Source organism: Ranitomeya imitator, chromosome 1, assembly GCF_032444005.1.
Source record: "Ranitomeya imitator isolate aRanImi1 chromosome 1, aRanImi1.pri, whole genome shotgun sequence".
Lineage (NCBI taxonomy): Eukaryota > Metazoa > Chordata > Amphibia > Anura > Dendrobatidae > Ranitomeya > Ranitomeya imitator.
In genome coordinates, this window is record NC_091282.1 from 1,179,761,271 (window position 1) to 1,179,873,784 (window position 112,514).

General features: G+C 43.5%; 1 protein-coding gene across 1 annotated transcript; it reads left to right on the forward strand.

Moving 5' to 3' along the window:
• The first annotated feature begins 3,524 nt into the window (after nt 1-3,524).
• HGFAC (HGF activator) lies at nt 3,525-112,059 on the forward strand. The gene is made up of 14 exons (XM_069745803.1): nt 3,525-3,742; nt 11,194-11,278; nt 30,957-31,056; nt 33,130-33,203; nt 56,283-56,405; nt 56,962-57,096; nt 58,454-58,564; nt 77,217-77,394; nt 93,525-93,610; nt 94,429-94,672; nt 103,237-103,376; nt 104,319-104,459; nt 110,038-110,186; nt 111,814-112,059. Exons 1-14 carry the CDS (start codon nt 3,671-3,673, stop codon nt 111,991-111,993), a joined length of 1,818 nt encoding a protein of 605 aa, XP_069601904.1. The 5' UTR covers nt 3,525-3,670; the 3' UTR covers nt 111,994-112,059.
• Nucleotides 112,060-112,514: the final 455 nt, after the last annotated feature.

A 112,514-nucleotide genomic window follows, 5' to 3' on the forward strand; every position in this document is an offset into this window, starting at 1 on the left:
GGCCTCATCCCCAACCAAAACAAATGGCATCGGTGGGCCTTCAGTGTTGAGGAGAGGTCGTGGCCGTGGAAAATTAAAATTTTTGCCATACACACGTCAGCCCATATCCGAGTTCTTGAAAGTCTGGAAATCGTTGCCACGGCCAAAAGCTCCAATGTCCACGTCGATGAAGCGACAGTCCGCATCTGCTATTGCCATGAGCACAACAGAAAAATATTTTTTGTAGTTAAAGTACTCCGATCCAGTTCTGGCGGGCTTGATAATGCGTATGTGCTTTCCATCCACTGCACCCAAACAGTTGGGGAAATCACACACACTCCAGAACTTCTCTGCAATTCCCATCCACATGTCCTCGGTAGGTAGGGGTATAAACTCATCCCGGAGAACATTCCACAAAGCCTGGCAGGTGTCTGCAACTATTCCAGACAGGGAGGAAATTCCAAGCCGGAACTGAAAGTGGAGGGATGATAAGCTCTCTCCAGTTGCCAGAAATCTGTAATAAAATAAATAAAAAATAAATGACAATCATTTCTATTTATGGTGTTGTTCAGCTAAAAACATAAAGGAAAATACAAAGAATACATGTCAGACCAACAATAATTATGACTGGCATTTGTTTAGAATTATTATGTACCTTAATGTAACCAGCAAACGTTCCTCTGCAGGAATCGCTCTACGTAGCTGGGTGTCCTGTCTCCGGATGGCTCCTTGGACATGACCAAGCAAATCCCGAAAAGAGTCTTGAGACATCCTGGTATATTCCGGGAATTTGTCCGGGTTGGCATTAAGCTCACCATATAGCGTATGATAGGCTCCACGGCTTTCCCGGAGTTCGATAATGGGGTGGCAACAAAAAAGCCGACGCCGTGTCCTTCTCTGTCTTTCTCGATTTGTTTGTTGCTCCCAAGCAAACGCACAGGCAAGAAACAGCTTGATGCTTAAATCCAGGTTGAAATAAAAGCTCTCCATGTGAAGATCCATCATGACACAGGATACAGTAGCAAACTGTGAAGATTTCAGCAGTCCAAGGGTTTATATAAAGATATCTCATAATACACGCCCTCTGTAGTCCCATTGGCGGTGTCTGGTTATTTATATTTTTCTCCTGTAAAATTTTCCACCATGCACACAAAAAACTCAAAGGCATGCAAAACGCATGCAAAAGCATAAAAACGCCGCGTTTTTTAAACCGCATGCATTACCGTATGCATCTAAAAAACACTGCGTTTGTACACGTTTCCATGCGGTTTTTCCTTCATTTGCGGTTGCGGATTAAGAGCTGCGGATTCTAACGCAAATGTGAAACTAGCCTAACACCTGGATTTTGCTGTGGATTTCTTTGCAGATTTTACCCCCTCTTCAGAAGTAAAATCCATGGTGAAAAATCAGAGCTGATTTAATTCAATTACTGCGCAAAAATCTGTACAGAAAATCTGCAGCATTCCTAATATGTGTAAATGTAAAATTGTAATGCGATGTGAAAGAGTGACTAAACAATCACATTTTTTCTTGCTAAGTCTGTTCCACATTGAAAATTATTTAAAGGGGATATCCGGGACTTTAATAAAAAAAAGACTAATAGTAGTTGCTAATAGAGGAAACTACCTGTCTGTTGTACCGTCTTTGACTGCTCCTGCCAGAGATTCAGCTGTTCCCTGTCAACAGAGAAGCAGTTTCTTTGCGTGTTGACAGGGCGGGACTACTGGCATCATGCTGATTGACAGCCGGCTTCCCCCAATTAGGCAGCGGAGAGTCAGATGTCAATCAGCATGACACTAGTAGTCCCGCCCTGTCAACAGGAAGAGAAACTGCTGCTCTGTTTACAGGGAACAGCTGAATCTCTGGCAGGAGCGGTCAGAGAATGGTGCTGGGTACATACAACAGGCAGGTAGTAACCTCTGTTTGCAACTACATGTCTTTTTTTCTTTTTAAAAGTCCCAAATATCTCCTTTAACGTTTTAATTGTCATTTAATAAATCAATAGTGCACATAAAAATAATCAACTTTCTAACATATCTGATCAAAGAAGTTGGTTTCTTTCTCCTCCTGGACTGATCTTCCACTGTGAATTAATGGGAAAAATCTATATGCAGTGATTATAGATTTTCCCGTTATTCAGATAGATGACAGTTGGTGCCTTTAAAATTCTACGGAGAAGCCAGTACAAACATACAAGTTTTCCTGTAACGACAGTTACATTTCTCCATAGAACTTTATGAGCACCCACTGTCATCTCCTATCTCAGTGATGGGAAAATCTGTGACCAAACCGCTGCACGGCCAGCTCTACCCTCACCTACTGTATCCTCACCCATCCCTTGTAGATTGTGAACCCTCGCGGGCAGGGTCCTCTCTCCTCCTGTACCAGTTGTGACTTGTATTGTTCAAGATTATTGTACTTGTTTATTATGTATACCCCTCCTCACATGTAAAGTGCCATGGAATAAATGGCGCTATAATAATAAATAATAATAATAATAGTATTCACTGAAGACAAAATTTTACTTGCGAATTAAGAATTTTGAGTATAAAAATTTTGTCTGAGAGGAGATAGAAACAGATTTATCTGACACAATATATTACAAATGTTCTTATTTTCCTGCTTTCTATATATACATATATATATATATATATATATATATCCCCTCTTCTCCATTATATAGTTTGATATTGCAAAGATTTCATTGTGCTATTCATTGAGTTTAAAGGTACTGTCACACTAGACGATATCGCTAGCGATCCGTGACGTTGCAGCGTCCTCGCTAGCGATATCGTCCAGTGTGACAGGCAGCAGCGATCAGGCCCCTGCTGGGAGATCGCTGGTCGGGGAAGAAAGTCCAGAACTTTATTTCGTCGCTGGACTCCCCGCAGACATCGCTGAATCGGCGTGTGTGACACCGATTCAGCGATGTCTTCACTGGTAACCAGGGTAAACATCGGGTAACTAAGCGCAGGGCCGCGCTTAGTAACCCGCTGTTTACCCTGGTTACCAGCGTAAAAAAACAAACAGTACATACTTACATTCAGCTGTCTGTCCCTTGCCGTCTGGTTCCTGCCTTGACTGCTGGCCATAAAGTGAAAGCAGAGCACAGCCACAGCGGTGAGTCACCGCTGTGTGACTCACCGCTGTGCTGTGCTTTCACTTTCACTTTGCGGCCAGCAGTCAGTGCAGGAACCAGACGGCAAGGGACAGACAGCTGAATGTAAGTATGTACTGTTTGTTTTTTTACGCTGGTAACCAGGGTAAACATCGGGTTACTAAGCGCGGCCCTGCGCTTAGTTACCCGATGTTTACCCTGGTTACCGGGGACCTCGGGATCGTTGGTTGCTGGAGAGCTGTCTGTGTGACAGCTCTCCAGCGACCAAACAGCGACGCTGCAGCGATCCGGATCGTTGTCGGTATCGCTGCAGCGTCGCTAAGTGTGACGGTACCTTTAGACTTTTTTTTGCAAAATTTACCCCACTTACATTTCGCCCACCAGATCAGTAGTTAATAATTAAATGCTAATTCTTCCCTTTGCCTGCAATGTGCTTAGAGAGACAGAAGGGAACAGCAGGAAATCACAGCTGCTTGCAAAACACCAAGATGACCATTTGACCATCCCTGGAATATTTACTTTAGCTCAAGCCCACAGAAAACTTTTATCACTTGCGGGAGGCAAGGACACAGCATGGAGGCCGCCTGCCGCTTCACATGGCTCAGTTTCTTGGTGATTGGCATAGGCCAGGTCTGCGGTTCAGTGGTAAGTAAATGAACGTGTGTCTTTTCTCTATATACAGTGTCCTGCACAGGGTATTATAGTCCACAGGTAACCACAAATAAATCCTTAAGCCTTTCGATGACCAGGAAAAAAATGTAAAGTTTTTGACTTTTGTAGCTGTCAATATTTTTGGGGGGTTTTTAAATCTGTGCAACAATAATTTTACATTTGAATTTCTAGAAAATATCTGTCCAAACTAGGAAGTACATTTTTTAATAGAATATGTACCCAAAAATGTATCATCTGGTCCAGTTGCCTCAAATTTGTCGCTTTCCTACTGTTAAAAAACTATAACTCCCAGCGTGATCTGACCATTACAGACAGAGTTGTAATTTTGCAAAACTTGGTGAGCTGAGATTGTATAGTGATGCCAACTATGTGCATATTGTCAGGGGCATAACTATTGTGGGTGCAAGGGTTGCAGTGACCCCCAGGCAATGGGGTCTATTTGGCCCATATGAGAGGACCAATACAATTAAAGATTCATGATATTCAGGGGTCGTCTTGGAAATTTTGCATTGTAAAGTGTTGCAGGATATGTTGGCGCTATAGAAATAAAACAAATATATATTATTATTAGGTTGAATTTGTCGCACTGCATATGGTATAACATCTGATGTCCCTATTACATGCCAGAACAAAGGTCTTATTTAGTTTTAGTTTAACTTCCTCTCTTGGTTTGAATGTGGCCTTGGCAAATGCAGATTTTTGTGTCGGTGGATAACAGAGCACGTAGCGGTAGTTTGGTCAGATTGGGGTACAAAGATTGATTCCACCATGTTTTGGAATGACGACATACATTTATTTATTATGTATTTATAAAGCTTTGATTATACAGCGCCATCATATCCTGCAGCGTTGTACAGACATCATCATCACTGTCCCCATTGGGGCTCACAATCTAAATTCTTTATCAGTATAAATATGGGGTGTGAGAGGAAACCGGAGAACCCAGAGGAAACCCAAGCAAAGACAAGGAGAATGTACAAACTCCTTGCAGATGTCCTCCTTGGTGGGATTTGAGCCCAGGACACCAGTGCTTCAATTTTAACAAATTGGTTCTGGTGACATATTCATGTACAGATGGGATGGTGATTCTTTTGACAAATTCATGTAGTGATGGTTGACAGACGTGAATTCAATTGAGTACAGGGAGTGACCAACGGGTGGGACACAGGCAGAGAGAAGGGTGCGCGGTGTCAGTGACTTAAGGTACCGTCACACATAACGATATCGTTAACGATATCGTTGCTTTTTGTGACGTAGCAACGATATCGTTAACAAAATCGTTATGTGTGACAGCGACCAACGATCAGGCCCCTGCTGGGAGATCGTTGGTCGCTGGGGAAAGTCCAGCACTTTATTTTGTCGCTGGATCTCCTGCTGACATCGCTGAATCGCCGTGTGTGACGCCGATTCAGCGATGTCTTCACTGGTAACCAGGGTAAATATCGGGTTACTAAGCACAGGGCCGCGCTTAGTAACCCGATGTTTACCCTGGTTACCGTTGTAAATGTAAAAAAAAAAACACTACATACTTACATTCCCGGTTTCTGGTCATGTCCCTCGCCTTCAGCTTCCCGCACTGACTGGTGAGCGCCGGCCAGCCGTAAAGTACAGCGGTGATGTCACCGCTGTACTTTACGGCCGGCGCTCAGTCAGTGCGGGAAGCTGAAGGCGAGGGACATGACCAGACACCGGGAATGTAAGTATGTAGTGTTTTTTTTTTACATTTACAACGGTAACCAGGGTAAACATCGGGTTACTAAGCGGGGCCCTGCGCTTAGTAACCCGATATTTACCCTGGTTACCCGGGGACTTCGGGATCGTTGGTCGCTGGAGAGCTGTCTGTGTGACAGCTCTCCAGCGACCACACAGCGACGCTGCAGCGATCGACATCGTTGTCGGTATCGCTGCAGCGTCGCTTAGTGTGACGGTACCTTAACACTACTCACCCCGCATCCCAGCTGTCACTGTGCTGAATGCCTGTGGCCGGAACATTTGAAGTGACTTTGTGAGGACAATAAGGCAGAAGATACACAAATGTGACAACATTTAAAAAATTGACCCCTCAAAGTGCTCAAAACCACATTGAAGAAGTTTAGTAACTCTTCAGGATTTAAAGCAATGTGGAGGAAAAAAAAATGAAAATTTTACTTTTCCCCACAAAAATATTACTTTAGCCCTAAATTTTAACAAGGGTAACAGGAGAAAATGGATCATACAATTTGTTGTGCAATTTCTCCTGAGTATGCCGTTACCCCATATGTGGTGGAAAACTATTGTTTGGACACATGGTAGGGCTGGGAAGGGAAGGAGTGCCAAGTGAGTTTTGGAGCGTAAAATGGACTGAAAATTAAAGTGGGCGCTATGTCACATTTTTAGAGCCCCTGATGTTCCTAAACGGTGGAAACCCCCCCAAAAGTGACCCCATTCTGGACTCTACACTCCTCAAGGAAGTTATCTAGAGGTGTGGTGAGCACCTTAAACCTACAGGGGATTCACAGAATTTTATAACGTTCATACATGAAAATGAAAAAGTACACTTTTCCCGTAAAAATGTTGCTTCAGCCCCAAATTTTTCATTTTCAGAAGGATAACAAGGGTTTTCAATTTTCAAAAGGAATAATAGAGAAATTGAATGGTACAGTTTGTTGCACAATTTCTGCCGAGTACACAAATCTCCTATATGTGGTCAAAAACTACTTTTGAGGCATAATGCAAAGCTCAGAAGGGAAGAAGTGCCATATTGGAGTTCAGATGTTGCTGGATGGTTGGAAGGTGGTCATATCACATTGGCAGAGCCCCTGATGTGCCAGAACATTAACCCCCCCCCATAAATGACCCCAATTTGCAAACTTGTCATAACTCTGGATGGGCTGGTTCAATTAGTCTGCCTCTCTTTGGTTCTGGGGAGGCTTTTTAATGCTGGTAGTTCCAGGGTCTGAGTCGGATATACTTCCGTCTACTCGGTTTGAGATAGCTGACCCAGGTTATTCATCTGCAATCGTTGTGCCTCTGTGAGTGGGTGCCTTGCTGTGTATGACCCGATTTGCCCCCTGACTACTGCCCCTGTTTTCTGCTTGGTACTTCTCTGTCTGTCCAGGCTTTCTGACCCCTTGGCTTGTCTCTGACTAATCTGCTGTTTTGCCCCTTGGTACCTCGCTTGCACCTGGCTCCCGACCCTAGGCTTGTCCTTTGACTACGTCTTTGTCTTAGTACACTGTATCCTGTGTCTTTTGGTAGACCTTCCATTCTCGTGCAGTAACTCGGCCCCATCGTCCCTGCAATGATCACGTGACCTGCCTAGTTCAGGTCCTGTGTGCACTGCATCCCTCATTCCTCCCTCTCCCTGTGCTCCTGCTAGCGTCCCCTTAGGCTGCCTCTCTGTGACACCAGGCAGCGTCATTACAAAACTACACCCTCCAATGAATTAATCTAGGTGTGTAGTGATTATATTGACACCACAGGTGGGTCACAGAATTTTATACCATTACTTCTGGAGACATGCACCCATAAATTAAGCGGGCTCTCATCACTACAGAAATGCGAAACATGTGGACGCTAAATGTGGTTTAGGCACACTGGGGCTCAGAAGGGAGAGGGGCATTTGGATTTGGAACAACAAAATTCACTCAATTTCTTTTTGGATGAACCATTTCATGTTTCCAGAACCTTTGTGTTACCAGTCACATGGAAGCCCCCTATATTTCCATTAACAGGTGACGGACGTCAGTGAAGACCTGCTTTTTTGTGGATTGAGTTGAAGCTTTTATTAGGAACATTTTACATAACGTTTGGGATCACATTTATCTGGCGCTCTAAGTTGAGCAGTTATGTCGGGGATTCCATCTAAATCTCCGAATGACATGATACAGATGAAACTTTGGACAGATCCAATCAATATAATGATGCAGCAGAATTACCCTGGACTCCTTCTGGTCTCAGTTTAGGGATGTCTTTTTTGAGGGATGAGGGAGACTCCATTTTAGATTTATTAATTCGGGCCCAGAGATCTCCTTCTGCTCTTGAAACTGTGGCCCCCACCCATCGGATAAGTACAAAAATTCCCAAAAGAACAGGAACATGCCATATGGCTAGAGAATTAGAGGCCACATGTTAATTAAGGCAAGGAGGAACAGAGCTGGGACCCTTTGCTATCTTTTGTGCAAGGCTGCCAACATCAATCAGCTATCAATGGAAGGCTTAGACAGTTGGGCACCGACACCTAGAAATGAATTATGAGGGTACCAAGCATCTCATGGTTAAGTCCAATATGCCACCAGAATCCTGGGAGCCTTCCGCACACACCTCTGTGTCTCATCATCTCTAGCTGTACCAGATACCGAGCTATCGAGACTGGCCCTCCAGAACCACTTAGCCGACCCAAGTTTGGACTCTCCATATTGATCCAGCCCCAACGAACCTGTTGAGACATCAGTTGTCCCATTTGGACTTCCCACTAGGAAGTTAAGACCCATCCTAGATATTGAGAATTTTCCAGCTAGGAGGTCAAGGGAGAAGATTTCAGTCCGACCAAGAGGGGCGGTGGCAAATATGGGAGGGGGCGAGCTAAGGGTTAAGAGCAAGCTACACACCTTTAACCATTGTCATTGTTCTGCCATGGAAGCCTCGTCACGTCACGCGTGGAGACGGACCAGAAACTAAGAAAGTACCTCTGGACTCGAGTGCTTCCCTGGGCCCACATGTTATAGGAATGGTAACGTGACACATACAGCTAACTGCAATCCCAAACCTGTACCCTACCTTTATCTGTACTTTTGGTTGTAATATCTGTATATTACCCTATATATTTGTATTATCTAGTGTGCCTTTTGGCAATTAAAATATCAATTAATTTTGGGCTGCTCTTTTACCTCGAATCCCAATTTCCCACGTCCGTGAGTCCGGCTAGTGCTTATATGTTACCTGGGGTTGGTTTCTGACCCGACATAAGCGTGTTAATGGACTGGGCTTATATGTAACCAGGAACTGGTGGCAACATACCATTCTGGTGTTATTGGGGAATCCTGGCAGTGACGGACCAGTGGTTTATATATATATATTACTGGCCTGGGACTAGTGATATATACTGTATACCGCCCTCACTGCAGAGTGCCTCGATAACCAGTACGTAACAGGGCAGCCTCTCCGGCTACCACTTATCCTCGGTGCAGTTCCCAGACTGACCTGAGGGAAGGGGGGTGCCAGAAAGTTGTGACTGTGTAAGCTTCGTCACAGATTGGTGACGGCGGGGGGATATCTGTATCCTCCGCTCTAGTTTTGTCACATCTTTCTTCTCAGAAGTGCACAAAATTGTGACCTCACCATGGTTTTATGCATGCTTAAAAAGACAGACACCGCTGGATGATAGGCCAGACAGCATCGACAGTGTCTCCATCTGCCTCAAAGTAGTGAATCTTCTGTTGGGGTTCCATCTGTATCATGTATTTCATAGATTTACACTGAAACCGCAGTGTAAGCGTTCAGTGTAGAGTGAAGGATAAAAGTGAGAGAAGCCTTACTGTGCTTTTTGTGTGGCAGACTGAACAAATCAACAGCAGGTAAAGAATTTGTTCCATCTATTTTTTCTGCCATTTCTCATGCAGAATAAGTTCTCAGCATGATCTAACAGGCTTGTTGTATCTGGAAGACCTGGAGGTCGTCATGACAGGTTGTCATGACAATGATCAGGTCTTCGTTATGACATTGCGGGGGCACCGATCGGATGGGAGAGAAACGATGACAGGATCTGTGCATTGATGAGAAGGTCCATGCAATTAGTTTGATGGGAGCCGAAGAGTGAATATCCCTATGTTGCGAGACCGAGAAGTGGAATGATGGCAGAGTATTCGTTGGCAGTTTGGAGGAGTTTACGGCCCTGTGTCTAGAGTGAGAGCAGGACTTGGATGTCAAGCAAGAGAATGAAGCACCTGGGCTAGGCAGAGTAACCTCAGTGAACAGAAAAGTAACAGCTGGCACACACCTTTGTCCTTCATGCAGAGCTGGCATTAGGGCAGGGCATACTGGGCATTTGCCCAGGACCCCCATCCCGCTAGGGGCCCTTAGCCAGTAACATGCCACTAATTGTGGCAGATCACGCTATACTATGGGGCCCATGAGTCGGAGGGTGGTGCCAGTGCAGGCTACAGGCACCACCCTGTCTGGCATCACACATTCAACTGTATCAGCATCCTGCATGTCGATACAGTTGAAAGCAATAATGGCGGAGGGAGCATCAAGTGACGCTTCCTCTCACATCATTCATTTCCCTTCTGCATCTGACGTCTCAGCCAGTGGGCGCATTGATGTCACTTCATTGCTCCACACTGTGCTGTGAGCACATTGTGGTGGCCATAATACTGGAGGACTATGGGGTGTGCATGATTCTATATGTAATATATGGGGACTGTATTATACTTTATCAAACACTATGAGGTTCATTATGCTGTATGGAGGACTATAGGGAGTGCATTATACAGTATGGAGGACTATGGGAGTGTATTTTAATAAATGGAGGACCTGGGGGGGGGGTGCATCATACAGTATGTAAGACTGGGGTGCATTATACTGTATGGAGGACTATGAGGAGTGCATTATAAAATATTGAGGACTATAAGGTCTGAAATAGGTCTGAATAAGTGACCTAAGAGAATCAGAAATTGGAGAGGCTGCAAGTTGTGCCTGTTGCAACCCCATGTACTCAGAGTAGTTTGAGGCTCCAGGGTAGCATTTCTAGCGAACCCTTGGTCCAAGATACCGGGACTCTGAACAGTTTGGAGAGAATGAACTACCATATTTATTTGAAAGTTGAGGTAGGCCGAACTGTTTTTGGTTTCCCCTTTGTCCTGTTGTGCCTTTTTGCTGAATTAAAAGGCACTAAAATGGCTGGAGGGTCCTACACCCTCAGTTATGGAGTGAGCTATATCCAGGACTATGGGCTGTCAATAAGACTGTGTTACTGTTCCGGGGTCCTTACCAAGAAGGACCGGATCGACTCTGCCTCACAAGAAGATGTTCCAGAGTTGTTTAATTAAAATGCATTACATGTTATGTGGTGGTGTTACTGCCTTTTGTGCTTTATAGGTTATGGATGACTGAGGACGGCCATTGTTAAAGAAGGGGGAAATGTAGGGAAGTGGAGATGCTGTGCACACCCTTTGGGGAGCTTGTCGACACTATTACGTTCTTATCTCTCCACATGCAGATAAAGCTTGAAAAAGGCCTTTCTGCCAATGAGAAATAAATAAACATGTTCAGAATAATAATTTTTTCTTCATTTGTGTGCCCAAGTGTATTTTTTTCATGATTGAAGTTTTTTCTTCTGGGAACCTACTCTTGTCGAGCAGTGAGCAAGCATATGTAGTGTCTCACTTTTTCATATTTAGATAAGTTATGGAGCATACTTACATATACATATTATTATATTTTAGCACAAACCTGGATATGACAGCCGTGTGATACATGGGGCCTTCTCTGCTGTGAGACAAATGCTTAATATTACAAGCAAGGCAAAAGGTAAGACAAAAGTATCTTTCATTTGTGCTTTCCAACCTACTACTAGTTTTATTGCCAGCATGGGTCCTGTATTTGTACCCTGTAAATAAAGCAAGCACCTTGGAGCAGTGAAACATAGGCCAGATTTTTCTTTCTATGTCCTAACTTGCAGGTGTGGTGACCTGTGAACTACTCTTTCATTTCCAAACCTATTGATATTTAGGCATTTCAAAATGTAATCTCCAGGATGTGCAGTGAGTTGTAGTTTTGCAACAGCATTAGATGCACAAACTGGGGAACACCGCTCAATGCAATCACAAGCACATTTTCTATCTAAATCACACCTCACCACTCGTGCACTTTACCCTTTCCCATCCCACCTCCTCCCCAACCCAACCACTGTGCTTATGCCAATCCTATCCCATCAGTTCAATTTATTAACATTTAGCATCTTTCCTTCCTCTTTCATGCAACCATAACACCTATCCTGAAGGAGACAACCTCTACGTCAAGCTTTGCTCCAGATCATTGCTCACTTTTGCCTCCAAACTCCTTGAGCAGCATTGAACTTTCCTGACATCTCTCATCCAACTGACTCTTCGACAATCTACAGTCTGGCTTCTGTCCCAGCCACTGAAAACTGCCCTTACCAAAACTACAAGGACTTACTATCCACCGAAGCCAACAGACAATATTTTATACTCCACCTGCTAGACCTGTCCTATGCCATCAAGACAGTTGAGCACTTTTAGTGCAGATCCTCTTCTCCCTTGGCATCAGAGATCTTACCCTCTCCTGGATCTCTACATACCTCACTAACGGCACATTTAGCATCTCAATTCCACACTACCTACTCATCCTGCCCTCTCTCTATTGATGACCTTCGCTGTATTGTCTGTGTACCGTTACTCTTCTCCAACTATACCTTTGGCTTGGGACAACTTATAATGGCTGTCATGGCTTCCAGTACGATCTATATGCTAATGATGCCAAGGTAATGCTCTGCTGGCATTCACGAAACCCATCTGATGTCAGAGAGAGAACTGTGAGGCATCACTCCATAGCACATGTTTCCATTGCTCTCGAGTCCAATGAAGTTGGTTTACAACATCAATCTGGCGTTTGGCATTGTGCTTGGTGATGTAAGGCTTGTATGCAGTTGCTCGGACATAAGAATCCTTGCCATGAAGTTCCAAGCGCATTAGGTGACTCCGTTCTGTATCTTTATGTTGTCTTCACTTTGTGGCTGAGTTGTAATTTTTTCAGGAATACCATTCACAATTGATGGTGGAATATTTAAGGCAGAATAACCGGATGAGCACCTATTATCTCTTTCCATAACTATTGTGCCATTTCTCCATCCATTAGTTTGCTAAGAGTACAGGTCCTCTGTATCAGTGCCTGCTCTTCCTTTCTCTGCTTCTGTCGCCGGGCAGCACCCCAATCTCGTGGTGGAAGATGCAGGTCAACAGTTCTAGTTCTGTGTCTCCTGGCACTTGTAGCTACATCCAGGCTGGGTGATATATCGTTAACTTCTGTCAGTGTGTACCTCATGCCATGTGGACTGGGTGTTGCAAACTATTTAAGCTCCTGAAATACTTCTCTCCACTTCCAGTTATAATCTGACTAGATTCTGTGAACTTGTGTGCCTTGCAAAATTCCCACTGGACATTCCTGATTCTGACCTTGGCTCATTTTCTGACTATTCTTTATGATTTTCTCCCTATATTGACCTTCTGGCTTCCAGACCATTCGCTTGCTTCTGGTTTGCTCCTCTGGAAAGCAGCTTTTCCGTGGAAGCTATCCCGTGGAGCTCATTTTAAAACCAGATCCCTGTACAGGGATTAAAGGGTAAAGACCGGTGTGCCTCTGGAATCTGGCAGACGGAGAGGCTCGCACCAAGTATGTTGAAGGTTCCCTTTTTGAGGCTGTGGCCTCTGACATATGTAACATACATGTTCTCTCTGCCCAGTATCAAAAAAGATCAGATTTTGGCAAGATTATAAGGAACAAATGAGGGGCACAAGCCTTAGCCCTCACCACCCTGAGACATATCTGTATATCACATATTTACTGTATGCATTTATCAATTAAACTCAATGGCATTTTTATCATATGGGGACCAACAATGATGACCAAATTATTGTAGCAATATTTCAAAGGGCCTAAAATGTAAAAGTGGACACTCTTATAATGTTCCCTATAGTATTGCATCATTTATTCATTACAGTTACTATTTATTTGAATAGGGTATAGACACGTGTCATCTTTACCATGACCATCTCTCGTGAAAACAAGGATCTGTTAATAGCTGTTCAGCAATCCTGTTCACCGAGATTAAGGCTACGGTCACACTATCAGTATTTGGTCAGTGTTTCACATCAGTATTTGTAAGCCAAAATCAGGAGTGGGTCAAAAATTAAGAATTGATGCACGTGTTATATTATACTTTTTCTCAGATTGTCCCACTCCTGATTATGACTTACAAATACTGATGTAAAATACTGACCAAAAACTGAACGTGTGAACGTACCCTAAGATATAAACCCATGTATGTAGCCATATCTTTTGATGATTTAGGTAAGGACGGGCTTGGGTCTCTCCCTTTAACTAAAAATTTAACTAATGGACAGTGCCATGATCATGTTACATTTGGCTCTATAAAAAGTCGAGATGAGGTCTACATTGGAGTCTAGATGAGGTCTACATTGGGGTCTAGATGAGGTCTACATTGGGGTCTAGATGAGGTCTACATTGGGGTCTAGATGAGGTCTATTTTGGGGACTAGATGAGGTCTACATTGGAATCTAGATGAGGTCTACATTGGAATCTAGATGAGGTCTACATTGGAGTCTAGATGAGGTCTACATTGGGGTCTAGATGAGATCTACATTGGGGTCTAGATCAGATCTACATTGGAGTCTAGATGAGATCTACATTGGAGTCTAGATGAGATCTACATTGGGGTCTAGATGAGGTCTACATTGGGGTCTAGATGAGGTCTACATTGGAATCTAGATGAGATCTACATTGGGGTCTAGATGAGGTCTGCATTGGGGTCTAGATGAGGTCTACATTGGGGTTTAGATGAGGTCTAGATGAGGTCTACATTGGAGTCTAGATGAGATCTACATTGGGGTCTAGATGAGGTCTACATTGGAGTCTAGATGAGGTCTACATTGGAGTCTAGATGAGGTCTACATTGGAATCTAGATGAGATCTACATTTGGGTCTAGATGAGGTCTACATTGGGGTCTAGATGAGGTCTACATTGGAGACTAGATGAGGTCTACATTGGAGTCTAGATGAGGTCTACATTGGGGTCTAGATGAGGTCTACATTGGAGTCTAGATGAGATCTTCATTGGGGTTTCGATGAGGTCTATTTTGGAGACAAGAGAAGTCTACATTGGGATCTAGATGAAGTCTACATTGGGGTCTAGATGAGATCTTCACTAAATTGTCTACTGTTCTCCATCAACCTTAATCCGGCCCTCTTTGAGACTCCAAGAAGCATAAACTTCCTCTATGGTATGTACTGACTTGACAGGGGTTTATACAGTGGGGCTTAAAGGGAATCGGTCAGCAAGTTTTTGCTATTAATCTGATGGAACCTTGTAAGGGCAGAGACCCTGATTCCAACAATGTGCCAATTAATGGACTGCATGTTGTAGTTTCAATAAAATCAATGTTTTATCAACAGTAGATTATCACTAGAGGCAGGGCCGCCATCAGGGCATGACGGCCGTGACTGGCGTATGGGGCCCGGTGAGCAGAGGGGGCCCGCATCGGGCCCCATCTTATCTGCTCACCGGGCCCCTACCGGCAGCCGCAAGCTGAACCGGGCCCTTAGCGGTTTCTGCAGCTGTTTCACGCTATTGATGTGCGGGCCCGCGCCCGCACGTCAATAGTTAACAGCCGCCAGCCAATCTGAGGCTGGCAGCTAACGTCAGCCGCAGCGTGCAGGTCGCCGACGTCTGACGTCATTGTCAGTCGCCGGCGAGTGCATGCTGCAGCTGCGTGGAGAGAGCAGGAGCGCGGCAGGTAAGCAGAACTTGTTTTTATTTTGTTTTTTTTTTATTGAGAGCGGCGATCCGGGGGGGCCCAGGGCAGTAAAGCTGGACACAGGGAGGGCAGAAAGCTGGACACGGGGGGGGGGGGGGGTAGAGGTCAGAAAGCTGGACACAGGGGCAGAAAGCTGGACACAGGGGCAGAACGCTGGACACAGGGGCAGAACGCTGGACACAGGGGCAGAACGCTGGACACAGAGGCAGAAAGCTGGACACAGGGGCAGAAAGCTGGACACAGGGGCAGAAAGCTGGACACGGGCAGAAAGCTGGACACAGGGGGGGCAGAAAGCTGGACACGGGCAGAAAGCTGGACACGGGCAGAACGCTGGACACGGGCAGAACGCTGGACACAGGCAAAACGCTGGTCAAAGGGGCAGAAAGCTGGACACAGGGGCAGAGAGCTGGACACAGGGGCAGAAAGCTGGACACAGGGGCAGAAAGCTGGGCACAGGGGCAGATTGCTGGACATGGGCAGAATGGAGAAACGGGGCATGATTGGAGATACAGGGGGCAGGATGACAGACATGGCGGCATGACTGGAGACACTGGGGCATAACTGGAGACAGATGGGGCAGAATTGAGACACAGGGGGCATGATTGGAGACGGGGCAGAATGGTGATACGGGCATGATTGGAGACACTAGAGGCAGGATTGGTGACAGATGGGACAGGATCATGGGGCAGGATGGATACGATGGAGACAGATGGGGCAGGATGGGGAGATCATATGGGGCAGGATGGATACTCATCGGGGCAGGATGGGAGAACATATGGCTGACGCCAGAAATGAGACACACGGGGGCTAGGATGGCAAATATTATTACCATAGGGGCTAATTAAGGGATATTATTACTGCAGTGATGTATTTATTTTATTTTGAGTATACTGTTTTAAATGGGGGGGCGGTCCTATTACTGTGTAGAGTGATACTATGTCGCCTTCTTCATGTGGTGTAATGTACAAGTTGGAAACATTAAGTAATGTGTTCTGCAAGTGGAACTCGAGATAACGGTGTTATTTCCTGCAGAGACGAGTCCTGGCTGGATGAAGTGATGGCGGTCTGTGCTGGATGAAAGATGAAGGACTTCACCTAGAGACGTCACTGGTGAGTCAGTGTGTTACCTATACACTGACACTATACACTGTATACTATATACAGAGGTCCTGTGTATAATGTCACCAGTGATCACTGGATTACCTATACACTATATACAGAGCTCCTGTGTAGAATGTCACTGGTGATCACTGTATTACCTGTACACAGACACTGCATACTAAGTACAGATCTCCTGTGTATAATGGCACTGATGGTGATAGTATTGTGTTTTTTTTTATTATTGATCAGTATTGTAGTATTCAGTCACTATGTGGTGGTAATATGTGGTCTGGTCATGATGTTGTGGTATTTGTTCCTTGTATTTGATATTATTCGATCACTGTGGTGGTAATATGTCATCTGGTCATTGTGTGGCGGTATTTGTGCCTTGTAGATAGTATTATAGGTCACTGTGGTGATATGGTGTCTGGTCATGGTGCTGTGGTATTTGTTCCTTGTATGTGGTATTATAGGTCATTTTAAAAATTGAAAAATAAATAAAAATATACCTAAATTGTATTGCATATTTTAACAAATATTTAATAGGTTACAGCAGAGTAGGGCCTGGCCAAAAGTGTCTACCTTGTCATTTTGGTGGCTTAATAAATCTTTTGGCCAAAACATAAGCTGCCAGCTATGTTTGTGATCTGGTGATGGGAACTGTCAATGTGTGATAGGTGAGAAGTGGAGTTTTTCCAAGAGAGAGCGGTGGGACTGTGGACAGTTCGAGGGGTGGAGCGTGGAGGCGGGGCTGGGGTGGAGCCAGGGCGGAGTCTCAAGGGGGCCCCGGAAATTTTGCCAGTATGGGGCCCCGAAATTTCTAGTGGCAGCCCTGACTAGAGGACTAGTTGTCCTATGCCATGTAGTTCTCTCGCTCTGCGTAAGCTCGCCCCATCACTGATTGCCAACTTTCTGCCTATGCGCAGTGTACAGAGAAAGCTGCCAATCAGTGGCGTGGGTGTGGTTATACGGAGCTCAGCATTCAGAGAATTGGTAGATCTGCAGCAAATAAAGCAGGGATTTTATCAAAACTTCACCAAGTGATACATTGCTGGACTCATGGTCTTTTATGATGCGCTCAGATTACGCAGCAAAAACCTGGTGACTGATTCCCTTTAAGCTAATTGTTAAAAGGGCTTAGTGGATACCATTATCTGCCACCTTCAAGCCTGTGTTTGATCCACATCCCATTCCCTAATCCCATGATCAAACATTTAAAAGGGAGAGGGTATGTACACACGTTCAGGTTTTTTCGCGTGTTTTTATAGATAAAAACGCGATAAAACCGCATTAGAAACTGCAGACATATGCATCCTATCATTTAGAATGCATTCTGCAATTTTTGTGCACATGATGCATTTTTTACCGCGAAAAAAACACATCGCGGTAAAAAAAGCAGCATGTTCATTAATTTAGCATTTTTTTCCAGATGTCCTGGCAGATAACTTATGCCCCATGTTTTCAGAATCTGGAATAAAGTCTCCGTAGTAGTGACACAACCGCCTGCCTTCATGATCACAATGCTAATAGTAATGCAATGCTTCTTTTGTTTGTTTTCCTCATAACCAACATAAAATTGCATTGCCTCCAGAAGTGTGACTGATGGCGGATGATGAAAGCAATGGCTGGATGTAAAACTACTGAAGCATCTGGGAGAATTAGGCTGCAGTTCAGACAGATCCCTCGCAGAATACACTGTGCTGTAATGGGAAGAGACAGCTCGGTAATGGGACAAAAGTACAAAGTAATAGGTCCCTCTGTGTTCCTGCTAGAAGGTGTCAGCCGGCTTTGATTTCCTATAACTCCTGCCTCATCTAGGTCCTCATACATAGTTACCTAGTTACATAGTTAGTAAGGCCGAAAAAAGACATTTGTCCATCCAGTTCAGCCTATATTCCATCATAATAAATCCCCAGATCTACGTCCTTCTACAGAACCTAATAATTGTATGATACAATATTGTTCTGCTCCAGGAAGACATCCAGGCCTCTCTTGAACCCCTCGACTGAGTTCGCCATCACCACCTCTTCAGGCAAGCAATTCCAGATTCTCACTGCCCTAACAGTAAAGAATCCTCTTCTATGTTGGTGGAAAAACCTTTTCTCCTCCAGACGCAAAGAATGCCCCCTTGTGCCCGTCACCTTCCTTGGTATAAACAAATCCTCAGCGAGATATTTGTATTGTCCCCTTATATACTTATACATGGTTATTAGATCGCCCCTCAGTCGTCTTTTTTCTAGACTACATAATCCTAATTTCGCTAATCTATCTAGGTATTGTAGTTCTCCCATCCCCTTTATTAATTTTGTTGCCCTCCTTTGTACTCTCTCTAGTTCCATTATATCCTTCCTGAGCACCGGTGCCCAAAACTGGACACAGTACTCCATGTGCGGTCTAACTAGGGATTTGTACAGAGGCAGTATAATGCTCTCATCATGTGTATCCAGACCTCTTTTAATGCACCCCATGATCCTGTTTGCCTTGGCAGCTGCTGCCTGGCACTGGCTGCTCCAGGTAAGTTTATCATTAACTAGGATCCCCAAGTCCTTCTCCCTGTCAGATTTACCCAGTGGTTTCCCGTTCAGTGTGTAATGGTGATATTGATTCCTTCTTCCCATGTGTATAACCTTACATTTATCATTGTTAAACCTCATCTGCCACCTTTCAGCCCAAGTTTCCAACCTATCCAGATCCATCTGTAGCAGAATACTATCTTCTCTTGTATTAACTGCTTTACATAGTTTTGTATCATCTGCAAATATCGATATTTTACTGTGTAAACCTTCTACCAGATCATTACTGAATATGTTGAAGAGAACAGGTCCCAATACTGACCCCTGCGGTACCCCACTGGTCACAGCGACCCAGTTAGAGACTATAACATTTATAACCACCCTCTGCTTTCTATCACTAAGCCAGTTACTAACCCATTTACACACATTTTCCCCCAGACCAAGCATTCTCATTTTGTGTACCAACCTCTTGTGCGGCACGGTATCAAACGCTTTGGAAAAATCGAGATATACCACGTCCAATGACTCACCGTTGTCCAGCCTATAGCTTACCTCTTCATAAAAACTGATTAGATTGGTTTGACAGGAGCGATTTCTCATAAACCCATGCTGATATGGAGTTAAACAGTTATTCTCATTGAGATAATCCAGAATAACATCCCTCAGAAACCCTTCAAATATTTTACCAACAATAGAGGTTAGACTTACTGGCCTATAATTTCCAGGTTCACTTTTAGAGCCCTTTTTGAATATTGGCACCACATTTGCTATGCGCCAGTCCTGCGGAACAGATCCTGTCGCTATAGAGTCCCTAAAAATAAGAAATAATGGTTTATCTATTACATTACTTAGTTCTCTTAGTACTCGTGGGTGTATGCCATCCGGACCCGGAGATTTATCTATTTTGATCTTATTTAGCCGGTTTCGCACCTCTTCTTGGGTTAGATTGGTGACCCTTAATATAGGGTTTTCATTGTTTCTTGGGATTTCACCTAGCATTTCATTTTCCACTGTGAATACCGTGGAGAAGAAGGTGTTTAATATGTTAGCTTTTTCCTCGTCATCTACAACCATTCTTTCCTCACTATTTTTTAAGGGGCCTACATTTTCAGTTTTTATTCTTTTACTATTGATATAGTTGAAGAACAGTTTGGGATTAGTTTTACTCTCCTTAGCAATGTGCTTCTCTGTTTCCTTTTTGGCAGCTTTAATTAGTTTTTTAGATAAAGTATTTTTCTCCCTATAGTTTTTTAGAGCTTCAATGGTGCCATCCTGCTTTAGTAGTGCAAATGCTTTCTTTTTACTGTTAATTGCCTGTCTTACTTCTTTGTTTAGCCACATTGGGTTTTTCCTATTTCTAGTCCTTTTATTCCCACAAGGTATAAACCGCTTACACTGCCTATTTAGGATGTTCTTAAACATTTTCCATTTAATATCTGTATTCTTATTTCTGAGGATATTGTCCCAGTCTACCAGATTAAGGGCATCTCTAAGCTGGTCAAACTTTGCCTTCCTAAAGTTCAGTGTTTTTGTGACTCCCTGACAAGTCCTCCTAGTGAAAGACAGGTGAAACTGTACAATATTGTGGTCGCTATTTCCTAGATGCCCGACCACCTGCAGATTTGTTATTCTGTCAGGTCTATTAGATAGTATTAGGTCTAAAAGTGCTGCTCCTCTGGTTGGATTCTGCACCAATTGTGAAAGATAATTTTTCTTGGTTATTAGCAGAAACCTGTTGCCTTTATGGGTTTCACAGGTTTCTGTTTCCCAGTTAATATCCGGGTAGTTAAAGTCCCCCATAACCAGGACCTCATTATGGGTTGCAGCTTCATCTATCTGCTTTAGAAGTAGACTTTCCATGATTTCTGTTATATTTGGGGGTTTGTAACAGACCCCAATGAGAATTTTGTTACCATTTTTCCCTCCATGAATTTCGACCCATATGGACTCGACATCCTCATTCCCTTCGCTAATATCCTCCCTTAAAGTGGACTTTAGACAAGACTTTACATAGAGACAAACCCCTCCTCCTCTCCGATTTTTACGATCCTTTCTAAACAGACTGTAACCCTGTAAGTTAGCTGCCCAGTCATAGCTTTCATCTAACCATGTCTCGGTTATTCCCACTATGTCAAAGTTACCTGTAGATATTTCTGCTTCTAGTTCTTCCATCTTGTTTGTCAGGCTTCTGGCGTTTGCGAGCATGCAGTTTAGAGGATTTTGTTTTGTTCCAATCTCCTCACTGTGGATTGTTTTAGAAATGTTCTTACCTCCCTTCTGAGTATGTTTTCGTGGGTCTTCTTTGTTCGAGTCTAATGTTTTTCTTCCCGTCCCCTCTTCTTCTAGTTTAACGCCCTCCTGATGAGTGTAGCAAGTCTTCTGGCGAATGTGTGTTTCCCAGGTTTGTTGAGGTGTAGTCCGTCTCTGGCGAGGAGTCCAGCGTACAAGTAATTCACACCGTGGTCCAGGAATCCGAATCCTTGTTGTCTGCACCATCGTCTTAGCCAGTTGTTCGCATCAAGGATCCTGTTCCATCTCCTGGTGCCATGCCCGTCTACTGGAAGGATAGAAGAAAAAACTACCTGTGCATCCAGTTCCTTTACTTTCTTCCCCAACTCTTCAAAGTCCTTGCAGATTGTCGGTAGGTCCTTCCTTGCCGTGTCATTGGTGCCAACATGTATGAGAAGAAATGGGTGGACGTCCTTGGAGCTGAAGAGCTTTGGTATCCTATCGGTCACATCCTTGATCATCGCACCTGGAAGGCAGCATACTTCTCTTGCGGTTATGTCCGGTCTGCAGATGGCTGCTTCTGTGCCTCTCAGTAGTGAGTCTCCCACCACCACCACTCTTTGTTGCTTCTTGGCTGTACTTTTTGCTGTCACTTGTTGCTGTGTGCCCTTTACTTTTTTGCTTGCTGGTATTGCTTCATCCTTAGGTGTGCCATCTTCATCCTCTACAAAGATTTGATATCGGTTCTTCAGTTGTGTGGTTGGTGATTTCTCCATGGTCTTCTTGCTTCTTTTGGTCACATGCTTCCACTCATCTGCTTCTGGAGGTTCTCTGACACTTTTTTCACCTTCTGTGACCAGTAGAGATGCTTCTGTTCTGTCTAGGAAGTCTTCATTCTCTTTGATGAGTTTCAAAGTTGCTATTCTTTCTTCCAGACCCCGCACCTTTTCTTCTAAAAGGGCCACTAGTCTACACTTCTGACAGGTGAAATTGGATTCTTCTTCTGGTCGATCTGTGAACATGTAGCACATGTTGCAGCTCACCATGTAGGTTGTCACATCTGCCATGTTGCCTCTAGATCCTGCTGACTTGCTGTGTGTTTTCCTTCTTGTGTAATCTACCCACCCAAGCTTTCTTGCAAAAATGTCCTACAGGCAAAAATTATCCTCCTCAAGCTTGAATCCCTGAATAGACCTACGTATAGAAAGAAAAGGAAATAGCTTGACACAGTAGCTCAAAGGGACGCTACTAGCAATTTATATTACTGAATATATACAAAAAATGTCATAAACTAAAGGAAAGCATTAATTTCACCTAAAGACATAGTGTAAAATAAATCATATGTCTATGTCATCATTGCTAACTTAAAAGGTGTATTCCATAAAAATCTTACCTTATGTCGGTTGTTGTGAATTCTGTGGCAGAGCTCCCTCCTGTGGTCACAAGTGGTACTTCGGCTGATTCTCTCTGTGAGCTTCTGTTGGTGGAGGAAAGTGGTATTGCGGCTTCTGAGTTTCCTACCTCAGGTGATGTGGTGAGGTCGTTAGGTACTGCTCTACTTAACTCCACCTAATGCTTTGATCCTGGCTTCCTGTCAATGTTCCAGTGTTGGACTTGTTATTTTCCCTGGATCATTCCTGTGGCCTGCTGCTCTGCATAGCTAAGTTCTTCTTTGCTATTTGTTTGCTATTTTTTCTGTCCAGCTTGTCTAATTGTTTTGCTTGAAGCTCTGGGATGCAAAGGGTGTACCTCCATGCCGTTAGTTCGGTACGGAGGGTCTTTTTGCCCCCTTTGCGTGGTATTCTTTAGGGTTTTGTGTAGACCACAAAGTTATCTTTCCTATCCTCGCTCTGTTAAGAAAGTCGGGCCTCACTTTGCTGAATCTATTTCATCCCTACGTTTGTCTTTTCATCTTACTCACAGTCATTATATGTGGGGGGCTGCCTTTTCCTTTGGGGTATTTCTCTGAGGCAAGGTAGGCTCATTTTCTATCTTCAGGCTAGTTAGTTTCTCAGGCTGTGCCGAGTTGCATAGGCAGAGTTAGGCGCAATCCACGGCTGCCTCTAGTGTTGTTTGGAGAGGATTAGGGATTGCGGTCTGCAGAGTTCCCACGTCTCAGAGCTCGTTCTATGATTTTGGGTTATTGTCAGATCACTGTATGTGCTCTGACCGCTATGTCCATTGTGGTACTGAATTGCCTTTCATAACAGTACAGGAAGCCAAAAGTACTAATGATTCTCAATAGAGGGAAAAAAGAAGTTCTGAGACCATTTTTTTTTCTTTGCACTGTGTTTTGCCTTTTTTTTCCCCTAGACATTTGGGTGGTTCAGGACACAGGTGTGGACATGGACATTCAGGGTCTGTGCTCTTCAATGGATAATCTCGTTATAAATGTACAAAAGATTCAAGATTTGGTGGTTCAGAAGCCTATGTTTGAACCAAGAATTCCTATTCCTGATTTGTTTTATGGTGATAGAGTCAAGTTTGTGAATTTCAAAAATAATTGCAAACTGTTTCTGGCCTTGAAACCTCACTCCTCTGGTGACCCAGCACAACAAGTGAGAATTATTACCGTATTTCTTTTTTGCGTGGCGACTCTCAAGACTGGGCATTTTCCCTTGCGCCAGGAGATCCTGCATTGAGTAATATCGATGCGTTTTTCCTGGCGCTCGGATTGCTGTACGATGAGCCTAATTCAGTGGATCAGGCAGAGAAAAATTTGCTGGCTTTGTGTCAGGGTCAGGATGAGATAGAGGTATATTGTCAGAAATTTAGAAAGTGGTCCGTACTCACTCAATGGAATGAAGCTGCGCTCGCAGCGATTTTCAGAAAGGGTCTCTCTGAAGCCCTTAAGGATGTCATGGTGGGATTTCCTATGCCTGCTGGTCTGAATGAATCTATGTCTTTGGCCATTCAGATCGGTCGACGCTTGCGTGAGCGTAAATCTGTGCACCATTTGGCGGTATTACCTGAGGTTAAACCTAAGCCTATGCAGTGCGATAGGACTTTGACCAGAGTTGAACGGCAAGAACACAGACGTCTGAATGGTCTGTGTTTCTACTGTGGTGATTCCACTCATGCCATCTCTGATTGTCCTAAGCGCTCTAAGCGGTTTGCTAGGTCTGCCACCATTGGTACGGTACAGTCAAAATTTCTTCTGTCCGTTACCTTGATCTGCTCTTTGTCATCGTATTCTGTCATGGCATTTGTGGATTCAGGCGCTGCCCTGAATTTGATGGACTTGGAGTTTGCTAAGCGTTGTGGTTTTTTTTTGGAGCCCTTGCAGTGTCCTATTCCATTGAGAGGAATTGATGCTACACCTTTGGCCAAGAGTAAGCCTCAGTACTGGACCTAGCTGACCATGTGCATGGCTCCTGCACATCAGGAGGATATTCGCTTTCTGGTGTTGCATAATCTGCATGATGTGGTCGTGTTGGGGTTGCCATGGCTACAAGTCCATAATCCAGTATTAGATTGGAAATCCATGTCGGTGTCCAGCTGGGTTTGTCAGGGGGTACATGGTGATGTTCCATTTCTGTCAATTTCGTCATCCACCCCTTCTGAGGTCCCGGAGTTCTTGTCTGATTACCGGGATGTATTTGATGAGCCCAAGTCCGATACCCTACCTCCGCATAGGGATTGTGATTGTGCTATCAATTTGATTCCTGGTAGTAAATTCCCAAAAGGTCGACTGTTTAATTTATCCGTGCCTGAGCACACCACTATGCGCAGTTATGTGAAGGAATCCCTGGAGAAGGGGCATATTCGCCCGTCATCGTCGCCATTGGGAGCAGGGTTCTTTTTTGTGGCCAAGAAGGATGGTTCGCTGAGACCTTGTATAGATTACCGCCTTCTTAATAAGATCACGGTTAAATTTCAGTACCCCTTGCCATTGTTATCTGATCTGTTTGCTCGGATTAAGGGGGCTAGTTGGTTCACCAAGATAGATCTTCGTGGTGCGTATAATCTGGTGCGAATTAAGCAAGGCGATGAATGGAAAACTGCATTTAATACGCCCGAGGGTCATTTTGAGTATCTAGTGATGCCATTCGGACTTGCCAATGCCCCATCAGTGTTTCAGTCCTTTATGCATGACATCTTCCGAGAGTACCTGGATAAATTCCTGATTGTGTACTTGGATGACATTTTGATCTTCTCGGATGATTGGGAGTCTCATGTGAAGCAGGTCAGAATGGTTTTTCAGGTCCTGCGTGCTAATTCTTTGTTTGTGAAGGGATCAAAGTGTCTCTTTGGTGTGCAGAAGGTTTCATTTTTGGGGTTCATCTTTTCCCCTTCTACTATCGAGATGGATCCTGTTAAGGTCCAAGCCATCCATGATTGGACTCAGCCGACGTCTCTGAAAAGTCTGCAAAAGTTCCTGGGCTTTGCTAATTTTTATCGTCGCTTCATCTGCAATTTTTCTAGTATTGCTAAACCATTGACCGATTTGACCAAGAAGGGTGCTGATGTGGTCAATTGGTCTTCTGCTGCTGTGGAAGCCTTTCAAGAGTTGAAGCGTCGTTTTTCTTCTGCCCCTGTGTTGTGTCAACCAGATGTTTCTCTTCCGTTCCAGGTCGAGGTTGATGCTTCTGAGATTGGAGCAGGGGCTGTTTTGTCGCAGAGAGGTTCTGATTGCTCAGTGATGAAACCATGCGCTTTTTTTTCCAGGAAGTTTTCGCCTGCTGAGCGAAATTATGATGTGGGCAACCGAGAGTTGCTGGCCATGAAGTGGGCATTCGAGGAGTGGCGTCATTGGCTTGAAGGAGCTAAGCATCGTGTGGTGGTATTGACTGATCATAAGAACTTGACTTATCTCGAGTCTGCCAAGCGGTTGAATCCTAGACAGGCTCGTTGGTCGCTGTTTTTTGCCCGTTTTGACTTTGTGATTTCGTACCTTCCGGGCTCTAAAAATGTGAAGGCGGATGCTCTGTCTAGGAGTTTTGTGCCCGACTCTCCGGGTTTGTCTGAGCCGGCGGGTATCCTCAAGGAGGGAGTAATTGTGTCTGCCATCTCCCCTGATTTGCGGCGGGTGCTACAAAAATTTCAGGCTAATAAACCTGATCGTTGTCCAGCGGAGAAACTGTTTGTCCCTGATAGGTGGACGAATAAAGTTATCTCTGAGGTTCATTGTTTGGTGTTGGCTGGTCATCCTGGAATCTTTGGTACCAGAGAGTTAGTGGCTAGATCCTTTTGGTGGCCATCTCTGTCGCGGGATGTGCGTACTTTTGTGCAGTCCTGTGGGATTTGTGCTCGGGCTAAGCCCTGCTGTTCTCGTGCCAGTGGGTTGCTTTTGCCCTTGCCGGTCCCGAAGAGACCTTGGACACATATCTCTATGGATTTTATTTCAGATCTTCCCGTTTCTCAAAAGATGTCAGTCATTTGGGTGGTCTGTGATCGCTTTTCTAAGATGGTCCATCTGGTACCCTTGTCTAAATTGCCTTCCTCCTCTGATTTGGTTCCATTGTTCTTCCAGCATGTGGTTCGTTTACATGGTATTCCAGAGAATATCGTTTCTGACAGAGGTTCCCAGTTTGTTTCGAGGTTTTGGCGAGCCTTTTGTGGTAGGATGGGCATTGACTTGTCTTTTTCCTCGGCTTTCCATCCTCAGACTAATGGCCAGACCGAACGAACCAATCAGACCTTGGAAACATATCTGAGATGTTTTGTTTCTGCTGATCAGGATGACTGGGTGTCCTTTTTGCCTTTGGCTGAGTTCGCCCTTAATAACTGGGCCAGCTCGGCTACCTTGGTTTCGCCATTTTTCTGCAACTCTGGGTTCCATCCTCGTTTCTCTTCAGGACAGGTTGAGTCTTCGGACTGTCCTGGTGTGGATACTGTGGTGGACAGGTTGCAGCAGATTTGGACTCAGGTAGTGGACAATTTGACCTTGTCCCAGGAGAGGGCTCAACGTTTTGCTAATCGCAGACGCTGTGTGGGTCCCCGACTTCATGTTGGGGATCTGGTTTGGTTATCTTCTCGTCATATTCCTATGAAGGTTTCCTCTCCTAAGTTTAAACCTTGTTTCATTGGTCCGTATAGGATTTCTGAGGTTCTTAATCCTGTGTCTTTTCGTCTGACCCTTCCAGATTCTTTTTCCATACATAACGTATTCCATAGGTCATTGTTGCGGAGATACGTGGCACCTATGGTTCCATCTGTTGACCCTCCTGCCCCGGTTTTGGTGGAGGGGGAGTTGGAGTATATTGTGGAGAAGATTTTGGATTCTCATGTTTCAAGACGGAAACTCCAGTATCTGGTTAAGTGGAAGGGTTATGCTCAGGAAGATAATTCCTGGGTCTTTGCCTCTGATGTCCATGCTCCCGATCTTGTTCGTGCCTTTCATGTGGCTCATCCTGGTCGGCCTGGGGGCTCTGGTGAGGGTTCGGTGACCCCTCCTCAAGGGGGGGGGGGGTACTGTTGCGAATTCTGTGGCAGAGCTCCCTCCTGTGGTCACAAGTGGTACTTCGGCTGATTCTCTCTGTGAGCTTCTGTTGGTGGAGGAAAGTGGTATTGCGGCTTCTGAGTTTCCTACCTCAGGTGATGTGGTGAGGTCGTTAGGTACTGCTCTACTTAACTCCACCTAATGCTTTGATCCTGGCTTCCTGTCAATGTTCCAGTGTTGGACTTGTTTTTTCCCCTGGATCATTCCTGTGGCCTGCTGCTCTGCATAGCTAAGTTCTTCTTTGCTATTTGTTTGCTATTTTTTCTGTCCAGCTTGTCTAATTGTTTTGCTGGAAGCTCTGGGACGCAAAGGGTGTACCTCCGTGCCGTTAGTTCGGTACGGAGGGTCTTTTTGCCCCCTTTGCGTGGTATTCTTTAGGGTTTTGTGTAGACCGCAAAGTTATCTTTCCTATCCTCGCTCTGTTAAGAAAGTCGGGCCTCACTTTGCTGAATCTATTTCATCCCTACGTTTGTCTTTTCATCTTACTCACAGTCATTATATGTGGGGGGCTGCCTTTTCCTTTGGGGTATTTCTCTGAGGCAAGGTAGGCTCATTTTCTATCTTCAGGCTAGTTAGTTTCTCAGGCTGTGCCGAGTTGCATAGGCAGAGTTAGGCGCAATCCACGGCTGCCTCTAGTGTTGTTTGGAGAGGATTAGGGATTGCGGTCTGCAGAGTTCCCACGTCTCAGAGCTCGTTCTATGATTTTGGGTTATTGTCAGATCACTGTATGTGCTCTGACCGCTATGTCCATTGTGGTACTGAATTGCCTTTCATAACAGTCGGTGTTACTCACCTGTCATGGCTCCAGCGCCGGGCTTTGTGTCCTTGAGTGGCTCCCTCTACTGTTCCGAGTTTACTCTGGCAACTTAATGCACACATGATATAATTCTGTCAGGCCATATGGACCAACTTGGGTGGCGACACAGCACGACACCACCGTCTGAGAAACCCAGATCTGCAATATTGCAGGGTAACTCAGCCATACCGCTGTGCCAGCTCTGCAACTGGACTCTCAGCTGTCATAACTCCAGGGCTGGTGGTTGGTTTCCCTCTCTGTTGGATCACAGCCTGTACTGTCTCTGTCCAACTACTGATAATGGTCTTGTCTTTACTTTGCTTTCTTTGCTGATATCTGATAGAAAATGTAGGAATTGCACACATTTCTTTACAAACACTCCACATTTTAGGAGGTCAAAAGTAATTGGACAAATAAACATAACCCAAACAAAATATTTTTATTTTCAAAATTTTATTGCAAATCCTTTGGAGGCAATCACTGCCTTAAGTCTGGAACCCATGGACATCACCAAACGCTGGGTTTCCTCCTTCTTAATGCTTTGCCAGGCCTTTACAGCCGCAGCCTTCAGGTCTTGCTTGTTTGTGGGTCTTTCCGTCTTAAGTCTGGATTTCAGCAAGTGAAATGCATGCTCAATTGGGTTTAGATCTGGAGATTGACTTGGCCATTGCAGAATGTTCCACTTTTTGGCACTCATGAACTCCTGGGTAGCTTTGGCTGTATGCTTGGGGTCATTGTCCATCTGTACTATGAAGCGCCGTCCAATCAACTTTGCAGCATTTGGCTGAATCTGGGCTGAAAGTATATCCCGGTACACTTCAGAATTCATCCGGCTACTCTTGTCTGCTCTTATGTCATCAATAAACACAAGTGACCCAGTGCCATTGAAAGCCATGCATGCCCATGCCATCACGTTGCCTCCACCATGTTTTACAGAGGATGTGGTGTGCCTTGGATCATGTGCCGTTCCCTTTCTTCTCCAAACTTTTTTCTTCCCATCATTCTGGTACAGGTTGATCTTTGTCTCATCTGTCCATAGAATACTTTTCCAGAACTGAGCTGGCTTCTTGAGGTGTTTTTCTGCAAATTTAACTCTGGCCTGTCTATTTTTGGTATTGATGAATGGTTTGCATCTAGATGTGAACCCTTTGTATTTACTGTCATGGAGTCTTCTCTTTACTGTTGACTTAGAGACAGATACACCTACTTCACTGAGAGTGTTCTGGACTTCAGTTGATGTTGTGAACGGGTTCTTCTTCACCAAATTAAGTATGCGGCGATCATCCACCACTGTTGTCATCCGTGGACGCCCAGGCCTTTTTGAGTTCCCAAGCTCACCAGTCAATTCCTTTTTTCTCAGAATGTACCCAACTGTTGATTTTGCTACTCCAAGCATGTCTGCTATCTCTCTGATGGATTTTTTCTTTTTTTTCAGCCTCAGGATGTTCTGCTTCACCTCAATTGAGAGTTCCTTTGACCGCATGTTGTCTGCTCACAGCAACAGCTTCCAAATGCAAAACCACACACCTGGAATCCACCCCTGACCTTTTAACTACTTCATCGATTACAGGTTAACGAGGGAGACGCCTTCAGAGTTAATTGCAGCCCTTAGAGTCCATTGTCCAATTACTTTTGGTCCCTTGAAAAAGAGGACGCTATGCATTACAGAGCTATGATTCCTAAACCCTTTCTCCGATTTGGATGTGGAAACTATCATATTGCAGCTGGGAGTGTGCACTTTCAGCCCATATTATATATATAATTGTATTTCTGAACATGTTTTTGTAAACAGCTAAAATAACAAAACTTGTGTCACTGTCCAAATATTTCTGGCCCTAACTGTATATATATATACATATATATATATATATATATATATATATATATATATATGTACACTGTATATTGCCTAAAATACAATCTACAATGTCATCTTTAACATTAGCCCTTTTAGAGATCATTTCATCTTCAACTTGCTTAACTGTTCACAATAACAGTAAATTTGACCAGGGGTGTACAAACTTTTACATGCCATTGTATATTTATTTTTGCATTCATTTCTAGGAAAAAAATGGAAGAAAGCTATAGCACTTAAAGATGACTCACAATTGTTGTTTAATGGGGCATGCAATAATTTGTGAAAACTGACAAGATCTGTCCCCAAACGGCTAATAATGACCGGGCCTAGTAATGCAGTAATCTAGCAACGTTGGATTTCTGACAACTATAGGGTCCCGGACCCTTGTGGGCTGCTCTAGGGTGACGGCGCCATCATTACTCGTTCCATTGACATCAACCTCTGTAGTGTTTACTATTGTACATTGTGGGACAGATTTATCAAAATTAGGTTTTGCCTCTGTTGCCCAAAAGCAACCAGTCACAGTGCAGCTTTCATTTTACCAGTGCAGTGGAGGACATGAAAGCTGCGTTGTGATTGGTTAGTTTAGACAATTTTGATATATATATATTTCTGACATACTTCTTGTGCTGACAGTGGAACATCCGTCATTGTTTTATAACAATTTACAGAGTTATTTCAATTTTCTATTTTCAGTTTTCACAGAAGAGGGTAAACATTGCAAGTTTCCATATCTGCTGGGTGGACGTTTACGATTCTACTGCCTTCCTCACCGGTTAATGAAAACCAAAAAGTGGTATGTAAGTTCTGTCGACACAATAGGACTCATTTATCTAAACGACCCCCAAAATTCCCATTATCTTAGTTGCCCATAGCAGCCAATCACAACACAGCTTTTATTTGTTAAACATCTCTGCTAAAATAAAAGCTGAGTTGTGATTTATCCTAAGAGAAGTTCTACTTAACTGCGCAATCAGCTCTCAAAACTTCCTGGTGGGCTTGTGGTAAAGTATAGTAGCCTATCCGAACAGGCAGAGCTGCAGTGTAAATCATGGTGTAGGAAAATCAGACACAACTGTCTCATCTAGCTAGCTACAGTTAAAGGGAGCCTGTCACCCCAAAATGAAAATTTAGCTACTTACACATTTAGAGCAGGTGAAATAAGTATTGAACATGTCAAAATTTTTCTAAACTGATATATTTCTGAAGGTGCTATTGACACGAAATTCTCACCTGATGTCGGTAACAACCCATGCATTCCACACAGACAAAGAAATCAAACCATAGGTGTCCATTAATTAAGTTGTGTGTAATAATGATAAATTACACAAGGAAAAGTTTTGAATACATGTAGAAATAGGGGCAAAAAGCCATGGATAGTCATTACATCAGCTGAAATCTATCAGTAATTGGAAAGCAATCCTGCCACTCAGTAAAATATAATTATCAGTTGGTTAAACTGATGGCCTTTAAAAAGGTGTCTCATTACCAAGGTGCCATACAAGAAACATTTCATGCTGGGTAAAACCAGTGAACTGTCTCAAGGCCATTGCAACCTGATTGTTGCAAAACATACTGATGGTTATAGAAGCATTTCTTAACTACTGAAGTTTCCAGTGAACACTGTTGGGGCCATAATCTGTAAGTGGAAAGAACATAATTTCACCATAAACTGGTCATGACCAAGTGCTACCCTCAGGCAGAGGAGTAAAAAGGATTTATCAGAAGAGTCGTGGTCCAAGAGCCAAGGACCACCTGTGGAGAGTTACAGAAAGTCCTGCAATCAGCAGGTACAATTGCTCCAAAGAAAACTATAAGTAATGCACTCAAAACTCTTTTGCTGAACAAAGTTCACGCACATTTAAAGTTTGATCAACTGAAAGAATATAGTCTGGTCAGATGAGACCAAAATTTAACTCTTTGGATACCATAGTACACACCATTTTTGGAGGTCAAAAGGCACGAGCGGGAAAGGCAGTGCTGTAAGTCAAGATTAAGTAGAATGCTGGATATGCAAATCGGAGGTAAATGAGGCATCAAGCTATTGACTGCGCCGAAACACCCTCATTTGCATATGGATTGAAATTGAATTTAGCTGCAACTACAGTGTATATTATCTGTATGTTTTTAATACGGGCTAAGTCCATTATTTAATTGTATTAAGTGTAATTGCCATTTTATTTATTTTTTCCATAAATCAATAGAACATGAAAAATACAAAACTGTAAAATATCTTATCAGAGAAATCTGATTCTTTTTCCTTCTCGACTGTTGGTTCATTCTCAAAATTCTCAATTCATGGGTATAATGTGACTTCCGTGAGGACAGATTTTTCCATTACTGAGATAGGAGATGACAGTTGGTGCTCATAAAGTTCTATGGGGAACTGTAACTGCCATTACAGGAGATCTTGCAGCAGAATGTCAGTGTTCCGCTAGCTCCTCCTCCTCCTCCATAGAATTCTAAAAGCACCAACTGTCATCTCCTATCTTCGTAATGGGAAAATCTGTCTAAACTAAATCAGGATTTACCCATGATTTGAGAATGAATGATCAGTGCAGGAGCAGAAAGAAGCAGATTTCTCTGATCAGATATAATACAAAGCTGCTTATTTTCACGAGTACTATTGATTTCTGAAATAAAGATTAAAACGATGGATACTCTGCAAGTGGCTGAATTTGCATTTTGGGGGCTGACAGATTAGATTCCCTTTTAAAAAGGAATTAGCTTCTTCTTTGCCCTATTTAAATAATAACCTTGACGACATTCCCAGAAATCAACCCAATAGTGTAACAGAACCCTCTAGTTGTGTATATACATCGCATTGTATGAACCATCTGACTTCATATGTTCTCTGTCATCGTATCAGGTGCGCGACAACACATAACTTTGACCGAGATAGAGAATGGGGAATCTGCATCCAAGATGTCAGGAGAGAGATTGGTAAAATCTTTATATTTTATAACACTAATTTCCTTCCATTTATAAAGTACAATCAGATGTTGTCCCCTCTCGTCTTCTGAGACTTGGTAGAAATAAACGATCCTGTCCCATAAATCACAACAAATAATAAACCTCAACTTTACGTTTCTATTGATAATAAACCTACATTTTAACAGCAAACACATACAAGCGCACAGAAATATATGTCAACCCCAACACATCACTCACATGTGCAGGCTGGGAATCTTATTAGATATCAAAATGATATGGTAATAAGCATGTGCCCCCTCCACATCACATTTACAGGGGCCTTTATGAACTGTGAGAGACAGAATCTAAAAAAAATCCAGAAAATCACATTGTAAGATTTTTACATAATTAATTTGCATTTTATTGCATTAAATTGACCAGGTCCTCTTGTATAGTTTTGGGATGATTCCTGACCTTTCTCAGAATCATTCTTATCCCATGCGGCGAGATCTTGCATGTAGCCACAGACTGAGGAAGATTGACTGTCATCTTGTGTTGCTTCAATTTTCTAATAATTGTGCCAACAGTTGTTACCTTCTTACCAAGCTACTTGCCTATTGTTCTGTAGCCCATCCTAGCTTTTCGCAGGTCTGCAATGTTGTCCCTGGTGTCCTTAGACAGCTCTTTGGTCTTGGCCATGGTGGAGAGGGTGAAGTGTGATTGAGTGTCTGCCCAGGTGTCTTTTATACAGGTAACGAGTTCAAATAGGTGCAAATAATACAGGTAATGAGTGCAGAGTACGAGGCTTCTTAGAGAAAAACTAAAAAGTGTGTGAGAGACAGAATTCTTGCTGGTTCGGAGGTGATCAAACACTTATTTCAAGCAATAAAATGCTATTTAATTATTTAAAAATCATGCAATGTGATTTTCTGCTTTTTTAATTTTAGATTTTGTCTCTCACAGATGAAGTGTACCTACGATAAAAATTACATATCTCTCCATTCTTTGTAAGTGGGAAAACTTGCAAAATTGGCAGTGAATCATATATTTATTTTCCCCATTGTAGATGATCAAAGGGAGGTGGTGAGTTCTCCTTCAATGGAAGTATTTAAACAGAGGCTGGACAGACATCTGTCTGAGATGTTTTAGTGAATCCTGCATTGAGGAAGGGGGTTGGACACGATGACCCAGGAGATCCCTTCCAAATCTGACATTCTAGGATTCTATAAAGTTAGGATGGTCTCAGGGAGGACACTGCACATTCTCACTATAATGCAAAAATGTTTGGATCCCTTCAACTTGTAACCTTGTCACGGCCATACGGAATACCGATGTGCTGTAGAGAATATCATTACTCCAGTATTGAAGAAGTTCTGGTTTTCTGACTTTGCCCATATGCAACACAATGCCCCAAAATGTCATCATTTCTGCTGAATTTACGGGGGTCCATCTGGCGTATGATGACATGGGATTTTGGGTGAAAAATTGATGGACATACAAATTTTTCTGGGCCACAATAAGATTTATTATTTCCTCGCTGAACACGCAAGGCCTGAAACGTCAAATTAGATTCCTGAGCTGCCGATGAAATGCGGAATAACAGGCTGATAATTTTCTGGGGGTGGGGTCCATATGGGATTGATGAAGGAGTTGCCTGGGTTTGAGGGCACCTTGCTGGGGGTCCCTCCTCACGAGATGAGGAGGAGGAAGAGAAGTAGAGGAATGTGGGATCATCTTCATTAGCTGAATTCGTGTCGGAGGCAAGGAACGCGTATGCCTCCTCTGGTGAATAGTGTCTTCTTGACGATTGGGCCATTTTAATTTTATTCTTCAAATTACTGGGGATGTGTGTGTAAGTGGTGGCTTTGCAAAAAAAAAAATGGAAGTCACTAACACTGCAACTTACGCTCCCGTAACGGACATCAATAACGTTGCGACGTACGCTCCCCTAATGCACTAGCTAAGAAAGTTTTGCAAAAGAAAAACTCCACATCCCTACCTATAAAGCTACTCTGTACTAACTACTACAATTTTTCTTTTCTAAAAATAAAAAAAATCGGATGTCACTTACACTGCGACGCCTGCTACTCTAGCTAGCAAAAAAAAAGAAAAAGTCCCTTGCTGCAGACTCTACCGCTCTTTGCGGAAACACAGCTTCCGCAGCGCCATCAGTTGCATGTCGTGAAGGGGTTAAGATCAAAATGAGCTCGGTCTCGAAAAGGTTAAGGAAATTGCTGGCAATAGATTGAATGCAGGTTTTCTGTGATGTTTAGTTGCCTCTGGCAAACATTGAAGAGGGTATACCATATGTAAAGTATGCTGGCAGGTAGAACCGCCGCGAAAACGATGCTAAAACCTCCGACGTACTAACTGATTCAGGAATAAAGTCGTCAAATTAAAGATTTTGTGCGCAAATAGCCTTAGGAAGTTTTGGAGGAGTTTTCATTTCCTGAAGCACTTTTGAAAAGTTTTTTCAAGCGCTCAAAACATGTCAGCCGTGGACTCTGTTTTCTTCTTTTGCACAATTATTTTTTTATTGAAGTGGAAATATTGAAATAGTCAGTTCCCGATTCTTTACCCTGGTCTTTATACTTTGCGATGAAGTTGAAGAAATACCCTTGTGTCGGAGTTGTTGTAGCACATTTTTTTCTACTATTTGCTGCAAAACTTCTATCTCTCTTGACTATGGGCTATATGGGCTCGATAGTTTAGACGTCTAGATTTTCCAAGTTTGGTGTGACTTTTGCACCTCTGGAGTGACTTCTATAAACCAGGACTTCTCTACAGAAAGAATGCGCTGCCATTATTGGCTATCGGTTTATTTTGGAACTTGTCCACTGCTGGCAGGGATGAAGCTCAGACTGGAATTTCCTGGTTGGCTAACAAGTGTTAGTATAGAAGGTGGCTGTAAATACAGTATATGATGCGGGGCTTTCCTGAGAAAGGGATGTGGTATTCCGCACCAAATGAGTAATATCTCTCCCTCTATGTATCATAAGCCACCACAGAAAACCCACATAATACTACACTTCATTCACTGCCTATGATAATGGGATTAGTCGCCCCTATATTAAATTCACTAGGATACGTTGTGATTAATTCTTGTTTCTACTAAAACAGAGCTGAAGTTGTAAATTTGTGTAATTATGACTCATTTTTAAAATATAACCTCCTTCTGACCCACAGTAATAATGCCCTCCTTGTGAGCCTCAGTAATAATGACCTTGTGATTATTATTATTATTATTTATTGTTATAGCGCCATTTATTCCATTGCGCTTTACATGTGAGGAGGGGTATACATAATAAAACAAGTACAATAATCTTGAACAATACAAGTCACAACTGGTACAGGAGGAGAGAGGACCCTGCCCGCGAGGATTCACAATCTGCAAGGGATGGGTGAGGATACTGTAGGTGAGGGTAGAGCTGGTCGTGCAGCGATTTGGTCAATCGGTGGTTACTGCAGGTTGTAGGCTTGTCGGAAGAGGTAGGTCTTCTGGTTCTTTTTGAAGGTTTCGATGGTAGTGATCAACAATAATAGTGCCCTCATTGTGATCCACAGTAATAATGCCCTCCTTGTGACTACCAGTAATAATGCCCTCCTCGTGACTAACAGTAATAATGCTCTCCTTGTGATCCACAGTAATAATGCCCCCCTTGTGATCCGCAGTAATAATGCCATCCATATGATTAACAGTAATAATGCCCTCCTTCTAATCTACAGTAATAATGCCCCCTTGCGATCCGAAGTAATATTGCCCTCCTTGTGATCCGCAGTAATAATGCCCTCCTTTTGACTAACAGTAATAATGCCCTCCTTTTGACTAACAGTAATAATGCCCTCCTTGTGACTAACAGTAATAATGCCCTCCTTGTTACCCACAGTATTATGGCCCTCCTTGTGACCCACAGTAATAATACCCTCCTTGTGACCCACAGTGATAATGCCCTCCTTGTTACTCACAGTAAGAATGCCCTCCTTGTTATCCACAGTAATAATGCCTTCCCTGTGACCCACAGTAATAATGTACACCTTGTGACTAACAGTAATAATGTACTCTTTCTCACCCACAGTAATAATGCCCTCTTTCTCACCCACAGTAATAAAGCCCTCCTTGTGAGCCACAGTAATAATGCCGTCCTTGTGAGCCACAGTAATAATGCCCTTTTACTCACCCACAGTAATAATGCCCTCTCTCTCACGCACAGTAATAATGCTCTCTTTGTCACCCACAGTAATAATGCCCTCCCTGTGACCCACAGTAATAATGCCCTCCCTGTGACCCACAGTAATAATGCCCTCTCTCTCACCCACAGTAATAATGTCCTCTTTCTCACCCACAGTAATAATGCTGTTTGTCACCCACAGTAATAATGCCCTCTCTCTCACCCACAGTAATAATGCCCTACTTGTGAATGCTCTCTGAGAGCCATCTTGCAGGTGTACTAATTATACTAAAAGCCTCTCAGCTACATGCTGAGGGCATTTCACTTTATGCGCGTGCTGCCCCTTTAAGAGCAGGGGAGAGCGTGCGCACACTACAGCAAAGGACAGGGAGCACGCTGGGAACCACACTGCTGGGCCGGGGCAATGAGTATACTGCTGTGCCTGCATGGTGGGGGAAGGGGAGTCATGCAGGGACACTGACAGCTGTTTTACAGCTGCCTTAGAGAAATATGCTGCTTTCTTCCAGAAACAGCGCTACTCTTGTCCATAGGCTGTGCCTAGTATTACATTCAATCGAATATGGCTAAACTATAGTTTCCAGCTTTAACTAAACTGATAAACTATGTACAGTGGACTGGGCAGATATCTAATTGGCAATAGAAGACTCCAATTTACTTGTCTTGGAAAGAAACATATTCCCCCGTCAGACGCAATACCTGTAACACCATTGCCCAAAACCGCCAGCAAGGCCAAATAACTCAACTGCATCCGATAGTACAGTGTTACTTCCACCGAAAATGAAATCCACATTTTCTCCTTGTCTATATTGGGGACCATTAATAACGACCGCTTGCACTCTGGACATAGGGACCATGGGAATCGGCCCGTTATTCATTTCACAGAGTTTTCGGAGCTTGTGTAAACTGTTTCACTAAGATTTTATTTATATATGTCCATGTATCACTGCGCAGACACAGAGCCCAGAGCTGCCAAGTGCTCATGACTTCTAGGAACAGGCCAAGGACGGACTCTGTTTTGCTCATGAAAGTTTTGTTTCTTCTTACTACTGTTCAAAAGCAAAATCTAACTAACTGCAATGGCAGGAAAGTAGAAGTTAAAGGGTTATTCTAATCTTCATATACAGTATGACGAGTGTCGGATAGGGCTTGTAAAAACGAGCACTTTTGCAATTTAATGCTCATTAAAATTTGCATCCATTCTTGAAGAATTAACACTTTGTTTCATTTGTTTACAACTTGTTGCCTGGGACCTATTTGTATGGACGTCTGTATATACTCTAAAGTTGTTGAGTGATGCCAACCCATTGAAAAGAAGTGAAAAAGCTGGCTCCGTTAGTCCTTGGTGGAGAGGACCATATACCCTCAACCTACTGTCTCCTTCCCCATAATCCTGTAGAATGTAAGCCCGCAAGGGCCGGGTCCTCGCCCCTCTGTACCAGTCCGTCATTTAGTTTGTTTACTGTAAGTGATATCTGTAATTTGTATGTAACCCCTTCTCATGTACAGCACCATGGTATCAATGGTGCTATATAAATAAATCATAATAATAATAATAATAATATACAAACACCTTTCTTATACTCTATGTTCAGTATATGGTTGTGATAAAGAGCCAGGTGGGTCTCAAAGGGGCTTCAACCCCCAAAAAATAAGCCATGTGTGAACTGAGCCTAAAACTTCTGTCTACTTTATGTTGAAAAGGTTGCTAGTCTTTAGTCACCTATAGGCACTAAAACTGCTCAATTAAAAAGAACACAGTGACCCTATTAAAATCACAATTTTAACTCATATAAGAGTCCAATAGTTTGGAATATACCTAATAGAAATAGGGTGTACTGTGCAAGCTTCAGTGAATAAACCACTGAAATAAAGGGATCAGAACACCTAACCACCACAAGATAGGAAAACACCAGAAAGTTATACAGCGTTAGGATCAATAATATGCCTTTATTAAATGAAGTGGCAATTTATACATATAGTAAAATGGATATATTTTGTTAAAAATTATATAAAAAAACACACAAAACGCAGGAACAATATTATATGGTACCCAAAACCACCTCAAAAAAATATATATATGAGCATATAAATAACTCCTCCAAGAAAGATATATAATACTACTACTCACTGTGTCAAAATATAAAATATATATATGTATATAAAAAATGATTAATAAAAGGTCACATATGACCTGTAGAGATGTGAAATATTATGTATGTGAAATACAAACACTAAAAAAGTGAAAGTTATAAAGAAAATAAAATTAATTACAGCAAATATGTGTACATAAAAAAAACCTTTTTGTAAACAGTGAAACAGTGTATATCCCTATCGGGGGATATAAAATAAAGTGACAACAGTGATGTAGACACAGCGAGGTATATTATCTAAATGGGAGAGTTGTAATAGCACTCTGTGCCCTTATGCAAATAACCGTACAATAATACTCTATATTAAAATATGCCCTGGTACAAAAAGGTTAAATAATAATGCACCCACAGCGAGATAGACCTTTCATGAAGATTACTACATCAGCTCACTGCGAGAAATGTGCACCACATATGGAAATTATAGCAGCGTGTTCAGAAAAGTGCCCAGGTGCAAATAATAAGTGCTCACACAGCAGGGTAGATCTTATGTGTCTGCTTACTGCATAAGACGGTGCCCAAGTATAGCCGACTATCATAAGTAAATGACCATGCGGGCAAATAATTGTAGCAGAAAGTCATGTGGCACTACCTGAGTGGTGAGGCTGGGTCCGGGACCTGCGTGCGCCCGACGCGCGTTTCGGATATATTACCTTCGTCAGGGGTATTACCTGCTTGACTGCAGCAGGAGAGAGAGACTCTGTGCTTTGGTCCTATCCCCATCTTGTGTCTCGACTGGTGCAATACATAGTAACATAGTAACATAGTTAGTAAGGCCGAAAAAAGACATTTGTCCATCCAGTTCAGCCTATATTCCATCATAATAAATCCCCAGATCTACGTCCTTCTACAGAACCTAATTGTATGATACAATATTGTTCTGCTCCAGGAAGACATCCAGGCCTCTCTTGAACCCCTCGACTGAGTTCGCCATCACCACCTCCTCAGGCAAGCAATTCCAGATTCTCACTGCCCTAACAGTAAAGAATCCTCTTCTATGTTGGTGGAAAAACCTTCTCTCCTCCAGACGCAAAGAATCCCTTGTGCCCGTCACCTTCCTTGGTATAAACAGATCCTCAGCGAGATATTTGTATTGTCCCCTTATATACTTATACATGGTTATTAGATCGCCCCTCAGTCGTCTTTTTTCTAGACTAAATAATCCTAATTTCGCTAATCTATCTGGGTATTGTAGTTCTCCCATCCCCTTTATTAATTTTGTTGCCCTCCTTTGTACTCTCTCTAGTTCCATTATATCCTTCCTGAGCACCGGTGCCCAAAACTGGACACAGTACTCCATGTGCGGTCTAACTAGGGATTTGTACAGAGGCAGTATAATGCTCTCATCATGTGTATCCAGACCTCTTTTAATGCACCCCATGATCCTGTTTGCCTTGGCAGCTGCTGCCTGGCACTGGCTGCTCCAGGTAAGTTTATCATTAACTAGGATCCCCAAGTCCTTCTCCCTGTCAGATTTACACAGTGGTTTCCCGTTCAGTGTGTAATGGTGATATTGATTCCTTCTTCCCATGTGTATAACCTTACATTTATCATTGTTAAACCTCATCTGCCACCTTTCAGCCCAAGTTTCCAACTTATCCAGATCCATCTGTAGCAGAATACTATCTTCTCTTGTATTAACTGCTTTACATAGTTTTGTATCATCTGCAAATATCGATATTTTACTGTGTAAACCTTCTACCAGATCATTAATGAATATGTTGAAGAGAACAGGTCCCAATACTGACCCCTGCGGTACCCCACTGGTCACAGCGACCCAGTTAGAGACTATACCATTTATAACCACCCTCTGCTTTCTATCACTAAGCCAGTTACTAACCCATTTACACACATTTTCCCCCAGGCCAAGCATTCTCATTTTGTGTACCAACCTCTTGTGCGGCACGGTATCAAACGCTTTGGAAAAATCGAGATATACCACGTCCAATGACTCACCGTGGTCCAGCCTATAGCTTACCTCTTCATAAAAACTGATTAGATTGGTTTGACAGGAGCGATTTCTCATAAACCCATGCTGATATGGAGTTAAACAGTTATTCTCATTGAGATAATCCAGAATAACATCCCTCAGAAACCCTTCAAATATTTTACCAACAATAGAGGTTAGACTTACTGGCCTATAATTTCCAGGTTCACTTTTAGAGCCCTTTTTGAATATTGGCACCACATTTGCTATGCGCCAATCCTGCGGAACAGACCCTGTGAATGACTTCACTTGTCTGCGTTTAGATAGAAGGACGCCACATTGGGGCTAATGTGGTGGGGGTGAGTAGGTTGAGTGGCTCATTGGTAGTGAGTGGTAGTGAGCTGACATGCAAGGAACCACAGTAAATGTTGACCCCCCAAATCTGCCAACTCTCTGTTCCCCTTATATTCACCTCCTCTTAGTACTATAAGAAATAACCAGACCAGACAAACCGTTACCTTTTTGCTGGATGAAGGTTGGTCACAGCATTTATTTAAACCAACAATAGCAGTATTAAGGTGTATCAACCATTATTAAACCAGGGAGCTGGGAAGCGATGTGCCGGCCGCCGGACTCCAGACAGGAACATCCGCCTTCACAGCTCGATCGCCGCAGATCAGTTTTCTCACACACTACCATGGAGGAGAACTTGTATACCTACACAGGGCTCCCACCCTCACCCAACAAAAACATGGCCTGTTCAACACCGTCTTGAATACCAGAAAGTAAAATATCAATACTGATGTCAGAGAAATGAGCCTGCTATTATCCCCTTCAAGTTGGTGAAGATGAATCACTACCCCAGGAATTGACAGTGCGACGAGCCCTTTCAACCGCGTCCGAATCCCTGGTATCCTGTCATTCCACAGTGGGGGATGATTTGTGACCAAACCAGAATCATTTCAGGGAAAAGGGTGAAATCGTTCAACATCAGCGTGCATGAGAGTCAATAACTCAGGCACGTGCAAGAAGCAGAGATCGTTCCCCCTGCGTGATTACCAGGATGACAGGTCCAGACACGTTTCTACTAATGTGCAAAACCTCTGGGAGAACCTGGGACCACATTTGACCACGTATACGGTGCCAAAAAACGTTCATGTCTTGAAAACCTAGATTTCGACCTCCAGGAAAGCAGTCTGATCTTAGGCAGCCCAGAAAACTTACGAATTGTCCAGGATCCACAACACAGGCTTGACACAACCTATGAAAAGGAAAAACAAGATTATAACAAAGCCGGACAGATGTACCCTGCAAAGCTCGTAGAACGCCAGCAACCGATACACATAATTTCCGATTCAAGCAGACACCTGCCCTAGCAGCCTCTGTAGCCACCATGGTATGAAAAGAATGGGTGCCAAATTACCATGGTTGGAAAGGGACGAAAACCGGTCAAACTGGACCCTGAATCTTGTGTAATGGAATCCATGCGCCTCAGCCATAGATGTCCATCTTAGCACGCGAGATACGAATCCGGACTTCACTATTACCAACGCTGATAGCCTCACACAACAACCCACCATCTCTTGATTTGGAAGGGGGGTAATTCACTGATACACAAAGAACGAAAGAATGCTAAGCTGAAAGTGGCTGAAAACAAAACCGCCTTGTAGTTTGAAGAGCAGACACTACGAGTAGCTGCTAATAGTTGTGACAGCAAACTGTATAAATTCGACCAACGGGTCTCAGCTCGAATGTATTCCTTCCTCCAACCCTTCAGGGCTTGTTTTAACAAAAAACCTTCAGTGAAGTCACCCCAACCCATTAGTTTAAATGAAAATGCCACTCCAGCTGGGCAACTGTTGTGAATTCCGCTCTTGGGCTCCCTCCGGTGGTTGTAAGTGGCACTTTTGTGAGTTCTGCTCTTGGGCTCCCTCTTGTGGTTTCTAGTGGTATGGCTGCTCCTTGGAGTTAGCTGTCATCAGCTGCCTCCACTTATCGTCTCTTCTGCTCGGCTATTTAAGTCTGGCTCTTTCTTCAGCCTGTACCACTTGTCAATGTTTCCTGGCTGGATTCACATCTCTGTTTGGATTCTCCTGGTTTCCTGACCAGTTCTGCAGAGATAAGTTCTGGCTTTGCTCATTTCAGTCCACATGTTGTGGACTTATTGTTCTGTGCATTCTATATTTGTCCAGCTTGTCAGTATGGATTATTTCTGTTAGCTGGAAGCTCTGGGAAGCAGATTTACCCTCCACACCTTTAGTCAGGTGTGGAGATTTTTGTAAACTTTGTGTGGATTGTTTTGTAGTTTTTATACTGACCACACAGTATCCTTTCCTGTCCTATCTATCAAGCTAGACTGGCCTCCTATGCTAAAATCTGATTTCATTTCTGCGTATGTTATTTTCCCCTCCTCTCACCGTCAATATTTGTGGGGGGCTATCTTTCCTTTGGGGATTTTCTCTGAGGCAAGATAGGTTTCCTTTTTCCATCTTTAGGGGAAGTTAGATCTTAGGCTGTGCCGAGGGGTCTAGGGAGCGTCAGGTACCCCCCACGGCTATTTTTAGTTGCGCTGCTAGGTTCAGGGTTTGCAGTCAGTACAGATACCACCTCCTTCAGAGCTTGTCTCATGTTGTTCCTAAACCACCAGATCATAACAGTACAAGTGGCCAAAAATGAATTAAATGCATCTCAAAAGAAGGAAAAGAAAGTTCTGAACCATTTTTTTTTCTGTGCTTTGGTTTGTCTTTTTTTTTTCCTCTTGATATCTGGGTGGTTCAGGATATATGTTTTGGCATGGATGTTCAGGGTTTGTTTTCTCGTGTGGATCAACTTGCTGCAAGAGTACAGAATATCCAGGACTATGTTGTCCAGACTCTGGCTTTAGAGCCCAGAATTCCTACTCCTGATTTGTTTTTTGGGGACAGATCCAAGTTTTTGAACTTTAAAAATAACTGCAAATTGTTTTTTGCTTTGAAACCCCGTTCTTCTGGTGATCCCATTCAGCAAGTAAAAATCATCATATCCTTGCTGCGTGGTGACCCTCAAGACTGGGCTTTTTCTCTTGAAACAGGGAATCCGGCATTATTGAATGTAGATGCATTTTTTGAGGCGCTCGGATTATTGTATGACGAACCTAATTCTGTGGATCATGCAGAAAAAACCCTGTTGGCTTTGTGTCAAGGTCAGGAAGCGGCAGAATTATTCTGCCAGAAATTTAGAAAATGGTCTGTGCTCACTAAATGGAATGAAGAGGCTCTGGCTGTTATTTTCAGAAAAGGTCTTTCTGAAACCCTTAAAGATTTTATGGTGGGCTTTCCTACGCCTGCCGGTTTGAGCGAATCTATGTCTCTAGCCATTCAGATTGATCGGTGTCTGCGCGAGCGCAAAGCTGTGCACCATATGGCAGTATCCTCTGAGCAAAGTCCTGAACCTATGCAATGTGATAGGATTTTGACTAGAATAGAACGGCAGGAATTCAGACGTCAGAATAGGCTGTGTTTTTACTGTGGTGATTCGGCTCATGTTATCTCTGATTGCCCTAAGCGTACTAAGAGAGTCGCTAGGTCTGTTACCATTAGTACTATACAGCCTAAATTTCTCTCATCTGTTACCCTGATTTGCTCATTGTCGTCCTTTTCTGTCATGGCATTTGTGGATTCAGGCGCTGCCCTGAACTTAATGGACTTAGAATTCGCCAGGCGCTGTGGTTTTTCCTTGCAGCCTTTGCAGAGACCTATTCCTTTGAGGGGCATTGATGCTACACCCTTGGCCAAGGATAAACCTCAGTACTGGACACAGATGACTATGTACATGGCTCCTGGACATCAGGAAGATTGCCGTTTTCTGGTGTTGCATAACCTGCATGATGTTGTTGTACTGGGATTTTCATGGTTACAGGAACATAATCCGGTGCTGGATTGGAAAACTATGTCTGTAACTAGTTGGGGTTGTCGAGGAGTACATAGTGACGTTCCTTTGATGTCAATTTCCTCTTCCCCCTCTTCTGAGGTCCCTGAGTTTTTGTCGGATTTCCAGGATGTATTTGATGAGCCCAAGTCCAGTTCCCTTCCACCACATAGGGACTGCGATTGTGCTATTAACTTGATTCCTGGTTGTAAGTTCCCTAAGGGCCGACTTTTCAATCTGTCTGTGCCAGAGCATGCCGCCATGCGGAGCTATGTTAAGGAATCTTTGGAGAAAGGGCATATTCGGCCCTCTTCGTCACCATTGGGAGCAGGCTTCTTTTTTGTTGCTAAGAAGGATGGCTCCTTGAGACCCTGTATTGATTATCTTCCTCTTAATAAGATCACGGTCAAAGTCCAATACCCCTTGCCTTTGCTTACTGATTTGTTTGCTCAGATTAAGGGGGCTAGTTGGTTTACTAAGATTGACCTCCGAGGGGCATATAATCTTGTTCGTATTAAACAGGGTGACGAATGGAAAACTGCATTTAATACGCCCGAAGGCCATTTTGAATACCTTGTGATGCCATTTGGGCTCTCTAATGCTCCATCTGTGTTCCAGTCTTTCATGCATGATATTTTCCGCAATTATCTTGATAAATTCATGGTCGTATATTTGGATGATATTTTGATTTTTTCCAATGATTGGGAGTCTCATGTGAAGCAGGTCAGGATGGTGTTCCAGATCCTTCGTGATAATGCTTTATTTGTGAAGGGGTCTAAGTGCCTATTCGGAGTTCAGAAGGTCTCTTTTTTGGGTTTTATTTTTTCTCCCTCGTCTATAGAAATGGATCCTGTTAAGGTCCAAGCTATTCATGACTGGATCCAACCCACATCTGTGAAGGGTCTTCAATAATTTTTGGGCTTTGCTAATTTCTATCGCCGTTTCATTGCCAACTTTTCCAGTGTGGTTAAGCCCCTTACTGATTTGACGAAGAAAGGCGCTGATGTGACGAATTGGTCCTCTGAGGCTGTTGAGGCCTTTCAGGAGCTTAAACGCCGATTTACTTCTGCCCCTGTGTTGCGTCAACCAGATGTTTCTCTTCCTTTTCAGGTTGAGGTCGACGCTTCTGAGATTGGGGCAGGAGCCGTTTTGTCTCAGAGGGAGTCTGATGGTTCTTTGATGAAACCGTGTGCTTTTTTTTCCAGAAAGTTTTCGCCTGCAGAACGCAATTATGATGTCGGCAATCGTGAGTTGTTGGCTATGAAGTGGGCGTTTGAGGAGTGGCGACATTGGCTTGAGGGAGCCAAGCACCGCATTGTGGTCTTGACCGATCATAAGAATCTGATTTACCTTGAGTCGGCCAAGCGGCTGAATCCTAGACAGGCTCGATGGTCCCTGTTTTTCTCCCGTTTTGATTTTGTGGTCTCGTGTCTTCCGGAATCTAAGAATGTTAAGGCTGATGCCCTCTCTAGGAGTTTTTCGCCTGATTCTCCTGGAGTCCTGGAGCCGGTTGGCATTCTTAAGGAGGGGGTGATTCTTTCTGCTATCTCCCCTGATTTGCGGCGGGTGCTTCAGGAATTTCAGGCTGATAGGCCGGTCCCTGAGAGGCCCTGGACGCATATTTCCATGGATTTTATTTCGGATCTTCCTGTTTCCCAGAAGATGTCTGTTATCTGGGTTGTTTGTGACCGGTTCTCTAAAATGGTCCATCTGGTACCTTTGCCTAAGTTGCCTTCCTCCTCAGATCTGGTTCCATTATTTTTTCAGCATGTGGTTCGTTTGCATGGCATTCCGGAGAATATTGTGTCTGACAGAGGTTCTCAGTTTGTCTCTAGATTTTGGCGGGCCTTTTGTGCTAGGATGGGCATTGATTTGTCTTTTTCTTCGGCGTTTCATCCTCAGACTAATGGCCAAACTGAGCGAACTAATCAGACCTTGGAGACCTATTTGAGATGCTTTGTGTCTGCTGATCAGGATGATTGGGTGTCTTTCTTGCCGTTGGCCGAGTTTGCCCTTAATAATCGGGCTAGTTCGGCTACTTTGGTTTCACCTTTCTTTTGTAATTTTGGTTTTCATCCTCGTTTTTCTTCTGGGCAGGTTGAGCCTTCTGATTGTCCTGGTGTTAATTCTGTGGTGGACAGGCTGCAGCAGATTTGGACTCATGTGGTGGACAATTTGACGTTGTCTCAGGAAAGGGCTCAACGTTTTGCTAACCGCCGTCGACGTGTTGGTCCCTGGCTTCGTGTGGGGGATTTGGTTTGGTTGTCTTCTCGTCATGTTCCCATGAAGGTTTCTTCTCCTAAGTTTAAGCCTCGGTTTATTGGTCCTTCTGAAATTATTAATCCGGTGTCTTTTCGTTTGGCTCTTCCTGCCTCTTTTGCCATTCATGATGTTTTCCATAGATCTTTGTTGCGGAGATATGTGGTGCCCGTTGTTCCCTCGGTTGACCCTCCTGCCCCGGTGTTGGTTGAGGGAGAGTTGGAATATGAGGTTGAGAAGATTTTGGATTCTCGTTTTTCGAGGCGGAGGCTTCAGTATCTTGTCAAGTGGAAGGGTTATGGCCAGGAGGATAACTCTTGGGTTGTTGCCTCCGATGTCCATGCCACCGATTTGGTTCGTGCTTTTCACTTGGCTCGTCCTGATCGGCCTGGGGGCTCTGGTGAGGGTTCGGTGACCCCTCCTCAAGGGGGGGGTATTGTTGTGAATTCCGCTCTTGGGCTCCCTCCGGTGGTTGTAAGTGGCACTTTTGTGAGTTCTCCTCTTGGGCTCCCTCTTGTGGTTTCTAGTGGTATGGCTGCTCCTTGGAGTTAGCTGTCATCAGCTGCCTTCACTTATCGACTCTTCTGCTCGGCTATTTAAGTCTGGCTCTTTCTTCAGCCTGTGCCACTTGTCAATGTTTCCTGGCTGGATTCACATCTCTGCTTGGATTCTCCTGGTTTCCTGACCAGTTCTGCAAAGATATGTTCTGGCTTTGCTCATTTCAGTCCACATGTTGTGGACTTATTGTTCTGTGCATTCTATATTTGTCCAGCTTGTCAGTATGGATTATTTCTGTTAGCTGGAAGCTCTGGGAAGCAGATTTACCCTCCACACCTTTAGTCAGGTGTGGAGATTTGTGTAAACTCTGTGTGGATTGTTTTGTAGTTTTTATACTGACCGCACAGTATCCTTTCCTGTCCTATCTATCAAGCTAGACTGGCCTCCTATGCTAAAATCTGATTTAATTTCTGCGTATGTTATTTTCCTATATTTGTGGGGGGCTATCCTTCCTTTGGGGATTTTCTCTGAGGCAAGATAGGTTTCCTGTTTCCATCTTTAGGGGAAGTTAGATCTTAGGCTGTGCCGAGGGGTCTAGGGAGCGTCAGGTACCCCCCACGGCTATTTTTAGTTGCGCTGCTAGGTTCAGGGTTTGCGGTCAGTACAGATACCACCTCCTTCAGAGCTTGTCTCATGTTGTTCCTAAACCACCAGATCATAACAGGCAACCAAGCTTGAGACCTCGGAAATTCTCATTTTTAACAAACATCTAACAGTACACTCAAGATGGGAGTATTCCTGAGATTCTATGCAGCAGCATAGACAACTCCTGCCACGCCTTACCATGACCATGCTGCTGCCATGTCGCGGAAGTACTGAATTGCTTACAAGTGACATTGTCAGGACTTTGAACATGTTTTTTATTACCTTTTGTGCATTAATGCCCTTTTCCAAGATGGCGTCTTTGGTCTCATGTGCACTGTGTCTTCCTGCTATAAAACTCCACCCCAGCCTTCAGTCTGTGCTAGAGTATTCTGCCTTGCATCCAGCTCTTGACCCTGGTGACTCTCTGGCTATATACCTGCTCCTGTGAACCTGTGTGGTTATCCTGCTACTCTGCTCTGAGTTCCTGCTGCATACACCAGTTTCCAGTAATCCTCCTTCATCTGCTTCTTGTGTTTTCTTCCATCTGCATTTGTTGGACATGTTAGGCTACGTTCACATTTGCGTTGTGTGATGTTGCGTCGGAGACGCAACGCACAATGCAAAAAAAACGCAACAAAACGCACGCTTACACGCAGCGTTTTGCGACGCATGCGTCCTTTTTTGCCGAATTTTGGACGCAAAAAAAATGCAACTTGCTGCGTCCTCTGCGCACTACGCTTGCGGCAGAAAAAACGCATGCATCGCAAAACGCAGCACAACGCATGTCCATGCGCCCCCCATGTTAAATATAGGGGCGCATGACGCATGCGTCGCCGCGGTTGCGCCCGACGCAACGCAAATGTGAATGTAGCCTAAGCGGTTGCTGCTCTGCAAAAACCTGAGACTATTACCCAGGCCTCCCTGGTTGAGCTAAGGTATTATTTGAACTGCCTTGTAAGCATAGCTATCTGTGTTTGGACTAAACAAGGCCCATTCGTGTCAAGTATCCTCAAGAATAGTTGTGGTTCATAGACTTTCTGCGTGATTGCATTTTCCTCTGAAGTTCCCTATAGACTGTTAAGCTGTGTTTAATATCTACACCAAGTGTTGTGGACTTGAGTTTCTCTCTGCACCTGTTTGAATCACTGTGAGATAATATAGACTTTACCACTTATAAAACTGTGTCCTGTAGTTGTCTTGTTCCAAGCAAAGAGTCTCCTGAGTTATCCCCTATAATTATTACAGACATGAGCTGAGGTCCACTAGGTCCCATAGGCATGCTGGGCATGAGGCTCCCTCGAAATCCGCACCGGATGCAACCTACGAAAGTCATACCATAGGACACAAGAAATCAAGTCAGCTACAATGTTTTTAACACCGGAAACATGGCGAGATCTAAAATAGATATTGTATTCAATGCACCGCAGCACCAAAAGTTGTAGCAAAGCCAGGACCAGAAGGGACTATGACAAATTATTGATGCATTGTACAACCCTGTAATGACCACACGACCACCTCAACACCATTGGAGCTACTGCAACCCTCGACCTAGTGTCTCCTTCACCAGAATCTTGTAGAATGTAAGCCCGCAAGGGCAGGGTCATTTCCCCTCTGTATTAGTCTGTCATTGTTAGTTTTGTTTACTGTAAGTGATATTTGTATTTTGGTGTAACCCGGTCTTATGTACAGCACAATGGAATCAATGGTGCTATATAAATCTACTATATAAAGCTGAATGTGTGTGTGTGTGTGTATGTGTGTGTGTATGTCCGGGATTGGCATCTGAACCGTCGCAGCAACAGCCACAAAATTTTGCACAGTCACACGTCTGGACCCCGAGAGCATCATAGGCTATGTTGTGAGGTGAAATTTTAACCCCGCGCTTTCCAATTCACCAAACAATTTTGCCCCTATCTACATAACGGGGATTAAAGTGAAAGGAAAAGTGTTGGAGACGTCGCAGCTACAGCCACAAAATTTTGCACAGTCACACGTCTGGACCCCGAGAGCGTCATAGGCTATATTGTAAGGTGAAATTTTAACCCCGCGCTTTCCAATTCACCAAACAATTTTGCTCCTATCTACATAATGGGGAAAAAGTGAAAGGAAAAGTGTTTGAGATGTCGCAGCTACAGCCACAAAATTTTGCACAGTCACACGTCTGGACCCCGAGAGCGTCATAGGCTATGTTGTGAGGTGAAATTTTAACCCCGCACTTTCCAATTCACCAAATAATTTTGCCCCTATCTACATATTGGGGAAAAAGTGAAAGGAAAAGTGTTGGAGCCAAATTGACAGCTGCCAGATGTGAACAAGAGGGACTTAAAGAATGAGAGCGATGGTGCCAAAGAGTATATACCGTACAGTTGCTAAGGTGGGGCCCCGATATGGGATACTCACCACACACGGGGATATGAACACACACACAAAATGCGCCACGTGCTTGAACACATATACCACCCTCAGCACACATTTCACCACACATACACCAACCTCGCCACATAAAAGTCGAAACACAAAAGTCGCCGCTCAAAACTCGCCACGCGCAGAACTCGCCACATGCAAAACTAGGCTCACGCAAAACTTGCACCCGCGGAAAAATTGCCACATGAACAAAAGTTGCAACACATGCAAAAGTTGCCTCAAACAAAACTTGCACATACTCAAAAGGCATCACACATAAAACTCGCCACGTGCAAAACTCGCCATGCACAAAACTTGCTGCACACAACTTGCTACACTAACCTGTCACATGCAACTTGACACACAAAAAGTTGCTACACGCATGTTGCCACACAAAACTCATCTCACAAAAGTCACCACATGCATGTCGCCACACGCAACTCAACACACACAACTTGACAAACGAAACTCGCTCTAAAACACACACAAGTCTGGTATTATCCTTCAAAAATAAAAATCTGATTAATAAGCAGACAAACTACAAGAGCAACAAATGTACCATATAGGAAATACGCCAGCTGTCAGTCACATGACCTGTTTATTATGTGTATGTGTGAGCTAATATATACTGCCAGGGGGAGGGCTTCCTGTTGGCTGGGGATTTATCATGCTGCCAATTTATCTTACAAATACTGAGGTTAAAATACTGACCAAATAACGTGTGAACGAGGTCTAATACAGGAGGAGATGACATACAGATATATACTATGTACAGGGGAGATAACACACAGGTATATACTATATACAGAAGAGATGACACACAGGTATATACTATATAGAGGAGGAGATGACATACAGGTACATACTATATACAGGAGGAGATGACATACAGGTATATACTATATACAAGAGGAGATGACACACAGGTATCTACTATATACAGGAGCAGATGACCTACAGGTATATACTATATACAGGAGGAGATGACATACAGGTATATGCTATATATAGGAGGAGATGACATACAGGTATATACTATATACAGGAGGAGATGACACACAGATATATACTATATACAGGGGAGATGACACACAGGTATATACTATATACAGGAGGAGATGACATACAGGTATATACTAGATATAGGAGGAGATGACATACAGGTATATACTATATACAGGGGAGATGACACACAGCAGGTATATACTATATACAGGGGAGATGGCATACAGGTATATACTATATACAGGGGAGACAACACACAGCAGATATATACTATATATAAGGGAGATGACATACAGGTATATACTATATACAGGAGATGACATACAGGTGTATACTATATATAAGGGAGATGACAAACATGTATATACTGAGGGGAAAATGAGAGGTGTGAAGTGAACATGAAAAGGTGTGAGTGCAAAATGAGAGGAGTCAGGAAAAATAGTGGAGTGATCGGAAAATGACAGATGTGAGGTCGAAATGACAAGTGTTAGGGGGAATGAGAGGTGTGAGGGAGAAAATGAGAGATGTGAGGGGGAAAATGAAAGATGTGATGGGGAAAATGAGAGGCGTGATGGGAAAATAAGAGAAGTGAGGTGCTATAACTAAACACAGATATTTACTATGCCCAGGCAACGCCGGGCTCTTCAGCTAGTAAATAATAATAATAATAACTCCCAAATAGTGATGAGCGAGTATACTCATTGCTCGGGTTTTCCCGAGGACGCTCGGGTGGTCTCTGAGTATTTGTGAGTGCTCGGAGATTTAGTTTTTGTTCACGCAGCTGCATAATTTACAGCTGCTAGCCAGCCTGAGTACATGTGTGGGTTGCCTGGTTGCTTGGGAATTCCCACATGTATTCAAGCTGTCTAGCAGCCACAAATCATGCAGCTGCAGCAACGAAAATGAAATCTCCGAGCACTCACAAATACTCGGAGACCACCCGAGTGTGCTCGGGAAAATCCGAGCAACAAGTATACTCGCTCATCACTACTCCCAAATTGTCTGTCCTGAGGCAAATATCTTGACTGCCAAACAATTCTCCACAAATTTCAACAGCCACAACCATGGGGAACAACTCCAGCAATACAAGGTTCTTACACAAGCCTGTGTCACTCCCTGCTGCCAGCCACACAGAAGCGCACCAGCTCAAGCCACAAATTTCCCCAAAACCATGGGAACCAGAGATGTCAGTAAATAACGTTAGCTTTGAGTTGCTCCGTTCACTCAACATGCAGCATATGTGACCATTGAATTTGTCCGGGAATTCGTGCAATACTGCGAGGTCTGCTTTCAGGGGCTTTGTAATCCAAATATAATGGCCCAGCGCTTTAGCTCCGCAAGTAGCCAAAGAGAAATGTTGATCTACTTTTATAAGGTGCCAAATGTCCATGTACTGGTTATCCCATATTTTATTCTTTACCCCATCATCCAGGTGAGATCCCAGTGGGCTAACCACACAGAATACAATGTCTTTATGTATACCAGACATAGGGGGTGAATGGGTTTTAGGAGCTGGGGGGCAATTTTTCCAGTAACGTTTTTAGAACTGCGGTCATATCTGAAACCCCGCCCACAAAGCTCCAGTATATTGAGACTCACCAGGAGGAGCAGGAACCGCAGATGAAGGGATGTTCAATGCAGCAGTGGTGGACACCAAGCTGTGCTTCCTGGAAACTCTGCTAGGCCCTGACCTTTTCCTTTTTTAATGAGAGGTACCACCAGACTTCCCTGATTGCTCGTGGCATTGTTCCTGAACTGTCTCTGTCCTGCTCCTAGACATCTCTCTCCCGTCTGTGCTTTTAGGCCCACCAGCTTTCTACTATCGCCTGGTCCGGCTTCAATAGGAAAAGGTGCCAGGCTTGCCATCTCAGCTTCACCTGCCCTGGTCGTAGACCCCGGATCCTCTTCGAGTTGATCTTTATTCACGCCGGTGACCGCCTGCATGCCGCTCAGCCAGGGGCCCTCTCCTACCGTAGCAGCCTTATCCCCATGACTAGCAAAACTGTCTTTTCTCCCCGCTCTTTTCTTGCTTCACTCACTGAGCCCTATCCAGAAAGTCCCTGCCTATGTCCCCCTACTTTATGCTGCACTGCTCTGCAGCCCCTCCCTACTGGAAAACCCCATGCTAACCAAACCTAAGCCAATATAGATGACACGCCCACCAGGGCCATGGGGTACTCGGAATCGGGACGGACAGTTCTTTGGGGAAGTCACGGGGCCGTGATCCGAATCTGTGTCCCTGGCTGTGCCGTAAATTGGGGAATATGTATATGGGATTTAACGTGACGCCACCTGTGGTGTTCGGCAACAGATGGCCGACGCTGCTAAAGGAGACCGTTGGGGCTGATTATGATGCATGGGATGGTTCTGATCCCCACAGGTGGAGTGGGGCCCCAGGGCTACCGATTCTGTTTATGTCAGGCTCCATGTACCTTGTAGTGCAGGAGTCAGGATGCAAGAGATCACTGGAGGACACAAAGACTGTAGTTTTCCCTTCTTTTACTTGATGGTTGATAGTACAGACCGGGGCACTGGTTACAGATCGGGATGGAGAGCTGGGCAGCCTGGAAGCAATTTTGAATACACCTTTCCAGGTAGGTACGGAGGCCTTCCTTCTGCGCTGTCCTCCCTTTTTCCTTGCTGCCTAACACCTCACACCCCTGCTGCTAACTGTCTCTCTGTTTTTAAAAACTCATGGCTCCACTTTCCAGGTTCTGCTCTATTTTTCTCCTACTAACACCTGGTAAAGGGACCCCCTCCTTGCTTCCAGGCATGACATTACTCACTGTGAGGGAGGCAATGCCACTGTGGCAACCGGACTCCTGGGGGATCACATTCCTATTCCTTATCTCTAATGTGCCCCACTAATCTAACCCCACTATTACCCTATGCTATCTTCTATCCTATCCCTATTTCTATACTTAACATACATCAAATTTATCACATTGCGCGACATAAACAATACAGCAATAATGCATTAACATCAGTAATCATCATGGTACTGCACGTGATACGTGTGTACAGTGTCCACAGCGGGAAGACACCTGACGGACTCTGTCACCTCCTTACAGGACGACCGGGGTACGCTTCACAGTGAGTGACACACGTCCACGTGTCTCCAATACAAAGAGGAAGGTGAAGGGATGACAGAGATTTATAAATTCGCAGGCTGAACCAAGTAGCCTTAACAAGTGGGGGGGATTTTTCAATGGAAAAAGTGAGGGATGTATTAGACATAATGGTTAACCTAAGAGGTGAATGGAATGGGTTGACGAGCACTTACAGAACACTCCACTAGATGGTACCCAACAGTCAATATGTCCCCTCCTTGCTAAGTTGGGATGGTTTTACATGTACAGGGAAGATGTGAGTAACTTGCACCTGACTTGCTGTGGCCCCGTTGCAGTTTGGTGGCTGGATAGATTGGACACGCTGTGCATTGATAAGTCTGCTATAGGGGTAACGTATCAAGATATTTGGGCATATGAATATCATACAGGTAGGTCATTCACCTTCAACTTTACAATAGGTTAAAGGGGTTTTACGGTTTGGGAAAACTCCTATACCCCAGTGGCAAGTTTTTTTTTTTTTAAAGGAGCAAAAACTTGGCTTGGCTCAACTTCCTCGGGTTCAGTGACGAGTCTCCAGCTCTCTGCTCTTGGTGTCTCTTATTGTCTGCAGCTCTGACGTCACAACAAGAGCTGTGCAGCCAATACTTGAGCTCAGCGGGTCTACCGAAGCAGACAGCACTAGCCGCTGAGCTCACTGATTGGCTGCAGTGCTGTCGATGTGACATCATCGCTGCAGACAATAACAGACACTCATACGCTGATCCAATGCCGCGAGGCAAAAATGTACAAAACTGAACATGAGGTTCTTAGTTTAACATTCTGATCACACTTTATCATGCCTCTGCCGTGTCACTGCGAACCTCTCCACCACAGCTCTACAGCTTTGGTGAACCAATATTTAGTGTCCCACCTAAGGGACAGCTTTCTAAGATATCTAGAGATGATTTTACATTCATAGAGTATGCATAGAATTGTATACAGTATATACCGTATATATATATATAGACAGAAAATATCTGTTTCATCTTTTATGTATAACCTTGTATTCTTTTCTGTAGTATTTCAAGATCATTGTGCAGCAAAACCCTGTGAGAATGGAGGCATCTGCACTAATATGCCAATCCTAAACACATACCACTGTAGGTGCCCCGTGGAATACTCCGGGCACGACTGTGAGATTGGTGAGTACTGATGGAGCCGACATTTGTAATGTGTTGTTTATTTATTTCAGATGAAAATAATAATTGTATTTTGGTACCCATGCCCCCAACATGGCTTTACCTTAAGGGCAGGTCCACATCAGCAAATGTTATCTCATCTGAGAGAATCGGACCGATTATGCAAATTACACTCTGATCATAGTGTCAGCAAGGAGTGATCTCATTATCTTTGAGGAGGAGAAGATGGAGAAAAAAATGTCTCTATCTTCACCATTCTGTGAGTCTGTGTCACTCACATGTCATCCAAGTATGGTCTTATGGTTTCCACGGACTCATTGACTTACATGGCCGAGTGCGAGCCAAATATCAGATCAAACTTGGGCATGCAGCAATGTTTCCTTAGGTCCGATTAAAAAATCAGAATTTTCCATGGCGCCTTAGAATAACATTTGTCCGAGTGCGATTTGATGTTTTATTGTATTTGGACAGAAGATACAGCCATGTGCACAAGCCCTAAGACGGAGAACCTGAGATGTTTTCTTCTGATATCAGTGGTTTTACTCATCCTTTATTTCAGCAAAGTGTTTCGATGAAGCTCACTATGTGCACTATGACAATGGAGACACATGGGCCAGAATTCACAAAGGGACGGTGGAGCATTGTACCTGTGAGAACAGCAAGATTGAGTGCCACAGTGGAGAAAGATACTCAGGTATTGTGTGCCCGTGGGCAGTGTGTAACAAGAACGTGGGGCTCAGGTCAGATACTATTGTCACGGGTGGTGGCCATGTCCGGTGACATCCAGTGGTGAGAACAAGGTTAGGAATGTGCAGGGCTGACATAGATACTGCTCTCCTATTGGCTGGTTGGTGAAGCGACATACCCCATCATGACAAACATAGAGAGCAGGAAAGTAGTAGTTGCAACCGGAACTCACTTTACTGCTAGATTCAGATGGTGGCGCAAAAAGCTTAAACCTGTAGCTTCCTCAGACCCCCCAAGCCACCACCATGTATTTATTGCTAGCCTTACAAGCCAATTTTATTGTCTTATTTATTTTTTTATATGCAAAAAATCAGTGTTATAACTGTGGTTGTGATATGCTAATTAGTGGGTGACTAGTTGTGGGGATGTTGTTTTCCCCAGACTTCTTTGGTACACTGCACATGCCGAGGGAGACAATGGTGACACAGGAAACAGCTAGGCTCAAAATTTGTCTTGAGTAGGGTGTCACCATTGCAGTGCACCGATGCAGAGAGGGTGCGTTCACCTGGCTCACTGCGCATTGTCAGGGAGACATATATTTGCAGAGAGCCGGCAGTGATGCCTCTCTTGCAAGTCATGTTTATCATAGGGCTGCGATAACATGATTAATGAGATGATTAATCTGGGGAAAACACTAGTCCAAGAGGCCAGTTGCTAGCAGATTCTCCCTGCCCTGCTCCCCATGACTGACAAGTCTCATCCTAAACAGACTGTCATCAAAGGAAGAGACCGATCAGTCATGGGGAGTGGGCGGAAAGAAGCTGCCGAGAACTTGTCTCTTGGACTCATCACCAAAGTGTCATAGTCACACGCCACAGCATTTTGGAAGATAACATACTGTACATGGCTGAAATGACCCAGCCGTACTCTGATTCACGCTGCCCCTGGTTTGAGCAGCATAAATCAGCCGTTAGGTCCCCTTTAAGGACAATAAAATACTAAAACATGGCTAATACCGGTGACTGTCCTGATAAATTTTTTGCTACAAACAATTGGACTTAATTTAATGTCCTTCAGAAGCATGAATTATCCCTATTACATTCCTACCTTAAAGGAATTGCACAGGATTAGTTTACCATGGTTTCTTTCTCTATAAACCTGTCCATGGATTGTGTTTGTTATTTCACCTCAGTCATATTCACTTTAATGGAAGTTTGCTGTAATACCAGACACAACCCATGCACAGGTGAGGCGCTGTTTCTAGAAAAATAAGCTTCCCATAAATCCTCTAATTGACTCCATTAAGGATAACATAATTAAACGGATATGTACTATAAGGAAAACTGACATGTTTGTGTCCTCAGCTTGCAGCGTGAATCCGTGTCTTAATGGTGGAGCCTGTCGTCTGATGATTGGTACCGGCAATCCCGTCTGTAGCTGCAGAGAGAGATTTGTTGGCAAATACTGTAACATTGGTAAGACAAGATCCATTGAATACATTTTCCTTAAACGGAATCTGTTTTTGTGACCCTATGTGAGAGCAGCATGATGTAGGGGAAGAGAGGTGGAGGTGCCGCAGCCCCTCAAGACTGACGTGATCAATGCTGATCTTGATGAATTAGGGTCTAGAAATGTTTGGATTCTTTACATTTTCTTTCCCTTGCCATCTACAGTTAGATAAACGTTGGGACAATATCACACACATTAGACTGGTTTTACCAAAATCAGTGGGTAATAAAGGCGTATAGCCACTTGTAGATGATTGACGGCCCAACCAACTAATGATGTCCATACCCGCAACCATCTAAATTACATGATAGTTTCCCTAGTCTGCTCAGGCTGCAAAATTTAAGGAAATGAAGGGATGGGCATACTAGAGTTCTATATTGTGGTTGGTTGACAAAGGTTTACTCCCCACTCCCTAATCAGAACTCATGAATGCTCAACAGAGTCTGGGGAATGTCAGTATGTAGGGGGTGATCGTAAGGAATAGTTTTTACCTAAGACACCCAAGTGTAATTTACGGTCAGGTTTAGGCTGTGTTCACATCATCTTTATCAATAAGATTTGAGGAGAAGAGAAATAAACCAGCTCACCCGTGATGCATTAGTTGAACTTTGGGAGCACGGACCCGTTGTGTCCAAACGTGTATACTCCAAAAGAAGAAAATTGTCCAGCTCCACCGAATCCGTGAAGATAAAATTTCTTTATTCACAAACTTGTAACATAGAGGGTACAAACTTCAGCACAAACCATGTGGGTGTGAATCTCAACGTATTTCTGAAGACTAAGCTTCCTTAATCATGTCATGATTAAGGGAGCTTAGTCTCCAGAAACGCGTTGAGATTCACACCCACATGGTTTGTTCTGAAGTTTGTACCCACTATGTTACAAGTTTGCTGGACAATTTTCTTCTTATCAATAAGATGCCAGGAAAATTCCATAGGATCCCATTCACCCGGGTATATACCAAAAGAATGTCTTTTTGGCACGCATTGGCCAAATTTTAATTTTGCTCTAAAGGATAGTGTAGCAGGGGGATTTTCTGATGCAGCAACAGGAGACGTACAACAGCATACACCGCCAAGTGGGCCCTATTGTTAAAGACTTCTGTATACCTCAGTATGGTATCCTGTTTACTGAAGTATACAGAAAAAGTTTTTTAATACTAGGACCCTAATGGCATTGGATTCCACTATGCCATATACTCTTCTGTTGGATGTATACATCAGGAAAGTCGGCTTGTGTATTCTTCTGATAAACTTAAAGGATTAGTCCTGCTATGCTCACTTCTGCACCAAGAGGTGAGCAAGGATGGTGACATAAGGTTTACTTATACATGTCAATCGGATGTGCGTTCCGGCAGGTATAAGTTCACAGGGACTGTGACTTTTACACACCTTTATGGTTTATTTTCACCTCTCTGGAATAAGGACTAGAAAAGCCCTAAAGAACCAAAAGCTTCTTTTTGATATCTCGCACCCAAAGGATGAGAGTTTTTGAGCAACGTCTCCATACGTTGAAGTACATAGACACTGTGAATCACCTTCCTTCCAATTATAAACCTCCCCCGTGTACAATGTGTCACATAATAAGTATATATAGCAACACAGTCTCCAAAATAAGATGCAATATATTTTCCAAAATAAGATGTACGGTGACAACCGACATCCGGACATGACAAGCGCTCCCCGTTCTGCACCTCTTCCACCCAAATTGTCTATTATTCTTCTGTATGTGATGCCCAATTAGCTGGACTGAATCTGTCAGGTATTATTCATCCTCCTGGTTATCATAAATCTTCAATTTTGCTTTTAATGGCTCCGCACATATTGTTCCAGCTACCGTACGATGGACGTTTCAGGGAATTAAAATTATTTCATTTGCGGTCCGACTTTCAGGTTTTACTGTGGCTGCAAGAACCTCGTACGGCAGGTTATTTGCATGAGGAATAATGTGGTTAACGTCACCCTGCAATTTACTAACAGAACATGACAGAGGGACGTTTTACTATTTTATTGCAGACTCTCCTACTGTCAATTATTACAGTCATGGCTGAAAGTGTTGACACCCTTGAAATTGTTCCAGAAAATTAAGTATTTCTCACAGAAAATTATTGCAATTACACAAATTGTTGGCACCCTCAACTTAACATTTGGTTCCACACCCTTTGGAATAAATAACTGTAATCAATCGCTTCCTATAACCATCACAAGCTTCTTGCACCTCCCAATTGGAATTTTGGACCACTCTTATTTTGCAAACTGCTCCAGGTCTCCATAAGGGTTCAATAGGATTTAGATCTGGACTCATTGCTGACCACTTTAGAACTCTCCAACGCTTTGCTTACATCCATTTTTAGGGGCTTCTTGAAGTATGTTTAGAGTCATTGTCCTGCAGGAAGACTTAGGACGCAAACCCAGCGTTCTGACACTGCACACTACATTGCAACCCAAAATTCTTTGGTAATTTTCAGATTTCACGATACCTTGCAAACAGTCAAGGCACCCAGTGCCAGAGGCAGAAAAACAACCCAATATATCTTTGAACCACCACCATATTTGACTGTAGGTACTGTGTTATTTTCTTTGCAGGCCTCATTCCGTTTTCCGTAAACAGTAGAATGATGTGTTATACCAAAAAGCTCTATATTGGTCTCATTTGTAACCTTGAGATTGTTGATATTGTTCAACAATTTTGGTTATCAAGTCCTCAGACAACTAGTTCTCTTCTCCTCTTTCTGTTCTCCATGTTTAGTGTGGCACACAGACATACAATACAAAGATTGAGTTAACTTCTAACCTTTTCATCTGGTTTCAAGTGTGATTTTCACATTGCCCATTCCTGTTACTTGCCACAAGTGAGTTTGAACAAACATCACGTGATTGAAACAAAGTTGTTTACTCAACATTTTGGAAAAGTGTCAACAATTTTGACCGGCCCATTTTGAGAGATTTGTGTGAAATTTGTTATGATACGGTGGTCTAGGAGCAACATGGAACGAGCTCTGAAGGACGTGGTAACTGTACTGACCGCAGTCCCTAAGCTCAACACAACACTAGAAGTAGCCGTGGAATGCTCCTAACGCTCCCTAGGCATCTCGTCACAGCCTAAGAGCTAACTACCCCTAAAGATAGAAGCAGGAGAGCTATCCACGCAGAGTTTACAAAAAAAAACTCCACACCTGACTAAAGGTGTGGAGGGCAAATCTGCCTCCCAGAGCTTCCAGCAAGACAGAATAAATTCACACGGATAAGCTGGACAACATAGAAAGCACAGAATGGATAAGTCCACAATCTATGGACAGAAAAGAGCAAGCAAAAACTTAGCTTAGCTGAACTGGTCAGGATAACAGGGAACTCCAAAGAGATGTGAATCCAACCAGAAACCATTTACAAGTGGCACTGGCTGAAGACAGAGCCAGACCTAAATAGCCGAGCAGAAGAGAAGAGAAGATAAGTGGAGGCAGCTGATGACAGCTAACTCCAAGGAGCAGCCATACCACTAGAAACCACAAGAGGGAGCCCAAGAGCAGAACTCACAAAAGTGCCACTTACAACCACCGGAGGGAGCCCAAGAGCGGAATTCACAACAGTACCGCCCTTGAGGAGGGGTCACCGAACCCTCACCAGAGCCCCAAGGCCGATCAGGACGAGCCAAGTGAAAAGCACGAACCAAATCGGTGGCATGGACATCGGAGGCAACAACCCAAGAATTATCCTCCTGGCCATAACCCTTCCACTTGACAAGATACTGAAGCCTCCGCCTCGAAAAACAAGAATCCAAAATCTTCTCAACCTCATATTCCAACTCTCCCTCAACCAACACCGGGGCAGGAGGGTCAATCGAGGGAACAACGGGCACCACATATTTCCGCAACAAAGATCTATGGAAAACATTATGAATGGCAAAAGAGGCAGGAAGAGCCAAACGAAAAGACACCGGATTAATAATTTCAGAAATTTTATAAGGACCAATAAACCGAGGCTTAAACTTAGGAGAAGAAACCTTCATAGGAACATGACGAGAAGACAACCAAACCAAATCCCCCACACGAAGCCGGGGATCAACACACCGACGGCGGTTAGCAAAACGTTGAGCCCTTTCCTGAGACGTCAAATTGTCCACCACATGAGTTCAAATCTGCTGCAGCCTGTCCACCACAGAATTAACACCAGGACAATCAGAAGGCTCAACCTGCCCAGAAGAAAAACGAGGATGAAAACCAAAATTACACAAGAAAGGTGAAACCAAAGTAGCCGAACTAGCCCGATTATTAAGGGCAAACTCGGCCAACGGCAAGAAAGGCACCCAATCATCCTTATCAGCAGACACAAAGCATCTCAAATAGGTCTCCAAGGTCTGATTAGTTCGCTCAGTTTGGCCATTAGTCTGAGGATGAAACGCCGGAGAAAAAGACAAATCAATGCCCATCCTAGCACAAAAGGCTCGCCAAAATCTAGAGACAAACTGAGAACCTCTGTCGGACACAATATTCTCCGGAATGCCATGCAAACGAACCACATGCTGCAAAAATAATGGAACCAGATCTGAGGAGGAAGGCAACTTAGGCAGAGGTACCAGATGGACCATTTTAGAGAACCGGTCACAAACAACCCAGATAACAGACATCTTCTGGGAAACAGGAAGATCCGAAATAAAATCCATGGAAATATGCATCCAGGGCTTCTCAGGGACCGGCAAAGGCAAAAGCAACCCACTAGCGCGGGAACAGCAAGGCTTGGCCCGGGCGCAAGTCCCACAGGACTGCACAAAAGCACGCACATCGTGCGACAAGGAAGGCCACCAAAAGGACCTAGCAGCCAAATTTCTGGTACCAAAAATCCCAGGATGACCAGCCAACACTGAACAATGAACCTCAGAAATTACCTTACTTGTCCATCTATCAGGAACAAACAGCTTCCCCACTGGACAGCGGTCAGGCCTATCAGCCTGAAATTCCTGATGCACCCGCCGCAAATCAGGGGAGATAGCAGAAAGAATCACCCCCTCCTTAAGAATGCCAACCGGCTCAAGGACTCCAGGAGAATCAGGCGAAAAACTCCTAGAGAGGGCATCAGCCTTAACATTCTTAGATCCCGGAAGATACGAGAACACAAAATCAAAACGGGAGAAAAACAGGGACCATCGAGCCTGTCTAGGATTCAGCCGCTTGGCCGACTCGAGGTAAATCAGATTCTTATGATCGGTCAGGACCACAACACGGTGTTTAGCTCCCTCAAGCCAATGTCGCCACTCCTCAAACGCCCACTTCATAGCCAACAACTCACGATTGCCGACATCATAATTGCGTTCCGCAGGCGAAAACTTTCTGGAAAAAAAAGCACACGGCTTCATCAAAGAACCATCAGACTCCCTCTGAGACAAAACGGCCCCTGCCCCAATCTCAGAAGCGTCGACCTCAACCTGAAAAGGAAGAGAAACATCCGGTTGACGCAACACAGAGGCAGAAGTAAATCGTCGTTTAAGCTCCTGAAAGGCCTCAACAGCCTCAGAGGACCAATTAGTCACATCAGCGCCTTTCTTCATCAAATCAGTAAAGGGGCTTAACCACACTGGAAAAATTGGCAATGAAACGGCGATAGAAATTAGCAAAGCCCAAAAATTTTTGAAGACCCTTCACAGATGTGGGTTGGATCCAGTCATGAATAGCTTGGACCTTAACAGGATCCATTTCTATAGACGAGGGAGAAAAAATAAAACCCAAAAAAAGAGACCTTCTGAACTCTGAATAGGCACTTAGACCCCTTCACAAATAAAGCATTATCACGAAGGATCTGGAACACCATCCTGACCTGCTTCACATGAGACTCCCAATCATCGGAAAAAATCAAAATATCATCCAAATATACGACCATGAATTTATCAAGATAATTGCGGAAAATATCATGCATGAAAGACTGGAACACAGATGGAGCATTAGAGAGCCCAAATGGCATCACAAGGTATTCAAAATGGCCTTCGGGCGTATTAAATGCAGTTTTCCATTCGTCACCCTGTTTAATACGAACAAGATTATATGCCCCTCGGAGGTCAATCTTAGTAAACCAACTAGCCCCCTTAATCTGAGCAAACAAATCAGTTAGCAAAGACAAGGGGTATTGGAATTTGACCGTGATCTTATTAAGAAGACGATAATCAATACAGGGTCTCAAGGAGCCATCCTTCTTAGCAACAAAAAAGAAACCCGTTCCCAATGGTGACGAAGAGGGCCGAATATGCCCTTTCTCCAAAGATTCCTTAACATAGCTCCGCGTGGCGGCATGCTCTGGCACAGACAGATTGAAAAGTCGGCCCTTAGGGAACTTACAACCAGGAATCAAGTTAATAGCACAATCACAGTCCCTATGTGGAGGAAGGGAACTGGACTTGGGCTCATCAAATACATCCTGGAAATCCTACAAAAACTCAGGGACCTCAGAAGAGGGGGAAGAGGAAATTGACATCAAAGGAACGTCACTATGTACTCCTCGACAACCCCAACTAGTCACCAACATAGTTTTCTAATCCAGCACCGGATTATGTTCCTGTAACCATGGAAATCCCAGTACAACAACATCATGCAGGTTATGCAACACCAGAAAACGGCAATCTTCCTGATGTGCAGGAGCCATGTACATAGTCATCTGTGTCCAGTACTGAGGTTTATCCTTGGCCAAGGGTGTAGCATCAATGCCCCTCAAAGGAATAGGGCTCTGCAAAGGCTGCAAGGAAAAACCACAGCGCCTGGCGAATTCTAAGTCCATTAAGTTCAGGGCAACACCTGAATCCACAAATGCCATGACAGAAAAGGACGACAATGAGCAAATCAGGGTCACAGATAAGAGAAATTTAGGCTGTATAGTACTAATGGTAACAGACCTAGCGACTCTCTTAGTACACTTAGGGCAATCAGAGATAACATGAGCCGAATCACCACAGTAAAAACACAGCCTATTCTGATGTCTAAATTCCTTCCGTTCTATCCTAGTCAAAATCCTATCACATTGCATAGGTTCAGGACTTTGCTCAGAGGACACTGCCATATGGTGCACAGCTTTGCGCTCGCGCAGACGCTGATCAATCTGAATGGCTAGAGACATAGATTCGCTCAAACCGGCAGGTGTAGGAAAGCCCACCATAACATCTTTAAGGGTTTCAGAAAGACCTTTTCTGAAAATAGCAGCCAGAGCCTCTTCATTCCATTTAGTGAGCACAGACCATTTTCTAAATTTTTGGCAGTATAACTCTGCCGCTTCCTGACCTTGACACAAGGCCAACAGGGTTTTTTCTGCATGATCCACAGAATTAGGTTCGTCATACAATAATCCGAGCGCTTGAAAAAATGCATCTACATTCAATAATGCCGGATCCCCTGTTTCAAGAGAAAAAGCCCAGTCTTGAGGGTCACCACGCAGCAAGGATATGATGATTTTTACTTGCTGAATGGGATCACCAGAAGAACGGGGTTTCAAAGCAAAAAACAATTTGCAGTTATTTTTAAAGTTCAAAAACTTGGATCTGTCCCCAAAAAACAAATCAGGAGTAGGAATTCTGGGCTCTAAAGCCGGAGTCTGGACAACATAGTCCTGGATACTCTGTACTCTTGCAGCAAGTTGATCCACACGAGAAAACAAACCCTGAACATCCATGCCAAAGCATATATCCTGAACCACCCAGATATCAAGAGGAAAAGAAAAAAAAAGACAAACCAAAGCAAAGAAATAAAAATGGTTCAGAACTTTCTTTTCCTTCTTTTGAGATTCATTTAATTCATTTTTGGCCACTTGTACTGTTATGATATGGTGGTCTAGGAGCAACATGGAACGAGCTCTGAAGGACGTGGTAACTGTACTAACCGCAGTCCCTAAGCTCAACACAACACTAGAAGTAGCCTTGGAATGCTCCTAACGCTCCCTAGGCATCTCGTCACAGCCTAAGAGCTAACTACCCCTAAAGAAAGAAGCAGGAAAACTATCTTGCCTCAGAGAAAATCCCCAAAGGATAGATTAGCCCCCACTAATAATGACTGTGAGTGGAGAGGGAAAAGACATACACAGAATGAAACCAGGATGAGCACAGGAGGCCAGTCTAGCTAAATAGATAGGACAGGATGGAATACTGTGGGTTCAGTATAAAACACTACAAAAATCCACGCAGAGTTTACAAAAAAAAACTCCACACCTGACTAAAGGTGTGGAGGGCAAATCTGCCTCCCAGAGCTTCCAGCAAGACAGAATAAATTCACATGGATAAGCTGGACAAACATAGAAAGCACAGAATGGATAAGTCCACAAACTATGGACAGAAAAGAGCAAGCAAAAACTTAGCTTAGCTGAACTGGTCAGGATAACAGGGAACTCCAAAGAGATGTGAATCCAACCAGAAACCATTTACAAGTGGCACTGGCTGAAGACAGAGCCAGACCTAAATAGCCGAGCAGAAGAGACGATAAGTGGAGGCAGCTGATGACAGCTAACTCCAAGGAGCAGCCATACCACTAGAAACCACAAGAGGGAGCCCAAGAGCAGAACTCACAAAAGTGCCACTTACAACCACTGGAGGGAGCCCAAGAGCGGAATTCACAACAGAAATTATGTCCAATTTGCCTTTTTTTCTCTTTTTTTTTTGTGTTGTTGCAATACACTCAAAGGAAATAAACATGTGTATAGCAAAACATGTGCCATTGTAATAATTTTCTGGGAGGAATGCTTCATTTTCTGAAACAGTGATATGTAGACAACTGATAAATACAATGCCTGAATATCATTTTTGACATCTCTCCATTGCGTTGATGCTCTGCTATTACTCCTGGAAATGTGTAAATAAATTGACAAATTCCAAGTGGAATGGGAACACCTAGTTGTCAATTTATTCAACAAAGGAACAGGCAAATAGACAATTCAGCCTTGTTATTTCATGGGCAATCCAAACATTTATTTAGGTTCCGTGCACACAGGCCATACACGCAGCACATTTTAACTCCAGATTTTCCAGACAAAAATCTGCTGCGTATTACAGCAGCATCTTGCAAGTGATTTCAGAAAAACTCACCCACATGCTGCAGAGAAAATTCAAGAGGAAATTGTCCACGATGCAGATTTTAAATTGCAATTTATGCCGCAGATTTCAACCTTTGCAATGCAGAGAGTGAAATGTGCAGCTAGTCTACTGCTTTTCTGTAATTAGATCCGCAGCAGCCTTTGCAGCAGATTTGGATAGTTTCCGTGTGCACTTATTCTTTAAAGGGAATCTGTCACCTACTTTTTCACATATAAGCTGCGGCCACCACCATCAGGGGCTTATCTACAGCATTCTGTAATGCTGTAGATAAGCCCCCAATGTAGCCTGAAAGATAAAAACAAGTTAGATTATACTCACCCAGGGGCGGTCCTGTGCGGTCCAGGTCCGATGGACGTCGCAGGTCCGGGGCCTTCCATCTTTATGCGATGACGTCCTCTTCCTTGCTTCCTGTTGCGGCTCCTGCGCAGGCGTACTTTATCTGCCATGTTGAGGGCAGAGCAAAATACTGCAGTGCGCAGGCGCTGGGCCTCTCTGACCTTTCCCGGCGCCTGCGCACTGCAGTACTTTGCTCTGCCCTTAACAGGTCAGGTAAAGCACACCTGCGCCGGAGCCGCGACAGGAAGCAAGGAAGAGGACATCATCGTTTGAAGATGGGAGGTGGCGGACCCGGACAGTGACGCCCATTGGACCGGACCGCAGCGGGAATGCCTCTGGGTGAGTATAATATAACTTATTTTTCTTATCTTTCAGGTTACATTGGGGGCTTATGTACTGCATTAAAGAATGCTGGAGATAAGCCCCTGATGGCGGTAGCTGCAGCTTATATACGAAAAAGTAGGTGACAGATTCCCTTTAAGGGCAGATAAAGATGAGAGTATTTTTTATCCGAGTGCGACCTGACAAAACAGCGGCTGGTACTTGGACCAATATTATTCTATGGTGCTGTGGAAATGTCAGATTTTTTTCCTCGGACAACGCTGGTTCGAGTAAAAAAAAATCGCTACATGCCTAAGTTTGATCTAATATTCCGATCTCACTCAGCCATGCAAGTTAATGAGTCAGCACAAACCATCTGACCACGCTCAGGTGATATCTGAGTGGAGTCCAATTTCCACGGACTGACATAACTGAGAAAATGGAGAAATTCTTTTCTCCATCTTCTCCTCATTTGAGCAATTCAGATCACACTATGTTTACACTTTTTTGATCAAACTTAGATCAGAGGGTGATTTGCATAATCGATCCGATGTTCTTGGATCAGAAAACATATACTTGTCTACATCTGCCCTAACAGACATGTTTTGAGAGCCGACAGGTACTTTATAAATGCTGCAGCTACATAGATACATGTGTCACTCCACTCTGAGATTGCAGTGCTGCATGACTTTGTAATGTGTGACCGCAATACTAAATCTGTGGACCCATTCTGCCCTGATCCGTTATCTAATCAATAAAAACACCTCACTGTGTGATGTTGGAAATAATTACCACAGCAGCCTCATTTCTTGAATAACCATTATATAAGAAACATATAGGAAACATTAAACAGCATTAATTGCCTTGGATTAAGACCACCAGAAAGGTGAGAGGGAGGAATTGAAGGTTCAACCAATTTTTTTAACCACAGCAAAACATCTCCTCCACACCTCCCTTAGACACAGTGCACAAGCTCGGGAGCACCTGGCTAAATGTTGCCCAAGCCAAAATATCCCACTGAGGCCTAGCCCAGCAGGGACCCACTTACAATTCTGTAAGAACTTTGTTGCACATGGGAGTCACCCAACCCTCCCTGGGCTCCCCCCATCCTTCAGTACAATTAACCTCCTAAATCCCGCCCTCCATTTGTGCCACTGCAAGCAAGCATGACCCCTTATGCATGCGAGACCCACCACAAACACAAGCCTTGTCAATCCCTTCCTTTAATGCTCAATCCCAAATATCATACCAATCGTATTCAAATGGATTCCATTAGACCTAAGAAATTCCCGGAAAGGAACTTCCAAAGTATGGTGCAGTACCACAACTTCCCCCGAGACATACAATGAAATGGGAAACCTCCCTTGTTATGGGCCTTTTTAATCTTTTCAACCTACCTCCCACTTTTCTATGAGAGGCACGTGACAATGTCTGACTAAACAAACACCAATCCCGGGTGGAAAGACAAGAGCCTCAGGCAATTGTACTTGATTTCATGTATACGTTCTGGTGCCCAAATCATTCTTGCCTGCGTGCAGCACCAAAAAATCCGGGGCCTTTCCAAAATAATATGAAAGTGCAATTCTGGCATTACCCTATTCCAAATAAAGCCCCTGATACCGGTCCATTGCACCAATGAGGTGGCTCTGGAGAGACTCAATTGACGTCCCACCAGTCTTGTGTTGGCCTGCACAAACCCCAGTAAACGTAAGAATGACCTAACACCCAGACCAAGAGATGAGTTCCTGGAACACAAGAAAAAAGAAGAGATGCAATAAGTCCTGACTTAAAAGAAAGAACAATCCACAAAAACAGTTCTCTTTATAACATGTGTGGTCTGATGTAGGACCAATATTTGGCAGTTTCCCAGTGACAAATCCTGCGCTCAGCCTGCAGCCTCGGTTGCAACCTTAATACGAAATGAATGAGATCCAAAGTCCGCCACATCTAGAAAACCGGTCCAAAAAATTAGCAAAAAATTGGTAAATTGACAAAATAGACCCATCCTGCTGTATCAAAAAGGAACCCAGAGTGGATCCCCTCAACTTCAAAAATTAAGAAACCAATCTCACTGGACATTTAAAGATGCCTTTTACTCCCCACAATTCCACCAAGCAACCTTTATCAGCTACATCAGTCTTCGAACATCTCAAATAACATCCTCAGAACATAATACATCGTTGATCACAAACCCCCATGACACATAACATTGTTGCTCACAACCTGTTCCACCCGAAAGGCGCCAAAAAGTGCCAAAATAAAAGCCGTCCCAAATAAACGATATTCATACTCCAACTTGCACACTTCCATGAGACAGCATAGTAGCTGACCTAAAATTTTAAAAGATACCAGATGCTGAAAATCCCTTACAATATTAGTGTTCCAAAGTGTTTTCAACCTTAGGTGAACCAGGAAGTCCTTTGTCGCGTCATTCCTTTCGAACAATTGAAAGGAAAAGGCCAAACCTGCTATTCTACCAGATACCACTGCAAATGATAAATCATGCTCAAAAGCTCTGTCAGTCTTACACAACAAAAATGGGCGATCATCGTCCGATACTTGCTGCCCGACTGAATCCTACCTATACCAGGTTCCCGGAATGACGGAATCTTCACTAAACTCAAGGCTGAACGGAAACAAGATCCCACAACCAATGGGGCCATATGGCTTCCAGCTGCTTCGCATCACTAGCTCCCAAAACCAATCCCACTGGAAGCGAGACAATGCATCAGTTATTAAATTCTTCACACCAGGCACATGAGCAGCATAAAACCAGTAACCAGAAACAAAACCAGTAACGATCCAGCTAACAAGTTGTTTATATAATGTAGCACACCCAAATTGTCACAAAAGAAGCTCACTTTCTTGTTCATGAGTACAGCATCCCAAAACGGTTAAATCTACCACAATAGGAATTATTTCCAACAAAGCCAGATTCCTAATCAAACCTGTAGTTTTCCATGCTTCTGACCACTCCCCCACACACCATTGTCTATCAAAATAGGCCCAAAAACTGCAAGAACCAGACGCATTCATAAAGAAAACCAAGTCAATGTTGGACACTACCTTATCTAACCACACTGACCTTTCATTATGAAAGCCAAAATTGCCAAATCCGCCTTGTGCTCCATGTTCAGTCTTACAAATTGCAAAGGATGTTTTTTACCAGCCGTAGCCTGAGAAAATCTCCTCGAAAAACCTCTATCAATAGGCAGGATTCTACAAGCAAAATTAAGTTTACCGAAAAGAGATTGTGATTGACGGAGTCGCAATTGTTTATCCTTCTGCAAACCTTTAAATCTAGTAACTTCATTGGTGGCAGACGGCATTCCATCCTAACAGCATCCAATTTAACACCTAGAAACATTAAAACCATTGAAGGGCCCTCCATTTTTTCAGGGACCAAAGTAATACCAAATCGAGAAGCCACTTTTCAGCAGCAAGGAACAAACTGGGGAACCAGCCGGCCCGATACACAAAAAAATCATCTTAGTGTAAAGCAGAATCCACATCAGATTCCTCATTTACTACCCATTCAATGGCACAGCTAAATTTTTCAAAGTAGGAACACGAGATCAAACAGCCCATCGGTGAACAGCCCATTGGTAAACAATAATCCACTAAAAGCAACCATCTCAAAAACAACCTAGCAAATAAAAACTCTCCGGATGGACTGGAAGCTTGCGTAGCCTGTTCACTGCCTTATCAAAAGATACATACAAAACGAGCATCAAATCCAGGTTGATTCCATGATTAACTAAATTGACAGAAGGATATGCAAATGGTGTATTAACCTGAATTTGTTGGGTTCCTTCTTAAGAACCTCCCTCAATGGAGAAACCTGCAAATAAGACCAAAGAGGCTCCAAAAAATATCCTGTCATGCTGCCAAGAGCAACCTTCTTTTAAACTTGTCCCTAACAACAACCAAGTGAATATGGTCCGAATGCAAATTAGCAAATTATTCAGTTGCACAAGATATGATTAAACATATAAAGGAATCTTAAAACCATAACAGCCATATCCCTATCCAGATACCTGTTTAGAAACAACATCATCTGATCTATATTCACTGGTGTCATCTCTTTTTGCAGAAGCCTTGCCTGACTTTCCTTTTCCTTTCTTGAAGCACGTAGTGTGGCTGTAGGATCCTCCGCAGCCAGAACATTCATGTTTAAATTTACAGGATTACCAGGAACGGCATTCCCATTCATTAAATTACCAGAACGGGCCCTTTTGTGAACTGCCGAGGATACCGCTGTATTAGCAGCACCCCCAGTGCTCCCAGAAAAAGACTGTGACGAACTGGGTGCTGCCATCAAGTGTAACCACAAAATGATATCCTTATGGTCCCACCTCAACTTGGACACACTGCTTTCCTTTGCCTAAACTTTCATCATAACGATGCCATGTCGTACCACCATGAATGCGGTATGCTTGACCAACAGAATCCAAATAGCAAATCAATGTCGAGCCGTTGTCAGGAGCTTACTCACCAATGACGCTGGTGCAGCGCCCCAGGGTCCTGGTCATTGCAGTAATGTCATTTTCCTCTAGGGGGGAGTGATGTTACGTTTGGAGGCAAAGAAGGACTACCGAATCCAGGTATCACAAACATGCAACACATTTCGCACTCCAGGCCACCAGGGGGAGCTATGCTCCTATTTATTAGGGCCCTCTTCACACTTAGGTAAAACTGGTTGCCTGGGGAGGAAGTTAGGCAGTTGCTGGCTGAGCTTGGCTCAGGTAGTTGGTCCCTGGCAAGGGTGGGAGCCTGTCAGAGGCTGAGACAGAAGGACACGGAGCTGTGCCTGCCCTAAGTGCGGCAGCTTCTAAGAAAGAGACACTGAAAGAGAATTGTATTGTAGAGAGGGTGAAGAAGTAATAGCAAAGGAGTGGATACCAGGAGGATTTCTGCCCTACACAGGCTGCCTCCTTCTGAGGCGCAGGATCCCGGTAGCTGGAACACCGAGGGAGCAACAGTCCTCTATGCCTTGCTCCAGAGACCGTCAGGACAGCTAATTTCACGTTACCTGTTTGCCCCTATACCAGGAGGCAAGGTGGCACCGCTTAGAGGCTGGGGCATGATAGAGTCCCTGTAAAATGCCTCAAGCCACCGGTCATATGGGTTTGTCCTATCCATCTGGGGGACAGAGAGAGAGACATAACAACGTGGGCGTGAGCTGAAAGTGCGAAAAATAATGGCCGCTCACTCCAAGTACTACTGTCACATGCGGACATGTCCATCAGCAACAGAGATCTGCCTCCTGATCCTGAATGGTGGAAAAAAGAGAAAGAAGAAATTCCGCCCCTGAAGGAGAGAGCGTGAAAGAGATGAGGACCCAGCAAGAAGGAACATGAGGCCAAGATAGCGAGTGGCCAGGACCCGGAGCGTGGGGTGGAAGCCGAGGACTCCCCCAGCTACCAGGATGGAAGCCGCAGTGAGCCGTCACCAGAGGTCCTGGAGTTCCTGAAAGCGGAGGTGGAAGAGCTCAACGACCAACTCCTGCGGATGCAGCTGAGCACTGTGGCCGGGTGGAAGAAGACCTTTATCGGGAGCCTCACCAGACGTCCATCGGCAGCCTCGTCAGGTCCAGAGCAAGAAAGAAGTTCCGGCGCTCTGAAGCCAGAAAGCAAGGCCCTGCCGGAAAGCGAGATGCTGCAAGCAGAGATGACAACGCCACAGCACAAGGCACTGCAACCAGCATTCCAGACCCTAGCGGAGACAGAGCAGACCAGCACCGGAGGGACCGCATCTGAAGCAGGTATGAGGAACGACCCTGCCCCGATGGCCGACTCCCGCTCCTGCAACTGCTCCTGCCACAGCTGCTGACTCAGCTCCAGTGACTGATCTTACCGCGACCCCTGACTGTGCCACGCTGCAGGCTGATGAGTCACTGGTAGACCCCTCCAAGCATAAGAGAAAGTAAAAGATGAATGTGACTGTACATAGTTAACTGTTTGCTGCAAGTTCCTGAATTGATTGTTGCTGTTTTTAAGTTTATTGAACCCGATTAGGGTTATGCCTTAAAGGGGTTCTCAGTTCAAGGAGGTTTCCAAGTTTTGAACCCGATCAGGGTTATTTCTAAAAGGGGTCCCATGTTAAAGGGATCCTTAGTTTGCACAGTTGCCTTCTGTTAAAGACACTGGAGTCATGGACAGTGAGTGGCTCACAAACTCATTGCAGTAATGTCATTTTCCTCTAAGGGGGAGTGATGTTACATTTGGAGGCAAAGAGGGACAATCGAATCCAGGTATCACAAACATGCAACACATTTCACACTCCAGGCCACCAGGGGGAGCTATGCTCCTATTTATTATGGCACTCTTCACACTTAGGTAAAACTGGTTGCCTGGGGAGGAAGTTAGGCAGTTGCTGGCTGAGCTTGGCTCAGGTAGTTGGTCCCTGGCAAGGGTGGGAGCCTGTCAGAGGCTGAGACAGAAGGACACGGAGCTGTTTCTGCCCTAAGTGCGGCAGCTTCTAAGAAAGAGACACTGAAAGAGAATTGTATTGTAGAGAGGGTGAAGAAGTCATAGCAAAGGAGTGGATACCAGGAGGAGTTCTGCCCTACACAGGCTGCCTCCTTCTGAGGCACAGGATCCCGGTAGCTGGAACACCGAGGGAGCAACAGTCCTCTATGCCTTGCTCCAGAGACCGTCAGGACAGCTAATTTCACGTTACCTGTTTGCCCCTATACCAGGAGGCAAGGTGGCACAGCTTAGAGGCTGGGGCATGATAGAGTCCCTGTAAAACGCCTCAAACCACCAGTCATACAGGTTTGTCCTATCCATCTGGGGGACAGAGAGAGAGACATAACATCTACACCATCTGTGAGGACCTTATGAGAAGCTTAGCAGTAAGGGACTACAACACCACGGCGCTAGAGGAAGGCTACTGATTTCTACCTGGATAAGGGGACTCTGGACTTGCCTCCAAACCAGCTAATGTGTCTGCCCTGTGATCTGGTGCTCTGGACTGTGGATGCTGAAACCTTCAGTAAAAGGTAAAGAGACTGCAGCCTTGTGTCCTCGTTCTTCACAGTGCCTCTCACCATCCACCATCTACACACTGGGAAGCCATGGGGACATACTTTACCTATGGGAAGGTATACCATCTAGCTGCCATAACATCACCCCAGAGGACCCCTTAAAGCAGCGTCGGTCACCCTGACCGAATACCACATGTGGCGCCATGAACATTCCCCTTAAAGACCTTTCCCTTTAAAACAGATGTCCCAAGGACCACGGACCGGGTCAGCCACCGTAACATCCCCCTGAGAACCGAAGAACCCGATACCGAGTATCCCTTGCCCATGGGGGCGCTCCACTGGCCGATGTGGTAAACACCTGTAGCCAATCATGAAACGTCTGTAGAATTAGGCTATACCGCCTCCGTTCCTGCTCATCCTTCTTACTTTCATCAGGCTTCATTCTATCCAGATTTAATTTCTCAAGCAGTAACAGAGAAAAAAGTCAACATATTCATCTTTCCGTATTTTTCCCAAACCTCTTGTTTCAAATGAGCACCTGAAGGGCCGTCAAAGCACACATAAACTTCACCCCTAACTGTATCATCCAAACGGATCATATTCACTGTGATGCCATCGGGAGCCAGTTCAGAAACTGTTTCACTGACCATAGCTCGTAGCACTACCCTGCTGTACACTACTAGGCCTTGCCCCCTGGTGCCGGTGAAAAAGTCCCCTAATCATGCAAAAGAATTCCATGGCAACATCGGCAGCACTCACACGGTTACCAACACTCAGACTAGAATCCATCGTACTCCTATTAACAGTCCACTCACCTAACTACACATCCGACACAATTGCTCTAGGTGAATGCAAACCACATGACTTACCAGGTTGACTACGAGGAATCTTCACAACAGCCGTCGCTTGACATCTATGATAATGTGACATCACTCACATCATTGCCGGATGAAGTCTGTCCTTCTTCTTCTGAGTCAGAGTCAGACTCTGGGACATCGTAAAGTAAAACTGACAATGTACCGGGTAGAAAGTCCAACTCTGAAGAAAGAACGTCCCATCAGTGACCCCTCCTGTTATACCCCCCAAGTGAAACTCAACTACCCACCAATAAGGTAAGCACAAAAGTCTCCTCTGCTCCAATATCCCTCCCCTCAAATTACCACTCACGCCAACACTTCTCCCAATTATCCCCTTAGTACCCAAAATTCAGACCTAACATACATCCTGAGTCATGAGCGCCTCCCTTGAGCTCTGGTAGGGCGTACAGTTCATGTCATTACTTTACATCTAATGATTTCCTATAGTGTGGTATTGCGGCTTGTGACCCACCATGACTGTGGCACAGGTTCGCAATTTTTTTTCAAATGTATTGGATTTTCTGTCGCAAGTCCCATGCGACTCACATGATGTAGACTTCAATGCAAGTTGCATGAGACTTATTAACAATTAAGCTATTGATTTGCAGTAAACTTCCATGAGACCCAAGTTGCTTTTGTTTGCATGCTTTGAGAATTTATGTTGCATGGCACAAGTCAGTCCCAGCCTTAGGTATGCCACTCATTTTGATGAAAATTTTATATAAATGCACAATCCTACGCAGGGCTAATCTTCTACTGTTTGTTCCTCTCGGTTGTTCTTATGGCTTCTGACCCACTGGTAAAAACTTTTTTAAAAGTTTTCAAAATATCAACATGGCATGTACTGTGCTTCAAATTTTCACTCTAAATCTTTGGTCGTAAAAAAAATATATTATATTTTTGATAGTATGAACATTGACAATGTAGAATGTCTAACTTTGTTAAAATGACCATGACCATTTAAACAAAAACTTGTCTCTCTCGTTATCCATTTATGTATGAAAAGCCAATTTAAGAGCTGCTATTCATTATTTTTAAATCTGTGCCTGTTTTGTTTTGTAGATCCAAGGCAGCGCTGCTACTATTATGACAATGCAACAGAATATCGAGGTGTCGAGAAGAAAAGTCGGTCAGGCCTTAACTGTCTAAGGTGGGATTCTGATATACTTTTTCGAGAGATCCATATTGGCACACAGGAAGACTATACATTTAAAGGCTTAGGATCCCATCCATACTGCAGGTAAGAATTTGTAAACTGGATGCCGCTCAATGCTTATCAGGTGTTTATAATAACACTGGGGAACACAATTTTTTAAGAGTTAGGTCAGACAACTGTTCTTAATTAATTTTTGGATGCTGAATCCAGAAATGATCTCAGTTTTTCTCTATCACGTCAAGTTTTTGAACTATAGGATTTTTGTCTTCTCAAAACTATGTAAACTACTGTACCTAAAATTTTTTTTTAAGTAGTACAAATATGAACAAAAAATGAAATATATAAGAAATAGGCATGACAAAGTTGTGACTACTCTTACAAGTTGCCACGTAGCTCTATATGAGTCGAATTGTAATCAGATAACAAGTCTTATTACAGATATCAGTGCAATTGTGCTTCTCTGGCAGGTAAGTTGTGTAGCAAAAACTTGACGTGCTAGAAAAAAACTGACTACATTTTTGGAATCAGCATGCCAATTTTAGTATAAATCAGCTCAGGTCTTCAGTGATGCTGCCACTACCTGCAATGGGATAGTGAACTCTTACAATGCTTTTACATATTTTACTGCTCAGGACAGTGGAATAAATAAATAATTCCAATGCAAAATCTGTAACAGGGTCCCCATACATGCCATAAGTTAGTTTGTAAATTAAAGAGGACTTTCTGAGAAAAACACACAAAAAAGTGACAATGGATAATATTATAAAACTTTTCTCAGATTCGAGACATTAAAAAATAAATAATTAGGTGATTTCCCCCAAGATGACACAACACAAGTTTGATGTTCATTTTGCCACAGTCTGCCCAAAATCTGGTAAGAGGGGAAGCTAGACGGAGCTTTGTATCTATAAGGATTTATTGTGAACTTGTGACAAATTTATCTTTGTATCCAATGGGCAACGAATCAACAAAACACAAATCAGCCCAAATATTTCTATTACTATATGTAATGGGATGTCAAAGAATTATGCAGCCCAGATAAAATAAGAGGACATTGCTGCTTGTAAATGGTTAATGAGAGTATCTCACTACATACTGCACACAGTTGTCTTAGCAGCCACAAAGAAGGCTGACATTGTTTATCTCTATGGTGGCTTCCTCTAACCTTTATCTCCACCTTTCTCTCTAATTTCTCTCTTAAAGGGATTTTCCCTTACTCTGCCAATCTGCTTCTCAATACCCATTTTTTTCCTTTTGTAAAATGATAACGCTCATACTCACCTCCAGAGTCGGCACCGATGGATGTGATTCCTCCGAAGGCAGGGAGATCGGAGCCAGTGCTGATTGGGCGCAGGGCTCACGTGACATAAGTGTCACGCGATCCCAAGGAGAGGCAGTGCTGTTGTCTCATCCAATTTTATATGAGCACTACTATGGTGAATAGCTAAGAGTGCCAAGCTGGTGTAAGGAGACTTATAGGCCATGGACTGGCACTCTAGAACTTTAAAAATGCAAATAATCACTTCACAGAGGAAGAGGTCTGGAATTTTAGCGCAATCTACTGTATGTTGCAATCCTAAAAGTCAATATTACCCCTTTAATTAGCCTTGCCACGTGAAGTAGGATAAAATGTCAAACCAGAAACTCCATTTTGTAAACACATGTTTCTGGGCGTTTGCCCCACATCAGTGCAAATCATGGCTCGATAAAAGATTTAACATTGATTTTTAGGATTGCTACTAGAATTCTAGTCCTTTTCCTCTCTGAAGTGGATATTTGCATAGGGGGAGGAGCTGATTTTGCTCATTGAAAATTGTCATCTGCTGCTCATTTTCCTTGCAGCGGCCACTTCAGGACAAATGTAGTATTACACGTCAGCCTCTCAAATGAATGGTCAACAACCTGCTTAGGCTACGTTCACATTAGCGTTGCGCGCCGGTGCGTCGGCGACGCAACGCTCGACGCACAAAAAACGCACGCAAAAACGCTGCGTTTTGCGACGCGTGCGTCGTTTTTTGACGAAAATCGGACGCACGAAAAATGCAACTTGTTGCATTTTCTTGCGTCCGACGCTAGCGTCGGAAACGACGCACGTGTCGAAAAACGCAAACAAAAAAACGCACGCGTCCCCTATGTTAAACATAGGGGCGCGTTGCCGACGCAACAGCGACGCACATTAGCGGAACGCTAATGTGAACGTAGCCTTAGTGGAGGCTCTCTGATCGGGCACATGAGGGAGGCTTTAGAGTGGAGTACTCTCCATCCATAATGTTCATCGTTAGCCCAAATTTGTCATATACAAAGTGGTTGTCAATATAAAACAGCCCTTTTAATAGGAAATCTGCATCTTCGCTTTGATATTATTGCTGTTTTACTTTAGATTATACATTTTATAGAGCAGCACTGGGTATGACATACTTGCTCTACCACTAGGGGATGCTTGTACTGATTAAAGGCACACTACGGAATTCCTTTAAATTAACCCCTTCCTTTACAATCAATAATGTTGCGTGCATTAAAATACTTATCACTGACTTCTCTCATGTCCAGTGCAGCTGCTGCATGAAATGAGCTGATTTCTCACTAGTAAGTAAGCTCAGACTGTTAGTTGCTTTCTCAATATAAGTGTATGAGAGACTCAAAGTGAGTGACTCCACTTGTCAGAACTGCAGTCACATGGCACCGAAAAAGGGGCTGGAGGAGTGCTGGGAATGGTAGAAGCGGTGCGTAAGCATTTTAATTTATGCACAGTGCTCATGTTCCTGATAACTAAATAAAAGATTTAGGGTAATCTGTCAATAAGTGTCTGCTATGTAATCTGAAATCACCATGATGTAGGGGCACAGACCCTGATTTCAATGATGTGTCACTTACTGAGCTGTGTTTTGCTGTTTCAATAAAATCAGTCTTTCATTAGCAAGAAATAATGACTACAGGACGACTGTCCTTGTGCCTCCTGGTCCAGCCGTGCCCCCACTCTACTGATTAGCTGCTTTCTCTCATTACACAATATACACAGAGAGCTGTGGAGTGCGTGGGGGTTAAGCACAGCTCAACAGCTAGGCTCTGCTAGATCTGCAGCAGAGAAAACTGTGACATTATCACAACTGCTGCAAATTAGTGTCACGCTGTGACTGTACATGAGATAGGGAAATGGTCTCTTACTGTCCCTAAGGCCGGGGCCCTAAGTATCCCTGTTTCCAAAGGTACCTCTGAAGGTGAGGAGGTTTGGGCCTCCTGCCTTACTGTTCTCCTGATATATCCTAAGCTGTCCCCACCCCCTCCCTTAGGTGGCCCAGGACAGAAATGCTAGCTCATAAGACACACAGGGGTAACAGAAAAGCCTCTGACATACAAAAACACTCACCAAAAGCAGAGACGTATATAGGGGAGGGGAGGAACGTATAAACCAAATATGAATAGGACAATGAGGAAAGCATACACCCAAGAACGACACACAACAATCTCCAGCAGCAACAACGATCTCCAACTCTGCACAGCGACTCCAAGGAACCAGGAAGTAGAACTTTCACTGGCGAGGAAGAGAAAGCCTGACCAGTTATTATAGAGAGAGGAAATGACAGGATCAGGAGCAGCTGAGAGATGAAGCTGCATGTTTCAAAACAGCATTGAAAGTGTTGATAACCTTTTCAGCACCAAAGAAAACAAAATCCATTTAATCTGGGATGCGAAACACACAGGCTAAATGGATGACCTGCGATTCACAATGCTTAATAATGACTTTCTAAGCCCAGATCTCCCAGGAGGATGTGACACACTCATGACAATTACATAGCAAAAACCTGTTAACAGATTCCCTTTAACAAAAAAAAAGAATGCGCCTCTACATTTTTTTTTTAAACATTCTTTTTTTTTTTTTTTCATTTTTGCAAGGGCATCTAAAACTATTTGAGGTTGATCGCCTATATACTACAGTGCAATTCTTTACCCAAACTGCAAAAGGAAAGAGGTGACAGAGGGAGCCGACTCCCTATGTCTACGGCCGGGGTCACACTAGAGAGAAATACGGACGAGGGAGAGGCGCAAAAACAACGCATTGCACCAATGTTTCTCTATGGAGCAGCTTCCATCAGCCTCAGCCATATATTTCTCTGCCGTATTTAGCCTCCAAAAATTAAAATCTGCCAATGAAAGTCTATGGGCCCGAGAAAAATACGGATTACACACGGACCAGCAGTGTACCTTGCGAGAAATACTCAGCGGTGCTCTATAGAAAAGCCGGCAATTCAGTGCGGTGTACAGTAAAATCACACTGACAGGTTAGAATAGATAGAATAAATGTCTACACATAGAATAGATATATATATATATATATATATATATATACACTAGATGGTGGTCCGATTCTAACGCATCGGGTATTCTAGAATATGCATATCCACGTAGTATATTGCCCAGCCACGTAGTATATTGCCCAGTCAAGTAGTATATTGCCCAGCACAGAGCCACGTAGTATATTGCCCAGCTACATAGTATATTGCCCAGTCACGTAGTATATTGCCCAGTCACGTAGTATATTGCCCAGCTACGTAGTATATTGCCCAGCCACGTAGTATATTGCCCAGTCACGTAGTATATTGCCCAGCACAGAGCCACGTAGTATATTGCCCAGTCACGTAGTATATTGCCCAGCACAGAGCCACGTAGTATATTGCCCAGTAACGTAGTATATTGCCCAGTCACGTAGTATATTGCCCAGCACAGAGCCACGTAGTATATTGCCCAGTCACGTAGTATATTGCCCAGCACAGAGCCACGTAGTATATTGCCCAGTAACGTAGTATATTGCCCAGTCACGTAGTATATTGCCCAGCTACGTAGTATATTGCCCAGCCACATAGTATATTGCCCAGCCACGAAGTATATTGCCCAGCCACGTAGTATATTGCCCAGCCACATAGTATATTGCCCAGCACAGAGCCACGTAGTATATTGCCCAGCTACGTAATATATTGCCCAGCCACATAGTATATTGCCCAGCCACGAAGTATATTGCCCAGCCACGTAGTATATTGCCCAGCACAGAGCCACGTAGTATATTGCCCAGCCACGTACTATATTGCCCAGCCACATAGTATATTGCCCAGCCACGTAGTATATTGCCCAGCCACGTAGTATATTGCCCATCCACGTATTGCCCAGCCACATAGTATATAGCAGAGCCACGTAGTATATTGCCCAGCACAGAGGCACGTAGTATAGAGACTTAAAAAAAAACAAAAAAAAAAATAACATATACTTACCTATAGCCCGTTGAAGTCCTGCTATACTTACCCTCCGCCGCCTTTCTCGCTCCTCTCCACGCTCCCGGGATCGCTCCATTGCAAGCGGCAGCTTGCGGTCCCGTCCCAGGGCTGGTGTGAGCAGGACCTATGATGACGTCGCAGTCACATGATTGACCGTGACGTCACAGCAGGTCCTTGTCCCACACCAGCCCTGGGACGGGAGCGGAACCTGCCGCTTGCAATGGAGCGGTGCCGGGAGCGTGGAGAGGAGCGAGAAAGGCGGCGGAGGGTAAGTATAGCAGGTTTTTTTTTGTTTTTATTATTTTTAACATGACATATTTTTACTATTGATGCCGCATAGGCGTCAATAGTAAAAGGTTGGGGACACAGGGTTAATAGCAGCGGTAACGGAATGTGTTACCGCCGGCATTAACCCTGTGTTAGTGGTGACCGGAGGGGAGTGTGGAGCATGCGGGGAGCGGAGCGCCGGGGACACAGTGCGGGGAGCGGATTGCCGGGGACACAGTGCGGGGAGCGGAGCGGCGGGGACACAGTGCGGGGAGCGGAGCGCCGGGGACAGTGACTACAGGGAGCGGAGCACCGGGGACAGTGACCGCGGGGAGTATGGAGCGGCCATTTTCTTCTGGACTGTGCCCGTTGCTGATTGGTCATGGCTGTTTTGCGGCGATCAATCAGCGACTTGGATTCCCATGATAGACAGAGGCCAGGACCAATGAATATCCGTGACAGAAGGACAGACAGACTGACGGAAATACCCCTTAGACAATTATGTATATAGATGTATATTCTATCATTGACACACATCTACTATATAATTGTCTAAGGGTCACTTCCGTCTTTCTGTCTGTCGTTCTGTCTGTCTGTCACGGATATTCATTGGTCACGGCCTTTGTCTGTCATGGAAATCCAAGTCGCTCATTGGTTGTGGCAAAACGCCCACGACCATTGCCACGACCAATCAGCGATGGGCACAGTCCGCCGGCAAAATGGCCGCTCCTTCCTCCCCGCAGTCAGTGCCCGCTCCATACTCCCCTCCAGTCAGCCCTCACACAGGGTTAATGCCAGTTTTAATGGACCGCGGTGTAACACACTCCATTAACGCAGCTATTAACCCTGTGTGACCAACTTTTTACTATTGATGCTGCATATGCAGCATCAATAGTAAAAATATCTATCAGTGCAATATCTATCAGTGCAAGTGGCAGGTTCTGGTGCCAAGGATGCTATGCGAGAAGGACCTGCCTTGACGTCACGATCATGTGACCGCGACGTCATCACAGGTCCTGTGCTCATCCAACCCTGGGACCGAAAGCTGCCGCGTGCACCGCACACAGGCGACAGGACTACAAGAGCCCTTCAGAAGGTGAGTATATGTTTATTTTTTATTTTAAGTCTTTTTTAACCTGTTACATATGTGGCTGGGCAATATACTACGTGACTGGGCAGTATACTACGTGACTGGGCAGTATACTACGTGTCTGTGCTGTATACTACGTGGCTCTGTGCTGTATACTACGTCGCTGTGCAATATACTATGTGGCTGGGCAATATACTACGTGGCTGTGCAATATACTACGTGACTGGGCAATATACTATGTGGCTGGGCAATATACTACGTCACTGGGCAATATGCTACGTGACTGGGCAATATACTATGTCACTGGGCAATATACTACATGGGCTGTGCAATATACTACGTGGCTGTGCAATATACTACGTGACTGGGCAATATACTATGTGGCTGGGAAATATACTACGTGACTGGGCAATATACTATGTAGCTGGGCAATATACTATGTCACTAGGCAATATACTACGTCACTGGGCAATATACTACGTAACTGGGCAATATACTACGTCTCTGGGCAATATACTATGTAGCTGGGCAATATACTACGTCACTGGGCAATATACTACGTCATTGGGCAATATACTATGTAGCTGGGCAATATACTACGTCACTGGGCAATATACTTCGTGACTGGGCATTATACTACGTCACTGGGCAATATACTACATGGGCTGTGCAATATACTACGTGGACATGCATATTCTAGAATACCCGATGCATTAGAATCAGGCCACCATCTAGTATATATATATTTATATTTCATACAGTGCTAGATAGCAGAATAGCCGGTAATTCAATTGCCGGCTTTTCCTAACTCCTTACCAAACCCGACATGATATGAGACATGGTTAAATAAATAGGGCAGCACACTGCAGCGCCAAAACATGCAAACTTGAAAAAACGAAATTTGAACTGCATTACTGCACTAGAAATATGAAAAATGAGAGCTTTTAGCGCACAAAAATGGCCAATTTTATGTGTACCTCGTAGCCACGTTAAGGCATCTCTCTTATACGAGGTCCTACGTTTGACCTACCTCACTGAGAATAAACGTCTCCATCTGAATGGGTACATGTAGAAACCTCTTCTTGGACTCAAATTCTCTCTCTATGTGGAGGGGTATTGGACCTACTATAATTAAAACACCTGAAGCTAGGAGGCGGGGAGTGCACGATCAGAAGGCTAGAGAATACATTTCAAAAACCTGACCTGCACATCCAAACATAGACTGAGTGTGAACAGGTGCTGAACCCAGAGTCGCCAACTCGTATATAGTTAAATAAATAGGGCAGCACACTGCAGCGCCAAAACATGCAAACTTGAAAAAACGAAATTTGAACTTCATTACTGCACTAGAAATATGAAAAATGAGAGCTTTTAGCGCACAAAAATGGCCAATTTTATGTGTACCTCGTAGCCACGTTAAGGCATCTCTCTTATACGAGGTCCTACGCTTGACCTACCTCACTGAGAATAAACGTCTCCATCTGAATGGGTACATGTAGAAACCTCTTTTTTTTTAAATGTATTCTCTAGCCTTCTGATCGTGCACTCCCCGCCTCCTAGCTTCAGGTGTTTTAATTATAGTAGGTCCAATACCCCTCCACATAGAGAGAGAATTTGAGTCCAAGAAGAGGTTTCTACATGTACCCATTCAGATGGAGACGTTTATTCTCAGTGAGGTAGGTCAAGCGTAGGACCTCGTATAAGAGAGATGCCTTAACGTGGCTACGAGGTACACATAAAATTGGCCATTTTTGTGCGCTAAAAGCTCTCATTTTTCATATTTCTAGTGCAGTAATGCAGTTCAAATTTCGTTTTTTCAAGTTTGCATGTTTTGGCGCTGCAGTGTGCTGCCCTATTTATTTAACTATATACGAGTTGGCGACTCTGGGTTCAGCACCTGTTCACACTCAGTCTATGTTTGGATGTGCAGGTCAGGTTTTTGAAATGATATGAGACATGGTTACATACAGTAAACCATGTCATATCACCTTTTTGTTTTTGCATATTCCACACTAATAATGTTAGTAGTGTATGTGTGCAAAATTTGGGAGCTCTAGCTGCTAATATAAAGGGTTTACTCACAGAAAAAACTGGCGTGCAATTTTCTCCACCAGAGTGGTAAAGCCAGTGACTGAGGGCAGATATTAATAGCCTGGAGAGGGTCCATGGTTATTGTTCCTCCCCCCCACCGGCTAAAAACATCTGCCCCCAGCCACCCCGGAAAAGGCACATCTGTACGATGCGCCTATTCCGGCACTTGGCCACTCTCTTCCCACTCCCGATTAGCGGTGGGATATGGGGTAATAAGGGGTTACACAGGTAGGGAGAGCACTAATCCCAGTCATTGCAGCCGGCTGTTAGCTTTTTGTCTGAAGCTGAGCACGTCATCCACACATACGATGGAAGTGTACGTAGAGATGCAGATAATCATGTCGAAGTGCGGGTTAAGTGTTAACAGGTCGCCGCGGGGTTCAGTCGCATCATTTCAATATCTTTTCCATTGAAATCAAAGACTCTAATTATATAGAGAGATGTCTCTGCGTGAAGTAAAAAAATGCACCATCATCTATCAGAAACTGGAATATGAAGATATCATCTACTTGGAGCATTGGAAGAATAAGTCGGAGAAGCAGCATATGCCACATATAAATCAGATAGATGGCAGCATGTCAATCAGTTAGTAAACGTCTTCTGCCCTGACAGCTGTGCCGTGTCTCACCGTAGGCAGCCAGTTGTGATAAATTTGTGAACTATATTTTGTGATTACTACAATGTTTGAGTTACTGTCTCTTCTGGGTGAACCTGTCCAGCAATGGCCAGAAGGTGGCAGTACGATGCAACCTACGTAACTTCCCAAGGCTCGCAGGCTTATTAAATATGACAAATCCATCATATACAGTATGCTGCATAATTATTTGCATGCATTAATTCATTAAGCTGTTTAATAATGCTAATTTAAGCAGTGCAGGTCTGCCCTATAGTGTTGCCCTGTGAGCCAGTGAACAAACGTGTCAAAGGTTTATTTTAAAGATTTTACGCTGGAATTTTATAGACACAGGAGAATCTCGTGCTCATGTTTTAATTAGTATCCTAATTATAATGCAGAAAATTAATTTTGGAACACACATTTATCTTTTTTAACGTAACCATACACTAATTAATTTCTGTCCAGAAAATTTTTTTTTAAAGGGCTAGCTGCCATCATCTTTTTTTTTTCGCTCAAATATATGGCACACACTTGGTAAAATAATATACTTGTTATTGTGGAAGAAAAATTACTTTAATATCAGCCCGAGGTGTGTATATTCAATACCTGGAGTCATGGGGGCGGTGGTAGAACTGTACAGGGTCATAAAGTCATTGCTGATACCATGCCTGTTCCTCTTTTCATAGCTCTACAACTGTGGCAAAATTGCGCTCAGAGAGATGTCAGTCAGATATAAGAGCTACGACTCCATGACCGCATGGTTCTAGCTATGCCACCATGACTCTTTTAAAACATAAAAGACATCAAGCAATGTATGCAAGAAGAAAACTAGACAGGATATTTGTACAAGAACAGTACCAGTCAGGAGATGGCTACAAGAAGAGTAGCAGTCAGGAGATGGATACAAGAAGAGAACCAGTCAGGAGATGGCTACAAGAAGAGTAGCAGTCAGGAGATGGATATAAGAAGAGAACCAGTCAGGAGATGACTACAAGAAGAGTACCAGTCAGGAGATGGATCCAAGAAGAGTACCAGTCAGGAGATGGATATAAGAAGAGCACCAGTCAGGAGATGGATATAAGAAGAGCACCAGTCAGTAGATGGATACAAGAAGAATACCAGTCAGGAGATGGATACAAGAAGAATACCAGTCAGGAGATGGATACAAGAAGAGCACCAGTTAGGAGATAGATACAAGAAGAATACCAGTCAGGAGATGGCTACAAGAAGAGTATCAGTCAGGAGATGGATACAAGAAGAGTACCAGTCAGGAGATGGATACAAGAAGAGTAGCAGTCAGAAGATGAATATAAGAAGAGTACCAGTCAGGAGATGGCTACAAGAAGAGTACCAGTCAGGAGATGGCTACAAGAAGAGTATCAGTCAGGGGATGGATCCAAGAAGAGTAGCAGTCAGAAGATGGATATAAGAAGAGATCCAGTCAGGAGATGGATATATGAAGAGTACCGGTCAGGAGATGGATACAAGAAGAATACCAGTCAGGCGATGGCTACAAGAAGAGTACCGGTCAGGAGATGGATACAAGAAGAGCACCAGTTAGGAGATGGATATAAGAAGAGTACCAGTCAGGAGATGGATACAAGAAGAGTAGCAGTCAGGAGATGGATATATGAAGAGTACCAGTCAGGAGATGACTACAAGAAGAGTACCAGTCAGGAGATGGATACAAGAAGAATACCAGTCAGGAGATGGATACAAGAAGAATACCAGTCATGAGATGGATATAAGAAGAGTACCAGTCAGGAGATGGATACAAGAAGAATACCAGTCAGGAGATGGCTACAAGAAGAGTATCAGTCAGGACATGGATATATGAAGAGTACCAGTCAGGAGATGGATATATGAAGAGTACCAGTCAGGAGATGGATATATGAAGAGTACCAGTCAGGAGATGGATACAAGAAGAATACCAGTCAGGAGATGGATATATGAAGAGTACCAGTCAGGAGATGGATACAAGAAGAATACCAGTCAGGCGATGGCTACAAGAAGAGTACCGGTCAGGAGATGGATACAAGAAGAGCACCAGTTAGGAGATGGATCGAAGAAGAGTAGCAGTCAGGAGATGGATTTAAGAAGAGTACCAGTCAGGAGATGGATACAAGAAGAGTACGAGTCAGGAGATGGCTACAAGAAGAGTACCAGTCAGGAGATGGATACAAGAAGAGTATCAGTCAGGGGATGGATCCAAGAAGAGTAGCAGTCAGAAGATGGATATAAGAAGAGAACCAGTCAGGAGATGGATATATGAAGAGTACCGGTCAGGAGATGGATACAAGAAGAATACCAGTCAGGCGATGGCTACAAGAAGAGTACCGGTCAGGAGATGGATACAAGAAGAGCACCAGTTAGGAGATGGATCCAAGAAGAGTAGCAGTCAGGCGATGGATATAAGAAGAGTACCAGTCAGGAGATGGATACAAGAAGAGTAGCAGTCAGGAGATGGATATATGAAGAGTACCAGTCAGGAGATGACTACAAGAAGAGTAGCAGTCAGGAGATGGATATAAGAAGAGAACCAGTCAGGAGATGACTACAAGAAGAGTACCAGTCAGGAGATGGATCCAAGAAGAGTACCAGTCAGGAGATGGATATAAGAAGAGCACCAGTCAGGAGATGGATATAAGAAGAGCACCAGTCAGTAGATGGATACAAGAAGAATACCAGTCAGGAGATGGATACAAGAAGAATACCAGTCAGGAGATGGATACAAGAAGAGCACCAGTTAGGAGATAGATACAAGAAGAATACCAGTCAGGAGATGGCTACAAGAAGAGTATCAGTCAGGAGATGGATACAAGAAGAGTACCAGTCAGGAGATGGATACAAGAAGAGTAGCAGTCAGAAGATGAATATAAGAAGAGTACCAGTCAGGAGATGGCTACAAGAAGAGTACCAGTCAGGAGATGGATACAAGAAGAGTATCAGTCAGGGGATGGATCCAAGAAGAGTAGCAGTCAGAAGATGGATATAAGAAGAGAACCAGTCAGGAGATGGATATATGAAGAGTACCGGTCAGGAGATGGATACAAGAAGAATACCAGTCAGGCGATGGCTACAAGAAGAGTACCGGTCAGGCGATGGATACAAGAAGAGCACCAGTTAGGAGATGGATCCAAGAAGAGTAGCAGTCAGGAGATGGATATATGAACAGTACCAGTCAGGAGATGACTACAAGAAGAGTAGCAGTCAGGAGATGGATACAAGAAGAGTAGCAGTCAGGAGATGGATATATGAAGAGTACCAGTCAGGAGATGACTACAAGAAGAGTACCAGTCAGGAGATGGATACAAGAAGAATACCAGTCAGGAGATGGATACAAGAAGAATACCAGTCATGATATGGATATAAGAAGAGTACCAGTCAGGAGATGGATACAAGAAGAATACCAGTCAGGAGATGGCTACAAGAAGAGTATCAGTCAGGACATGGATATATGAAGAGTATCAGTCAGGAGATGGATATATGAAGAGTACCAGTCAGGAGATGGATACAAGAAGAGTATCAGTCAGGGGATGGATCCAAGAAGAGTAGCAGTCAGAAGATGGATATAAGAAGAGAACCAGTCAGGAGATGGATATATGAAGAGTACCGGTCAGGAGATGGATACAAGAAGAATACCAGTCAGGCGATGGCTACAAGAAGAGTACCGGTCAGGCGATGGATACAAGAAGAGCACCAGTTAGGAGATGGATCCAAGAAGAGTAGCAGTCAGGAGATGGATATATGAAGAGTACCAGTCAGGAGATGGATATAAGAAGAGTACCAGTCAGGAGATGGATACAAGAAGAGTAGCAGTCAGGAGATGGATATATGAAGAGTACCAGTCAGGAGATGACTACAAGAAGAGTGCCAGTCAGGAGATGGATACAAGAAGAATACCAGTCAGGAGATGGATACAAGAAGAATACCAGTCATGAGATGGATATAAGAAGAGTACCAGTCAGGAGATGGATACAAGAAGAATACCAGTCAGGAGATGGCTACAAGAAGAGTATCAGTCAGGACATGGATATATGAAGAGTACCAGTCAGGAGATGGATATATGAAGAGTACCAGTCAGGAGATGGATATATGAAGAGTTCCAGTCAGGAGATGGATACAAGAAGAATACCAGTCAGGAGATGGATATATGAAGAGTACCAGTCAGGAGATGGATACAAGAAGAATACCAGTCAGGCGATGGCTACAAGAAGAGTACCGGTCAGGAGATGGATACAAGAAGAGCACCAGTTAGGAGATGGATCGAAGAAGAGTAGCAGTCAGGAGATGGATTTAAGAAGAGTACCAGTCAGGAGATGGATACAAGAAGAGTACGAGTCAGGAGATGGCTACAAGAAGAGTACCAGTCAGGAGATGGATACAAGAAGAGTATCAGTCAGGGGATGGATCCAAGAAGAGTAGCAGTCAGAAGATGGATATAAGAAGAGAACCAGTCAGGAGATGGATATATGAAGAGTACCGGTCAGGAGATGGATACAAGAAGAATACCAGTCAGGCGATGGCTACAAGAAGAGTACCGGTCAGGAGATGGATACAAGAAGAGCACCAGTTAGGAGATGGATCCAAGAAGAGTAGCAGTCAGGCGATGGATATAAGAAGAGTACCAGTCAGGAGATGGATACAAGAAGAGTAGCAGTCAGGAGATGGATATATGAAGAGTACCAGTCAGGAGATGACTACAAGAAGAGTAGCAGTCAGGAGATGGATATAAGAAGAGAACCAGTCAGGAGATGACTACAAGAAGAGTACCAGTCAGGAGATGGATCCAAGAAGAGTACCAGTCAGGAGATGGATATAAGAAGAGCACCAGTCAGGAGATGGATATAAGAAGAGCACCAGTCAGTAGATGGATACAAGAAGAATACCAGTCAGGAGATGGATACAAGAAGAATACCAGTCAGGAGATGGATAAAGAAGAGCACCAGTTAGGAGATAGATACAAGAAGAATACCAGTCAGGAGATGGCTACAAGAAGAGTATCAGTCAGGAGATGGATACAAGAAGAGTACCAGTCAGGAGATGGATACAAGAAGAGTAGCAGTCAGAAGATGAATATAAGAAGAGTACCAGTCAGGAGATGGCTACAAGAAGAGTACCAGTCAGGAGATGGATACAAGAAGAGTATCAGTCAGGGGATGGATCCAAGAAGAGTAGCAGTCAGAAGATGGATATAAGAAGAGAACCAGTCAGGAGATGGATATATGAAGAGTACCAGTCAGGAGATGGATACAAGAAGAATACCAGTCAGGCGATGGCTACAAGAAGAGTACCGGTCAGGCGATGGATACAAGAAGAGCACCAGTTAGGAGATGGATCCAAGAAGAGTAGCAGTCAGGAGATGGATATAAGAAGAGTGCCAGTCAGGAGATGGATACAAGAAGAGTAGCAGTCAGGAGATGGATATATGAAGAGTACCAGTCAGGAGATGACTACAAGAAGAGTACCAGTCAGGAGATGGATACAAGAAGAATACCAGTCAGGAGATGGATACAAGAAGAATACCAGTCATGAGATGGATATAAGAAGAGTACCAGTCAGGAGATGGATACAAGAAGAATACCAGTCAGGAGATGGATACAAGAAGAATACCAGTCAGGACATGGCTACAAGAAGAGTATCAGTCAGGACATGGATATATGAAGAGTATCAGTCAGGACATGGATATATGAAGAGTACCAGTCAGGAGATGGATATATGAAGAGTACCAGTCAGGAGATGGATATATGAAGAGTACCAGTCAGGAGATGGATATATGAAGAGTACCAGTCAGGCGATGGCTACAAGAAGAGTACCGGTCAGGAGATGGATACAAGAAGAGCACCAGTTAGGAGATGGATCCAAGAAGAGTAGCAGTCAGGAGATGGATTTAAGAAGAGTACCAGTCAGGAGATGGATACAAGAAGAGTACGAGTCAGGAGATGGCTACAAGAAGAGTATCAGTCAGGAGATGGATCCAAGAAGAGTAGCAGTCAGGAGATGGATATATGAAGAGTACCAGTCAGGAGATGGATACAAGAAGAATACCAGTCAGGAGATGGATACAAGAAGAGTACCAGTCAGGAGATGGATCCAAGTAGAGTACCAGTCAGGAGATGGATACAAGAAGAGTACCAGTCAGGAGATGGATATAAGAAGAGTACCAGTCAGGAGATGGATGCAAGAAGAGTAGCAGTCAGAAGATGGATATAAGAAGAGTGCCAGTCAGGAGATGGCTACAAGAAGAGTACCAGTCAGGAGATGGCTACAAGAAGAGTACCAGTCAGGAGATGGCTACAAGAAGAGTACCAGTCAGGAGATGGCTACAAGAAGAGTACCAGTCAGGAGATGGATCGAAGAAGAGTGCCAGTCAGAGGATAGATACAACTACCCGCCAGGGGACGGACACAAGTAGAGTACCAGTCATGGGATGAAAAAAAGAAAAGCACAAGTCATGGGATGAAAAAAGAAAAGTACAAGTCATGGGATGAAAAAAAGAAAAGTACAAGTCAGGTGATGGGCACAGAAGAGTACCACTCAGGGCATATATACTAGAAGAGAGCCAGGCAAGGGATGGATGCAAGAAGAGTTTTAGCCAGGACATGATTGCAGAATTTTTCAAGTTGCTGAATATTAGAGTACAGTCAGGTCAATCTTTGAAAAAGCAAACTTGTAGCACAAAGATAATTTATGAACAGCAGAAATAATATAAGGTATAGGGTAATGTGAATGTGAGAAATCCTGCAGTAAAATGACTCGGGGAAGATAGAATTCTATCTTTACTTATGCACATAGGTTGAAATTTCTGCCTTATGCACAACACATCACAGGCAGAAAAACATATATTTTGCTAACTAGTGATATATTTATAACTATTTTCTAGGAGCCCAGATAACGACGCAGCCCCTTGGTGTTATGTTATGAAGCAGAACCATGTGTCGTGGGAGGATTGCTCAGTATCTATATGCAGTAAGTAATCAGTACTTTTCCTGTTATAATTTCCCCAACATGGTCCCCTTTCTGGAATAATGTCCCCTATCCCCAACCCCTTCCAGTAATAATGTCTCCTCTCCTGGTATAGTGTCTCCTGTCCTGGGCCCCTTACTGTAATAATGTCCCTCATCCTGGGCCTCTTACTGGTATAATGTCACCCATCTTGGCCCCTGTCCTAGTGAAATAACCCCCATCCTGGACCTCAGTCTGGTGTAATGACTCACATCCTGGATCCCTTCATTGTATAATAACCCCCATCCCGGACCTCTATCATTTACAATGACCCTCATCCTGGGCTCCTTTCTTGTATAATGATCCCTATCCTTGGCCCCTTCCTGGTATAATGACCCCCATCCTGGACTTCATTCTGATATAATGATCTCACATTCTGGGTCCATTCCTTGTATAATGACCCCCATCCTGGGCTCCTTTCTTGTATAATGATCCCTATCCTTGGCCCCTTCCTGGTATAATGACCCCCATCCTGGACTTCATTCTGATATAATGATCTCACATTCTGGGTCCATTCCTTGTATAATGACCCCCATCCTGGGCTCCTTACTGGTATAATAACCCCATTATAATGATTACTGTCAGCATGCAACTCAGAGCCCCTATACATCTCAACTGGGCCTACTATTCAATGGTTATATTAATTGGTATTTGGACCACTGCATTCAATATTTAAAAATTTGGAACTCAAAAAAATAACTTTAGAACCATTACTGAAAGAGTGTTTAAACATTTACGGTACTTAAAAAATAACTAAAGCTTCCATGTGTTGTATTTTATAGCTGACAAAGCCAGGAGAATAGTAATGGAAGATGAGGATACTACCTTATTAACTGTCACAAAGCCTAAATGTGGGATAAAACACGAGAAACGTGTTATGGCAAGAGGACGAATACTTGGTGGCACGTCAGCTCTTCCAGGTTCTCACCCGTGGTTGGCAGCAATTTACATTGGCAATGTATTCTGTGCTGGCAGCCTCATATTGCCCTGCTGGGTCGTCTCGGCTGCCCACTGTTTCGCTGACAGGTACATTGTGATGTTTTGTCTTCTTAAATTCTAGTAAATCAAAATGTAACTCCATCTATAGTTCCAAAGCCTAGAGGGATAATACTTATAATTCACCTGGGAGTAAAGATTTAGTTATCTGTCCAAGCCTTCTACCTACAGTACCTTGTAAAAGTATTCGCCCCCCTGGAACTTTTCAACCTTTTCCCACACATCATGCTTCAAACATAAAGATACCAAATGTCAATTTTTGGTGAAGAATCAACAACAAGTGGAACACAATCGAGAAGTTGAACAAAGTTTATTGGTTATTTTAAATTTTTGTGGAAATTCAAAAACTGAAAAGTGGGGCGTGCAATATTATTCGGCCCCTTTAACTTAATACTTTGTTGCGCCACCTTTTTCTGCGATTACAGCTGCAAGTCCCTTGGGGTATGTCTCTATCAGTTTTGCACATCGAAAGATTGAAATTCTTGCCCATTCTTCCTTGGCAAACAGCTCGAGCTCAGTGAGGTTTGATGAACGTTTGTGAACAGCAGTTTTCAGCTCTTTCCACAGATTCTCGATTGGATTGAGGTCTGGACTTTGACTCGGCCATTCTAACACCTGGATACATTTATTTGTGAACCATTCCATTGTAGATTTTGCTTTGTTTGGGATCATTGTCTTGTTGGAAGACAAATCTCTGTCCCAGTCTCAGGTCTTTTCCAGACTCCAACAGGTTTTCTTCATGAATGGTCCTGTATTTGGCTCCATCCATCTTCCCATCAATTTTAACCATCTTCCCTGTCCCTGCTGAAGAAAAGCAGGCCCAAACCATGATGCTTCAACCACCATGTTTGACAGTGGGGATGGTGTGTTCAGGGTGATGAGCTGTGTTGTATCTTCTTCCACATGTTTGGTGTGTCTCCCAGGTGGCTTGTTGCAAACTTTAAATGACACTTTTTATGGATATCTTTGAGAAATGGCTTCCAGATGTGTGCAGTGTACGACTGATTGTTGTCCTATGGACAGACTGTCCCACCTCAGCTGTAGATCTCTGCAGTTCATCCAGAGTGATCATGGGCCTCTTGGCTGCATCTCTGATCAGTCTTCTCCTTGTTTGAGATGAAAGTTTAGAGGGACGGCCGGGTCTTTGTAGATTTGCAGTGGTATGATACTTCTTCCATTTCAATATGATCGCTTGCACAGTGCTCCTTGGGATGTTTAAAGTTTTGGAAATCATTTTGTATCCAAATCCGGCTTTAACCTTCTCCACAACAGTATCACGGACCGGCCTGTTGTGATCCTTGGTCTTCATGATGCTCTCTGTGCTTCAAACAGAACCCTGAGGATAACACAGAGCAGTTGCATTTATACGGAGACTTAATTACACACAGGTGGATTATATTTATCATCATTAGGCATTTAGGACAACATTGGATCATTCAGAGATCCACAATGAACTTCTGGAGTGAGTTTGCTGCACTGAAAGTAAAGGGGACAAATAATATTGCACGCCCCACTTTTCAGTTTTTGAATTTCCACAAAAATGTAAAATAACCAATAAATTTTGTTCAACTTCACAATTGTGTTCCACTTGTTGTTGATTCTTCACCAAAAATTAACATTTGATATTTTTATGTTTGAAGCATGATATGTGGGAAAAGGTTGAAAAGTTCCAGGGGGCCGAATACTTTCGCAAGGCACTGTGTATATCCTGGTCAAGGCAGAGTGACTTGTTGGCACCACCTTGGGCATCTCCTGCCCCATCCTGCTTCCCTCTCCCTATATAAATCTTCTTTTATTTGAAACCCATAGATAGGACAGGGGATACAAATAAACAGCACATGGCCTAAGGTCATTTCATGTCCTTTTACGCTTCCTCAGGGCCTCAATCATGGATTTAGTCATGGATGAGGATTAGGATCTCCATCATGGATGTAGATAAGGGCATGTACTCTTCCCATGTATTCCTGGTCCCATCTATGCTTCAAATAAAAGATGTATATACAGTACCTTCACTTGGTGATTGCCTGAAATTTCTTGCACAAGTTTTTCTCTCATTGCGACGCCAAGTTCCAGCTTCCTATTAACAAAAAATATGGAGGGCGCTACTACTGAAAAACTATAATAAGGCCAAAGGTGCATCAAGACCCAACAGCATGAGGCTAAGAAAAAGAATAAAGGCCAAAGACAAGATGCACACTTAAACATTTCTAATATTCTATAAAGGAATGTTCACACAGCGTTTTATTTTTTTCCTGCATGAACAACAAAGAGTGTTGACAGCGTAAATGCTGTGAACGTTTTTTATGTGTTTTGTTATGCATTTTTCAATACATAAATGGTTAAATAATAGCAGCAAAAATGCTGAAATAATCGACAGGCTGCAGTTTTAAAGAAGCGCATTGCAGCTTAAAAAAAATACACGGTGTGAATGAGATTTCAGAAATTTCAGATTTTTTTGCTACTGTAGAGTGCAGCTTGTTTTCTGCACAAAAGAACGCTATGAGTGAACAAGCCCTAAGGTGGTACAAGAAAAAAATATACACAAAGACAGGACATTATAAATACACCTAAAATGTAATTCATGCAGATACAATTCATGAATACAAAGGAACCACCTCAAGAAGAAGAAGAAGAATGTAGGGAGCCACATTCATCAGTAAGTCACAGAAGCACATAAACAATGTACTCAAAATAAAATACATCAGTGCCCTAAGGTAAAGACTATGACGGCCCTATTTAAAACGTCTATAACAAACATAACATTAAAACAACATTAATATGACCAGAAAGGAGGGGGTGATTGAAGGTTCGGGACGTCCCGGCTGAGTATAGCACACACCAAAACTTCCCGTTAAGATCTAGCCCAGCAGTGACAACTCTTGGAACCCATGGGAATCGTCCAACCCTGCACTGGGCTTCCCCTTTCCTTCAGTGCAATCAAACTGCTTCAACACCACTCTCCTTTTCCACCAATCACTGTGACATACTGAACAAAAAACAGTTTCCATCTTTAAAATGATAGTCCTGTAAGGTTTGGGATGTTCTGTGTACATAGGCCACCACCAAAGAGGATGTCCCATGGGAGTACCCTCCTTTTATACCCAGAAATAGAACCCTCCTTTCCACCTATACTTTCCCCCTCAAATTCCTGTCAAACCAACACTTCCCACATTTAACACCCTGTAAGACAATAAACATGGAAGAGCGCAGCATGAGAAGCACCAGGTTGTTTAATTGGGATGTTTCAATGAAAGGTGGGAGGATTAGCCTCTCAGCTGGAAGGGTTGTGCACCCCTGCACAACTCCGGTAGCGGACATCTCCGTGCACTCCTGCTCTGTTGCTCCAGGACCGCTCCTGTGCTGCTGTGCTTCCTGGTCTGGTCACATGGGCCCAAGATCCACTCACGTGATGCCACTAAAGAGGATGTGACATCACTTCAGGTCCTGTTTCCTGGAGATGAACTCTATGGCCCCAAGCTGCTCCAGCCACAATCCCTCAAGGGAAATATTAAAGTTTTTTGGAAAAAAATATGTATGTGGTCAATTTAAGGCGTGCTATGGCTATAGAGCGCACGGCAATAGATTAATGGTAAACTGTTGTGAATTCAGCTTTTGGGCTCCCTCCGGTGGTTGTAGAGGGTAATGCAGTTGTGCCTGGACTGCAGGAGTGGACAGGTGTATCTACTAATTGCAAAACTGACTGGGGTATATAGCTTTGCTGGATCCTTTGGTCAGTGCCAGTTGTCCATTGTTCTTGAAGGATTCACTTCCCTGCTGGTCTCTCCAATTTGCTGTGTTTTTCTACAAAGATAAGTCCTGGCTTTGTTTTTGCTGTCCACCTGCAGTGGACCTTATAGTTCTGTGCTTTTTCATGTTTTTGTCTTGTCCAGCTTGGTCTGTGAAGGATTTTTTGCAGCCTAGCTATTTCTCTGGAGATGCAGATATACCCCCCATGTCTTTAGTCAGATGTGGTGATCCATATTTTCTGCGGTGGATATTTTCTAGTGTTTTTATACTGACCGCATAGTACTCTGTTCTATCCTTTCTTTTTAGCTAGTATGGCCTCCTATGTTAAAATCTGATTTCATATCTGCGTATGTTATTTCCCTCTCCTCTCACAGTCAATATTTGTGGGGGGCTATCTATCCTTTGGGGATTTTCTCTGAGGCAAGATAGGTTTCCTGTTTCTGTCTTTAGGGGAAGTTAGATCTTAGGCTGTGTCGTGGGGTCTAGGGAGTGTTAGGTACCCCCCACGGCTGTTTCTAGTTGCGCTGCTAGGTTCAGGGTTTGCGGTCAGTACAGGGACCACCTTCTCCAGAGTATGTCTCATGCTGCTCCAAGGCCACCAGATCATAACAGTAAACAAACCTTTTATTAAACCACTATGCGTTTTGGCAGCGGACTGCTACCTTCCTCAGGTGGATTTACAGACAGTGTAGGAAGTGACACATTAAATAGGGATAGTGACCAATAGGATGGAAGCATTGAATGATGTCGATTAACCCTTTCTATACAAATATTATATTTCATTTTATCATGATATTGCTATATTTTACATATTTTTATTTCTATATATTGTACACTTTAAATTTTATATCACTTTATTTTTTTTTACTTTTTTTAAATTTTTTATTTATTTATTTTGTTTTATTGCTTCATTTCTGACAGCTGACCGCTTGCATAGAAAGGGTTAATCGACATCATTGAATTCTTCCATCCTATTGGTCACTACCCCTATTTAATATGTCACTTCCTACACTGTCTGTAAATCAACCTGAGGAAGGTAGCAGTCCGCTGCCGAAACGCATAGTGGTTTAGTGAAAGGTTTGTGTACCACTGTTATGGTCTGGTGATTAAGGAGCGACATGCGACCAGCTCTGAGCAGGTGGTAACTATACTGACCGCAGTCCCTAAGCTCAACGCAACACTAGAAGTAGCCGTGGAATGCTCCTAACTCTGCCTAGGCATCTCGTCACAGCCTAAGAGCTAACTACCCCTAAAGATAGAAGCAGGAAAACTATCTTGCCTCAGAGAAAATCCCCAAAGGATAGTTTAGCCCCCCACAAATAACGACTGTGAGAGGAGAAGGAAATGACAAACGTAGTATGAAACAAGATTTAGCACAGGAGGCCACTTCTAGCTAAATAGAAATAGTACAGGACAGAACGCTGTGCGGTCAGTAAAAAAACTAGAAAAAGTCCACCGCAGAGAAATGCAAAAATCTCCACACCTGACTAAAGGTGTGGAGGGCAAACTCTGCTGCCCAGAGCTTCCAGCTTAGCTGAATAGATCCATACTGATAAGCTGGACAAATGAGCAAAACATAGAAAGTGCTGAACAACAAAGTCCACAACAAGTGAACTGCAAAAGAACAAGCAAGGACTTAGCTTTGCTGAACCGGTCAGAGAGTCAGGAAAATCCAAAGAGCAATAACTCCAGGCTGGAACAATTGACAACTGGCATTGAATGAGGGATAAGGTCAGACTAATATAGCCGAGCCAGAAAGACGATCAGTGAAAACAGCTGCAGAAACTAAATCCAAGAAGCAGCCATACCACTCAAAACCACAGGAGGGAGCCCAAGAGCAGAACTCACAAAAATGCTACTTACAACCACCGGAGGGAGCCCAAGAGCGGAATTCACAACATACCACTAATCTATTGCCTTGCGCTCTATAGCCATAGCGCTCTTTAAATTGACCGCTTACATATTTTTTTAAAAAAAAACACATTTAACACCTTAACACGCTAACATTCTGGTTAAGCAAATCTCTATCTGACGGTCTCTATAGGCACACTAAAATGAATGAAAGAATAACTGCATTTTTAGAAAACTGAAAACACAGTTATAACTTTCTTATAAAATGCTGTAGAAAATGTGGTTGTCTATATATATATATATATATATATATATATATATATATATATATATACACTATATATATATATATGTATATATATACAGTATATATATATATATATATATATATATATATATATATATAAAATATATATATTTTTATTAAAGGGAACCTGTCACCCCGTTTTTTGAGATTGAGCTATAAATACTGTTAAATAGGGCCTGCGCTGTGTGTTCCTATAGTGTATGTAGTGTACCCCGATTCCCCATGTATGCTGAGAAATAACTTACCAAAGTCGCCGTTTTCGCCTGTCAATCAGGCTGGTCAGGTCGGGAGGGCGTGGTGACATCGCTGGTTCTTCCTCAGCTTTACGTTGGTGGCGTAGTGGCGTAGTGGTGAAGACACAGCGCGCGATCTGCGCTGTCATCCCTTTCGTCGGTGGGGGCGGCCATCTTCCTGGGGCCGCGCGTGCGCAGATCGAGTGCTCTGCTGCACGGGGCTTCAGGAAAATGGCCGCGGGATGCCGCGCGTGCGCATTAGAGATCGCGGCGGCCATTTTCCCAAAGCCGAGTTTGCATCTCGAGGAAGAACCAGCGATGTCACCACGCCCTCCCGACCTGACCAGCCTGATTGACAGGCGAAAACGGCGACTTTGGTAAGTTATTTCTCAGCATACATGGGGAATCGAGGTACACTACATACACTATAGGAACACACAGCGCAGGCCCTATTTAACAGTATTTATAGCTCAATCTCAAAAAACGGGGTGACAGGTTCCCTTTAACCACTTTAATAGGCTACCAGCGGCCTAAATAAACCAAGTAGCTACGCCGCTTTTTCTTGCTATAATACCTCTTGGTACTCAGCTCTTTATAGTTTTTAACGTAATTGAAAGTGACTGTGTGAGACCAACTGTGTAGATAAAACTGCAAAGGGAATGAGTATAGCAAGAACGGGTAATGTCTTTGTTATCTGCACTGATTCAGACTCTAGAAAAAGCAATGTTCTCAATGCACTGGCAGATAATTTGCATTTAGGATAATCTACCAGAAAACCTTCCAAAGGAGCAAAAAACTTAGATTTCTCTGGAATAAGACATTGGATCACAGATATCAAGGTATTGCTTTATTCAGCTTCCTATGACCTGCATTGCCCATATAGACAGCTTAGGAGAGTTAATCATATTGACAGACTACCTTTAACCCCTTACCGGCATCGGACGTACTATACCGTCCGATGCCGGCTCCCCTGCTTTGATGCAGGGCTCCGCGTTGAGCCCTCACCAAAGCCGGGACATGTCAGCTGTTTTGAACAGCTGACATGTGCCCGTAATAGGCGCGGGCAGAATCGCGATCTGCCCGCACCTATTAACTAGTTAAATGCCGCTGTCAAACGCAGACAGCGGCATTTAACTACCGCTTCCGGCCGGGCGGCCGGAAATGACGTCATCGCCGACCCCCGTCACATGATCGGGGGTCGGCGAAGCTTGTGAATGGTAACCATAGAGGTCCTTGAGACCTCTATGGTTACTGATTGCCCGTCGCTGTGAGCGCCACCCTGTGGTCGGCGCTCACAGCACACGTGCAATTCTGCTACATAGCAGCGATCAGCAGATCGCTGCTATGTAGCAGAGCCGATCGTGCTATGCCTGCTTCTAGCCTCTCATGGAGGCTATTGAAGCATGGCAAAAGTAAAAAAAAAAAGTTAAAAAAAATGTGAAAAAAATAAAAAAAACATAAAAGTTTAAATCACCCCCCTTTCGCCCCAATCAAAATAAATCAATAAAAAAAATATCAAATCTACGCATATTTGGTATCGCCGCGCTCAGAATTGCCCGATCTATCAATTAAAAAAAAGTATTAACCTGATCGCTAAACAGCGTAGCGGGAAAAAAATTCGAAACGCCAGAATTACGTTTTTTTGGTCGCCGCGACATTGCATTAAAATGCAATAACGGGCGATCAAAAGAACGTATCTGCACCGAAATGCTATCATTAAAAACGTCATCTCGGCACGCAAAAAATAAGCCCTCAACCGACCCCAGATCACGAAAAATGGAGACGCTACGAGTATCGGAAAATGGCACAATTTTTTTTTTTTTTTTTTTTTTTAGCAAAGTTTGGAATTTTTTTTCACTACTTAGATAAAAAATAACCTAGTCATGTTTGGTGTCTATGAACTCGTAATGACCTGGAGAATCATAATGGCAGGTCAGTTTTAGCATTTAGTGAACCTAGCAAAAAAGCCAAACAAAAAACAAGTGTGGGATTGCACTTTTTTTGCAATTTCACCGCACTTGGAATTTTTTTCCCGTTTTCTAGTACACGACATGCTAAAACCAATGATGTCGTTCAAAAGTACAACTCGTCCCGCAAAAAATAAGCCCTCACATGGCCAAATTGACGGAAAAATAAAAAAGTTATGGCTCTGGGAAGGAGGGGAGCGAAAAACGAACACGGAAAAACGAAAAATCCCCTGGTCATGAAGGGGTTAAAGGGGTTTCTACATTTGGGACACTCTCCTGAAGTATATAACATAGACTGTACCATAAGTATCAACCTGTTGTGATTTTTGTAGTAGTACGGTGTCCTAGACTTCACTGGTTCTGACAAATGATGAAGGAATTTCATATATCTTAGTGGGATATTTTAATAATCCTAATAATTGAAATTATCCACATATACAATTCGTCCAGGATAAATACTCAAGTCTTTTTTTGTTATTCCGTCTTCAGCCCCCGGAAAACAAGCATCAGAGTGGTTCTGGGACAGCAATTCTTCAACAAGACGTCAGACGTCACCCAGACGTTTGAAATCGACAGATATATTTTTTATCCTGAATATTCAGTGTTTAAGCGCAACGAGCATGACATTGGTGAGTGACAATACCTTACATATCATAAGGGTATTTGTTTTTGTCGATGCGGTGGTGTAGCTATGGAGGTTGTAGAATAAGCAGTCACACCTCTGCACTGGTGCCTGAGGTGCCTAACACCCTAGGATCCCTTTGCCACATAAGAAGACACCAGTATTAAAAATGGCACATGGTAGGTGGGGGTCATGGTACATATTTTGCATTGGTGGAAAGGAGCTTTAGGTTCCACCTATGTTTCTAGATTATACCAATTAGAAACATGAGAACATTTAGAAGGACGTAAATGACCCGATGACTGACCAACACCGATGATCATAGGAACTGCTGCATCCTGCTGGAAAATTTACATAAGTCTTTCCAAAAAGAATGGAGGGACCATTGCCTCAAAGAAATGACAATTAGAAGCCTCACTTGTACAATGGCCTTACGTGTTGGTATAGACCGCCATCATACGACATAATTTAATGTTTTCATCGTTGTAAATGGTGTGTCCTTGGCACACACATAAAGCGCAGACTTGCTCTGCGGGGATTCGCCGATTTCTGACATTATACATTCTCCCGGCCAGTGGTCGCGGTCTGCTCCATACACTTGTATGGAGCCAAGACTGTGCCCAGTCTAGTGATTTGGCCGGCCAGTGGGCATGTCTGACTACAGGGCGCGACCTTGCTCCATACAAGCCCATTGCCCAGGAGTATGTATAACTCATACATACCCTCCATTCCCAGTCGGAAAATGTCAAATCCCTGCAGCGCCCAGTGCGAGCGCTGGGGGAATTCTTAAGTCTGCAGTCACACGTAGTGACTGCAGACTTACTGATTTGGACCGGACAACTCCTTTCATGCCGGAGAAACTCTTTGATTCTATGTATTTTCTGATTTGTTTCCACAAGGGTTAATGGCTCATACTATGTTTCTATGGCTTCCAATTTTTTTTCAACAGTGTTAATAAGATTGAAAAAAAAAGATGGACTGTGTGCCAAGAAGACGCCATTTATCCAGACGATCTGTCTACCGGAAGATGGTATCACATTTGAGGAAGGGTACATGTGTGATATATCAGGATGGGGTCGTATGAACGAAGGTACATTACTCTGAATTTTGTCTACAATAATGAGGTCCTTCTTTGTCGTCATCACTAGTATAGATAGAACTGAGCTCCCCCCAACTTTTTATACCTTTTGATCCAAAATCCACTTCCATTGATGGTCCATACCCTCGTAGACCTCAAAAATAGAGGATGGAAAACTTAAATGTGGAAAGACAAGAATAATTATATTAGAAAAGATGTGCTAATATAAATTTCATGAATATAAGAACGAGTCTGCTTTCCTCCCCAGAATGGCAGAAACAATTGTTTGCTCCGTTTTTTGTCTAGTTTTGTGTGTTTTACATTTTTTTTGTTTATACCCATTTATACTCATTATTGTATTTACACCTTTTTGAAGTCTATTTTATGTGTTCGCCTGTGTTTTTCCTTTCCGCTTTGAGGTGGCAATTTAACGATTCCAGATGTTTTAGTCTAATTCATCAATTGCAACTTTCTAAATATTTGGCGAAACTTCACTCCAGTTCTCCTCTGGTGTATTTCCGAGTACGCCGGCATTTTGGCACATTTTTGCGATTTTTGATACCAAAATTCTCAAAAGCAGCTCAAGACAAGAAGAAAGCCCATTTTTGACGTTGTGCCAAACTCATGAAGCGTGTGTGCCATTTTGATGAATTTTGCAACAAAAATAGCAACTTATACCATAAGAAAAAAAAGGAAAGTGACATAACCCCCCTTCCAAATGATGAATCGTGGCTACAGTGCCACTTGGCTAGACTAATAGTAGTTGCCATGAATACAGTGGACTCATACTTAATGGTCCACTATATTCATTCCCTTTATGAATCCTCTGTATAATTTAAGTTCACACAAGTCCTAAAGGAGATAAAGAGAACTAAATCAAAAATATTAGACTTTGTCATTTCTGTGAGTAGCAAAAGTATGTGAAACTTTAGAATTAACCGAAAATGTAATGGTTAAATTAGAGTTTAGTGTGTTCCGCCAATGGGGTAACAATCGAGTGTGAGTTGGCAACCTGTTTTTAAAGAACAGGAAAGTCTCAAAGCCTGATCTTCACATGTGGAATGCTACAGTATTCCACTATATGGAAATATTACTGATCTCCACATAGGAGAACCAAGTAGACACCTGGCTGCCATCGCAACCCATCTGCTCCCGACCATCTTATCGCTGAAGAAGGTGGAGCAATAGGAACTGTCATGATTTAAATACCACTTTCAGGGATTGACAGTAGCATTTAAATGGTTTGTCAGAAGCAATTGCTGCTCGCTTCGGTTGCTGCTGTTAGAGGCATGTGGTGGCACCTGTAAAAGGAAGTAACAATATGTCCTATATTGGGGCAAAGCCAGTCTTGTCTACCTGGTATGGTAGCATAGTCCTCTTAGGTCAATGAAACTGTGCTGCAATACCAGACTCAACACATGGACACGTGCGGTGCTGTTTTTGGAGGGAAGCAGGATGTTCATTCAGTTGTTTAATTTTGTAGAAAAAAAGCAGATCACAGACATGGCACAAAACTAAAGTCATTTTAAATAGCAACTTTCTGGCTTTAAGAAGCACTAAAAGAAATCAAGAACAAAAAATGTGGTAGTCAGTAATGGTTACTTTTTTAACCAAGCATAGGGGAAAAATTATGGAATCACTCAATTCTGAGGAAAAAAATATGGAATCATGAAAAACAAACAAACAAAAAAAACACTCCAAAACTTCACTAGTATTTTGTTGCACCACCTCTGGCTTTTATAGCAGCCTGCAGTCTCTGAGGAATGGATTTAATGAGTGTCAAACAGAACTCTTCATCAGTCTGGCTCCAACTTTCTCTGATTGCTGTTGCCAGATCAGCTTTGCAGGTTGGATTCTTGTCAGGGACCATTTTCTTCAACTTCCACCAAAGATTTTCAGTTGTATTGAGATCCGGACTATTTGCAGGCCATGACGTTGACCTTAAGTGTCTTTTTTCAAGGAATGTTTTCACAGTTTTTGCTGTATCGCAGGATGCATTATCATCTTGAAGTAATCCTATAGAGAGAGCACCAGAGATAAATGCTCCACCATCATAAATACAATAGAAACCCAAAAGAAAAATGGACACCTGAGCTAAAATTAAATATTTTATTGAAGAACTATATTAAAATACATAAATAATGCAAAATAGAAACCAAGATAAGACGATGCAATGACATAAACAGAAAGGCGACACTAGTGCCACACACAGACATTATCATCTTGAAAAATGATTTCACCATCTCCAAACATCCTTTCAATTGATGGGATAAGAAAAGTGTTCAAAATATCAACATAAACTTGTGCATTTATTGAAAATATAATGACAGCCATCTCCCCAGTGCCTTTACCCGACATGCAGCCCCATATCATCAATGACTGGAAATTTTCATGTTCTCTTCAGGCAGTCATCTTTATAAATCTCATTGGAACGGCACCAAACAAAAGTTCCAGCATCATCACCTTGCCGAATGCAGATTCGCGATTCATCACTGAATATGACTTTCATCCAGTCATCCACAGTCCACGATTGCTTTTCCTTAGGCCATTGTAACCTTGGTTTTTTTCTGTTTAGGTGTTAATGGTGGCTTTCGTTTAGCTTTTCTGTATATAAATCCCATTTCCTTTAGGCGGTTTCTTACAGTTCGGTCACAGACGTTAACTCCAGTTTCTTCCCATTCGTTCCTCATTTGTTTTGTTGTGCGTTTCCTGTTTTGGAGACATATTGCTTTAAGTTTCCAGTGTTGACGCTTTGATATCTTCCTTGGTCTACCAGTATGTTTGCCTTTAACAACCTTCCCAAGTTGTTTGTATTTGGTCCTGATTTTAGACACAGCTGACTGTGAACAACCAACATCTTTTGCAACATTGTGTGATGATTTACCCTCTTTTAAGAGTTTGATAATTCTCTCCTTTGTTTCAATTGACATCTCTCGTGTTGGAGCCATGATTCATGTCAGTCCACTTGATGCAACAGCTCTCCAAGGTGTTATCACTTCTTTTTAGATGCAGACTAACGAGCAGATCTAATTTGATGCAGGTGTTATTTTTGTGTGTGAAAATTTACAGGGTGATTCCATAATCTTTTCCTCAGAATTGAGTGATTCTATAATTTTCCCCTATGCTTCGTTAAAAATAGTAACCATTACTGACTACCACATTTTTTGTTCTTGATTTCTTTTAGTGTTTCTTAAAGCCAGAAAGTTGCAATTTGAAATGACTTTAGTTTTGTGCCATGTCTGTGATCTGCTTTTTTTCTACAAAATTAAACAACTGAATGAACATTCTCCAAGGCCGGTGATTCCATAATTTTTGCCAGGGGTTGTATATTTCCAGAGTAAATTGCAGTCATCTAGATCTGTGCTGCTCCTCTATGTCAGCGTGCCACTCCAGGCATTTTCTAAGCGCTGCATTTTTTGATAATGAATGTGCAGAAAAAGATTCCCACTGGATGACTTGACCGGTGAAAGGATTCCTCATTAGACATGCTCGGCTTCTGACTGTAAGCAGCAAAGGATGAGCGTCGACTCTTTCATTGCACAGCGTGAATCTTACACATATTTACTTTCATGGATACAAGACTTTACAGATGGAATGAAAAAGCTCCCTGCTGGAAGTGTATTGAGGGTTGGGATGTTCAAGACCAATTGGTAAAATAACCAGACAACCTTCATGCCTATTCTGTAATGTATTGTAATCTATAGTGGCTTGCGAAAGTATTCACAACCCTTGGCTTTTTACCTATTATAACTTGTGTTTAAATATTTTTGTTATCCGATTTGTGTGTAATGCATGAGCACTAAATAGCGTAAGTTGGTGAAGTGAGAAAAATATAGGCATAAATAACATTTATGGGATCGAATAACTAAAAATTGGCATGATGTATTCACCCCATCCAGTATGAAGCCCCTAAAGTTCTGGTGCAAGCTATTACCTACATAAGTCCTATGCTTAATGACAGGACGTCCACCTGTGTGCAATCTAAGTGTCACATGTCCGTAAGTATATACACGCTACCTTTTCTGAAAGGCCTCAGAGGCTGCAACACCATTAAGCAAGAGGCACCACTAACTGAACATCACGAAGACCAAGGAGATCTCCAAACAAGGCAGGGCCAAAGTTGTTGAGAAGTACAAGTCATGTTTGGGTTATAAAAAAAAATATTCCAATCTCTGATCATCCTCCAGAGCACCATCAAATCCATTATCATCAAATAGAAAGAGCATGATACCACAACAAACCTGCCAAGAGAGGGCCGCCAACCAAAACTCTCAGCCCAGGTAAGGAGGGCATTAATCAGAGAGGCAGCACACAGACCATAAGGTAAGCTGCAGAGTTCCCAATCAGAGACTAGAGTATTTGTCCAAATGACCACAATAATCCATACACTTCATAGAGGTGACCTTTATGGAGGAGTGAAGAGTGGAGAGAAAAAAGTCTTTACTATCACAAAAAAATTGTAAGGCTCATTTTGAGTTTGTCAAAAAATGTGGTAAACTTCTCAAATGTATGGAGGAAGGTGCTGTGGTCAGATGAGACCAAAATCAAACTTTTTGACCCCCAAGGTAAATGCTATGTCGGGCGCCAAACCATCACAGCTCATCACCCCAAGAAAACCATCCCCACAGTGAAACATGGTGGCAGTAGGATCATGATGTGGGGATGTTTTTCAACAGCACGGACAGGGAAAATGGTCCAAGTCGAGGGGAAGATGGATGGTGTAAAATGCAGGGATATTCCTGAGGAAAACCTGTTTCAGTCTGTCAGTGATTTGAGACTGGGACGGAGGTTCACCTTCCAACAAGACAATAACCTAAAGCATACTGCTACAGCAACACTCAAGTGATTTAAGGGGAAAAGTGTAAATGTTTTCACGTGGTCTAGTCAAAGCCCAGACTTTAATCCAATTGAGAATCTGTGGCCAGACTTGAAGATTGCTTTTCACCAGAGGAAACCACCTAACTTGGAGGAGCTGGAGCAGTTCTGCCTTGAGGAATGAGCAAAAATCCCAGTGACAAGATGTGGAAAGCTCATAGAGACTTATCCAATGCAACTTGCAGCTATAATTGCCACAAAAGGAGGCTCTATAAAGTACTGACTTTAAGCGGGTGAATAGTTATGCACACTAAAGTTTTCAGTTATTTTTTCCTATTTCTTGTTTGCTTCACAATAAAATGAAAACCAAATGTTCACAGTTGTAGGCATGTTCTTTACATGAACTGATGCAAACCCTAAAAAAAACAATGAAGTTCCAGATTATGAGGTAGCAAAACATGAAAAATGCAAAGGGGGATAAATACTTTTGCAAGCCACTGTATCTGTTCAACTGATAAAACTGTTGCTGGTTTTTATGATGTAGGGAAAGAAGAGGATCCATATAATGGTGCACTAAATAGTACAACCCAGTAATGTAATGTAATGCTTATATAGAGAATACATATTACCATAGAGTGAATGCTTAATTGTTCCTCAAAGTGAACACACTGTCGTATAGTGTCCAAATAACAATGCTATAGACAGCCGACATAATAGCTCCATAATATATTTGGTTGTAATTTTCTCATTTCCAGAATTGTATTGTCATTTTTAGATGCGACGGATTATGCCAGTGTTCTACAAGAAGCTATAGTGCCCATTGTGTCTGATAATAAATGCAGCAGTCCTGAGGTCTATGGCTCTGAAATCACTGACAACATGTTTTGTGCCGGATATTTTGATTGTGACGTAGATGCCTGCCAGGTGAGGTCCACAACGGTTTGGGGAAAAAAGAGACAACTTGTTCTATGCATGATTCTCATCTGCAGTCCTCTCATTGTGATGACTGGCCAAAGATTGATGATTCATCCTTATTCCTATTGGTTTTAATGCAAACTATTTTTGGATTTCACTCTGTTTACCAATATTAAGTGCTCTCCATAATTCCAACTTGTTTGGTCCTTTGGGACCGGACAAAACTGTGGGTAATCAATTTTGTTTCAAGCATATGATGTTTGTTCAAACTCACCTGTAGCAAGTAACAGGTGTGGGCAATATAGGACTCACACTTGAAACCAGATAAACTTGGGAGAAGTTGACTGCACACTAAGCATGGAGAACAGAAAGAGGAGAAGAGAATTGTTTGAGAACCTGAAAACCAAAATTGAGAAAAATATCAACAATCTCAACTTTACAAGTCACTCATCCCGTCAAAGAAAAACCCTCACAAGGATATGTCTTCAGAAAAAAAAAAAATTATGGCAGGGATGAAAAACAACAATGGTATGCCTGTGTAAGGCCAGTCTCACACGTCCAGATAATTCCAGTACCGGAAAAATCGGTACCGGAATTATCCGTGTCTGTGTGCTTAAGTTGAACATCAGTGTGGCACACGTGCGGCAGCCGTGTGCCGCCCGTGTGCCGACTGAGGACCACACGGACCGTGCAGGAGACAGTGCCACAGTTAAGCGCTGTCCCCTGCGTGCGGTGCTGAAGCCGGTATTCATCCCTTCTTCCCAGCAGCGTTCGCTGGAAAGAAGGAACTAATAATCTTTTTTTTTTTAGTTTTTTTTGTTTTTAAAATAAGGTTGCCAGGAAAATCTGCCCCCTCCCACCCCCTGTGCGCCCGCCCGCTGGCATTAAAATACTTACCCAGCTTCCTCGGCACTTACATCCTCTCAGCATCGCAGCTCTTCCTGTATGAGCGGTCACGTGGTGCCGCTTATTACAGTAATGAATATGCGGCTCCACCCCTATGGCGCACAGGGGGTGGGAGGGTGCACATTACCGGCAACTTTATTTAAAAAAAAAGAAAAAGATTATTCATTCCTTCTTTCCAGCAAACGCTGCTGGAGAGAAGAAATGAATGGGGCTTCAGCACCACACGTGGGGGGGACAGCGCTTACAGTAGCGCTGTCTCCTGCACGGCACACGGACTGCACATGGACAACATCCGTGTGCGGTACGTGTTTTACATGGACCCATTGACTTTAATGGGTCCGTGTGATCCGTGCGCTCCCACGAACACTGACATGTCTCCGTGTTTTCCAAACGGACACACGGTCCATGAAAACACGCTGACATGTGCAGAGACACATTGATTTTAATGTGTTTACGTGAGTCAGTGTCTCCGGTACATGAGGAAATTGTCACCTCACGTACCGGAGCCACTGACGTGTGAAACCGGCCTAATACAGGACAGAACAGATTCACTTTTTTCAGGGTCTTCATCTCTTGGCCAGAACAGAGAGATTACAGGAGACCATTCTCCATTAATGCAGATTTTCCCATCGTGTTATATAAGAGTGGGGTTTCTAAAGTTGTATAATCTATTTATATGGTTTTGGAAGTGAAAGTATGTCATTTTATGATTTTCTCTTTTTTATTTCAGGGTGACTCAGGAGGGCCACTGGCTTGTCAGCAGGATAAGATCTCTTACCTGTCTGGAATTGTCAGCTGGGGTGATGGATGCGGGAGGGTCAATAAGCCCGGAGTGTATACAAAAGTGTCTAACTATGTTCAGTGGATCAATAGCAAAATCATGCCCAAAAAAATTGATAAGAAACGATAATTGTGTTTTTCCTGAAGGTCAAAATAAAGATAAAAATGTTAAAATTTTCCAGAAAAGTATGTAATATTTCAATGTATGACAAAAGCGATGATTTCAAAAATATTTAACATTATAAATGTTCAGATTTGGAAATATATTGTAGAGGTGTAAGTTTAAGGAGTTTTCTGGCTTTAGGCTACAAGTCTGCAGTCATGCGCACACTGTGCCGTCCCCGGAAGCAGGTTGTGATGTGACTGCAAATAAGTGATTTGCATACTTCTGGCCACATTACGACTAGACTGTATTCGGCCTCGCTCAATACACTTGCATTGAACAAGGCCACACATGTCTAGTCAGCATGCGACCACACGTATGTAAATCACATACTTGCGGTCACGTGCCCTGTGCTGTTACCGGAGAATCCTCACAGTGTGCAGTGCTCGCGATGTGAGGATTCACAGATCTGCAGTCACACAGAGTGACTGCAGACTTGTAGACTAATAACCACCTTAAGCTCCATATACAAGGGTTCCGACACTGAT

Bases quoted from the DNA above. Each gene is read 5' to 3' on its own strand.
- HGFAC (XM_069745803.1), top strand. From the start codon at position 3,671: ATGGAGGCCGCCTGCCGCTTCACATGGCTCAGTTTCTTGGTGATTGGC. The intron at 57,097-58,453 runs GTATTGTGTGCC...TTGTGTCCTCAG, and splicing joins CAGTGGAGAAAGATACTCAG to CTTGCAGCGTGAATCCGTGT. The intron at 93,611-94,428 runs GTAAGTAATCAG...TGTATTTTATAG, and splicing joins TTGCTCAGTATCTATATGCA to CTGACAAAGCCAGGAGAATA.